A 104,612-nucleotide genomic window follows, 5' to 3' on the forward strand; every position below is an offset into this window, starting at 1 on the left:
ACAAGCAAGACAGACCAACTTTGGTTCATGTGATGGGGAAACATCTGTTGTGTTGAGCTTTTGGAGGAGGGATGCTGGGAGCTGTCTACTCTGTTTTTACCTCCCAACTTACCTTCTTGAGTATCAAAACATTTGAGAGGACAACAATCCTATTTAGGGAATATCGGGCCAATTTAGGGAATAGTGCTTGGTAATAGGCTTGCTAGGCTGGGCCAAATTGCTGATGGAAAACATTGCCTGGGGATTTGACTTCTGCATGGGCATTGGATTTTGTGCTGTACTTTCTGTAGGAGGGTGTAAGCAAGCACAGCAGAAAAGGGGTGCTTAGTATTTTTCCGGGGCCTGACCCAACACTTTTGGAACCTTAAAAAGTAGGGAATGGAAAAGAAGAATCTGTGGCTTAGGCATGGCTCTTTAGCACATCTTCTACCAAAGTCAATGCTTGTATACTTCCAGTCTATCAACCTGGGCCATGATGTCTAAACTATCTGACCAGGATCGATCAGGTGCAGTCCCCAGCAGACATGAATCATGCAGGACTGGAATGAGAAAGGGGAGCAATGGAAATGAGAGGCTGATTTTCAAGAAGCATTCAGGCATCATCAATGTGATTTGCACTTCAAGAATCCCCTAGCTATGTTTGAAAAATCTCCCCTTAAACTCTCTTGGGCAAATAACAGTCAGGTTGTCAGGGTGCCTATATTCAGCAACACCTGTTTTTGTTAGAAAAACTGAAGTAACTCATGTGTATTGCATGTTTGCAGCAAGTGCTGCAATCCAAGCCAAAGCATGTTTTTTATGTGCAGACCACAGACTTCTCCAGAAAATAAGGTTTACAGAATACACAGAGAAAACAAGTACAGTACTGTTTAAAAAAAAAAAAAAAAGATTTTTTTTTTTTTGTGGAGGGGAGGTTACTGGCAAGAAATTGCCAGCCCATCCAAATCTAGAATATTCACAGAAAGGTTTGTTTCAAAAGGCTCAGCTTGCTGCTGAACAGCGTGGAAGGATTTTAGGTTTGAAAGCTTCAGTCAGGATGTACTGGGGTTTAGTTTGGGGTTTCCCTCCTGTACACACTTCAAACGTCTTCTGGTGATTTCTCCAAACAACTGTTATCAGGATAAAGGGCAAACAAATTAATAACCCAGCCACAGCTCTATCAGACTGAGCCAAATAAGAACATCCTCAGATTTCAGTGATTCCTTTCTGCAGGTGACTTTGGGTGCTTTAAAATAAAATACTTTAGGTATATTAGATGTATTCGGTTTACACTGGAATATTCCTAGTCTTTCAAGATGTTTGTTTTCCTAGATGTGCAACCCCAAACATGAAGTAACCAGTCACCTGTGACTCTGAAACATTATCATGTAAGCCTTTCTGTGATAATGCTAGGTTATAAGCAAGAAAGGTGTCCACAAAAATGTTGTAATTAGTTAGTAATACAGCTATTAAGAACTTGGTGGCCATTTTAATCTCTTTAGCTGATCAGAGGAGACGTGCAACACGTTCCTAAAGTAAGAAATGGAAGGTGGAGGCAGTTGGTCATGCAAGTGAATTCACAGCTAGGGTGGAGAGAGGTAGCATGAAGTGTACTTTGGGGGTGAATGGAAGCGTGAGGGCTCTGCCCTATGTGCCTGTGTGGATGCCTCGCCTTCCATGTGTCTACAGGTCCCAGAGGTACGTCTGTGCTGAACCCAGAGACCGGGCTTGTGAGCTGAAGGTGCAGCGTGGGCCCCCACAGCCCTCTGCCTCTTGGTGACACAGGCACCCATGTGGGTGCTGTATGACACTGCCCTGCAGTGTGCAAGTGGTAAGTGTGCTTGAGCCTTCAGAGATACGGGTTGTGGAGGTTTTGTAGCCTCTTTGTCTGGTCTCAAGATCTCTGGCAGTGAGCAAAATTAAAAGTAAGGGATCCGTGTCTGCAAAACTCTTGCAACCTTGTTATATTGTCTGCGGCATTGACTCCAGCAGCAGGTTTAGTGCTGAGGCAGAAGTGGGGGGACATGAAGGTGAGGGTCAAGCACTTTGGCTCTCAGTTATAGAGCAATACATCTTAACTCTGTGATTTTCCCCCTTTGCATATCTAAATGAAGATTGTTCCCTTGTGAGGACTATTCTTGTGTTATACAGAAAGTGGAAATTAGAGGGTATGAAGGTTACTGGCCGTATTAAAGCTGTGTTCTTACAGTATGATTTCTCTATTGATAATGAAATGCAGCCAGTCTGGAATCTGACATATGCATGAGTTAAAGTGCAGAGCAATGCCCTTGCCCATCTCATCTGCCGTCTTACTGAGAGCAAAAGCCAGAGCTGGTTTCACTCCTTAAGGAGCAGAGAGCCTAATGGCTTTACTTCATAACATTAGACTGCAGAATGCTAAGGACATTAATCTTAAGTTCAATAATTAACTACAAACCAAGACCTTGAATTAACAAAGCTCTACTGGGCTCTTATTAATAAAGGGCGCAGATTAATAGTAGAAAGTATTAGCAATGGGGAGTTGGCACAGCTTTCATTTTTTGTAGTCTCAACTGTAGAATTATCAGGAGCAATTAACTATTCAGGCTATTGAAAGCTGTGAAATTAACTACATCATTTCCAGAAATAGTTCAGTAGCTCCAGGCAACCCCAAAGATTTTTGCTTTTTCAGTCTACCAATTATCTCAGTGAGTGTATCTTTTTGGATATTAGTAGATTCATATTTGCACACTCCCCAGTAAGGAATGTAAGCTTGAAGACTATAGAGACTAATGGCATGTGAACGTAAGTGGGTACACAAAGACCTTGAAAAACCTGTGTATAAAGCAGGTTGGCATTAGAACCTTGTATGACTCAGAATACTGGAGGCAAAACCCCCCTGGGTACCCTGAGAAGCCCCCTAGTCCATGGCCAGAGGTAATAAGTAGAGGTTTATCATAGAGCAGAGCAGCATAACTAGAGCCCAAATTCCCCGTGATCCAAGCTGTTGATGAAGGCTTAGTCATTCTTCTCTGGCTGGACAACACATCCATTTCTAACAAGTGCCAAGCACCGCTAGTGCTCAGTAATGCTCAGCAGATACAGACCGATTCCAAGCAGGCACTTATTTAGCAGTTTGTTCTCATTTTTAAGCAGGGATTAAACAACAACACCACCACCACTACAAGAACACACAACGTATTTCATTTAATAAAAAGACAGTAATGAAAATAGAAGCCCCAAACAAAACAACAGTAAGTTTTCTCTAGTGTGTGTCTCACTGAGACAGCAAATTTGTGAGCCAAAACTTCAGGGCATTGAAATTACCATCCTCCTTCTGCAGCTACCAGGGTTTGGGGAACATCAGGAGCTCTCAAGATCTGGCCTGTTCTTAGGAAGCCTGCATGGCCCCTCTGCACCTTGTAGGTCACAGAGGAGCAGAGAGAAAGGAAGATTTTCCCCAGAACAGTGCAGACAACACAAATCGATTTTGCAACTACAATAAATGTCTCGTCTCGCCTACTCCCTTCCTTTTACTCCTGTGTTCATTTTAAGTGTCACTTGCTAGCAAGGCATCTTTGAAAGTACAAGCAACTTTTCCGAGTTCCCTTTTGCATTTTCACACAACACTAAAACTACTACAGAGAATAAAGTGGGACAGAAAAGAACGATTACTCCAAGGCTGTTCGTTTAAACTGCTCTGTGCTGACAAGTGCAGAAAGGTTTCTCTCTGAACACAGGCACTGCTGGGTGTGTTATGTCTAGGTGACCTTTAAATTAAAAATAGCATTGAAGAAATGCAAACAAAGCATTAAAGTATCAATTCTGTTCCTGGCTTGCATTTTCTCCAGGGAGGATCTGAGGGAGAGGAAAGAGAGGGGTGTCTCTTCTTCCAGTGGCGGGCGGTGTTTTTTGTTCTCATGCTGAAGTGCAAGGTAGGATGTCAGGGTCTCAGCTGTGAGAGTGCATAGGAAGAGAACAGAATAAAGCATAGTTACCTTTCAGAGCAGGCAGGGGTGTTGGGACTAGGCACTAGAGCAGCTGTTTCAGACCATGAGCTTGCTGGTGATTTATCTAGGAACATCTCCGCCCAGGTAGTGGGATTTATGCAGGAAAGGTTTGTTGTCTTACGGCTGGAGTCAGGATATTGCCTTTTTAGCAACAGGCGTGCCAAACGCACTTTCTTCTCTGCTCTTGAATTCACATGGTTTGCTGGCAGGGGTAGCTCTTACTCCAGGTCTTGAGATGGCAACTGACTGACCCAACAGCCCCAGTGCTGATGCCCTTCCTTCGCAGGCAGCAGGAGAAGGGGCAAGGAGACTTCTCTGCGTGTGCTTCACCGCCTGGATGGAGGCAGCGTGCGGCAGGCAGTCCCCTCCCTCAGCAGCGGCAGGCAGAGCAGAGAGGATCGGGAGAGCTCCGGCGCTGCTGCATCTCGGCAGCGAGGAGGGAAGGGAGGGAGGCTGCGAGCTGAAAGTTTGTGCAAGGTTCTCCTTAACCCTTTCGTGCTTGCAAGTGGTAACCAAGGCTGAGCTGCCTGCTGATTGCGGAGTAAGACCTGAGCCAGGAGGAAAGGGTATCGGTTTCTCTCTCTCTGATTTTCTGGAAGTCGCAGAGGTTTTTGTTTTGTGCCTCTCGGAAAGGGTTAGCTGGGGAGGGTTCCCAGCTGGACTCCTGTCTGGTACCATGGACAGGTTGCTTCTTACCTGAACCCTCAGGATAGTCCCCAAGCATGGCTCTTTGGCATTGGTGCCTTTGGTGTATTTGTGCCCTTGTGTTTAGTGTCTGGGGAGGGCTCTGCAGCTGGTTTAGCTGCAGAGTTGCAGTTGCAGTTTCAAACTCCCCTGAGGACTCTATGAGTAAACATAACCCCCGCTTTGCTGTGTTGTGGATAAAAATGGTTTTCTGCAACTTATGAATGCATGAAGCACAATCTACCTTCAAGTTAGGTAGTGTGGCCAGCAGGGCTAGGGAAGTGATCGTCCCCCTGTACTCGGCTCTGGTGAGGCTGCACCTCGAGTACTGTGTTCAGTTTTGGGCCCCTCGCTACAAGAAGGACATGGAGGTGCTTGAGCGAGTCCAGAGAAGGGCAATGAAGCTGGTGAGGGGCCTGGAGAACAAGTCCTACGAGGAGCGGCTGAGGGAGCTGGGCTTGTTCAGCCTGGAGAAGAGGAGGCTCAGGGGCGACCTTATCGCTCTTTATAGGTACCTCAAGGGAGGCTGTAGCGAGGTGGGGGTTGGCCTGTTCTCCCACGTGCCTGGTGACAGGACGAGGGGGAATGGGCTTAAGTTGAGCCAGGGGAGTTTTAGGTTAGATGTTAGGAAGAACTTCTTCACTGAAAGGGTTGTGAGGCATTGGAACAGGCTGCCCAGGGAAGTGGTGGAGTCACCATCCCTGGAAGTCTTCAAAAGACGTTTAGATGTAGAGCTTAGGGAAATGGTTTAGTGGGGACTGTTAGTGTTAGGTCAGAGGTTGGACTCGATGATCTTGAGGTCTCTTCCAACCTAGAAGTTCTGTGATTCTGTGAAGGCCCCATAGAAATGAGGCAGGAGCAGCCGCGGTTGGTGTGAGAACCCAAACTGTCCCGATCCTTCGCATTACCAAACCCTTTGGCCTGCATTTCTTAGCCCCCTGCACAAGGAAGGATGTTTTCTGTTTCTGTCCCAGTTCCCACACAAATTAATCTCTATCAATGAAAATTATAATTTGTTGTGTGTACATTCCAGGAGGGTGCCAAGGGAACAAGGTTTCCTTTGCTTTGTATGCTTTTTGCGTGGTGGCTCAGTGCGCGGGGCACAGATGTCCCTTTGGGTTGCGTTGCAGCAGGCTGCTGGGTTTTGCCAGCTGGAGGTGAGCAGCAGGCAGGCAGGGTGGCCACGGTTTGCAGCTGCAAAGCACCGAGCTGCCTGCAGCTGCAGCCAGCCGGGTTTCACGCAGCCTGAGCAGCCACGCTCCGTGTCCCTTGTGCCCCAGCAGCTGGGGTGGCTGGAGGCACTCACAGGGTGAACCTGACCCACGGGCCCGTGCTGGTTTGTGGCCAGTGCCTGGAGGTTGTTTTTCCCAGCGTGTGCTTGGGGCACTGGCAGCAAGGTTCCCTTCTGGTAAACGGGTCCCACATGGCTTTGGGAAAGGGAATTTCATTCTCTCAGAATAGCTCTCCTGCTCTGCTTCCCCATGACCACACTGAGGAAGGGGGTCAAAGGGTAATGAAACACAGAGCTGCTCAACTCTTTCATCCTCCTGGGATGGAGGGGTGTCTTATAAACCCATCTTTCCATGGCCTTCAGTCTCTGGAGCTCACAAGCACAGTATATTATTGCAGCGTTGCACTATTTAGCTAAATAACAGATAGTCTCTATACAAACCCTGATTCCTCCACACTTTGGCACCGGGTGGAACCTTCTGAAAACCAGGACTTTATACAGCAGCTTTGCTGATTTATTTCACAATTCCTTTGTTGTAATATCACGTGCATTGCCCTATATTGCAGCCTGTGTCACGAATCCCTGATAGGTACGTAGGAATGAAAATACAGTGATAAATCAGAAGGAATACTGGGTGCATTTTTCCCTGGAATCTGTGCAATTACTCCTTTACAAACAAACTACCTGACAGCACCTCCAAACCCTGGGCACGTGTCCTTTTATTTCAGAAGAAATAAGTGAGGGCTCTATTTAACCAGGAATTATGTTGCTGGATGATTTATGAGACCCAGAAGAGGCAGGCATGTGTTGAAATCCTGCAACCCAGCTTTCTATACAATGCTAATGAGCAGTCCTGAAATGAAAGCCTCTCTCTCCCTGTCCATGCAACACAGCTTCTCCGCTCAGCTCTTTTTCCCTTTGTTGATTTTGCAGTAAATTATCTCTCTCTTTTGTGGGACCAAGCTGCTGTTTGCTGGATGGGCACTCTTAGATTTCTTGTTTCCTTTGTAGCAGGGTATAATAAAGACAGATGAATTTTAGATAATGCCACAATTTATACCAGCTGAAGCTGATGAATGCTTGAGTGACTGATTGCTGAATTCCTGAATTGTTGAGAAGCGTGTAAGGCTTTCTCCCTATGTAAATTTTGGGCCAGTCAATGACAAATTTGTGTGACATAAATGAAGGTGTACAAATTGCCTTGGAAATACCCAGAGATATGAACCCAGTGAACATAATTTTTCAAGCAGTCGTTAAGAATTGGGGGCTGAAGAGTAGAGAGCTCATTAGGCTCCTTCCTTTGAATTATTTGACCTGTGCACCAAGCTTTGCATCTGCTCATTTTACACATCTTTCTCATAATAGTCCCACAGCAATCCTCGAGTGAAATTTGGTTTTAACAAGGAGCAAGTAAGATATCGGAATGATTGTTAGTGGCTATAATCTGTATGTTTCTTTAGGGATTCTTCTGTTATCCAAATTCATGAATCCTGTGAACAAACTAAAGTATACTTTGGGTCTTTAAACATTTATTTCAGTGCAGCTGCAGTGAATGGAGAGAGCTGGGCTTTCCTCTCCCCCACGTTGCTTTTGCAGCAGACACATCCCAGAGTGGTTTATTCAAGTCCTCAGCTGCAAAGATCTTCCATCATTTGTGTCTGTTTGTGTGGGGGAGGGCCAGGGCCAAGCACAGGGCTCTTTTGCTGATGAAAATCATGTTTATTGAACCCTAGAAAGAGCCATGATTTGGTAGGTGCCCGTGCACACGTCAAAGATGACAGAGAAAACAGAAACTGTGTCTGAGTTTGTAGTATTAGGGGCAGAAAGTGTGTTAAATTAGAGCAGACTGAGCTCAGAGCTGAGTCCGAAATACATTGTGTGATTGGACACGCTTTCCACCTCTTGTATAGAGGTCACAGTTAATACCAGCTCACCGGTTACCTATTTATTAGCATCCTTGCCTTTTCTCCTGTTAAAACAACTTCTCTCCTCTGCCCACATGATTAATCCCTGCCTGGAGGCGAGTTTGGCTGACAGAGCTGTTGTGCTGGCCCGAGGCAGCTTGGCTTGCCAGGACTTTCATTAGCTTCAAGGGGAAGTTTGGGGAAGTTCACCCATTTCACCCTGTGGAGGACTGCTAGAAACCTGTACCAGGTGGCTTAGCAATCAACTCAGCACCGTGAGCTTCTAGCAGCATTCAGTACATTTGGCAGTAATACTCGTACTTAGCACTTCTGTATTTTCAAGACACTTCCCAGTTAGTCAGTCTCTTGGTGAGGTGCAGTCAGACGGCACTGAAGAGGACTGCCAAGCATCCCATTTTCCAGCAGCTTTTTCTGCAGTGCAGCTACTCACAGGATAGATACCTCCTAGAACAGGTGCCCAGGCCCTCTCCAACCTCAGAAGCCACAAAGTCCAATTCCCCAGGTGCCCAGCTGCTATTAGACCTTCCACGTGGAAAAAGACCTGTTCTTTACCCTTCCTGCCTTCCTCATCCCCTGCCCCAGCCATCCAGAGGTGCTAGGAGGAGGCCCCTTGCTGCCATGAGGAGAGCGAGGTAACTGGAACTGCCTGTGGTGGTTGCTTAGGGAGTTGTTCCTCCAAAGACTGGGACGGTTCCTGGTTTGCAGCTAGACCCGTACAAATGCTAGAAACAAGAGGGTAGAAAATACTTACCCTCTTGGAGGAGATACTGAAACAAGCGACTGCACTTGGTGCTGTTTGTCTTGGCGGAGTGGAATCTGCTGTTTTTGTTTGAATGTGTTTTGTTTTTAGAGCCACAGCAGACAATCTATACCACAAACAGGCATGTGGAAAACATTAAAAAAAAATAATAATGTCATGTTTCAGTAGCTTTTAGAACTGCAGTCTAGTGCATGTTTGGACTTATAGATATTTATTGCTCATTCAGATTTGCATGAAATAGGTCTAGCTGCCATTGGCTTTACAGGAGAATATCTATAGTCCATTGGATGGAAACCAGCAAAGGAAGTTTTCTGGACCTTGTTTCTTGCTTAGGCCGCTAAGGGTCCCAAGCAAATACACTGACTTGTCTCTGCATCATTTCTATTTCAGCAGAAGGGAGAATTGTTACTACCACTCCCCCACAACCAATCTGTCAATACAAAGTGCTACGCAAATGCACACGGTCACGAGCCCACTGCTTGAGCAGGGCTGGCTGCCTTTCCCCCTCTGCATTCCCACGCAATCTTGTTTTGTCCAGTGCAGTGTGCCTCAAAATGCTTCTGTGTTTGGACTGAAAGAGTTGTGTTGTTTTGAAAGGCTTTGGGCTATTTTTGACAATTTGGCTTTGTTTTGAACTTCAAAATTTCTGCAATGCTTTCATTTATTTATAAAAACTCATTCTCCCACAGATAACTGAAGAAATTCAGCCTGGTCTGAAGTTCCTGCTAATTTTTAGGAACACTTCTGATTTGCCTTACTGTTGTCAGTGAACAGCTACATTGGCCTGCAGAGAATTCTGTCTGAAGCAGTCCTAAGCTTTATTTTCATGAGTGAGCTCGTGAAGAAGGTCGTTGCAGATCCCCCAAATGGTTAAACACCACTCACAGAAGAGACTTGCAGTGCTCTAGTTAAGTTGCTGAGATCTAGCTCAGGTAGGGCCAGATGGCAGAGCGGGGGCTCACGTAGAGACCCCTGGCAGGGAGGTTTATCTAAAAAGCAGCTTCCACCTGGATCCAGGCTTAAAGTACAATGCAGCGACCCTCCACCAAGGTCCCCCACACATCCTTGTGGACCCTGACAAAAATCAGTTGAGCACTGAGTTAGGGCTAGAACTTAAAACAGAGCCTGCTCTCCAGCCCATGGTCTAGAATATTATGATTATTTTCTTGTAAGTAGGACAGCTCTTGCAGCAATGCCTATTTTTAGGGAGTTCAGCACAATTCCAAGACCCAGGAGCTTCAGGTAAGTCTGGAGAAGCTTTCAGATGTGCTGATCATCAGTTTTTGGCTGGCCAGTTGCTAAGAGACAACCTGAGAGGTGCTCACATGGCTGTGAGCCACTCCGTTTTAGTCGCTTAAAGCAGACACTTGTTTTAGCACTAAGAATCAAACTTGTCTTACAGCCCATCTGCACTGCTTACCGGATGATTTTAGCACGATTGATGACAATGCATAGTAATTGCTAATAACTGGGCCTTATTTTATTGACAAGATAACAAGGAGACTAAGTTGTTTCTCTGCGTGATGGACAAATAACGCATGTGGACAGTTCAGCTTTTGCTGAGAACAGAATTTTGGTCTTTCCTGCATAGCACGGCTGTTTCCTCAGGGGAGATTCAGCATGGACCTCAGCATCAAAACCAACAGCTGAACTGTGTGCATGCATGAAATGTGCACATTTTGTGCTTTGGTGCTCTGCCTGGTTCTCCTGAAACTCGGGATATTCTTGATGGAGCCTGAAAATCTACTTGTTCATTTTTTATTCCCACATTTCTTCACAGTCTGGCTCCATGCTCTGGCTGTGGACAACTTAGCACTGCCTTCAGTGCCACTTAACAAGGGTCTACAGGCAAGTGGGTGAGTCACTTACAAGGTACTGGACGTGCTGTCGCCACAAAGCCCATCTGAGCCCACCCAGAGCTGGGCCTCTCTGTGCAGAGAACCCTTTGACTCCTGTGGGCCTCACAAAGATTTCTGCCTGCAGGAATAGCTTGCAGCATTGAGGCTTAGATGTGATTCCATGAAAGGTGCTTCACAGCACAGATGATACTGAGGAGAGTCTTAGACACAGTCACACATGTTAAAGCATGTGCCTTTCCTCCTGTTACGGCTCAAGATACCCCCTGAACTTGCCAGGCAGCACCGTGATTACGAAGCTGATCAGTAAGAAGCTTTTTCTTCAGGGCTCATCCTGAGCAGAACTTTCCTAAAGCTGGAGGTCGTTGTTATGCAGGGTGGTATTTTGGTCTGGGCCCAGAGCTAGCACTCAGGTATTCACTAACTCACTCTTGGCAGGGGCCCATGAGGCATTACTTTCATAATCTTTAAAGCATGAACAGATACTACCTGAATTCCAACCAAGTCCTCCCAGGCAGACCGTAAAGCTGAATGTACAGGGGTAGAGTATTGGGAATGCTAGCTGCAAAACAGTTAAACCCTTCCCTGAAGTCTCGGATGTCACATTATTTGCATGATTCACAGTTAACAGATGGGCTTATGCCTATATTCAGGGGGACCATTCTTCAATTGCAATCATTAAATAATAATTATGACAGTTTATACTGAAAGGAAAACAATTTTGTGATGACCCCATTACATCATTTTTTATTTCTTTGGTTTGTTTGTTTTAGTTCCAGTCTTAAAGAAGAAAATCCCTTTTCTCAGTTCTCATTTGCAAAATATGCAGCTAAGAGGACTTTGCCCACCCACACACTTCAGCATTTCAGATATCAGTATTTCCATCCAGGGCTGGATGAACTCTTTCTAAACCTGTCTGGAGGAAACATGGTTGAAATCTTTGCAGCAAGAGAGTGAAAAACAGTAGTAGATGCAAACACTGCCATCTCTGCTCTGCCACCATTTTTCACTGCAGTTTTGAATAAACTGTTCAAATAATCTGTTCTATGCAGGAAAGCACAGCAAAGAAATCCTCACCCACTGCCAAGAGTTAGCAGAGTTACCAAGCTAAAAAATTCTTCAAATGATAAAAAAAAGTCCTTGCTGCATAGCATTGGATTAAAGGGCATTGGAGTAAATCTTCCAGGAGTTCAGATTATCTCACATACATCTGCTTCAGAGCTTCTGACACCTTCATCTGGAGACACGCAATCTGGCCTTGCTCAAGCACGGGACTTGATGAACTGGACCATGGGTCTGAAAAAGTGTGTGGTATCTGTGCTGCTCCTCCCCGTTGTCTCTGCCTGTGGCTACCCCTACAACACAGGAAAATTCAGCTTACAATAAGATGTTCCTGACAGCCTCTGTGTGCTGAGGATTCTGCTGCAGAGGGATATGATGTGTATCCTGGGGCAAATTTCAACATCGCAAATCAGTCTGGGAATAAGGCCTCAATTACATGCAGATTTAGCTGCAGGTGGGCATGGGAGCCCCTTGGTGCTTATCGTGGAAAACAGTCAAGGTCATCAGAGTGGGAGCTTTACTCCTTTACTGTATTGTACTCCTTTGCTTCATAAAACAGCCATTCAGGTATTTATTTTTAATCCACTTCCCAGGAGTGACCCATCCCAATAGCAGCATCCCTTCTCTGGCCTCAAGTCCCTAAGTCGTGCTCCTGCCTCTGCCTCAAAGCACCTGTACCCTAACATCTGCTGCTTATGGCCAAAGAGCCTCAGAGCTCTGTGCTGGGGCATAGGCCCCATGCATTGCTCTGCCCCTGTGCAACCATATCCCAATTTATGCTACGACACTGACGGAGCAGGGAAAGAGTTATGGCACAAACAATTTTGAAATCTGTGATTCGTTGGATGAAAAGACAATACACTATTGTTTGCCAGCTTAGGTACAACAGTAAGAACCTAACATCACCAGTGATTTCTGCTTAGAGGTGGATCTCGAGCCCTAGTTCCAAAGTTAAATCTCTCAGAGTACCGAAGAGGAGCAGAGAAGGCAGCATGAAGCCAAACGAAGAACAACCGCAGAGTGTGACTGTGTTTGTTCTCACTGTTTCACTGGAGGCCTCTTCATACGACAGCTTTTAGCATGTACTCCTTTCCAACAACACTGGAGACAGGATGTCAGCTGAGACAGACTCAGTCTGAGCTGTGACGGCTGTTGCTGTGTATTAATGGTACAGCCAGGGGTGTTTCCATTTAATGCCTGTCTGATAGCAGTCACAAGTTCCCTCTTCCCCAGCCTCTGGGTCAGTAACAGAACAAGCTCACCGGCCAGTTCCACTTAATTACTGTTCGTTTTTGGTGAAACAAAGAATAAATGTTGCTGTGTGACCGTGTGCTTAACTAATCTGCCTGATTATTAATAGCCAGCTTTGGTTCCCCTCCCAGCCTGGGTGCCACAAAATACATTTCCCTACTGTCTCCAGGATCAAGCTGTCTGGGAAGCCACTGTTCTGTGAGGAGACTGGACAAAGACCTTTTTGAACTTCCTTCCATTTTAACAGAAGACTGATCTCCCTCTTTATTTTTAGCATGTTATCAACAAAAGTTGCTTTATTGCTTCGCTGTTCATAGATGAGGACATAGTTCTGATACAGACAAACAGCTCTACCCAGAAAAATTCCCCACATTGTTCTCCCACATGGCACACATGAAGTGCACTGCTTGGTTGTCTGGTTCTTCTCATCGCAAGCCTCTCATGCCCACCACTCCACACAACCTCTCAGTTCCTGCTGAAAGCAGGAGGTGTTATCCATGCCCCAAATCCACATTCCCAGCCTCTCCCAGCCTCTTAAAACCCAGGCTTCTGTAGTGCCCAGGCATCAGCTCCAAACGCTGGCCATTTGCAGATCTTGTACTGCACTCAGGTGATGCTCTTGAAGAGGCTTCTTGTCCTGGGCAGCTGTAGGAAACCTCCTTGCTGGGCATCAGTGGCCAAAGAAGATGTGCATTGCACAGGGGAGAAGACTGAAAAGAGAGACCTTCTGGATGCCATGCTACTGCTGAAAATGAGCCTTTTCTCTGGCAGGTCCCTCTTATTATTTCAATAGCTATTCCATGTATTTACTTTAAAGGACTTGAAAATTCATACATCCATTCTCCATACATCTGCATGACTCCCACTGGAGACACAAAAGCATTAAACCCTTCCCCTGACAACAGCTGTAGGAAATATTGTGTCAATGCTTCATTTCTACTTCTTGAAGAGAGAGCCTTTTGCTGCTTTACCTGCTAATGCCAACAGAATCCCTGTATCCACTTCCTAGGATTTGAGGCTTGTGCAATAGAAGGCACACTATCTGCTTCTCCATACAATTTATCATTAATATTTCTTCCTGCTTCAACTCTTCTAATGACAAGTTCAAAACAATTAAGGAAAAGAGTAAATGTAGGAATAATTCAACAAGCTGCTGGTCCCAGGCTGTAACAGGAGCATGTACAGTGGGTGTGATGTGCTGGGACTCTAGCAGGGGTCACTCCTGCTAAGATTGTCCTGGGAATAAATGTGTGCACTTAAATGAAATTACAGTGTAAGAGATTAGACCTCTGAGGTCCACTGCTTTAAAATGAGGAAATCTCAACTTCCATGATCTTGGAGCAGCCCCAAAATCAACAGCTATAAGATTTTTTTACGCCACTCTGTAGACATCTCTTTATGTGGACCCCACCAGACTGCAGTGAGTGCTCTGCCTCGCCTAGGGCAAATGACTGAGTTAATCAGCTGGATAACTGAAGAGGTCATTCAAGTATCAGTCAGATTCAAAGCCTCTGTATTGATGACCAAAGCTTGTGATAGCAATGCTTTGCTGGGCTGCACCGTGGTCACTCCTTGGCAGAGCCTCGGTTTCCTCAGCTGGGCACTTTTCCACCATCTCTGTGCTCGGTTCCCAGAACTGGACTTCTTGAAGGAGCTGTTTGTGAATGTGATGCTGCTGACTTCATCCCTCGCACTGCAGCTAGCTCCCGGCCTGCACACTGAGAGTGCAGTCCTGAGCACCAAAGGGAACTTTGCTGCACTTTAACATCACCACCAGGGGCTGGAGCTAAGCTTTGTGCATCCCCTGCACAGCTAGGCTGACGTTAGCACAGGGACTGGTTCTTTGACCATTAGCCCAGCCACCAATGCTTGATGCACTCCCGGTTCCATGACTGCCAAAGCTGAGTTGCAGAGTTCTGGACGCTAGCAGACAGCTTGCAGCACCCAAAGGCGCTGTGTCCTGGGGGTTGCGTTACCCTGCCAAACATCATCAGGTGGCAGACCTGCAGGAATTCACCGTATCAGTGTTGGATGTTAGCACTGCCAAAGCACTGAGCCTGCAGCCAGGTGTGGGCTGGTGTAGCCCACTGACAAGTTCTGGTCGCTCCGCACGGAGCAGAGTTTGGCCTGTTAGCCATGGCTTACAGGCTTTGTAGCTTACAATATAGCAGCTCGTGCTTGTGACGCTGGAGAAGCCTCGTTCAAAACCTGCTGGCAGTCAAGATAAATGCTTTTACAAGGACGGAAGGGAGCTGGTCTACAATTTGGTCAGTTCCTCAAGTCTGAACTACCCCTTCTTACTTTAGCACCATTTGTGTCTGCAGTCCGCAGCCCCCACTCCTGCCCCGCTTAGATTTCTTTCTTTTTCCTTATATCACCGTACAGAAAGCTGTGCATTGTCCATCCTTCTTCTTTCCAAGCCATCATTCCCCACCCCCAGCCCACCTCAGGCTCACACAAAGTTCACGGGAGCAGAGCCAATTCACCGCAATGTTCATATTTCAGCGAGTGGGTCATATTGGACAGCACTGCAGTGGAAATGCAGCAGTGGGCAGCTGTTTCCCATTTATTCACATGTAACCTTCACAGCACTGTCAGCAGAATATTAAACAAGGTTTTAGCATCTGCTTTTTTGGTTGGTTGGGTATCAGCCAACTGCTCCTGAATTCCAAGATTGACTAAGTGTCTGCATATCTCATTAGCAGGGTTAGCAAATGTTTATCACTCAGTGCCACAGCAAAACCTCAGCCACCCTTAGCTCCTCTGCAGAACATTATTGTTGGTCGCAAGTATCTGATTCTTGTGGCTTCTCTTACCAAGGCCCAGCATGAGCTCTCCTCTGTTTCCTAGGGACTGTAGGAAAGCTCCAGGCCATACCAGACTGAAAAGAAATGGCCACTCTTACCAAAATGAATGTACCTTTTCTTGGTCAAAAAAAACAACCAACCAACCAAACAAGAAGCTTTAGCCTGCCCCTCAGCTGTTTTAAACCACAGTACAGAATTAACTGGGGACAGTGCAGAAAATTACTGTCTGATTCACTCTTGCTGGCCCCAAATGACATCCAGGAATTCACATCTCTGTTCCAGGTATAACCCCAAGGACATTCTGGAAAGTCACCATCTGTGGTGGTGGGCTGCAGCTCCTTCAAGCTTCCTTGCACCGGTCAATTCACACCCAGCTTTCTCGCCCACTGTATGTTCAGGTAAGCAGTGGATATTCCAAGCATTCAACTGTCAGTAAGGAAAAGCAGGTGGAAAAAAACATGCCAGAAGGGACAGATGCAATCCTACAAGTCCCCTAATTAGATTTACACCTTTTCTCTGCATCTGGTTGTGTGTCTGCCCAGCAGTGAGTTGGGTGAACATATTCCCATCTTTCGTTACTGCTCTTTGTCACAGAAAAGCAGAGTCTCAGACCTAATTGTAAGGTCTGCAAGTGAATTACTCCTTTCAAAGGAAACCTGTGTTAATAAAACTTGGCACATCTGGCTCTACATTCACACATTCCAGTATGCAGCAGTCAGGACTGCCACTTTTGGAGACGCATCCTATTTTTTCTGGTAGTGGGACACTGAGGTCTTTCTCAACTCTACTGACATCTAATGATTCTCTTTGTTGCCCTGCTTGTTACCGTCAGGGCACATCGGATTCACTGCCATCTGAGGTAAGACTTGTTTTGTGCGTCTGACAAGAAATGTTGAAGTGTCTGAGGCACTTCGGATAATTCATCTGAGAAAGAGGGTGAGCTCCTTGCACAGGGAACATGCTAACCTGTCTGAAAGAACTACAAAGAAGCAACTGAAGAGAGAGTGTACAATGAACAGAAAAATTCCAGTGCCATTCATTCAAGCAGCAACAGCAGCATTTCACTTACCCCAGCCTGATCTTTCTCAGGTTTCCATGCACTGAAATACCTCCCAACATTCCTAATGACTTGAGCACCATATTTAGTTTCTCATGTTGAAGCTTCTTTGCCCCCTGCTGCAATCTTCAACTCACTGGGGTAAAATGGGGATAAACTGGGGTTATATTTAAGTGGTACATCAATTATTGCTAACTTAAAGCTAATGATGGGCGAGGTGGTTTGCCTTGTTTGAAAGGTACGTGAATCTGAACTGAGCTGGGTTCCTGATTAGGATTTGGATACCAGGCCTGGAGCTGGTGCCATGAGCAAGTAAGAGCAATGGTAACAAGCTCAGACAGTAAGCACTGAAGGTGCCTGGGAACTGTAACCATGTATTACTAGGTTTCTATGCAGCATATCAAATGCAACACTGAAAAGCTCTGGTTATGGGTGAGATAATGTGACTGTCCCAAAAAACACTGTAGATGTGGTCAGTGCATACCAAAGGGCTGACTGATAATTCATGATCCATTTCCCTTCAATGTCAGGAAGGAGGCTGGGATGTGGATGTAATATCCTAAGAGAATAGATAATGTTGGGTTGCCCGTTATTTCCATCTCTTTTCTACTAAGCATTGCTTTTTTTCTCTTTTTCTATTTTTTTTTTCTTCTTTTTCCAGAAATCCATGCCATACTGCCAATTTTCATGCAGCTATGCTTAAAAGTCTTGAATGTATTTTTTTGATCCCAGTGTTTTTGGATTCTGTATTGCTAATAGGCTGGTGCAGACCAGCTTGTCTACAGTAGTCTTCTGTGCTCTCCATCTTCCCGTGATGCTTTAAACTGGAAGTTTGGACACCTTCTAGGTAATCCTACAAATGTCCACTAATAACATAACACTTCTTCCTAGAAATGATTCCTACTGGATGGTATGTTGAAGATCAGGCCTGGTTTCGGTTACAGCTCTGAGCTTTGTCCTAGATTTCTCTCGGTGCCTCAGTTCACCACTTAAACTGGCTTAATTCTGTGCTCTCCCATCTTTCTATCTGATGTGCTTTTAAAACACATGATGGTGGCTGACTGTCTTTCTTCCGGTGACAAAAATGGCCTTCCGTGCTCTGTTGTCTCTTGAATACTTTGATTTACACATTGATTTCTACGTGGCTATAGATATGTCACATTAAGCAGAAGCTGGCGCTTGGCAACACAAATGATCGCAACACATCACCTCCCCTTAATGACCTTGGCCAGACATCCACAGGTAAGGGGTGTAACTGCCAAACTGACATTTCCCTCAGGAAATGCTCTGTCCCTCCTCTGGTTCCCCCCTCCCCTTCATTTGGAAAATCTTTGATAATTAAATCACTGCAAAGGCAAGTGATCTGTTGTTATAATTCATTCGATAATTCCGCCTAAGCCCCAGGTTTCTCTTTGCACAAATGAAATTTGCTCTGTTCACAAAAGATTGACTCCCAAGCTACCTGCTTACTCACACAACCCCTTTCTTAATTAGATGGCTGAAACTAGCAAAGCATGGCCTTCTTCCCAGCATAGATGACCTTAGGGAAACAAAAAGGCTTTTCATTAAAGAGGTCCTGGAGACTCTGCCATAAAGAAGAGAGATATATTCATTTCTGGAAGAATATACAAAGATACAATTGCTGTTTGGTCACTTACTGTAGGCAGCATCTCCTGTTCTCAGGCAGCAGAGAGAGATGACGGGTTCAGCTGTTACACTGGGGACCCCTTATTCTGGCTTCTTACATTTTATTTTATTTTTTTCCCATTACTCAGCTATGTTTCTCTTTACTTTAGTAGGTTTTGCTTGAAAGAACTGGATAAAGTTTTAATAAGTTTTGTCTTGGACATGAAGAACAGCAAGACTTGGTCTGGAAAGCACAACCTTTTTCCCCTGTAGCTGAAAGAGTTGCTCTGTAAGTGCCAGCAGACACTTTTTGCACTGCACAGTCCAACTACTCCAATGTGATGCAGCACCTGCAGGCAAGTTGCCACTTGAAAAAAGAACCATGGCCATGATGATTTCTGTTGTTGATGTCTTCAGATTAAGCTTGGATATTTTTCCATTAGAAATCATAGTGGTGCACTGGCTGTTAGCTCCACACCCGTACTGAAATGTTACACTAAGGATCCAGCTAAGGACTTGAGGATCTAACCATTCTTTTTGGCTTTCATAAACTACCAGTCTATTTGAAGATAAATTCCACATAACCAGGGTATCAGGTCTGTGATACCAAAGGACCGTACCTGGACTGAAGCAGGCTTTGAATTGCCTGGTGGGGAAGCAGTGTAGCTCCAAACCACCCTCAAGCACTGCAGCAGCGCCTGGTGCTCAGCCATGCCATGGAAGTTGTGCCAGCTGGAGAACTGAAAGCAGGAGCAGAAGAAGAAAAGAAAGAAGAAGAGAAAAGCTGCCATACCCTTTGTTTACTGCAACAGACGTTTCTTTACCAGCCCTCATGCCATGGGGACAACTAGAAAAATTTCTGCTGAATTGCCCCTGTGGCCTGTAAAATGGACTATAGCAACTTTCTGAAGATTTCACTTCTGCATCTGTAAGGGCTAGAGATCAAACTTCTGCATTTAGTTAACACTCCCTGCAAACCAGCTTGTTCTGAGTCACCCATTGCCTCTGAACTCAAAGCACATTTGGATTCCTAATAGAAACAGCTGTGAGTTTTCACTGGAAATTTCCCTTTGCTGTATCCAGAAGGTTTCCCATTTCTTAGACGACATGATGGGGATTCCTTAGCAAGCTGTTTGAATGCCAGGGCTCTTTTTTCCTTGCTACCCATCTCTTGCTCAGGACAGTTGTTGAGGTACAGAGGGTAGAACCACATTCCATTTCCATTTATGTGTGAAATCCCTGCAGCGATAAAAGGTTGGTTCAGCTCTCACCAAGTACAGTATCTGGCTGATGTTTAAACTCACAGCAATAACAATTTCATTACCTTTGAGATTTCTGTCACTGAAAAAGAATGGATTGATATGCTAGAAGCCAAAAATATCACCCACATCTTCACTGCATATCCCATCACATTCTTTTATTTGGTGTCAATACTCATTTGCAAACAGCAGTAAGCATCAATAGGCAGTAATAAACTGGAATATCCAGTGACAACCACTTTGTATAGTAGATGCTAGCTGGAAGTTTTGAAATAACATCTCGGATTCATTGTTTCTGGATCCTGTCAAGTATTCCAGGGCTCCGAAACATTTCAGAGGTTGTTTAGACAATAAATACTACAAAAGAAGTATTTATAGATTTATAATTGAGTAGAAGGACCCCCAAACCTTTACAGCATGGAGCAACCACTAACCATCTGGAGCTGGCAAACATCCCAGGGGTAGGTTAGTGCCCAAGTGTTACTGCTGAGGTTTTACAGCAGCTTCAGAAAGCATCTGTCTTGCAGTGTCTGAGGGACACAGAACTGGATGAACCCTGACCTGACCTAGCTTTCTAGTTTGTGGCCAACCAAATCAGTTTTATCTGCTGGCCTCCTGATTGTCTGGTGATACAACTTTTCCTCCCTAGAATCAGCCCAAGCTAGCACATTTTCATTTTGGGGAAAAGGGCAAAAGTTTTTGTCATGTTTCATCTAAAAGACAGCTTGCCTCTTCCTTACAGAGAAAGCTTTGTTCTCATCTGCTTCCAGAGAAAGCATCCCAGCCCTGCAGCACAGCAATATTGCATTAGCGTTCTGCAGGCATGACTCTCACATGCAGTTTCATAAACAGTAATTTTCTTTAGGGAGCCTGAGGGAAAGAGGAGGGAAAAATAGGGGAGAATAGTGGAAAGACACTCACTAGACAACTTGACTTTTCAGGAAGATAGAGCCATAGGCTGATTTATATCCTTTTGCCAAGGGAACACAAACGTGGTTGTCTTGACTTCTATATTTATTAGACTTGAACTGCCATTCCTTGCAGCACAAAGAACTCAGATTTTAAGAGCCCATAATAGCAGGAAAGTAAACCAGCATTCTTGTGTAGCAAGCTGTTGTAAAATTTAAACAATATTCAAGTATTGCAATTTATCCACTATAGCCTGATACCAGTAAACAGCAGGGAAATCAGCCCGCCCAATTTCCTTTCAGTACTCTGAGCAGCTCCACCTGGCCTCTGCTCTGAACCAATCCTTGCCAGCAAGCCTCTGTTTAGAAGGTATGTAAACTTTTACCAGGGGCTGTTATTTGGTGTGTTCTGTAGGTGACTTTTTCCTCTGTTAGAGCCACCAAAAATTGGGAGTCACTAAAAATTAGGACTTTAGAGCATGTTTCTGTATAAGATAAATAGCATTGTTTTAGCTTATGTTGCTGGAAAAAGCTTGCGTGTTGTCAGATTGTCAGACAGTGGCTGTTCTTGTGCTGGTGAGCTAGTTAGTCACAATACGGAGTTTTAATCTGAAAACAAATTTTGGGCTGTGAAAAAGACGTAGCTTCACCTGTGTGCTTTTCATACTGCAGCATCAGAATATCAAGTAAGGAAAATTTCTGTGATGATGTGAGCCACTTGGGCTAAAGGCAACACGCAGAGCGTTCAGGAGGGCTGTACACCAAATATTAGACTCTGGGCTCTATCAGTGGGAGAAACCAAGTCTGCATGCGAATATGGCAGAAAATCATGCTGTGATAGCCCTGCTGTGCTTCTGGTGCTTGGGTCAGGGCATTTACAGTGTTCTGGAGTTTCCCAACTCAGTATGGGGGGGTGTGAATATTTTCCTGAATGGTTCTTTAGCTTCTATACTTTTTTTTTTTTTTTTTAATTTTTTCCCAATCCTCCTCTCTGGTAAGGTCACCTCTTTATTTATCTTATGCTAGCAACCAGACTGGTAATCAGCTTGTTTCCAACATCTGCTCCTCTTAGGCATCGCTTACAGCTTCTTTAAGAGTACTTCTCTCTTCCTTATTTTTTCTTATATGTCCTTTCCCTTGCTCTCCCTTCAGTCTCTCCTGTGCTTGTGCTCATTGCTCTAACTCACCCCTGCTCTCCACCTCTTCCAAAGCATCACAGCTCTGCTGGCAGTGGGCCAGCTAGCACTCCAGATGGCTGGCACTTGCTGCTTCTGCCACAGGCTGGGGTAACGAGCTAGCTATTTCAGTAACAAATCCAATGCGATTTGCTTCAGGGAATAGCTATACCAGAATGAGTTATTGCCTGCTTCATTTCTGAAGGATGTGTTTTCTGCTAGCAAAGACCTCTTTCATTAAGGTTCCTCTGAATCTACTCCAGAACTCCCTGGCTGAGGTGTGGAGCAGCTCAGTTTCTCATGAAGGTATAGTAGCACCTCTCCTCCACTCTGGGACTGCTCACCCTTAGCGTCATACCACCCCATGGCTTTTTTTTTTTTTCCAGCTGGCATGTAGAACAGAAAGGAATCAAAAGCTCTTTTGCCAGCCTGTGCCGTGATGCAGCCTATTCCGACTTGTGAATTCGTGCAGTATGCTAGGTTTCAGTGCTCTAGAGATCTTTTATGTTCTTAGAACCCGGGCATTAGGTCTCGTATATGACTGACTCTCCTCGCGGATCCCATTCTGTAGCTTCTGAACATTTTGCAAACAGCAGAGACTTTGCAGTAGTTGAGCCAAAATTTTACCTTGAAACCAGTTCTGATCCCTGGGAAAGTGAGTGGCAGCGTGTGGAATGGGCAGTGCATAGTGATGGGGCTGTGTATGGTGGGGAAAAGGCGTGTCTATAACATCGTGCCTCTTCTTGGGTGTCTGTACTCTGATGGGCTCTAGATGAACTGGAGAGGAGAGTTTTGGTGGGGAGCAGCAAAGCTTAAACTGATGGTCAATTGCTTTCTAACAAATGCAGTCTGGTTTAGAGCTATCTACCTCCTTTTGGGGCAAAGGTGTACAAATGTAGTTACTAAACATGAGTGTGAGAAGCAAAGGAGAGGCTCTGAAACAGTTTCTCTGTGAGGGATGAGAGAGGCCATGAAGAAACATAAGGAAAAAGCTGGGAGCTGCCTGCTCTGCTGGGAACAGTAACTTGAAGTTGGTATGGAAAGCCCAGGAGATGAAGACTGTACTTGCAGCAGCTGCTTGAGACATCATGTGTGCTTGTCCTGGGGCCTGCCAAGTAACTTATCACTCTAGCACAAACACAAATATACCGCCTTCCACAGCACAGCTAGTGAGTTATCATCCATCCCTGTCACAGCGTGGGCTCGCTCCTCTCTTAGAGACCCACATGACCCAACACAACCCCCTGCTCTGTAACAAATCGAATGTGCACAATGACACATCCACAGCCCACTAAATCCTGCGGTGGATTAGGAATGTATTTATAGAAGCCAAAATGAATATTAACAAGCTGTCCTCTGAAATCTAATTGTGTCTCCTAAAATTGCTAGGTTTTTGGCCAACATAAATTAACATAAAACCACTGCTAACATCTCCCCTGGATGAGGGGGTGGAAAGCAGCCCTCCAACACAGTGACTCCAGATCCTAATTAAAAGCAGTAGTTCAATGAATGGGACCTCCTGTCTCCTCCCCTACTAATTAGCAGGATGTTGCTGTAATCTCCTCCCTTGCTAGACAGCTTACTCATCTCCCCCTTAATGACTCCAAAATGGTTGCTTTTTCAGTAGTACTTCCCTGCTGAGTTCTGCTTGGGAGTTACCATTCTATATGGGAAAAAATCATGTTTTTCAGTACTTCAAACCTTCTCCAAACCAAAATAAAAACCTCAAGTTCCTGAAGCACTGTCAGGGTTTAATTGCTGGGAAGACTGATCAGTTTTTGCAGTTGCAGATCTAAACTCTCCCTTTGTCAATGCAAAAGCACAGGCTCTACAAAAAGCTGGGCTCCCGTATGAGGGGAGAAACATTCTGCATGTGCTCTGTTTGTGGGGGCCAGGCTGGCAAGGCGTAGCCGGCAGGCAGCATCTTTCTCCTGGCTCTCAGCATACAGCTCAGCTGCAGCCAGCTACATGGATGCAGAGCGGGTTGTGGCTTGTCTGAATTCGTGTGCTGGCTCTGGTCCTGGAGGTTCTGATGTACACCTGGACACCCTGGTCCTGTGTCTATGGGCTGGAATAAAGCATTGCTCCTACTAAAGAAGCTTTCATTTTAGCTTTGCAAGGACCATCAGACCCATTGACCCCTAGCCTTTAAATGTCTAGGAAGAATGCGAACACTTAAAGCGCTTTTCAAAATGTTTTCTGCACATAAACCCTAAAACACCTCATGTCATGAATTGCTGGAGGTAAGGAAATGTCTGAACAGTAATTTACAGCGTAAAGTAGAGGTTCTCCTAGAGCTGGATAAAAGGAAACCTCGGGCATGGGGATATGTAGAAAATGGTCTGTATGTGGCTGTATAATCTGCCTGAAATGCCAGTGGGTGTCAATTTGAACGTGCACTTCAGAAGGTGCTGCTCAAAGGAAACTGCTCTTCTGCAAGGGTTTGGGGAGTAAAAAGGGAGACTGACACTGAGCCACGCCAAGCAGCAGCCACCTCAGGGTGAGGGAAGGAATTAGACTATCAGAGTGGGTTGTTAGTAATACTGAAGAGTGGCTGAAGTAGAGTCCAAACCAGCTGGATATCCTCCAGAGCCTCTGATCTCCTCCCAGGATTCAATTGCAGTGACAAAACTGCTCAGGTCCTCTCTCTGCCTTGCCAAGGCAGGAAGGCAGCTGCCCTGGGCTGCCCTCGCTGCTGGCCTGCAGGGCTCCAGCAGGCACGGCAAAGCTCTGAGTGGGTTGCCATCTGCTGGCTCTGCCTCTCACTGCTCCCTACCAGGGGGAGCAAAGAGAAGGGCATCTGCAAAGGGGGTGTGGGGCAAGCAAGCCTGAACTGGAACTGCCTGAGAACTTATTTTCTCCAAGTGTGAGCCCCTCAACCAATTGCCTGCTGGTTTAGCAGGCCTTACACTAAGGAGAAGAAAGCCTTGCTGGCCTGTTGGGAGCCTGTTCCTAGGATCTGTTCTGATTTGAAATGATTTCTTACCATCACCACCCAACAGGCCACGTGAAACAGAACAATAATTTAGCTTCTGCAAAGCCTTCATTTTGTCTGACACGAATCAAATAAGTCCCATCACAATTAATGTTTTAATGTAATACTAAGCTAGAACCCTGCCTCTGGAGCTTGTTTCCTCATAGAATAGCTCAAAGCATAAACTGGTACAGTTTGAGCAAGGGGCATTCTGATTTTGAAGATCCTATAACGGGGGAAAAATAGTTCCTTTTCCAGTTTAGGCATAAATCACTTAATCCTGCTGTGCAAACTGGAAAAGGTGTGTGTAAATCTGGCTGTATCACTGCCAAGAAGCAGCGGCCTGGGCCTGACTAAGCACTGAGGATGATTTGAGAACTCAAACTCCCAGGCCCAGGTGGGCTTCCTGAGGCTGAGTTTGCTGTTGATGTTGTCAGGTTATTGCAAATGTATAGTCTGTGCTGAAACTTGGACGAAGAATAGCCAGCCTATAGGAATTGGATTGCTGGGAGGAAGTCAAAACAAGTCTATCAGATTAGTTCCCTGAATTAAATCATTGTAGTTAAGTACTAAGAGTGTTGTTCAGGTTTTCCTGAATTTCTGGTCACAGGTGATCACTTCTAGCAGGAAGTAACGTGGTGCTGTACAGACACTGCATGTTATGATGATGAATGCTCATCATATGGCCATCAGTTCTGTATCTGGGTAAGGAACAGCCCTCTGTGGGTGCTACCGCTCACTGAGCTGAGGGGAAGTGACCGTATTGTAGAGCTTGCAGTGTCCTTGCATAATTCCAAGGCAGAGAGCCAAGATCTTTCCTGTTCTAGCATCTTGCTTCTCTGCAAAGCAGGTAGGAGGGTGTGAAATGCAAAGTGTGTAAGGAGAGGTCATTCATTTCTTTTTGGCCACAGCAATTCATCTAAACAGGCATGCCTGCAAGTCCCTCCCGGCATTTCATGGCCCACAGCTACTGCACTGCTGCTGGAGCATGGTGCCTGCTTATCAGCACCCATGTCCTTCCCTTCCCTTCCCTTCTAGGGACCAAACAGCACGTTTGGGAGCAGCAGTCACTCCTAACCGATTAAGGCTTGAGCAGGGATCACTTTTTTTCACTCCTGATGCTCAGTATTGCCACAGGGTGGCATCATTGTTGTCTTACAGACACCTATGGCCTAAAGAAGTGGCCCAAAGCAAGAACGGTTTGCAGTGAGGTCCTGATGATGACTGCTGCCAGCAGATGAGCTCTCATGGGTCTCCGCAGGTCTCTGCTGCTTTGCAGGGCACAGTGGAGGCACCTTTTGTGCACTGAACTTCTGCAGTCACTCTCATCTGTGGCGCACAAATATTTCCTGCCACATCTGCCAACCTCCCGGGGAGCCAAAGTGCACTGGTGCTACTGGCACTGTGAGAGTGATGTGTGTGTGATGTGGGTAATCTCTGTTGTGATTAGCACTGCCCATGGTAAAAGCAGACCTCTCGCAAGGTTCCTCTTTCACACCTGTATGGAAGAAGCAAGGAAGGAGGCCTAAAATGGCTATCTCAAAGTGGAGTGTGGGAAGTACGTAAAGTAGAGAATAAGAAATTTTCTCTAGCGTGACCAGCCCAGAGGTGAGTGGGTTTGTATAGGCTTAAAAGTAAGGCAAGCCCTACTTTAATGACTGGCTGTCAGGGTTATGTCTGCAAGAAGTCGCCCACAACCTAGAGATTTGGGCCAGTGGCATGTAATAACTTTATCTTAAATTGGAGGGGGAGTTCATAATGAACAGAACATGTGTAATCTGAAGATGAAATGCCAGCAGAATCAACAGTGGAGTTTCTGGTGTCAGCTTCAGGAGAACTTCTGCCTGATGCCATCTCTCACTTGTCAGCACAACTCAGGCATGCATGCAGGGAGCAGATGAGCTGCTGAAGTTCAGATCAGAGTTTCAATGCTTTTAAGTGCAGCTATTTGGAAGGTGGTGTCTTAAAGTGTTTCCGTACCTTAACCTTTGTTTCAGAGATAAAACCTACGTGTAGCTCTTAGTCGGTTCTCAGGAGGTATCTAAAATCACTGGATAGCTGCTAGAGGCAGGACTTTGCCTATCACATTTTTCTGAAACCTGCTTCCTTCATGTGCTTAGAGTACTCAAGGATGCCTTGTACCACAAACAGACAGGGAGCTGCTGGCTCCTGCATGCAATGCCCAGCTTTCCAAAGCCTTGTAGTAATTTAGGAGATCTGGTTCAGTTTAGCATGGTGTCTGCAGAGTTGGATCTGGTTGTTGGAGAAAGGTGACTGAAGATGTCAGCTACAGTGTATTTTTTCAACTATAGTGTATTTTTTTCGTTCTGGCTGACTGTAATGAGTCTGTGTCCTCCTAGAGTGAGGGACTACATCTATGCAAACAAGAATGTGCTCATTGGTATTTTAACAACAATCTTTTTGTGCTTGTGTATTCTAATTTGTATGGGGTTTTGAGCAGATAACATCTCAGATTAAAATAAATTTGTTCATTTCTGTATCTATCTTTAAATTTCAGTGTAGAATCAAAGTAATGATTATCAGTTTCTTAGATAAATGCGTGCCTGAAGAACAATAGCAAAATAGCTAAGCTGTATATGCAGCCATAAAAAAATCATTTGCTACTGTTCTCTGTGATTTTTTTTTTAGGATAAAACAGGTTGGAACCATCCCCTGGAAGCAATAAGACACCAGCACAAAAGCACTTTCCCACTCTGCTCTCTTCATTCTTGGAGAGTGTAAAAACCTTTGAGCTGCCTCTATCTCAGCTGTTACACTGGTAGAGGTGAGCAAGCTGAATGACAATTATTTCTACTATGTAGCTGACAGCTCAGCACCTCTGCACAGCAGCTGAGTTCAGCCAGAATCTGCACTCTAAATACTGATTGCTCATCTGCCAGCAGACAGGTTTCCTCAGAGCCTTTTACCTTCCCTGGGAGTTTGTCTCCCATGTGCTGCTGCTGGAGGTCAGGTGTATTGGCACAAACATGGGCTGAAGGTGAGCCCTCTGCTAGGAAGGGCTGTGTGCTCCAAAGACAGTGTGGGCATCAACTGAGAGTACTTACGGGCGATGTGTTGGGGTACACAGACGTGAGAAATGCTTAGGACTATGGAAAAGGAGGATCTGTACAGGATGGGGACTTCTTCACACACTGGGATGAGTTGTGATTCAAAACCAAGAGCATTGAGCTTGCCTTCCTACTCCTCTTGTAAACTTTGTAAAGTCTGCCAATCATACAGGATGATCACGATTTTCTTGCAACTCCAAAGTTCAAAATGAGCCTCAGAGGCTGAGAACTCCAGGTTGGTGTAATTTGCCCTCTTATTACTTATAGTCTCTGTCCTGTGCTGTGCTGAATATCCTCTCATATCATCCAGGAGTCCAAAAGTTCCTAATGTCTATTGAGGCCACAGAAGGCATTTTTCATCTGTTTAAAATTTTAGTCTTGTAGGTCAATTATCAAGAAACTTCTAGTCTTGGTCATGAGTCTCCTGTTATGATGCAGCCCGTGGACAACCTCTGTGAAAGGAGACATCTGGATTTCTTGTGGTTCCATTTGTCTTGACCTTAGCTAGAACTTGCAAGCCATATATCATACTTAGTTTGGTCAGCAAAAACGTACTGTCAACCTCTGGGAGGCTCTGCATGTCCCCCAGGGTAGAGGCCATGCACGTGGCAGATGTTTCCATGGCTTTCTGCAAGCTTTGCAAATTGCTGTTAAGGAAAACCAGTGCCACTGCATTGCCACCAACACTCGGCTTGTGGAACCCCCTGGATGTGGCAAGATTTGTGTGGGATAACACGGGGTGTTGTGTGTAATGTGTTGCATTTTCTGCTATCAGGAAATTTGTTTTCTGCTGCAGAAAAAAACATTGATTTAGGTGGTTTGCTTGTAATAGGGAGGGGATGAGCCAGATGAAACCCAGTGCAAAAGGTTTTCTTTGGATGACGGTCATGTGTTTTAGTGCTTTTTTCATATCTGGATGTGTAGGGAATGTCTTCAGTGAGTCATTGAATTACTCATTATGAGCTGCATTGTTTCCAGATCCTTACGAAGGGTTTATTAGCCCAGGGAATGGCCTTTGCACTTGCAGCATGCTTCCTGTTGATCCCACAGCGTATGCATGGCCCGTTTCTCCCAAATTTCAGCAGAAGTTTATCTGAAGCCAAAGTAATCTGCTGAAGTTGAGGGGGGTTTGCCAAGGGTACAGGGCTGCAGCATGGAAACTCAGCGCAGCTGGTGGGATCTGGAGGCTGGCTCCGGAGCAGTGACAAGTCCCATCCGAGGGGCGCTGGTGCTGGGAGGTGCAGGTGAGGAGCCCCACACGGTCAGGCTGCTGGAGGTGGCCGGAGAGCTCAGCCAAACAGTTGGAAGCTTCAGCTCGCACCCTCGCCTCCTTCCCCAGGCAGAAAGCTTTGTCCCTGCTGCTCCCTGGGATTTTTAAAGGTTCAGGCCATCTGTGACTTGAGTCTGAACCGTCTCTGCAGAGGTTACAAGGCTCGGAGTGGTGAAGCCATGCTGCGGAAGTATTCCTCCACCCTTCTCTCCCCAGCAGCAAGCTGACTTTGGCTCACTAGCATTGGTATTTAAAAGACTTTCAGATGTGTGTGGTCCCTGTAAAAATAAATCTCCAAAGGAAACAAATGTTATGTGGTGAAAGTCTGCCAAGTCCCCCTTGCTTATTAGCTCACAGTATCATGTAGGAGGGACTTAACTCTATAGGTTAGTACAGGATAGCTCCTCAACGAACTGTCAGCTCCTCTGAAAATTCAGGCTTAAAGCCTGTTGCTCTATAGGGTCGAGAGTGAGCCACTGACCTTACAGGCCTTAGTCTTTGACTGCTCTGAGACATTTAGCAGAGCCCTGAAATGGTCACGTGTGATTTCAGGGGGCTCTGGCATATAAGATCTCATCAAACAAGGCTTTGAAAGGAGTGATCAAGGATGACATTTTGAAAGCAGTCCAAAGGCACAGAGGTTAAAATAAGAAAAGTAATTAAACATGTGCATCTAAATAGACTGACTGGAGTACGATGATCCAAGACTTCCTTCAAAAGCAATGATTGTTTGATTTAATTTTTTCCAGAATTCTCATCTGTGGTGCAGCCAGACTTCAGCTGCTTATCACCCAAACTTACGTCCTGATGGGTGAAACGTGCTGTGCAACAGGGGGGTGGTGTTGACATAGAAAGCACTTAAGACTGACTTGTGATGATAGAAACTGGATTTTCTGCTTATATGTAGAGAAGTTAGCAGAGAAATAGTCACAAAATCCCTTTTACCTGCAGTCTGCTCCTCTCCAAAGTACCGCAGTTGCCCGGCAATGTCAACAAACATGTCTTCTTCCAGATTTAGTTACACAGGCAGAAGTTTAAATGTTAGCTTCCTGGAGGAAAGATGATTCACCTGATTTAAAGCAGATATTTTAATCTGAAAAGCTAAATTTATCTTTTCCTTTTATCTAGATGAAGTTATTGATGGGAAGATACTTTCCAATTCTCAGTATCTCATGCTGCCTAATATGGTTCAGATTAGTGTCTCAGAGGATACTCTTTTCTGAAGTAAGTTTTGACCAGCATTAACTCCTTGGGGGTCTCTGAAGAATCTCATCTGCCTGACCAATAAAACCAGTCAGAGTAGGCCCTTATACTCACCAAGAAAGGGTTATTTCTACACCATGTTGTGTAGCCCAGGAGCAAATGCCAGGTTTCTTGCCAGAGTAGTTCTGCTTAAATCTGAATGCTTTTAAACACAAGTGCCCACGCTCCACGAAGCTTCTGGCAGTGTCCTAAGCAAGCATGTCCATATACACACACTTCATCTTCTTACCAGTGGGCATGGGCTCAGATGTGGAAAGAAGTCAAAAGCCACCTGTTAGTGCTGTTTGAGACCACGTGCTGTCCTCGGCATGCCCCAAACAAGTCAAACTTGGGAGAAAAGTTGTACAATTCCACTGACTTCATGAATTTTTGTCATCCTGCCATGTTGCCTCTGACTAGTATCCAGATGCCTCATCCTGATCCCAAAGTTTGCCTCTTCTGTGTCAAAGTTATGTGCACCACTGAAGACTAAGTTTGTTTTTCTCCGTTCTTGCTCTTACTGCACTCAGCACATGCATAATAATTTGTACCTTTGCATTTAAAAAATATGAATACATGTATGGTTACAACAGTACTATAGGGAAGAATTGATAATCCTGGACAGATTAAGCACATGGTGATGCATGTCCAGATATTTTCTAATTTGGGAATGGGAAGGAGAATCCTTGAACTCTTGCATCTGCATGTAGAGACCTACTGACGTGCCCTGGGAAGCACAGGTCCTGCTCTCTCCTGTGGTCCCCTCAAGTGCGAATTGCTGAGGAAGGAGAACAGATCTGTGGCTTCCTCGTTAGTGATCCCACCAAGCACAAAGGGCAGCAGCTGACAGCTTTTGCAGAGGGTGCAGGGAACCTTATATGAATAAAAGGATGGTTTCAGGGAGTAAGGAAACTTTACAAATGTCATGTGTGAAAGTTGCTGGGGAAACAAAGAGGAGTTTTTAGTGGATTTGTCAGCATTCCTGGACTGTCATATACAGGGCAGACAAAGCTGGAATAAATACTAAATTTTTCTGTATAAATGAGTAATGCGCCAGAATGACAAAATCTGATGTTTTCACTCAAAACAGACACAGCATTGTTAGGAAAGATTTCCTTCTACAGATGGGTAGACCCTCCCATTTCCAAGGCTTATTCTTTTCTAACATAAAGAGGGGACCGGCACTAACAGGGTCAGGAGTGGGGCTCGCAGTGTTGCTCTTCCCCTGGCAGAATGGAAATCTTTGTCCAGAAAGCAGGTGAAAGATTTTGCTGTCTCAGGGAAGGAGCCTCTTGCGATTTTGCGACAGCTGAATCCTTCTGCAGTGGAATCCAAACTTCTCTTCGTTTGGGATTTGAGCCAGGTTGAATCCGTTGGGTTAAGCTTGTGGTTATTGACTCCATCCCCAACCCCTTGGGTACTTGAATGAATTCAGAGCTCTGGCTTTGGCTTATGTCCAAAGTTAACGGAGAAAAACTATTCAGGGCCACTGCATGCAGAACCACCAAGTGAATTGTCCCTTCCTCCTTGCCAGTGTAAACCATGAAAGCTGTGTAAAACCCATACAGCAGCAAGACTGGGCCCAGTGCCACTGGTCAACTGTTTTCTTAGTTGCTTTCCTAACACACTGGAGTCCTGTGCCAGCATCGTAACGCATCGTAGGCTTGTAGCCATGACCTCCCTGTACTGGTAATCCTATAAAATTGGTGCATCAGTCTAATTAAGCTCTTTTTTCAGTGGGGCCAGATGCTTTCTTGGTGAAGCTGGAGCTAATAATTTATTTCCCTTCAGAACACAAGCTCCAAATTTGCCCCCTTAAACTCTTTGTTTACCTGGCTATTAACATATCCAGAGCTGGAAAGAACACACCCGTTTTTGTTTTTCCCCCTCAGATACAGAGAAGACCACAAGCAGCTGAATGATGAGAGAGTAAAACCCACCGAGGCAAAGTTAGCATGAAGGGATCGAACAAGGCACTAGGACCTAGGAGGCGTCTCATCCACCCTGGCAGGAATTTCTTGCTTGGAGCTCAGACAACAAAGGCAGAGTGAGCCTGGTTTTCTTTCTCTCAGCATCTCCACCCTGTGCGCTGAAAACCGGTGAGTAGAGCTCTTTCGAGTGACTTGCATGCCGAAAAGTAACAGATGTCAGATGGAAGGAGGAATCTTTCTCTTAGTATCTTGCAGCATCTGCAGAGCATTTTTAAAACAAAACCCCTGCATCCTCTGATTCATTCCCAAAGTTGCTTGGATGTTTCATTGTTCAGCACATGACACAAGCCTGAATCTCCCCCAGCTAGCATCGTGGGGAAAACGTTCCGAATTTGGGGTTTCTGTATGGATTGCTTGCATTGTCATCTGCTTTACCGCGGGCTGGGGACAATGATTTTTTACATACAGGTCACGGTGACATTGTAAAATGCAGGCAAGCAGCTCAGTTCTGGCAAATGTGAGGGGCGGGGAAGAGATAGCAACAGCTTTTCCTACATTTATACCTGGCTGCCGAGTGCGGGCTGTGAATGCAATTTCTGCCCCGTGTTAACATGCAAGCGACATACATGAGTTGCATGTTCCTGGCTGTGCCGAGGGAGTGGAAATCTTTCTGTTGCAGGGCTGGGGGATTCCTCCTCCTTTTGTGCTGGGGTTTGGTGCGGGAGGAAGGTTGTTCTTGGGCATAAACTAAGGGCTATGCGGAAATTCCTGATTAGTGGCTGTCAGCTCAAGTCCCCGCTTTTCTCTGCTCTTCCCCTGCGCTAGGAGCCCCCTGCGCTCAGAACAATGAAAGGTGAGCTGGCAGGGGCGGCGTGTCCCTTGGGCAGGGGCACTTCCAGCAATTAAATCACTTACGGCTGGAAGGGGGTTGGAAATAGCCCCTTTATTTTCTCCTCCTCATTAAACGGGAGCAGAAATGCAATTCAGAAGCGGCTCAGGCTGCTGAAAAGGGCTCATAGAAGCCTCGTTTCAATGACAGATTTTTTTCTTTCCAGTCATTTCTTCTTAGAGATGTAGGCTGGTCCTGGGAATTGATTGATGGGCTAGGAGGGGGCTGCGGATAGGGGGAAGGGTGGGCTGGATCTCATTGCTAACCCTTATTGAACAGGCTGTCACAAAGAAACTGCTTATTCCCCTGTGACCATTCTTTCATAAATGCCAGTTTATTCTAATGTTAAATATTCAGATGCTCTGGTTCCTTCCGTGATTCGACAGATTGAAGGGCTGACTCACTGGGATCTCCTTGTTTTCTGTTGCCAAAGGAAACCTCACAGGGCTCAGAGGTTTAATTCATTGCCAACTGGTGTTTGGATGAGTTTTTTGGGGCCAAGCTGCAACTGTCATGTGTCCCTTTTGGCCCTGAGTCCCCTTTTACTGCACTTTGAAAACTCCCAGGTGCAGGAGCAGACTGCTCTCTAGAAATGTGTTCCCTGCCCCCAGTAGTTGGATCCCTTTCAAAAGGCGAGGACCACTCCTACCCTCAGCCCCCAGAATCGATACAAATCTGGGTCAGGGGAGGGGACGCTTCCCAAATACATCTGTCCTGCTCCAGGCACAGCGCTTGCATTAGTGTCATTTTTCTCTGGCTCGTGGCTCTGCTTGGCTCTAACCTGTCCCCTTCACACTCCTTCTCTCCCCATCTTCCCGCTCAGCCTCAGATCTTTAGGGTTCACCAAACTATGGAACTTGATTTTGGACACTTTGACGAAAGAGACAAGGCGTCCAGAAACATGCGAGGCTCACGGATGAATGGGTTGCCCAGCCCCACTCACAGCGCTCACTGTAGCTTCTACAGAACCAGGACCTTACAGGCGCTGAGCAACGAGAAGAAAGCCAAGAAGGTGCGTTTCTATCGCAACGGGGACCGCTACTTCAAGGGGATTGTATACGCCGTGTCCTCCGACCGCTTCCGAAGTTTTGATGCTCTCCTGGCTGACCTGACCCGCTCCCTGTCCGACAACATCAACCTGCCCCAGGGAGTCCGCTACATTTACACCATCGATGGGGCGCGGAAGATCGGGAGCATGGATGAGCTGGAGGAAGGTAATTAGCATCGCCGCCTGGTGCAGTGAGGAGGCGGGGTGAGGAGGGGGCTGCACCACTCGGTCTGCTGCGAAGGTCACGTTTCCCAGGGGCTCGGGGATGCTTCTGCCCCTCTGGGCTGAACCTGCCCAAGCTCCTTTTACCCCTGGAGAGGTGGCAGCCCCCGGGGAGCACCCGGCACGCTGGCTCTGGTGCAGATGTGGAGCTGGAGGGGTGTGTCTGCCTCTTGGCGAGACGTGGCGGTATCCAGTGCTCAGGGGGCTGTCTGAGGGTGTCCCTGTGTCTGTCCAGGCTGCTGGGGGGGGGTCCCACTGGGGTGGGTAGGTGTGAATGGAGAAAGGGGAGGTCCTGGGGGTGTCACGCAGCGTGTGTGTAACGCTGGGTGGGCTCGTGCAGTGTGTGTGATGGGGGTGGCAGGGATTTATGCAGTCAAGGGGTGCAGCGGGTGGTTTGCGCACAAGGTGGGGGGGGGACGGACGTGGGCTGGGCTGTGCAGGGGTGTTGGGAGTGGAGTCGGGTGGTGGGGTTCCTGCAGGGTGCCCGTGGTGGGGGCGTGGAAGGGGTGTGCGAGCGGTTCACGCCGCATTTGGGAGCGTGGAGGGGTGTGTCGGGCGCTCGCGCAGTGCGTTGGGGTTAATGAACAAAGCGCGCGCACGGGGAGGGATTTTAGGGGGTGGCACTCGGCAAAATTTGGGGATTTATAGATTTGTGTGGAAGAATGTGCAAGGATGGTTAACTGCAGAGGAGGCGCAGGGATTCCTTGGGGGGGGTCATGCTCGGGGTGCGCCGCAGTGGCCGTGTGTGAAGGGGAGAGAGCCGGGGGCTCCCGCGTGGGGCTGTGCACGGGGGGAGGTCGGGTGGGGGGGTGTAGGCGGGGGGATCTGGGGAGTGCTCCTGCAGGGGCTGCTGTGGGGTGGGCTGCTGTGGTAGGTTTGTGGGGAAGTGTGGAAAGGCATCTAATGGTGGAAGGTGTGAGCGTGCGGGGGATGCTCGGGGCAGGTTTGAGTGTTCCCTGCTTCTAGAGGGGCTGGCAGTGTTGCCTGTTCCTCTGGGCATCGCTTAGGCTGTGGGATGAAGGATGAGCCAAAAATCCGTCCTGTCTGGGATGGGTTTGCTCCCACGGAGCTCAGTGCCAGCTGTGCCCGTGTGTGGGGAGCTCCCTCTGCAGCGGGTGGGTGCTGCCAGGAGGATGCCCAGGATGAAATTGCTGCGTGGCCGTGCCCTGCCGGCGGCACAGCCTGAGCGGGGTGCATGGAGGACACCCACAGCGACTGCTTTTCTCTGCCTGGAACGGTTCAAATACTCCATCCTTTGTCTGGATGTACCCTGTTGCAAGACAAGAGGTGCCTTTCCCTGTTCTGTTTCCTCCCAAGCAGATCACCGGCTGATTCGGCTATCTCAGAAAAAGCACAGGGCTTTTGCTGTCAGTAAGACAATGGCTGTGAGCCTGTGTGAGCCACCGAGCTGCAGGGGCAGCCTCACAGCGAGTCATTGTGCGACCTTGAGTTGAGCCTCTTTCCCTAGCAGTCTCTATCTGCAAGTGGGATACTCGTTTCCCTAAGATACTTGGTGGGGAAAAGCACACCATGGAGTGATACCGGTCTGCATAGAAGATTTTTACTGGGAACAAGTTGGTGCCTTTCAGAGAGATGACGCAGTCCTAGTGGAGTTATTCTCAGCTGAGTTACCATACAGCTGTCAAACGGAGGAGTGGCCTCCCTTAATTCTAGAGATTCTGCTCTTTGTTTCTGTGCTCTCTGTAATATGGCTACAGCCTTTCTCTAACGACAGCTCTCAGTCCTGCTTGTCCTAGCTTTTGTGTATGTCTTCAGGAGTAACTCTATAGGGGAAAATGCAGTTCTCTTACACTCTTCCTGCTTTTTGTCAGAAGTTAACAGGCCTTTCATTATTATGCCTGGTTTTCACTTTTTTTCTTTCTGCAGATAAGTACTTAATTCCTGAAATAAATAAATAAATACATAAATAAATAAATTTCCTGGTTGGGGTACAGGCAGGATGTGCTGACATCTGGGTTCTGGCTTTGTTCTGCCAAAACAGTAGCTGGAAGCAGCACTGAAGACGTGTCACTGCAACCAGGATGGGATTGTGTTGCGGTATCCCCAGCAGAGCGTCAGCAAGGAACATACAATGAGCAGCATGAAAACAAAAGGATCCAGTGTCTCAAAATGCAACGGCAGACCTGTATGCTGTTACTGACTGTTTAATGATAACATTTCCGTCCTGCTGGAATGCCCCATGTGTCTATTGTAGAAAAGCAATCTTGAAGAGACGTTGCTTTTGATTATTAATACTGTGGTTGCAGCCAGCCTTGTGGTGAGCTATGCTGTTAGCTTGGGTGTTCACATAGCTGCGTGCTAGGTGCACATGGGAACAGAACTTCAGAGCATTTACACTGCAAGCACAGGGTGGGTACTAACAGTACGTTTCCCATATAAATTAGCTTTCTGGTTGGGGACTGAGAGCGTCTAAAGCAGTTTAAGTTGTTGTAATGTGACTACTCTTGTAATTTCCTATGAACAAGTAGAACCTAGGAAAAAAGTCATGAAAGAGGGGTTAATCTCCGTTTGATCTGCACTCGCTGGTAAATGACTGATATTCTTTCACATCACACTTCGTACTTGATTACTTCAGCATGATTAAAAATGTTTGTTTGGTGTAGCCTGAGTGCACTTCTTTCTGTAGGGCAGAGGGGTGATGTTGCATAGTGTCAGTAACCTTGAGGCAGCATCTATTTCAGGTGAGTGAAAACACTCGGTGTGCTGCTAATTAAATGGTCCTTGGAAGTAACCCTTCTGGTCTCCAGAGCCAGGCTTTGTAGGCTTTCCTCACCTGGCCTTAGGGGCCTTTCTCCTGAAGTTCTGGATAAATGTTTTGCTTCCTAATCCGTCCGAAATGGAACGAGTGAAGTCTCTTCTGTTCTTCTGATCACATCTCTCCTGCCCATCAGTTGGGATGTGCCTCCTGCTCCTTTCCAGTACTGACCCCTAAAGCCTTTCACATTTTGGAGGCCCACCAGGACTCTGCCAACTACGGAGTGCTTTCTGCTGCCTGCTGAGCTCTCACCTGTCACTGCTGCTTGTTCCATGCTGCCTCCTGTGCCAGAGTTGTCTATGTCCATGTCTCGCAGTGACCTTCTCTCAAAATCCACCATTGTTTTTTCTCTCCCTTTCACTTATAATGGCAGCCCCCCATCACTGCAGTCATTACCTTAATCTTGACCCCCCAGTTTTCGTCATCAGTTTTAACGTATCTGTAAGTAGTGCCCAAGTACGTGCTGCCAGTTTCCAGGACTGCATTCCTCCTTAATCTACATGTTGCTTTAATGCAATACAGCATCCTCTTACTTCCCTCTTACAGCTGATCCTGACTTGTCGGTCAGTTGCTGACAGCACCCTCTCCTTGCATGCTCTCTTTGCTAAGTCAGGAGTGAGTGCTGGGCCCAAGTGCTGCTGTCTAGCATGGTCGTTCTGGTCAATGAGTGAATCTTGGAAAAGAGCACCAGGTGAACTTCATATTATAAGGGGTTCTAGTGACTGAGGCTTTAGGAAAAACATGAAGTTGCCTTTATAGATTACTGCTGAGCCACCATTGTAACAGTTAATTCTGCACCTGGCGCTGTGAGAACTTGAATAGAAAAGATGCTAAAAAGGAAAGCAGCCACCTTTTCCAGCCTTGTTCACATTGATATTAGGGCAGCTTACATTGTCACTCAAGTTTCTACGAAAATCCTCGTGCCTTCGACAGGGTGACTTGTTCCTTGGTTCATTTTGAGCACCCACGTGCTTATAGACCCATTGCAATGAGATGGCAAATCCTCCCTGCCTCAGCTCCAGCTGCTCTTTTTCTTTGAAAGGAGGGCTGGGTAAAGGAGGACACAGATGCTACACAGTGACTTCAGCAGCAAGATGTCTTCAGAAACTCCATGCTTGGCCATGTGTTCCGAACTCGGGTTACAACTTCTTGTCTCTGTTGTCCCACAGATGGTCTCTCTATGGGATGAAAGATTATTTTTAGCCCACTCCATAATTCTGCTGCTTTCTCATGTGGCCCCACTAGCTTTTCCTTGACATAACGCAAAGGACAGTGAGCTGTGACTCGAGACAAAGCCCAAGCCCAGGGCAGACACTTTGCTGTTGAAGGCAGCACAGCCCTGAGTTAACTTCACCCCTGGTGGAGGCCGTGATACGTCAGTGAAGCGGGGAACTGATGCTTCCCCCAGAAGCTGGATTCCCCACCTTGCCCAGGTTAGATCTTTATCATTGCTTAGAGGCACTGACCAAACCGGGCAGCCTACTGTGCAAGGCACCATACAAATGTGTATGAAGAGAGCTTCCAGCCCAGGGAAGTTACAGTCTGAACATGTCAAGGTGGAAGAAGTTGTTATCACTGCTGAGGAACTGAGATGCAGAAGGGCAGCCTGACTTGTTTGTCCCAGTTCTGTAAGATGGAAGTCAGAGCTCTGAGCTTTCTTGTTCAAGTGCTTTCATTTGTTTCCTGAGTCTTTCAGGGTCTGGTGAGAGGTCTGGAGGTACTTGCATAGTTCAGATATTCTATTAAAAGTGGACTTTGGACCTATTTCCAGAGGGTGATTTCATGTGAAGAAAAGGTCCTTTGCTGCATGTGAGCAGGGTCAGAAATAAGTGTGAAGTACGCATTTACTGAATCCAAATATCATGTAGGCATGGTGAGTAAAGGCAAAAATGCAGACTGTAGATGAAAATTAATACTTGAGAGACAGCAAGCAGTTGAAGCTGTAGAGATTTTCCCATCTGAGCTCCTGGTGTGCCCAGGCCATTAGGCAGGGCAGAGCCCCCCTTGCGTTGTGGTTGGAGTGCCCATAGAGTGGATTCATGCCCTTGTCCTGTGCTGGGCTGCTCTAGTCTGAAATGAGTTTTTGCCTCAGTTTAAACGTTACAAAAAGCTGAATGGATTTTTTGTTTTGCTCAGTAGGGTTTAATTGCAAACGTTCTTGGGTTGTGTGAGATATTCCAGGAAGTGTTTCCAAGCTTTTGTATCCTGTCGTGCCCTGGGGAGTCTTTTCCAAAATCTTCTCCAGGAGCGTTTAAAGTAATCACAGGAGAGGCTCCACCCTGGAGCTGTACAGAGCCTGGTGTGCGCTGGGAGTGCGGGGTTTGTAGGAAGCATGATGAAGTCCCCACCCAATGTATGTGTGCTGCAGTTTGCGTGGAAAGCTGAAGCTCGTGTAATCCAATATTGAAGCCTTGGTAACTTGTGGGATTGTTTTCTATGGCTGTTTTCCTAAGAGCTTGGCTAATTACATCCCATATAACAAAACACCTTCTTGTGGTTCTATTTCCTTGCTCATCCTGGCCACCACGCCAGAACTGGTATGGTCCCTGCAGGTATTCTGGCACGACAAATTCTTTATGGGCATCACATGGCTGTGACGGCAATTTGGTAATCACACATTTCTTTATTTCTATTTTTTTCAAGAGAACAAGAGGAGCTTCTCTCATGGGAAAGCTCCCCATGGAACAGCCAGGGGGGAAGGAAGCTCTTCCACGGTTCATTTTGCTATGGTGGAGAAGGTCTTGAAGCAGAGGAAGATCATTTGTAATGCATAAAGTAGCAAGAAGTTCATGCATTTGATTTTAAAGGCCTGCTTTAACACAATATATAGTGAACTCTGCAAGGCATGCAGTCCATTAAATTCCTACTGGAGTAATGGTAAATCCCACAAAACACGAAAGCTGGGCACAGTAGCAAAGCCTCAACTTTGAGACAGTCGAGCTAACGACCAGAATAATTGACTGCAGCCCACAGAGACAATTTTTGGAATACCTGTTAGCAGTAACACTTTCAAAATGGCCTCAGTCCAGCTTTTCCATTTTTTCTCCAGTACTGCACGTAGTTCACTACACTTGAAAACTTGCTGGTGCATGCAAAACTTGCTGGTGCATGCTGAGAGAGGATAACTTTTTTGAAAGCGCAGCCTGTCGTATTTAGTATTGTCAAAAAGAGCTGCTGTAAGAGGGTTGAAGGCTTAGCACTCATCTTGAGCTTAGAGTCTCGCTAAGAAACCTTCTCTAAGGCAAACCTTATCTTTGCTGAGATCATCCCTTCTGTAGGAGCTGAATAATCGCCTTGTGCTTCTATCAAATTGGCAGCACAGTACCGGGTAACGCACTTGGAGCCAGAACAGTTGTGTGATACGAGCCATGGCTTCACATGGCAAATGTGCTGCTGATGACCTAAGGGCAAAGCTCCGCTTGCAGTCCCTCTATTGCTTAGGGCAGGACAGAAGGCACAAATAAATGCCTTGGCTGCTTTGGTGGCACAACACAGAGACACCTCCGGAGCACGCTGCCGGGATGCCAAGTGCACGTCGTCCTGCAGGGCTTTGGCTTCGCGATGCAGAAAGGGCATCTTGCACTGACCCAGCACTGCATGAGAAAGCTGCTGTCCTTCTCACCACTGGTGTCACGCCTGCAGTGCAGTATTCAGCAGCAGTTTGGGTGTTGTCAGGGATGCTCCTAGCTTTTACTGAAGCCTCCTAACTCTCATGCAAGGATCTCTTTGGGGCTGCTGCTCAGGGCTCTGTTGGAAGCAGTGACATGGCCGTTCATCATACCTCCTCAGGGCTTCTGGCTGTGCTTCTGCACGTGCACACAGCTGCTTGCTGTCTAACGACGTGCTCCTGAAAATATTTGTGCACAGATTTTTATATTCAGGGCTGGCAAGCAATGTACTTCTTGGAGCCGTTTCTTTTGCTCTTGTGTGGATCTCATATCTGCTTCTTCCCCTTCCTTTGTTACGCTGTGCACTTCTACAGCCATGCTGTGCTGATCAGGTACATTTCTGATGGAGCTGTACACCTTCAGTTCTCACCATAGGCTTAGTACAGATGGATGTAGCAAAGAAAATGCTCCTCTCTGATCGAAATATCCTCCATGAGATGTCTCTCCTTAGAGATCCTCTGGGCACAACACGTGTTCAAAGCTGGAAAGTTCTTGTGACTTCAGACCATTTTTCTTGGTCCTGCTACTACCTTCTGGTAAAATTTGTGTGAAGCTCAGCTGTAGGAAGTAAAATAGCAAATGTTCCAGGCTGGCAATTGGTAAAAGAGATACGTCTTACTGAGGAACTTCAGTTATGTGGTTATTATTTGAGAGCCATAAACTGGATTTGGAAAGACATAAATTGTTATCTTTAAATGAAATTAACACTTCAGGTTACATCTGTAGGTCAGGGGAAGAAGGAAATGCCTCTTCCCTGGAGCTATCCTGCTCTAACTGGAAATGATGCTGAGAAGAGCTGCTATGCTGAAGGGCAGAGCCATGTCACTCCAAGCAAATTTTGGGCCAGTTTTAGAATTCAGTAAAATATCCACTAGGGGTTGGTTACATGAAACAAAGTGAAAAAGCTGATTAGATTTTCCACTTGTGACTGTGATGTAATCTCGAAGTGTGTATACAGTGACCTAATACTGCATTTGTGGAAACAAAGCCTAGCAGAGGAGTATTGCCTTATGCCATTACTGCCTTCAGCGTATGCTGTTCTAAATACACTGGACAGCTAGCTCTACTAAACAGACCAATAATCTCTTTTGCTTAATATAAAATATGGAACTTTATTAATAGAAAATATACTGTAAGACCTCATGGTTTGATAGGACACAGCACAAATACATACATTTTTCATTGTTGCATCCCAAAGTATTATGTAAACAGCTTGTAGTCAAGCCTGGCAGCCCTTCAGCAGCAGGTATTGCTACTTCTACTTTTCAGGTAGGGAAGCAGAGGCACAGGTCAGGAGCTTCCACAGGGACGCCTAGGGCAGAGGTAAGAGTAGTACTCAAGTCACTTATTCCTAGTATTGCATTTAAACACAGGAATCCCTTTTCTCAGAGCATCATGTTACTGTTCCATGGAGCGTGCTTCCAAAAGTGCCTCTGCCTGGGAGTTATTGGCTCAGGGAGGCTCAGGTTCTTGGAGTTAATTCCCCAATTTGACCATCCCAAACTCTGCTGTGCTTCATGCTTGGTTATGAAACTTGAGAGAAGCACAGGCACCCTCCACACCAGATGTCGCTTGGCTGAAGCAGGTAGATAAACCACAGCTTATCACTTATTAATGAGAAAGATTCATCGAATTGAATGCTTTTGAAAAACAATCTATTTCCAGTGGGAATTCCTTACAGTGTATGGAACACTTTGGGGTATCTGTGCTTCTATTGCATCCAATTTGAGCAATGTGAGACACTAAGGAGCTTCAGCTATGGGAACTTCATAGTCTGAGTTTTTTTTTTTTTTTCTGACAGCATGCATGCCCCAAATATAGATTGGTATTCTTTGGTCAGGCCACCAGAGCCTCCTGATGGGGTTACGTTAGTGTGGGGTACATGAGCTGAAAAAATGCCCAACTAGTAGCGTTCATCATGAAGCCTGGCAGCTTCCTGCATTCTGTATTTCTGTTCTTCCTTCAAAAGGGAAAACAATACCTCCTTCTTGGTGATAGATGATCTCGGTCACTACACGGCTGCTGGTGGTGTAATCACTCACCACTCACCACTTTCTGGCAAACAGGATACGAAATCAGGGAAAAACAAACAAACAAACAAACAAACAAACAAAGAAGAACTAACAACCATTCTGCATTGTTTCCATGGCTGCTAGTGACATCAAACAGCGCAGTAGGAAGGACATAAGTACTATGTATCCCTTTGTTTTAAGCCTATTAAAAGGCTTCTATGGCATTATATCTGTTAGTTGTCTTCCCATGTAGTCTTTGAACGGATCGTAGGAGTATGTCCATCAAAAATGCGATTTAGTCAGCTGGAGAATAACTACATGAACACTGTGTACCAGGTATGCGTTACATGCCTGGACCATAACTTCTTCATGGAAATTGGTGGGCTCTTTGGAAATCCATATTTATACCCCAGCTGATTAGACATCAGATCCTGTCCTATAAGATCCCCTGGTAGAAGGCAAGGTTCAGGTGCTGGGCAGACTTTTCAAAGTTATTCAGGCCACAGAGTTTGCAGTAGGTAACCGATAAGGAAATGCAGCTAGTCTGCATTTGAAGAAGGATTTTTTTCTTATTCAAAATAGTTAAATCTATATTTTGATTTAAAAGCTATCACATTGTTTAAAGAACTTCATTCTGTAAGATCAATCCAATAAAGCACCAAAAGAAACTCCCTAAGACCCTACAGGTACCCATGTTATGCCTTCAGTTCCTATTAAAATTTTATCTAATGGTGACACAAAGGACAAAAGCTTCTTCCTCTAGCAATGACTGCTGTTTTTATTTTTTTATTTTTTTTTAGTGCATTCTCAAATGCTCAGCAGCCTGAGTCATTTCAGACTAGACAGCTACATTCCCTTAGGGAGACTGTTTTTACAGTCTCATTCTAGTAATAAGTCCTCTAGGATCCATCAGATTTGCAGGCCCCAAAGAAGATCCTACAAATCCTTCTTTAAGGTGATCATAAAACCTTAGGTAGATAGGATCCTATAAATTACAGACAAAGCTTGAAACTAATTTTGGATGGGAGATATCTATATATATGTATATATATATATAGTGAATTACTAATAAGACTGTGCAACATTTAACCCTTCTCTACTATGTCTAATTTTGGATTGAGTGTATTTTTGGTTGGTACCAGCCATTTTAAAGCAAGCAGTGGTATTTGGTGTAGTATTCTATCTCAGCTGCCAGTAGGTCTGACTTCTAATAGACCACTGACATTACAGCGAAGCATATTTGCTCTGCCTGCTAGCTTTATCAAAGCTGCTTTTGGTAGAGATTACTCAGTACTGGATTTTCATCATTCTTCAGCCTTGACAAAAGAGGTACCTTGTGGACGGATGTTGATACCCTCTTAGTAAGGGGTGACAGACTGTAGTCGTAGCTAGGTCTGTAAAGATGGAGAGGGAGCTGGCAGATTTACAAAATAATTTAGGTGATTAAATGAATTAGGTGGTTAGGAGCTTTTAGACAGCTTAGTTGCATCTTCAGGTACCTAATATCTTTACGATTCTCAATCTTGTTTAACCCCTGGTTCATGTGACTGAGTGATGGTGTGTATTTGCTGATGCAAGTTGTGTGACTTGCTTACTTTCAGGAAATGCTAGATTATATTTCAAATAAGCATATACATTATAAAATTGACTTTTAATAACAAGCTGACATGGAAGTTCTAATGAAAACAATGAGTAATGTTTTGCATAGTTAATGGGAGAAAGATGTGTAGTTTCTGTTTCTCGGGAGTCTAATGGAAAGAACTGTGTGTTTATTTCTTTCAAAAGGTGAAAGTTATGTCTGCTCATCTGACAACTTCTTCAAGAAGGTGGAATACACCAAGAATGTCAATCCGAACTGGTCTGTCAACGTGAAGACGTCTGCCAACCAGAAAGCACCTCAGTCTCTGGCCAGCAGCAACAGCGCCCAGGCGAAGGAGAACAAAGATTTTGTGCGGCCCAAGCTGGTAACCATCATCCGTAGCGGGGTGAAGCCCCGGAAAGCAGTCCGTGTGCTCTTGAACAAGAAGACTGCCCATTCGTTTGAGCAAGTTCTCACTGATATCACTGAAGCTATCAAGCTGGAGACAGGAGTGGTCAAAAAGCTGTATACTCTGGACGGGAAACAGGTAGGAGATTTTACAGATGTTGCCTTTTATTTTCCTCTTATCTTGACACTTTGCTGACTAAGAGCAATTTTTGAAGCCTAAAATTAACCTGAGATGATCACTGCCATCTGTTCTCTTAAAATTCAGACTTCCCATGCCAGTGGTTAAGTTGCTAAATTTTCACTGATATTAATATCAAGTAAAGAATGCAGCCAACCGTCTGAGTGAAACAGATGCTTCGTCCTGCACGCCAGTGTGCAGTGCGTGTCTTCCGGACTAGCTAAATAAATAACATGGGGAGTTCGGCTCGCAGCCACCAGTTGATTTAGCTCTGAAGTAATTGCAGGAGCTCTCAAGCTCTGGATTCACTAAGTGAATGTGTTGTTTGACTTGCTTTGGCCTTGCTAAGATAAAGCAGTTGATACACACATTCTCTTTTGGCTAGCTCAGTAATTAGCAGGAAAAATATGGAACTATGTTGCATTTTCTTGACTAAATGCATAAAGAGATAACATGCAGAAAGGGATTTGGGTCAAAAGTATTTAGTGGGTTGTCATAATGTGCTTCATGTCTACATTTTCCTGGAACTGAATGACACATCTGTCTCCTATTAGCAGCTATACAGCAATAAGACATTTCATATTACTGCATCTATGAAAACACTTAAAGGAATGTGGAGGATAACTCAGAGGACTGGGAAGAGCTAGGTTCTTCTTCAAGGAAAATTCTGAGCTTAATTTAATAGTTCTGTGTCTTCTGGAACTGAGGGATAATCTTATTTTTGCATCTGTTTTTCCTGCTCCACCTCTTGTGCTGGGGTAGGACACTGGCCATTCTAAGGTTTACTACTATTGCTTTAAATTAACTCTCGCTCCTATCTTTGGAGAAAATTATTCAAATACCTTGCCAACACTAGGCAGTGTGTGCAAACAACATGTAGCATTTACAAATGAAAATGTTCGTCCTTCCAGCACCAAACGTTTGTTCATGAGGTGTTCCAGTCCAGGTGCAGTATTTGGGAGCTTGAATGGAGCATGTCACTCTAGCCTGTTGGATATTCAGCACTTTTTCTTCATAAGTTGCATAGCTTATACAGGGGTGGGTGACTTCCCAGCTAAGCTGACTAGAAGTATGGCAGTGTGTTGTAAGTAAGCAGGGACACAGGGAGCGATGTACTGGGAACCCTGAAAGTGGCTGGGGGAAGAGGGAGGGGCGGGACAAGTGATCCTTCCTCTTTGAGGAAAATGGTATGTGGGCACAAGACCATGCATCTTGAATCACGGCAGCTTTAAAAAGTGCTTGATGGATGGATCTGACCTGAAAGCAGTTGCCTCCTCCTGCTGACAGAGTGCTGTTGCACTGACAGTTGTGGATCAAGATCTTAATCTGAAGCACTAAATGGTTTCAGTTGTTTGAAATAGCCAACATGTTGGAGGTGAGGTGCTGCTTTGGACAGAGCATGGAAATAAGAATGCTTCGTGAATTTGTCAGACCATTCTGTTCTCCTTCTCTAAGCTATTTGCAGGAGTAAGAATAGTTTTCCTCTCCAGCTCCGTGAGCAAGACTGAATCAGATGATAAGTTGGACTGTACTTATGGCCTGTTGGCTGGACCAGCCTGTGACATTGTGCTAATTCCTAAACAGAAATTTGGGAAATGCTGCTTGCTCTTCAGTTACAGATTGCCTAGAGAAATGCTGCTGCAGGGCAGAAAGTGATCCAGTGCTCGAGTCGCTGCCTTGCATGGGGACATGGCTGAGCATGGGGCTCAAAGATCTAGGGAATTTAGCAATTCCTACTGCAGACTGTTGTCCATAGCAGCCACAGACATATGATTCTCCTTGAATCCCAAAATAGAAGGCAACCTTGCTTTCCTCATAGCGAGCTCTGATACCCATATGGGGACTCGTGCCTTGGTACTTTGTTCACTGGGGTGGTGTGAGAACTTCACAATTGCTTCTTGTTGCAGGAATCTGATTTCAGTGAGTGAAGACACCCCATTCAGCTTGTTTTACTGGCTTTAAAATTCACCATTTTATGACGTGATATTTCATTGTGTTAGAGAGCTACCACCAGCAGTTTCACTGCATGCAAATGTGCGTTTAGTATTGTGGTTAATGAGAGGAATGAGATTTTGTGATTTGACAGCAATGGAATGTTTGATATTTGTGGCATCAATTATTGTTGCAGATCCCTGAGGATCAAATCTATTTACCAGTGCTTTGTTCTTATTGGAAGGTTTCCTTCAATGTTTGTATTTTAATCTAAGTTCATTTGAAATCTCCCCCCCATGTGTATTCTCAGGGTTGCAAGCTAAAGCCAGAAGCTTCTGCTGTGAGCGCAGTGTTTGCTGTTAAGGTTTCCATGACATACTGCTCCATAAAGTCTGACCTTCTGATGTGATACTAAAGGTTTTTGCATGTCTGAATCTGACATTAGAAAAACAGTCTTGAATGCCTAATTCTGACAAACGGTACTTTATTTTCAGGAGAAAATATTCATACAGAAGTGCAAGCCGCTCGCAGCTGAAATGCTGACAAGAATCCTGACAGTCTGTCTCTTTGAGTGTCATCAGAGGCATGTTACTCCCTCTGTTGTGAAACGATAAAATTTACGAAAGGAACATACAAAGGAAAATCATCCTTCCCCACTCCATGAACTGTAACTTAATGAGGGGAGATGATTATTTATAGGCATTTCCATGGTGCTCATCAGTAGAGTAATCAAGATGCTTTAGAAGTACAGACAGTAGTGGCAATGATGGAGTGGTGTGTAAATAATTACACTTCTCTGCACTGCAGACCTGCATTTGGAAATGAGAAAGCAGTTAATTGAGAGCCGGATGGGGTACATTTGAATAAATATAGCACTCAAAACAGCAGTGGGATGAGGTCATTTTAGGAAGTTGTGCTTCTTGTATCTTGGATTGTTGCCTTTTTGAGTACTGTTGTCCTTTTGAAATTGCTAAATTCGCATCTTGTGTTTAAGTAGCTTATTTCACTTGGTCTCGTGTGTATCTCTAATGCCTTGTGCCCAGTCTTGTCTGTACTCAAGCTCCTTCTCTTCTCGGAATATATTACCAGCTCTTGACAAAAGCCCCAGAACTCAAAAGGGGCTTCAAACTGTTGGCCAAAGAAGAGTCATGACAGAATCACAATAGACACTCAGCTTTTGAACTATTTTTATATGGCTGTATAGGATATGGTGTATGGCAAAGAATTTGATGCTTTAAACAAAAACTTATACAGGGGATCACATTCAGTGTTTCATTTTATGTCTACAGGTTCTGTTGTGCTGAGATATGTATAATATAATTTCTGTGTGTATTCAGGATTGAATTTGGTCTGATCTGTGGGCCATGTTGGAAAACAGTTGTATTGGCAGATTCCCTTTTTTAAACTGTTAGTTATATCAGTGTCCCAAATAAGTCTGGATTCTTGGGAGCACCGGCTATTTTGTAAACACATGATGGCAGTTTCTTCCTCTTGTAGCTGAACTGAATTAGAAAACAGAATTTGAGTTTGTGGATGAAGTTGTATTCAAATATTTTGAATACAGTAGTCTCAACTAGAACTTGCAAATGCTGTATAGATTTACTGTCCCGTTTGTGCTTGAGCTTCTCACTGTGGTGTACAATAAATAGGTGTTTGTAAGGAAGAGAGGAGGCTATTTCATGACTGACAGCCCATCTTCTTTCTGCGTCTTGCTTTGCAGGTGGTGTTTGTCAGCACTCATTCCTGCTTTAAGAAATGAACTGTGAAAGTTAATGTCTTCTGTACATACTGAACTTCTCTTCTCCTGCCCAGTCTTGCATTCCAAAGTCTGAGACATTCAGCAAGTATACAAAGAGATGTAGCAACAAAAATTAATGTCCTACCTTACATTAAGATACTTTCAGTGGTATGGAAGTCCTTCTAGTTTTAACTCTAGCTGATATATTGCCATGTCTTAATTAACTAAATACTCCTTTCCATCAATTACCATCACCAAATAAGCAGAATAAGGTGCTGCTCAGGTGGTTTGAGCTTGCAGGCTCTAGTTCCCTATAGTTACAGAGATTCTGGTTAACAAGCAGGGCAACTGAATGTCTTCTTAGTCATAACAACATATGATGACCTCTTCTGGACTTCAAAATCTTCATGCACAGGGAGGAGTTAGACATGTGCTATTTATTGGTTTTTATCTAACCCAGACAAAGTGCTTCTGTTCCATCCGAGTGTTAGCTGTCTCGCTAGATGAAGTTATATACATTTTTATATGTCAGGGCACTTGTGACTGTGCTCCCGAAAGAATTTCTAGTCTTAATGAAATGCTCCCCTCTAGCAATCTTTGCTTTGATAAGGATTCCATGTGGCAGGTGATGAGTGGAGTTCATCTTTCTGTTTGCAAAGCAGATGCAAATGCATAGGAGGCCAGCCCACCTCTCCTGTCCAGAGGAGAAGTTGCCATTTCAGTTTAGATGACTTGCATTGCAGGAAGGACAGCAGCAGCAAAGAGGGAGAAGCAGGATTACCAAGCTCACAGTAAGTTAAAGGTTGATACTTCCAGGTAACAGCTAACGAAGTAGTTGGTAAAGCAGCTTCTGGTGCTGCACTACTTGTAAAAAGCTACTCTGGATGTATCTATGCAAGTTGCACTTGAGAAACTAGATAAACTTTGGAGTTGCTGCATTGATTTTAAGCTGGTATTTGGAAAAAAATCAGTAAAATTTTCCCTGCTCAAGTGTCAGTGCTGGCAATGGACTCTGTTGCCAGGTTAGTGTAGCTCTATTGATTATATTAACTTTTGTTAATGTGACGCAGGATGAGATTTGTACCAAAAATACAAATGTTTCCAACTGCTGTGACTTGTAGTTGATGCTCAGGAAGGTGAATAACTCCTAGTAACATCTGCATTGCTGAAGGATCAGGTTAAAAAAAAAAACACACAACAACCAACCTTCCCTCTAGAGAGAGCCCTGCAGATAGTTAACTTACGCCCTGAGGCATGAGGTTCAGGGCTTTAAAGCAAACAAATGGGTTTGCTTTGTTTGACACATCCTGCGGTAGGATGGGGAACTCCTCATCCATCTGAGACTTCACAACTGCCCATGTGGATACTGAAAAACTGCATTGAAGCAACCCCAGAACAGTTTCATGCACTGCTGCAAAGCTGGGGAAGATTTAGCCCCAAAACAAATGGGAGGGAAGAATAGGAGATGGGAGCGCATGTATTTTGTATTCTGCCTCCTGCAAAAGGCTCTACAACAGCTGGTGCTAATGGGGAGAGGTGAGTCCTGTCTTCCTTCCCTGCTGCATAAAGCCGTAACAATGAAACTGTATCTGCTTTGCATTGTTCTCTTAGTCCTTTGTAAGTGCTTCTTGTTAACTGCTGAGATTTGGCAGGCCTTTCATAGGCCTCCCATCCTGATATCAGGACAGGTCTGGCTCAGCACTAGCAGAGGAATAGCCCAGGCGGATTTGCCCATAGCCACCTCCCCCGCCAGAGCATTTCAAATGAAGATTAAGTCCCTGCTTCATTCCTCCTCGTTGCATTTGCAGACTGCCCTGACTCAGGCTGTTTGTGTGAGATGATTCCTCACTAGCAACTGTCATGGCAAGAAGGGTAAGTAATAATGCATGGGCTGAAGAACTTCTGAACCCAAACCACTTACACGGCCAGACAAGGCAGCCTGGTTCTCTATCTTTAGGGAGCTCTTAGTCTAAGCTCGAAATTCAGCATTGCCTGATACATGCAATGACTAGACACTAACACAGACAAAACCAATTAGTCCTCAGGTATCCCTCCAGGATTTGATTATACACTACAGTGAATAAGCCAGGCTTCCATGAACGTGTATCTAAGTACTTAAGATAAAATATTCAGAAGATTTTCTGAGATATTATTCAGAAACCTTATGCTTCTTAATTTTTGTTTATATAGGTCTGTAGGCCACAGAATCTGGGCTAAAAGGGCCTGGCTGGGACGCTGATGTCTGTCCCAGAGTGGCCCCATCAGGCACTATTGCTGAAACCTTGCTAGCCAAACTACCTAGCTGGTGCCTTCAGTACGGTGCCAACTACAGACAGGTGGCAAATGCCCTAACCCTGTCACACTGATGCCGTGGTAACTGCTGCCAACGAGAGAACAGTGCCCTCCACCTCTAGTCAATCTGAAGAGTTACTGCTTTAAACAGGTTTATTAAATAGCTACAACTAAATAGCTGGTCAATTGGTTTGCATTGTAGTCTGTTTAAAAACAAGTCAACAAAGAGTGTCCTGCTTCAGGGATTTAGCAGATCACAATGTTATAAGCATTTTGTCCAATTCCTGCTCGTGTATATGGCTTTGGATCAATCCTTGCCAGAGGTGGCTCTGGGAGTAAATAATGCTTTGCCTCAGACCTGCTGCCCATGGCTGGAGCTGTTCCTGGAGCAGACAGATAAATTAGTAAATCAAGTCTTTCATTCTTATTCCCCACTGAGGACGGGCTGTTTGAAGTGTTGGGGTCTATGGACAGACTTCAGTCAGTTTTCCTGCCCTACTTTTTTTTTTTTTTTTTTTTTTTTTTTACCTGGCTCTGTTGTGTGCAGTTTGAAGGTGACACTCTCAGAAAAGGTGACACTTATTTTTTTGAGAGGCTGCCTTGTGTGCAGCCTCTGTGTGCTAATTCCCATATTTATTAAAGCAGAAGCAGTCTGATCTCAGCAGCTCAAGTCTTGATCATGTCTCCTCTCATGTGGGCATTGGGGCTGATGTGATTGCCGTTGGTGTCGTCTCCAAAAAAAATCTCCCCAAGCCATGTGCAGAAAACAGGGAGACAGCGAAGGAGCTCATCATCTTTAAACCTTTGGCAGATATTTTTCCATTGCTTTCCCTCAGCCTCCTGTTTTGGAAGAAGGTGTCGTGCTCCTGCTTGCCATCCAGCAGGCCTCTGGCACTATTTGTTGGTGTTTTTTTGTTCTGTAAACACTGGCAAAAGCTGTGATGACTCTATCGTCCACTTAAGGCAGTGAGAATCCAAGTCCAGAAGCAGGCTTCAGTGCTGCTTGCTAAAAATTGTGGGTTTTCTAAAAATGCAAGCCTTGCTAGTAGACATGTATTGACCGAGATACACATGAACACCTGCTACTTACATCACAGATGGCAGGCTGTCAAAATTATTGGAGGATGCAGTCAGATCTGACCTGGTGACCTAGAAGTACATGGCCCCTATTACTGAATCCTGGTGCTATTCACACCCCGAAAGAGATGTACGTTAAAAATTCAGTCCTCACCAGCATCTTTATTTTGGCAGTTCTTTCTGTCATAGAGTGACATGTTCCCTTTTCACTCTGAATCCCAGGAGAGAAGAGGATTATTCACTGTAGTGCCAGAGGGTTTATCTAGGAATAAATGGGCTGAAAATGAGCAAGGGAAAATTAGGTTGAATATCAGGAGCTGAGACAGGCCAAGAAAGACTTCTATTTATTTATTTTTTTTCATTGGTAATTTGTATCATTACGTGAAGCAGAAGATTCTGGTTGCTTTGTGGTCCTCAGGTAGAAATCCCATCAGTGTGAATAGGATACCTCTGAGAGGCAGCAGGTATGCTGAACGTATTCTGAGCAAACATCTACCTCAATGCTTGGAATCCAGTAGACGTCTCATTTTGATCACAAGGTAGAAACAAATGCACGTAGTCTTTCCCCTGTGTACTGGGGAAATGCCCTGTTCATTCTGATGGGGCTGAGTCCTTAGTTCTTATGCTCTGAGTGGCATCGTGTACGGTACGTTTGCTCATGTCTCCCAACCTGCTCTAGTGCCCCAAAACAACAAACACTCCCCTGACCCTACCCAGCACGAGAGACCTCAAGAATATGATTGCGATTGGTGCTGCATTCCACACCTCGTGGCAAGTTTCACCTCTTCATGTCCGTCTGAATCCATTTGTTCCCTTCCCAGCTCTTCTTGGCCTTTGATCAAAAGCCTGTTTTCACTCTATAGTGGGTAAGCTATGACAGCTCATCTTCTTTTCGGAAGAGCTTGCACTAGCTCTGGGTAAGGCATGCAGCCAAACTGCAGGGGCTGGCAAGAAATAGCGTGATAGTGCTATCAGCCAGCACAACAGTAGTTCCTTCCTTGTCTCTGAAACTACACGCAAAACCAAACTAGTGATTTTTACTGTGTATGTAGTATGTGTGTCTTGATGGAGCCTAGGTGTTAGGAAATGAATCCATGGTACAAGGGGCACAGATTGAGCAGGAGAGCTTGTCCAGAGCCTCATGTGTTTGTACATACTGCAAGCATCGTTCAAAGGTCTCTGTTTGGGGCAAGTGATAGCGTTGCTCGTGTGCAGAGGATAACAGCTTCCAGCCACCCTTGTGTCTGCCAGGGGTGACGAAAGATATTGGCACAGAAATGTAATAAAAGCATGTCTAAAGGAGTTTAGGAGGAAAAAAGTTGGATCCAGTCCATCCAGATTTTCAGAATTGGCTAAGGTAGGCCTGCATATGTGGAGAAGTGCAAAGACAAGCCATGAAAGCTAAGGGCTATTCCAGCTTGTGTTCAGGGCTTCTCAAGCTGCATCGAATTGATTAGCATACAGAGCTGGAATTGCAGGCCTGCTCCTGGAAATTTGCTTAGCTCTGAATTCAGACTGAATAGGGAAAAATGAGCAAGGCTAATAACCAGAGCATTCAGCACTGCAAGCCAGGAGACACACCCTCTCCCCTGTGAACACAGCCTTTTCTGAATCAATAGACGTACTTCTCATTTTCTGGTTAACAGCAAACAGGGTGTGTAAGAGTGTATGGACGTGTATCTATCCCTGTAAATAAATTTTAGTGTTACAGGACACAACTCTGCAGCTCAGCTTGCTGTCCAAGTGATCAAAGTTCTCTTCTTAAAGAAACCCAGGGATTGTTGTACTCTGAAGGTGAGAACCTTGAGTCATGTTAGTTATTGTTTCTTCTTCTCTTACTCGAATAAACAAAAGGCATTTTAACAGAGTTTTTAACTGCACTTTGAAAGCATATTTCATTACTTGTACATTATGCTTTGAGATAAATGCAAATCTTTGTAATTAACAGCTTTACATTTATCCAGCTATCCTAAAATAAATAGGAAACATGTATGTGTTGGTTCATGATGCTTTTCTATCTCTTTCTATCTTGAAAAATGCCACACACATATTTTCAGTACATTTTTCAACTAGTGAGTGTAAGATGTAACCTGTTTTTCAGTCATTTTTCTCTTCTTCCCCCAGTGGAGGACCTAGTTATGAACAAAAACTAGATGTGGGGAGGATGAGATAATGTGCACCATTCATTAGAAGGATTTTTTTTTTTTTCAGGGCATTTTGCTTCAGTCAGAATTGGTGTGAGGGGTCAATCCTTCCCGTCCCCAGGTCTGGGCTGTTATCTGAAGGACAATGAACACAGCGAGCTTTAGTGGCTCCGCAGGAATAATTATGCAGCCAGTGAGCCTGCAGGGCAGCAGGGAGAGCAGGACTCCGAGCTCCCTCCCTGTGCTCCCCTGGCCTCGCCATCTGCTTTGTGCTGCCTGTCTGGGGCTCTGTCCCCTGCGGCTGCCAGGGTCCCCAGCGCTGGTGCTGCTGCTGCCTCGCTGCGGACACTGCTCCCTGGTCGGGAGGGATCAGTCCGAGCCACCACGTGAAACACCCAGCCAGGCTAACTGATACTGGGAGAGCAGCTGTCTTTTACTTGGGTTCTCTGAACAGGAAAGAGTAATTGGCTTAGGAAAGCATCTTGTGGCATGTGCGTGTTGCTGTGAAAGAAGCATTGCTTCGAGCTATCGCTACCCTCGTGCTCCAAACGTAACCTCTCGGGCCCTTCCCCAGGCCCTCATGCTCATGGTGTTGCTGAAGGGTGACTGATGGGTGTACCCGTTCTCCTCTGTAGGGCTGGTGCTGAAAGTTCCCTAGGAAACACACCTGATATACTAGATAAATCAACTGGAATGAAAGTTAAAATGAATCATGAAATACGCAGCATAATGCAGTACGAATAAATGGAAATTTGCAAGAAAAGCTTTCACTTTGTTAATCTATTAACACAGAGGAATGGAACAGTGGCATGGGGAGGGGGAGAGAGCCAGTGGATATCTGGACTTAAACTCATGAGGAAAAGCTGTGTTGAGAACTTATTAAGGAATATAAAGTAGTGAAGTGAAGGGAAAATACTATCACAGATTGGAGACATGTTTAGAAGAAACTAGGGCAAAAATACAACTTTTTTTTTTCTGTCGGTAAAATTAAGTATCAAGATATCAGTGTTTTTTGTCTTGAGTGATCTGGATATGGATGTTCTTGGTGAAGAAGATGAAAGAATTATTGCAATAAAGCAAATTTGGAGACAAGTGGGAGACTTACCAAGGTGAACAGGCAGTGTAATGGAAGATCGTTAAGTGCAAAATAATGCACAGTTCTAGTAATTACTCTTATACTTGGCTTTTAAATTAAATATAATTATTCAGAAGAGAGGATTGGCATTGATGAAACAGGCTAGTACCATTATCTTAGCAGAGATTCAGAACAAAATAACATGCTAGAACACACAGCATGCATTCCAAATTTAGAAAGGAACATTCTTTTAAATGCCCTTCCACTTTACTTCTCCATGTTTGCAAGAGACCCTCAGAAGACGGAAGCAAATAAATTCTGCCTTGCAGCTCTCCAATCTTCACTAGGAGGTGTAGGATAGCATAGGAAGGTGTATGGAAGCTCCTTTGTGAATGCATTATGCTAGGAGTGGGATATGGGTGAAACATGAAGTAAGTTGAAGTGGTCAGTGTGTACCATGGAGTGCTCAGTGCTAAATCACCTGGGCTTACGTGGCTCTTCATGACTTCTGAGTTGTGGTATATGCCAATGAATATGAAACTGGGAGTCTGCCTGCGCCTGGGGTATCAGAATGACATGGCACCCAGTAAGGTAGCTTCCTTTGGGGGTCCAGGGTGTCTAGTTATGTAAAGAGGTTGAGAGAAGCTGTAGCTACACTGATGGCGAGTACCATCTATACTATAATACTATAGACAGGTGACTTCACCCCACTGCGTGATGAAACATTTGAAATGGTTTTATCAGAACTGTGTCGTCCTGTTCTTTACATTTGGGGCACAGAAACTGAGTGCTTGTTAAAATCTTGCTCTTAATGAGTGCTTGTCCATTCTTCAGTCAAGTGTGTCATATAGACATTATCTCAGGATTTGTAGCATCTGTCAACCACTCCTTTGATATGCCTAATTTTCACACTTTGTCTTTATGTCTCCAAAATAGTATCATCGGAGTGGAGAGGAATTATGCCCTTCATCCTGCTTTCCATTCTGCCTGGTATTTACAGGAGTCTGTGAAGTATTTTAATAATGGAAGCAGAACCAAAAAATGCAGTGCAGCTATTTCAACATTTCAATAATTTTAAAGCTATTTGGGGACGTATGTATCAGGCTAAGAAGCAAAAATCTGTTTGAAAACTTAAACCTGAGTATCCTTCCATCATGGAGCTCAGCTGCCTAGAAAGGCAGTAAGAAGACTGAACTTCTCTTCCTCAAAAGTGCACGTATCAGGAACCTTATCAACTGCTGGCAGACTGCAGGATTACATGTAAATTAAGTGTATCAAAGAGTTGAGCTAGATAGCCAACGTTAGGAGCTATGAATGTTATTCCTGCCTACTTGAAAGCCCTTCATTATGGATTAGAAACAAGAACTTACATCTCTTAATACCGTCTAAAAATTGAGGCATATTTTTGCTTCCAGTGAATTTTAATATCTGAGAGAAAATGGGATGGGGGATTTTCCTTCACTTTAGACAACCCTAGTGAGAGGGTTGCAAAACGCTTGTGTGTCACACTCCAAATGAAAGCCATAAGGCTGCCTGAATTTTGTGTAAGAGTCTGTGTGTAAGATAGAGGCTGTTGGCGAGTGTTATTTTTAGTTCTCTAAAGCAACAGAGATATTTGCACCCTTGGCATTTCTTGCAGGTTTAAAGTGGATCATTTTCTGAAATATCCGCTTTTCCTTGAATTTTTGTCCACCTCGTGAGATTCTTCATAAAGTTTTTGCACTGCTGTTGGCAGCAGGTAGCGATTTAGTGCCAAACAGTGCAGCATTGCTCCATTTTACAGTGTTTCTTCAAAATGCTTTCTCTTCCAGAAAGCAGATGCTGGAAACAATCCCATCTGATCCTGATACTCATTGTTTGGGTTGTTTCCAGCTGCATGTGTGAAGTGTTCAGCTTAGTGTAAAATAGGCAGTAAACAAGGAAAAATAAAGTTAAGCCCAAAAGTGGATAAAAAAAACCAAACTGCGCTCTAACGTACAGATCTCTTAATATTTAATATGGGTGAAAACCAACCTGTGTGGTTTTTTTTTAAGCATAACTCACCAAAGACTTACTTTCAAAAGCAGGAGGTAGACGATGCTACAGGATATATTTTATATGATGGAAGAGAGGCAGTGTGCTTCAGATACTCAAGCAGCAGAAGTGGGTCTCAGGGCTCCTGGCATCGCTCCCACATTGCTCCCATTTCAGCTGCAGTGTGTGACCCAGGTTTAGGCAATTAATGTGCCATTTTCAGGTAGGTGTGATTTGCCTCATTTAAACTCATGTGGAGACTGAAATGAGGTTGTTAATTTGTGTTTAATGTTCAAATTCAAAAAATTTTTCATGTCCTAGCTGTTTTTTTTGGTTAAAAAAAAAAAAAAAAAAGACTCAGCTGTAAGACTTAAATGATACTACAGATTGCTTGGGGGATGATATAGGCCAGGTATCTCAACCTCCTTTTTTTTCTTTTTTAATCAAGGACTGCCCAGATTCTGTAAGAAGAATAGCCACTACCTACTTCTAGCAGTTTTCTAAGAGCTAACATGGCTACAGCAATCAGTAAAGCATTGTCGACAGTTTGAAAGTTCATTTATCAACCCATTTTTTCTCCCATTTTATTGATTCCCTGCTGGCGTGCATGGGGATTTGCCTGTCTGCTTTGCTTTCTTTGCCATATTGTTCCAATTATCAGATGATCTTCTTTCACTTCCACTTGCCTTATATGTAGGTTTGACTTACAACTGGGACAATAGAGCCGTCTTGGCAGAGGTACTGTGGACCACCTTGTGCTGGTTTTTGGACCACCAGCTAAGGCTGATGAAGAATACTAAGTCTCAATAGCATCATAACAGACTTGATCTCTCATCTTTTCATTGTGTCCTGATATCGTGTATGGGATACCTGAGTTCAGTACTCCAAGGGTCTGGCTTCTAACACAAAACAAGCGTCCGGGTTCTGCCCCCTCAGCGGGTGAGTCCCATTGACGGTGATCTCCTTTTTTTATCTGGTGCTGTATTTAGACCAGGAGACAAAGCAGAGATTGATTCAGTCCCAACCTTTATCCCCTTCACATGTGCTTCCTTTCCATAAGTCATGCTCTCACTTCTTTTTTGTCGTCTGGCAGCTGCAAGGGCTGGTTGCTTGGTGACGCTCTCAGCAGCACAAAGAGCTCTCAGCTGGGAGGCCAGGTCTGCTGCCCACAAACAGCTGGGATAATTTTATTTGTCTTTCTCTTGTTCCTGTTAATCGCAGGGAGCTGAATCAAAGTCAACTTGTAATAGAAATGGGAGCACCATCAAATGCTATTTATGGCTTCTTTAACATCCACCTTTTCTGCCTGAGTCAGAGAAGTGGCAGTGTGTGCCAGAAATGGGCTGGTATTGCACAAATGGAGGAGGAAAACTGAAAGGCATGATTTCCAGTTCTGCTTCAAATGGGATTTTACCAGACCCCATGCAAAAGCAAGATGTCAGACTGTGTTTTGGATTTATGAATCGTTGTTCCTTAATTTGATGTGTGCCTGGTCGCTCGTTCTTTATAATAATCGTAAGCTGTGTGGGTCACATCTATGAAATAGCTGCTAATGACTTTCTTCTACCTCAGAAGGATACACCACTCAGACTTCATGCAAGAGAAAAACAATGAATAACTTCCAGAGCTGAGAGTGTTGTGATTTAATGATCTAGGCAAAGGCCTTGGTTTTATGAACTCTGGTTTCTTATTACTGCTCCTATGTAGGCTTATGGCATCCCAAGTTAATAAGAACAATTATTGTCTCTAAAGAGATTTTGAGGGGGTTGATTTCCACTTAGGCCCAGACTTGGTGTACCTGGCTGCACGAAGGTACAGAGGGAGAGGTGACAGGGGACGAGTGCTGCTCGGCTTGCACTTTGCTGCACTTCTGAAGCCAGTGCCAGCATCAGGCATGCGCGTTGGGTCTCGGCCGAGCATGCCAACTTAGAGGCATCAAAGCTCTTAAGCACATGAAGAGCTTCCTGCAGGCTGGCTTGTGCAGAGGTGCTCACGGGGTTTGAGAAGCTGTGTTCATCACTTCAAGAGGAAAGGCAAGAAAACTGCCAAGGCCGAAGCTGGTCTCTCCTTACTTCTACTGTTACGGTTAAAAATGGCCACTGAACGTATTCCTAAATTACTGAGTCTATAAACTCTGCTTCTGCAGGACTTTTTTCTTATTTCAGGTATAAATCATAATAAGATGATTCCCATCAGGTGTTAATTTTATGCTTTGGGGTAATTTAATTATGCAAGTTGCTATACAATGCTAAATGGGTAAACACTAACACTGAATATTTATGTTTGGCTGATGAAGCATACTGAAGTGGATAAACAAGAATATAATATATTACATACGCTAAAGGATCCGCTATTAAACTCACAAGAGCAGAAAGCACTATAGGTTCATGGTTTTTCTTCCTTGATGAAAAGCCCTGAGGTTCAAAGAAATAAAAGTATCTTTGGAGAGTTTGGGCTGCTCTGTTCCTAGGGCTAAGTGAAGGAAGATTGAGGAATGGGAACCGAAGCGGAAATGTACCTGCTTACCACTGCTAAATGTAGCATGCAGAATTGTCGAGGGAAAAGACTAAGTTTGTGGAGCAGTCTTCTGATCCGATCATGAAAAGGAGGGCTCTGAATTTCAGTTCTTCATCTTCATGAGTTGTAATAATAGGTGTTACAGCAGGCACTTTGGGTTGCTTTGGTCCGTTTTTTTTTTCTTATGTCCACATGCCTGCACAGCTTTACCTTTCATGGCCTTACTACATAAACCATTCAGTGAAGAGCAACTCAGACAGTATTTTTTTTTTGTTAAAAAATGTGTTTGAGCTATAGTCTCTCTCTCTTTTTTCTTTTTTTTTTCTTTTTTTTTTTTTCCTTCCCATTTGAAATGACCTCATCACTCTAATCTATGTACTTGTGCCATAGTTTTCATCCCTGAGCTACTGCTTCACAGACTTTTTTTTTAATGTGTAGTAATTCCTTGCCTTTCATCAATTCCAAATCTAACAGTTTTTCTTGTCTCCTACCTTCTCATTTCCTTCTACAGATGTAAGTGTATGGAGACAATAATCAGGACAATCCTGTAGCTCATTCTTTAGTGTTTAGAGTGATCACTGGAGGGATCAGGGACTTTGCCGCCCCACGCAGCACCATGCAAAAAGACAGAAGTGTATTATTTGTGAAGGAGCAGCTTTCCCCCTCCTCTGAAACATCAGCTATTAGCCCCCGCAGAGGCTGTGCACCAGCCTGTGTACACCAATGAACTGATCCTCTGTGTCAAATCCTTATGTAAATGCAGCAGCCTAATCCTCTTGCCCTAATAGGAATTTCACACCTTAATCCTCACTATGAACAGGGGCAAAGGCATTCCTACTAGGCAGTTCGATGCATCCTATTTTGAGAAAAATCACTGTATGTGGGCTTGTGGAAATAGGGGAACTGTAGTCCCCTGTTTGTGTGGAAGACTGAAGCATGTCATTCTAATAGAAGCGAGGGGATTATGTTCCTAAATTGTCAGTGGATTTCAGGGGATTTGCTACACCAAATGACACCATTAGCCTCCCAAGTCCTTCATTTTGCCCCTGGCCCTGACTGGCTCTTCTTGCTTTAGCTGGAAACGCTCCCTGGGTGATAGAGTTGACTCTACAGGAGGGGGAGGAAAATAATTCTCTCCTGACCCCTGCAGCCATCCAGGTTATGCCTCGCAGCTCGGCACTGCTCCTTGTGTGCTGGGCTTGCACTGCTCGAGTTGAAGGAAGTGTCAGTCAGTGCGTGCGGTGTCATTCTGCATAACCCCCTGCTTTATGTTGTTACGTAACCTCAGAGAAGGCTGAGAAGGCTGAATTGTAGCAGTAGCACACAGGGAGCCTAGACAGTGCCCTGAACTCAGCTTTGTCTAGCTACATGTGATTTAATCTCTCAGGTATGGATACTTATTTCTTAACCAGCTGCAGGGCCTCATCCAAAGCGCACTGAAGTTTCCAGAAGACTTTCACAGGCCCTGAAGACCACTTCAGCGTGACGGTCCGATGTACTCAGGGCATTCTGTGACAGATGGGGTGACCAGCCTTGTTCCTGAATTGCCACCTTGGAAAAGAAAGGTGCAACAGCATTCTTCATGCCACAGCCAAGAATTAATTGCTTTACACAGAGAGCATCAGACTCAGACCACGGTTGTACCTCTTCTGCTCCTGGTTTCAAAGATGATGATGGGTGCAGATCAGGCAGCTGGATGTGCTGTTATTCGGCATTGTTCCCCCAGCCTGTTTGCGAGATGCCTCTGCTGCACGCACAGACAGGGTGGGTCTTAATCAGCTGCGGATCAACCACTAACACGGAGCACAATGTGTGCACAGCTTTACAAGCAACTGGGGTTTGCTGGCCATTTGGAAGAAATGTGTGCACATGCGTCCTGTTATTTCCACTGCCAAAGTTTTTCCAAACCAGCCTTTTGTTTTAGTTTATTTCTCACTGCAGAAGCTTTTCATTCCTTGTCCCGTTCTCTTTTTGCAGTTCCAGTCTCTCTTGGCTGCTCTTTGTTTGCCCTGCTGTTACTAGACGCTGCAGTTTGGATTTGCCTCTCACTGGTGCACGAACGAAGCTCCTCAACAGTCAGGCCTTTATATCTATTCTTTGCAGAGTTCATTCTACTAGTGCCACCCTTTGAGCATTTGTATCCAAAATGCCAGTGCACTGTGTCAAATCTACCACTGCACAAGAGAGCCTGACTGAACTAAGCTTTGATTTTTCCCAGGCCAGCTGGCTGTGGAAAGTTTTGTTCTTTGCAACTCTAAAAACTTGTGTTGTTTTAAATCAAATTTGACTGTAGCTCACATAAACATTTGTGGCTTTTCCTTTGAAATGATATCACTGTCCCAGCTCGATCCTGTGGAGTAAGGACTGGAAAATCCACTTTATGGCAAACTATAATTTAAGAGTCAGCAATGTCTCATATAGCAAGAAATGCAGTTTTGGAGGTAACTGTTACCCAGTTATTTAAATGCTTCTGTCATTTAGAATAAACCCATCTGTAACAACATAGTAACCCCAAGAGCTATATTTTTTTCTCTCTCGTGCCTGTATATAGCTGAAGTGACCCGTGTACATTCAGCCCCATGGAAGGGCCATTCCCTCACGCAGGTGTCCCTGTCCTGGCTGGGTTCACTCTGTGACACTGAGGAACCCCTGAGAAACCTAGAGGAAGCCGTGACAGTTATCAAGTCTCTGTGTGGATCTCCTGCAAATGCAGACTTTTCTGGGCTTTTCTGATGTTTTTGATAATTGCATGTCATTTTTGCTGCCTGACTAAAGAAACGTTGATATTTCCTGTTTTGATGCCCTGCACTAGCATTTTTTTGTACTAAAGAGTACCAAAGGTGCCTAAACTGATTGTGTTTGTCTTTACCACATACCTCAGCCAAAGATCTTAAAAGAATTTATTATGAAAATTATAAGGAAGAACAAAGTATTTCATTGCAAGTCAAGCCAGAAATGACAAAATCCAGAAATTTCTTCCAGCCTCACTGAATCATATCTTGAACGGAGCTCCAGTACCTATGTCCAACCTGCATCTTAAGCCAGTACAAGGAAGAATTGAAAAGGGAGGAGAAATGTTCACTCTCTCCAGGCCTTCCCAGTTCTGATTCCTCACAGAGCACTTCACTGATACTGTCCTGTGTTGCTTTGTGCTATCTATCTCAGCTCTTTCTACTTGTTCTCACATAAAAATAGTATCTCTTGTTGATTGCAAAAAAGTATATGACTATAGTGCCTTCCCAACATTGTACCAGATTTAAAATGGTAGCTGTAAGATAGAAACCATCCTAGAGAGCCTGTAAGCTTAGGGAGAAGAGACCCTGTGAAGACTGGGAGCATCCCTGTGGCTCCAGGTGTGACAGCCACGCTGTTCACAAGCGCAGTGTTTAAACTCAGCCACAGGCCAGGCTTTTTTAACTCACTTAACTAGTTTGTACAGCCGGGCTAAGGCTTCCTACCTTGCCTGTAAAATGAGGAGTTACACCAGCTGCCAGTACAAGGGGCTGGTGAGCCAGGTCCCCAGCATGTGCCCATGAACCTTGCTCAACACAAGGCACTCCCAGGCACCATCCTAATGGGGGGTCAGCAGCAGCGTGTGCACCGCCAGCAGCTCCCGAGGGCATCACGCCTGAGGCAGGTGCCATGCTGCTGGGATCCCAGGGGCAGCAGAGATTCAAATAGCCACTGCCACACCATTTTGTAGGGCCTGGAGTGCATCTCTTCTCGTGCCTGCCAGATGGTGCAGAGGGATCTTTGCCTTCCCCTCTGTGCTCTGTCTCATCTGCTCCAGCTGCTAACTGCAGATCTGGGAGGGGGCTCGATTTCCCTGCTCCTTGCACATCAGTGAAGTTGATGGCAGGTCACACTGGGCTCTGACTGGCGTCCTTTGGGCATCTTGCCTCAATATTTGAACACCTCCCTGACACGGTTAGCTATTTGTGTGCTGCTCTTGGGTCTGGTCTCAATGGGAGACACAGGGGGCTGTATCCTCAGCTACCTTTATTTGCAAAGGTAAGGTGGGATACTCTAGGTTTTTATCCCTTTAGCTGGATATTTGGGAGGAAGATGCTGAATTCTCAGTGGAGAGCTGTAAAAGAATTACTTGTGGCTGGCACCCGTGTAATTCTCCCTGAGCTGGCACAGTGGTAGAGATGCTATTTCTGACACCACTTGAAACAAACATATTCCCAAAGCACAATGTGTGTGGGTCTTGAACTTGCAGAAATCCATTAATGGGGCTGGCATGGGAGTTGCCTGGCTGTCACATGCTGGGTTGTGTTTGCAAGAATCCTGTTGGAAAAATAGATCCTTCTTGACAATAGAGCATCCTCAAAGCACCATTTTAAGATGCTGTAAATGGGAAGGTCTGAGGTGCTATTTGCAGAGCAAGAAAGCCTGGAAAGCTCTATTAAAAGCAGCGCAGATTTATTGATTTATACTAGCTGATAATCTGTTCCTAAAGCTGCTTTTTAAGCCAAGTAATGTATTTATTATTGCTTCTCCTCATCCTTCCTCACACTGTTGTTTCTGTCACTTGCTTAAGTGCTGACAATTTAAAAAAGCATTAGGAAGGGGAGTGTTTGGTGGATTTAGAACATGATACCATTAAAAGGAGCATTGTTCTACCAGTCTCAGCAATTACCCCGTTTCCTCTTCAGGGCAAATCTGTCATTTTATCCACACAGGCACGAGATTACCACCTTGTGAAACGGTATGACAATTTTCTCCCAGACCAATTACAGCCAGCATCCGAGGCTGCTCCGGGCAGCAGGCTAGGTGTTTGTCTACCTCATTTCTGCAGTGGAAAAATAAATATGCAGAGGGAAAATCTTTCCTGACTATTCTGACCTGAAGAGGTCGGAACAGTTTTTAAGTAACTGCATCCTTGTAGCACACTTTTCCCAGCAGAATGCAGCTCAGTGCAGCCAGCCTGCCAGCGCTGACCATTCAGCATCTCTGCTGACACGCTAATCACACCCTCCTCAGCAGCCTGCCCGAAGCAGCAGCAATGATGTAACCGAGCTCCCAGCAAATCCTTTGTTTAAGCAGTTGCTTCTGCTCAGTGGAAAAGCTGAGCCGCTTGGGCTGTGGCAAACGAGCTGTGTTTAACAGGAAAGAAAGGGCCTCCAAGAAATGACTTATCCTGATTGCTGTAGAAGAAAAATTTTCCTCAGAGGTGCTTTCCTAATTCTATTGCTTTTGTTCTGTTTGCACGGCTGGGATGGACTGTGAGCCATCCACGATCCTGCTGTTGAAGGCTTTCCTTAGCTCAGGATACAGCCCCTTTTCCTCTGCTCCATCAGCAGGGGGGTAAGGGAATTAGCTTTAGATTTGATTTTGGCTCAGTAATTCACAGGGCATTTACAGAGATACAGCACGCAGAGCAGAGCAGGGAGGCAGTGCTGAGGTGTCCCTGCCTCATCAGGGGATCTGGTATGCAGAACTGGACTTTATCAGTCCAACCAGCTCTCTGTTTACATGGCAGGAAATAGATTTCTGAAGAAATTCCAGATTTCCTCTATTCCTATGGAGGAAATTATGAATCTTTACTTACTTAGGAGACATCTGCTCCATGCTGTTCTCCACTTGTGTGCTGGGCAGAGGCCGTTAACAAGCACGTACCTCTAACGCAGTAACAGGCGGTAAGGGCACTGAACCTGCTCAGAGGGGGATGAGGTAGGAATCTGATTCATGTGCTGAACGGAAAATGTTTGGTGAGAAGAGGAGAGAAGAAGAAATGGTTGAGAAGCAGAGTGTCATGTCTTGAACTTCCAAATGTGAGTATGGTTGTACCAGAAAGCTTGATGTGCTCACCTCAGAGTATCAGCTGCTACAAACCGGGGGCTTGGCCCCAGCTGGATAATTTGTAAACACAACACACCTCTGATTTAGCAGAAAGACTTTTATTTTCTACCTTCCTTTGTGGTTTGCACTTGCCCTGTATTGGTGTAAGTCTCTGAATGAAGCTTGTGGCTAGTGTGATCTAAGGAGAGGTCTGGTGTGGGTTCGTTCTCCAGAGCTACAGAATCAGCAGTGAAAACGGGGCTCTTCTGCTATGGTGGCATCTCTCAGGAGGCAGCCTTGGTTCACACAGGCTCTTGTCAAGGTGCTTCACCAGCTTGTGTTCGTACAGCTGCCGGGGAGGTGGTGAACAGCAGCTTCCACGTGCAGCTGTGGAAGCTGGAAAGGAAGGACATGTGTCTGCACACCCCAATGGGCAGAGAAGTCAGTCTCAAGAAATAAAACACGCATCAATCGGGTGAGCAAAGGGGGGCCCAAGAGGCATGGTGCTTCTTTCTTGCAAATGTAAATGCTTATGAGGCTTCTTGTACAATAGGTAGCTGTGCACAAAAACACAGCTGCTGTGGGTAAAGGGGTTTTACACAGCTACCACTAAAGGCCAGATCCCCTGCGGGCAGTACAAGTGTCCTAACCTGAGAAGTTTATCTTATTCTCTTGCACAGGTGTATCAGCAAGGTTCAAAAGTTTTAACTGTTTAGTTATAAGAGAGATCCAATCCTATTGTTATTTCAGCCTTACTGAATAGGTCACCGGCATTTGCTCGCTAGAGTTTGGTGTGAAGGGACTTAGAGTGCCCTGCCCTTGCTCTGCTGGGGTTTTGCTCATGAGGAGCAAGGAAAGTAAGCAGTACCTTTTTCTTGGCACCTGTATCTGTGCTACTCCAAGACTTATCACAGGGGGAATCATAAAGTATACTGGATCTTGAAAGCTCAAACAATAATATTACTAGGAGGTAAATGTCTGATGCCATATTTACCTAGTTCAGTGCATTCGGCCAGTTTTTCCTCCCTTTTTCTCCAGCTTTTATATAAATTGGTAGGAGTAAGCTCAAACAGGATTTAGCCCCTGAACATCAGTAATCAAATTTAGCATTGTAAGACAAGCAGTATTTGCTTTGTGGGATGTTGCTATAATGACTCCTCTTGTTTTCTATCCATCTTTTTTTTTTTTTATTTTTTTTCCACCTGGAATATGAAAGCATATGGCTATTGAAGTATGCAAGTTACCATGAGAATTGGGCTTTTTTTGGTATTTGCACAGAGGAAAGAAAAGGTGTGTAGGGGGGTTGTAAGTGATATGCTGACTTAATGCAAATTAGTCTCGTTTATTTGCCTGAAGTAATGGAATAAAAGGAAAGCAGGGGAAGAGGAGCCAAGTCATTTTCTTGTAGACTGCAGGAGGGAAGTTCAGTGCATCTGGAAGGCAGCAGTGAAGAGGGAGAGCCTTTGTAATCAAACTGGCGTATGGCAAAAGAAGTACTGTGGCAAATTTGCGTCAAAATAAGGGTGCTTTCAAATTGAGCTCAAATTCAGTAATCACAGGTGCCAAGTGGATGAATTTAAGTTAAAAGTTAAGAATTGTTGTGATTACTGTGGTTACTCTGTATCTCTTGCTCAGATTGTCCCAGCAGGCGGCATGAAAGATTAAAAATTTTAATGCAAGGATGGTGACAGAGACTCTGTCTGACAGAGAGACTCCTGGTGACAGGAATCTGGAGTGGAAAGTTCACAAAATGTTGATGAAATGGAAAAGCACTTGCAGATCAGTTCAATATAGAACACCCACGTTCTGCAGTCCTCAAGAAATGGATGATAATTCGCATCAATGGATTTATGCCTCAACAAAATAGGATTACTTTGGACAAACATACCTTTTGATTTGGGGGAAAAACAAGAGTACCTGCCAGAACAAGTAATTAGTCCAGCATAACAGTATTTTAGGCACCTCATGGTTGGTTAGGTTATTCAAGGGAGAGCAAATTAAAAATCCAGGAAAAGCAAGTACATTTGGAGAACAGCATCAGATACTGGTGTTGGATATGGCAGAGAAAGCTGCATCCTCAGGAAGGACATGATCGGTGCAGCTCAGGTACATCACAAAATAAGGCTGTGTTGTTGTCCTCATTGTGCAGATAGAAAATGCTCAGGCAGATCCTCAGGCTGGCCAGGTGCCCTTCCCTCCCTCATCTCTCCTTGCCTCATGCCCTCAGCCTGGCTTGCCGAGGTCACGCAGCAGGTATGACAGAAAGGAGGTGACTTCAGCATCCTCCCCTCTCCACATCGCTGATTCTTTCCCTCGCCTTTCTCTCTTCCTCTGCTAACGTAATGCTTTTCCCTACAGCGCATGGAAGGCTTATTTCTATTTTTCCTTGCCAATTAAACTAAACTCCCAGCTGCATTGTGCACAGCTCTTACAGTATGTGCACTCCCTGCCTTTTCAAAATTGCCATTCCCGGACAAAGCATCCAGGCAAACTTCATTATCATGTGAGGACTTTGGGGAGAGGTCAATTAATCCTGATTCATCCCCGGAGAGCTGCGAGGTGGAAGCCTGTCTGAAGGTGTGAATAGCTGAAATAACTTGATTTTTTCACAGCCATGAAATGCACAAAGAATTCCTTGTGGGAAAGAGGCATGTGTGGAAAATAATACAAGATGAAAGAAGAGGAGAGCTAATGCACTGGTGACCTGAGGCTGGGGTTACTACTTGCCCAAGTGTGGTGTGGCGGGAGAGCATTTTTTCTACATCATCCGTCTGTCACAGGGAACATAACGACTTGAAAGACCAGGAGAAAGAGAATGAGATGGCTGAAATGGAGTCAGCAATACTTTTTCAGCACCCTTTGCAAATATCACAGCTTACTATTTATTCTATTTATTATACAAGAATAGTGGAAGATGTTTTTCAAGCTTTTTATTTATTTATTTATTTATTTATTTGGTGATACGATTAATGGCCTTGCCTGATAGTGGGGGTATTTGGAGGCAGGGAATACCCTGGCCTTCTGGCAGTAGGAGCAGTTGGATGTCTGCACTCCACCTGCCCCAGCTGGTGCTCTGAGGCACTGTGTGTTCACCCGTAAGGGGTGGGGACAGGGTATCTGCTCAGGGTTTTTATCCTTGCATTTTCACGATAGATCTCTGGAACATCATTTGTGTCTGTCTTCTTTAGTGGTGTGTGGATAAGGATGTGCAGTGGATGGTGGGGAGCAAGCTGCATTGCTTTGCCTTCAGTGAGATACCGAAATGCCTAATTTTAGTGAAATTCAGTCAGTTTAGGATCAGTGCTCTGCCAGCCAAAGAGCAAACTAGCTGGAGCCCATCCAGACACGATGCTGGTCAGCAGCAGGATTGTGGAAGGGGTCTGGAGCCTGCTCTCAGTGCACACTTATCACCGCGGGATGGGCTTTGTGCCTTGCTTTGCCCAAGTGGTTGAGTGTCTGTGATACACAGCCCCAGGAGGCTCCTGTGGCCATCTGCTTCTGGAGAACTGGGTCTCAATACACTAATCCATCCTTCTGTAACCTGTGAATTTGGGCTTTGTTGTCTTGTGTTCTTCTTCGGGAACATCAGGAGTTTAAAAAACAAAAATAAAAAAGAAGAAAGTGCAAGGCTGTTGCTTGCTCCTGTGAGCAGCAGCATCATTGCACATGTTTTTTCCTTCCGCCCTCTCACCTTTGGAGTGCAAATTCAAGGTACTGGCTTGGATTTGCAAAACTGCAGATAATTCCTAATAAATCTCCTTTTACCTTGGGTGCTGGGGCACCAGGGAGGATCAACCAGGTGCCCTGAACGCTTCTTGGATCTAATACCGCAGTGATAACCTTACACCGAGGGCCCTGCCATTTAGAAGCTGCCTTGTCCAGTGGCCCAGGAATGCCTGAATAACTTGATGTTGAAGAGATGTCAATATTCAGTAAATGAATATTCATAAATGTCATTTATTCTCTCTCCTGTGTATCCCTGGGCAGGGCTGGGTGACTGCAAAGATGGTAGCTCTTCCCCTTGGGTGGAAGCAGAGAACAGTGTGCGTTACTTGTGGTTTTGAATTAGTTTGTATACCTCTAGTATACTGTTTTTAGTTATTTTGATAATTACATGGAGCTTTTTTTCCCCTCAAATGTTTTAAATCTTAACATGAGTCCTTAAAACCACTGGTGATTTTTCTACGCAGTGAAGAACTTCCTGACGGGAACCATTTGAGAGCACAGTAAATTTCCCAGCTGCTTTCACCTCTGGTCCTTGCAGATCTGATGGTGAAACTACCTTGTAGACAGGTTCTCTGTAATATTTTAAAATATTACATTTTCTTTCCAGATGTGAAATGATCTTTGTGCACATAAATATGTGTACAAACACATACACATATACAGCCTTGCAGATATGCACTTGTGTGGACTTTCAGAGAGCCCTTTGTAGTGTTAGCTTGGACTGTGGAACCAGACAGCTGAAACATCTGACTCCTCTATATATTTTTCCTGCAACTCTTGAAATTTAGGAGACTTCTTGGTTGTGTTAAATAATGTCTTGAAAATAATGTACTTCAAGGTTCACAGTTTTCTTTGCCTGGTGTCACTGTGTGGTTCATTGCTGGCGATGCCACAGCCTGTCCCATTTCAGAAGTAGCAGCTCAGAAAAAGGATGATGGCAAGCTTTGGTTTATCTTGTATACATTTTTCCCTACTATTTTACTGCATAATAATCTATATTTCTATGAATAAAACTTCCTGCAACCAGGAGGACTGTGGCTGCAAGCAGAAGTCGCACGGCCTGGCTTACATGGGTAGAGTGCAGGGCTTGGCCCTAGACGTTGCCTTTAAGAAAGCTAAATGAGGTAAGGCTGTAGGAATGGCTGGAGTGAAGTTGGGCAGACATGAGATGGAGTTACTCATGTTACGTGTAGAATATGTGAGCTGAGAAACCCCTGAAGAGATCTGTTCAGCTCACTGCAAGCAGTACACAGACAAAGTGGGAGTGTGGAAGGATCAGTCCTCCTAGGGACGGGAGGAAATCGCACAAGTCACAAACATGCACACATGCAATCATGGGCTATTAGGCACCATTGCAAAAGCAAAATGTTGGAGGAATTGGTACAAAAAGTGCAATAAAATATGTATTAACACAATGAAATATGTATTGGAACGAATGCTAAGTGGGATAAGCGTGGCTCTCGGCTGAAACAAATCTGGCAGGCTCTAACTGTGGCTGATGGAGAAACCCCATTGCATGTGAGCCCGGTGCAGATGTTGGAGAGCTTCCACACTGTCTCACTGCACAAAGCACTCCTTCTATATGTTGAGGCCATGCTTCAAAGGGGAATTTAGCACCCTTTGATTTCCCCTTCAAAAGGCGGTGAGCTGTTGTGGCCTCCTGGAGAAGGACAAACTGCTACACAGGCTTTAAGCCATAAGGGAGGCCAGCCTGGAAAGGAAGTGTTTTGGATGTGTGCACACTGCGATGGTCTTTTCCATGGCAGCTTTTTCAGAAGGTAGGAGGGATGAAATGTTTTGTGTCACTCAATCCCATTCCCACACGTTGAGAGAAGGCTGGGAAGACCACAGCATGCCCCAGAAGGAGTTGTTCTGCTGTTAAAAGCCCTGGGCCCAGTTCTACCCTGACTTACATCATCTTCAGTTTCACCAAAGGCATTGAAGTTGTACAGGGCATAACTGAGGTGATAGTTTTGGATCCTGCAGGACGCTGTGTGATTCTGGAAGTGCAATGAAACTCCAGTGCTAAGGCTCCTTATCACCAGCTCTTCAACTTGGTATGTTAGCATTTTCAAAGGTCTCTGGCACAAAGGGCCGTAGGCTCTGAATACATCCCTGCCAAACAGGATCCCTGTGGGAGTGAAGCTCCAGGGCTTCTGTGGTCACGTTTCTCAGGAGCTGTTTACAGTTCAGGCCATAATCCTATTGTAACTATTACTATTCAGTCATATTCCTGCAAAGCATCAGGGAAGGTTTTCCAGACAGATTAATCGCTAATGAATTTGTAATCTGGCTTTGATCACTCATTCCTTTTGAATGCTGGTAGGTGGAGTTTACATGCCAAGATTTTCTGAATAATGAAGATGCTGCCTCTTAGGATTCTTTGGAATTAATGTTTCAAATTTGGATCTAATACGTATGCTGGGCTCCTAGAGCTGTTCTTCTCTTAACTTACAGTTGAGAAGACACTTTGGCAAACTGTACAGATCTGCAGGCTTCCACATGCACCTAGTGATATAAAAAGCAAGATTCCCTCTGCTTTTGGGGAAAATTGAAGCAAATAGGCAGAAGTACTTGCAAGGCAGACAGGCTGTTATCTGAGGAGTTTGAGCAAATGGCTCTTGAAAGTGACTGACAGAGGTTCAGTCTCTAATCCTTCTCCATGTAGGTTTACAGCACTGAAACCTTTTGCAATGACAGCAGCATCTGACATTGAATACCCAGCAAATAATTACGGTCACCTTTGACACAGCAAAGTATAAATCTCATTTCTGTTGAGGCATAAACACCAGAATACTGTCTGTACTATAGCTAAAGGCTGTGTAAATTGTAATTAAAAGCATTTCAGATAAATTAATCTTCATTAGGAATATAATTATGTCCACACACAAATTGCTTCAGTGTAATTGTCACAGTTGTAAATAACTAGTTGTATTAACCAGCTTTTCTTCAGGGATAAACTAGGTTTATAAACTGTTTTAGAACCAAATATCCTTGTCTCCACATGCTGTAGAGAGGCGCCAGCTTACACATTCCCCATGGCTCCAAGTGAGTCCTCATGAAGAGGTGAAGGGATATTGTGCTGGCAGTTCAGTAAGTCATGACAATTTGGTTGTAGAGAGCCATTCTCAGAGGTTCTCCACACAAAATGGATCAGACCTGAATTTCCAAGGGACAGAAGTGTTTTAATCTGGACTGGCACCTGTTTCAGCTTTGTCCCTGTTTTATAGCATGAGAACTTATGGGAAAAGTCTACGTCTTATACAGATGTCACTTTCTAATCAGGGTACCAATGAGATTTGTGCATGGACTTTGCTGTGCTGATGCCCACAGGGAAAGTGCCCGTTGCAGAAGCCTGGAGCTGTGTCCTGTCATCAGCAATTCTCTGGTGGAGACGGGCTGATGTCTTCCACTGGTCAGGTGGCATCAACCAATAAATTACTGTAATTTTTTCCTTCAGATCTCTTGATTGCTCTGGGGGGTTAGGGTCTGATCCAATGCATGTTGAAGTCAGTGGGGAATTTTCCCACTGACCTCTGTGTGATCAGAATCATACCTCATGTAGAGGAGTGAAGAATGTGATGCACGTTGGATTCTGCTGAGAGCAATCTGACCTGAATCTAAAGAGACCGAGAGTAGCTGCTGCAAGACTGAGCTTAGGAAAGGAATGATTTAGTCTTCTTCACTGCCTTGGGAAGCAATGCCATGAATGAAAATGAAATATCAAATGAAATGTATGAAAAAAAAGTATAAAATGAAATAGCGCTTGGGAGATGTGTAAAAAATAGTCTTAAGTGGACACAAATGCTTGAAATGGGTGTCCTAACAACATAGTTTAAAAGTAGAAGCTTCTAATTGTTGTGAATGATCTTCCCAAATAATCTATGCTATTACTGCTAATTGGCATAAATCTTACTCATAATACCCGTAGCAGAGATTTGCACTGAATCCATTGCTAATCCTGTAAATTTAGGAGTTTGATAAAGTTTGTTGCTCGGGGCATTGCTAATTTTATTGTCATGCTTCCATTTGCTATCATTCATTAACCCTCAAATGGCGAGTTGGTCTGCATACACAAATGAGAAACCAGTAGTCATCTTCTTAGCAGCTATAACCTTGAGCAGAAAATGACAATAAAATGAATACCTATACAGTCTAAATAGAATGCCTCCTCATGTGTGTCGGTATGCTACCTGCTGAAAAAAGGGCCAGGTCCTCATCAGCATGTGCAAAATTAAGTCCGGTACAAGGAAATTCTATATTGGATGACATTATTTTTCATATGGCTTACTACTATAGCCCAGGCACCACGATATGTAATACTACTGCTTCTGGCATCTCGTTGTCTTACTCATTTAAAAGTGTATATGTCATATTGTTTAAACTGTGCACAGTTATTAGTGCAGCTACCAAACACTGCCAGCATGATGTCTGGGACTCAGACCTGACCATCTGACTCACTGGGTAAGTTCTAAGACCAAGTTCTGGCACTACAGTGGATGAGACATCCATCAGCAGTATTACAGGAGATGCAAAAGACAGAGTAAGCACCACTCGGGTCTCTTCACATGTGTCTAAGGCAGAATCAGTGTATCATTGGGGCAAGGAGTAAAGGCTTGCAATATTGATGCCTTATTTTTTATTCGATATATGTAAGGAAGGCACCTTAAAGAGGTTTAAAGAGATGATGATTTGGTCCGTGTTTTCCATTTGCATCCCGAAGAGAAGAAAAAAAAAACAACCAACTGTTCAGGGAAAGATTGGAATCTTGATCTGCCAACCATTGGCCTAAACTTTACACCTAAGTGCCACGATAACACTGAAATCCACCTTTTCATATGAGTCAACGTCATTCTGTGATACAGCACTTACACAATCACTTGTTAATCTTTAAATAATTGCATACTGATACAGTCTGGGTCTGCTTCCAAAAGAGAAGTTTGGATGCAAAATAGCTTCTCCCTAAACTGATGGGAACTGGAAGAGTTGAGCATGCACAGTGCTACCAGGAAGCTCTGCGCTAGGGAGCTGCCCGCTGCTCTTCCAGGGCCCTGCGGCTCCCGAGCAGCGTGGTCCTACACCCGGCAGGGCCTCCATGCAGAACAGGTCGCGTGTGCCAGAAGGTGATTTCCACGGCCAAATCAAATAAAAACGTGACTGAATGCCACGTGTGAGAGGGACAGCAGTTACAGAACCACATCAGGTTACTAGGGAAAATGATTGAGTAGAATTTCTTTCATACAGGTCAGCTTGAATAAGAAAATTTAATACTTCCCTAGTTATTGCAAAAAAGTGCAAATTAGTAGCAGAGAAGAATATACTGTTTGTTATTTGAGGCCAATCTTCAAAGCTTTTATTTATTTATTTATTTATTTATTTATTTCCTCCAAGAAAGCTCCTCGGAACAAACAAAAACCATACAATGGTGTGCGTTATGTATTCTCTCGAGTAAAGAAACAAAATATTTAGACTGGACTACAAACAGAAAACCATTTTTTAAAATTACTTCAGCATGTTTGAGTTCAAGACAGCAGAGCGAAAGAAAAATGCTTGTTAAATCACTCCAGTGTGCACATATCATGGTAGATTTGATGTTCCAAGAATTGACTGCACCAGCATGTTAATTGTCAGGATACGATAGATTTTTTTAAAGGATATTCTGGTGTTGCCTTATTTGGTCACAGATGCTTTACTGCTTCTCGGTACAGAGGGAGAAGTAGGGAAAGAAAAAGGGCAGTTGGATTAGCACAGTGACATCTTGGTGAACTAGCACCACGTTCCCTACGGAAATCTATCTTCTGGGCTGAAAAGTATTACTTCAGAGACAGAAAAATTGCCAACATATTGTAGGAGGGCTCAAAGAGCTGGTCTTGTTACAATTACCTCTCTGCTTATTCCTGCTCTCACATGCTTCAGAGATGCTGTGTATCTGTAGTTCATTTTAAAACCAACTGGAATCACAGACGTTCAGTATTTCTTAAAAATGCCCAGCCTGTGCTGTCTGGACTGGGTGTTTATTAGAGTGCTGGAGCAAATTGAAAGCACACTGCTCTGGGTATAGGGATCTCCTCAGGAGAGGCTGATGTTGCCGGATTACCTGTCAAAAACGATCAGAGATGAAAGGGGAAGGGAGCAAAGGGAAGCTATAAAGCATTTGAGGGGGAAAAAAAAGAAAAAAAAGTAAAAAAAAAAAAAGTTCTAGAAGTGCTATCAGTATATTTAATCAGGGAATAAAGTCAGAGTGATGCTTTGTATAATTCTCCTGACTTCAGTAGATTTGTACCAAGAGGCTTGCATAGCAGTACGGGTTTGTCCCTTTTGTTTACGTTTTGTTCACATTTCTTTTCATAACTGTATTTTCAGTCTTTTTGCAGTATCTACATCTGAGTTTACATGTGAGCAGCATATCCACCAGGAACAGACAGGAAGCCTTGCTTCTTCCTTGGCATCCATAAGAAAATTACAATCAAAATAAAACAAAAAAATTACACATTAGAACTGATATTAAGCTATCCCCAACCCTACCAAAAGATTATTTATTGTCTCTTGGTTTTAAGCGTCGTTGCAAAGTTACTAATCCCCACAGTCACAATGAGGATTCAGAATTGGTGCTTCGACCCAGAGTTGTTGGGTCCATAAATGATCAGCAGCTGCCTCGACGCCTGTAAGGAACAAGAATTTCTTTCTTTTTTGGGGAGGTGAGGCTCAGCACACCAGGTCTGAGCAGGGGGAAATATCTGCAGTGCCTGGCCCTGGGAGGACAAGGGCTGCTGCAGCACGTGCTCTGTGCTTGTGACTCTCACAGCAGCACCATGGTGCTGTTGAGGATGAACAGCCCCGTACAGTCCTTGGTAGTGGCAGTGGCAGCCGGGAAAAGCCCTGCATGGGCAGCTGCTGGGCTCATGTTCTTCACACCAGCGGAAAGGATCCGTTTGTCATGGAAATGACATAGTCAGTCTGGAGGGTTGAAGGATGAGGAAGAGATGGAGGGTGAATGATGTGTGGAGAGCTGATGAGCTCATGCAGCAAAGGAGAAGAGAGAGGAAAAAGTCCAGATGTGTTCTTTCTGTGGTTCAAATAAGAGAAGCAGTACCCAATTATCCCAGACAGCGCACAAAGGGAATGTAAATGCGTATAACCATCTGCAGCTGATGTGTGAGCTCGTGGAGTCACCCTGGCACCTGTAGAAGTGGAACTTGCTATTTCTGACAGATTGGGGAGGAAACAGATAGAGTTCTGCTTCCAAGTCTCTGGCTGTCTCCTGTTTCTTTTATCTTGCATCTCTTGGGGGGATCTTCCAGCAATTAGTTTCTAATTGCTTCAGCAGCTTACAACTCATTTTATGAGAAATACCAAGCAAATGTAATGGCTCTTGCATATTTCACAGAAGCAGAAATTAATTGCATCATAAGTTTTAAAATTCCTTCCTGCTCCCCCTTCCTCCATCACATAATACTTCACATTTTGAAAAGAAAGGTAATATATATATATATATAAGGTGTTTTGTCATCTACTGTTTTGTCACTGCTGAATGACAAAGATTCAGCCTGATGTGCAATACCTTCATTAAAATGATATAATTTGAACAATACTGCCAAAATTAGCGTGGATCCATTGATACCTCTCCCAGGTGCTGTTAAGTTGGGGCAAGAAGGCTTTAACCTTCAGCCTTTAGGAATCCCCTTGGTAAATCAATGGCATCCTGGGATCCTCTCCAAATGAAATTTGCCTGCTACACAGCAGCAAGGAGACGTGAGAGGATTATAAAACAGGACTATTTTTCACTGCAGAAATGCTTGAACTCACTCCAGACAATTATGCAGCCTGCCATTTTACACATCATCTATTTCAGTATTCCTGCATCAATTATTCCATTAACATTACTGCATACTAGGCTAGAACTTGTCATTGGTCTGTGGAAATGGAAGGGACGGGACATATTTCAAATTAAAAGTAAAATAAAGAAAGCATTTTCATCTGAGAAGCTTTGAGACTTTCATTTCAGCAGCATTGCTATATGTTCTCTACAAAGTATTTTTATCTCACAGCCTGCTTAACATTGTTAATTTCTACCCTAATTTGGTTTAGTTCAGAACATAACGCTGAATTTTCCATTACTCTCTTAGCTGTCAGCTGAATTGAAAAGACCTGGTTAATTAGAAAAAAATAATAGCTTTATCCAAAGATTAACAGAAATTAAGGTGAAAACAAAATTATGCCGATAGGGAGGACATATGCATTTGCTGTGATTTCAGGAAATCTCCCAAAACACAAAGAACATGTTCAGAATTATAATTAAGGAAGTTATTTTATCTCCCTGAAAGAACAGCTTGGTGGCAATTGTTACTTTCCTTTAGATTTAATGTAGCATCTGTTACAATTTAATTTTTAAAGGACACCATTTTTAATTCCCATTAATCTCCAAAATTAAGAGTGCAATAAAGATCCTTGCAAACATTGAAGTTTGACTAGTCAAAATGCCTTTTAGAGTCTTTTCAGAATATTTTAGCTATTGAGCAAAAGCTTCGATGCTTATGAGTGGGGTGAAATCCAAAGGCAGTGCTAATTAGATACAGAACCAGTTGCATCTTCTGGTCTTCAGAAATTAGGTTGAGTTGGATCCATAGGCTGCAAATAAAGTTACAGCTGGAGGACAGGGCAATTTGGTCATTGTCAGGTTTGGAGATGTGTATTAGGAAGAATGACTTGAAGGTCCAATACTTCGTATTTGTGTCTTGTTTTCATTAATGGTGTCTGCAGTGAAAATGTTTTCCTTTTGGCATCTCTTTTGGTGAGAAAGTATTTTGGATTTTGTGGAAGTTGAACAAAATGGAGGGGATCCTGTACAAAATATGAGCTCAGTGCCACAGCTAAGAATTAATTAACAGAAAAGGATTTTTTTCAGATATGATGAAAATAGCAGATGTGTTTTGAAAGCCTGTGTAGTTGGAGACCCCAAATAGCAGAAGTTGCAAGCAACCCAGTGCAGGCTGAGATACAGGTACATGGTGAGTTGAGTTGGCAGAGGAGTCTTGTCTGGTCAGAAAAGATTGTTAATTGCAACTAAGTTAAAACACATCTTCTTCAGGAAAAAATGTGCTAATTTGTTGCCATAATCCTAATAAACTTTTCACCACAAATGCCAGGGAAGACGAGGTTATCTGTAGTGAATTGTGCTAGCGTGCTGCTGCTGCTGTGCTAGGGAAGGCACAGACAGTTCAAAACCTGCTGCCTTCAGTGTCAGTGCTGATGCCTGACTTGAACTGAAGTGTCCTCCAGCTCTCCTGATGCGTTAATAATAATGGCAAGTCTGACACTGACTTTTCCCTAGTGCTTATTTTGGAAAGAAGTTACTGAAGTCAGCAGGGCACACGGCGATGTCGAATAGTTGCAGTTCTCACGGAGAGGCTTCCTCAGTTGGTAAAACACATCCACTTGTTGCATGGAAACCAGATCTGTTCATATTAAATATGATTTCCTTTGTCACTCAGAGTGATTATCAAAGACAGAAATTCCTCTCTTATGTCATCTTACACCACATCACAGAGAGGCTGTTGGAACAAATCCTGCTATTTTGGACACCTGTGTAATCCTCTTCATTTTGCCATAACTTAATTCTGCCTGAAGGCACCGTGCAGGGCTGCTGTCCTCTGCTTCCATGGCTACACTCTAGGCGATAGTTAGGGAGAATGGGGTTGCAAGAGCAAGGGATGTATCCCCAGAAAAGGGAAAGACATAAATGAATCCGTTCTGTACCCCTGTGAAAGTTCATCTATAGCCACTATCGCTGCAGTGCTGGGCTGCAGTCCAGACCTGTACCCAGGTGGGTGAAAGCCCACAAAGAAATCTCTCTTGTAGCTGGCCAGTGTACCATACTTTGAAACATTTGGGCTGATAGTTAAGTTCTTGATGCATCTAACCATGGCATAATTAACTGGCAGAGGTATTTTTACATAGTGCTGGCTGGTAAGGGAAAGGAGACGGAGCAAGGAACATTTATATGACAATGAGGGATGGAAAAGACTCTTCTAGGGCACCCTTCAAGCGGGTAAGGAAAGCAGAGATGTCATAGTCTTTTAAGCAGGGTACACACACTGAGTGTGGGGATGGGAGCAGCTCTCTCAGAAAAAATAGTTTTACTCCCTCCTTCCCCAGCATCTTCCACACCTGAAAGTCAGCAGGCAGAGGGGTGGCTGTGAGGACGCTGCTGCTCACCTCCTCATACACCGGGTAGGTGCTGCAGTCTGGTGTATGGAAATACAGCTTCCTGGGGACACAGGGATCAGTTGTGAGAGTAAGGAAGTAAGGCTTAGCTCTTGGTCTCCTCCAGCCCCTCAGAGCCTGCCTGCAAGTGGTAAATGCTTGGCGTAGCTTTTCATTCCTCTGGGCCTGCTGGTTGGCTAATGGTAATGTTATTTCTGTGCTCTCTGAAGATGGCGGGGTTGCTTGTGGGCATGCATCCAGCATATTCAATTCTGGTACATGGGTTTTTTGTTGTTGGGGTTTGCATTTTATTTATTTATTTAGCCAGGGTGAGGATCTGTTTACCAGCTCCTCTCCATCACAATCGGTGCCATTGTGACAGTTAAAGAAAAACTTGCACAAAGCTGAACAGCCGCCTTTCTCTTTTATGAAGATATGCACAATAGGATCAGTAACAGCTATTGGTTTTTAAGAGCTTGTTTCTGGCAATCCCATTAACTGGAAATTTCAGCCCATTGGTTTTTCAGCCTGACCCTGAGCAGGTTGACAGACTCTCTGTGCCCCTTCTTCAAGGCTGCCATTTCGAGCAGTGTTGCTTGACTTTGGCCATATAGTCATGCTGCTTCCAAAGTCCCTGATCCTTTATGTTTTTCTGACTGGAAGAAGGGTAATTTTTTAATATATTGTTGATTGCCGTGCTGCTCATGCCCCCGAACTGCACAGCATATTTGTCCTCAGTGTTAATACCCTCTTGAATGCAAGAACAAGCCTTTCTCCTAGGCAAAAAGAGCCAACAGCCTGAATACATGTATCTGTTTCATAGTCACCTCCATGTGTATGGGGAAAGGCGATAACAAACTAACCTTTCTTCCAGGGACTAATTGGATTTCACATGGTTTGGAAGCACCACTAATTCACCAGATATATTAAATTCAGCTTTAACATTCCTACTGGGTAGCTTGGCTACTTTCCTTCCCCCCCACCCCCCCCCCCCCATCCTATCCTATCCTATCCTATCCTATCCTATCCTATCCTATCCTATCCTATCCTATCCTATCCTATCCTATCCTATCCTATCCTATCCTATCCTATCCTATCCTATCCTACTATTCCATCTCCAGTACTTAAACAAATAGGCACCTTGTGCTGCAGCCCTTTTGAGAGCAACATTTCTTCTTGCATCAAGTCTTACAAGCTGCCATGTATGTACATGCATGAATATTTCTTCTTCCACTTGAATAAGTAGCACAAAATCAGTCCAAAAAATGCATGTTGGTTGGAAGCTGGTTTAGGTGCAATATAGCAAAATACTCCATGTGGACATAAAGCACTCATAATCAACTTAGTCCACTATGCAGCCTAATTAAGGGCATCTGCATTTTTCATCAATAAAAAGATGTTAAGTTGGAGAAATGAAGGAAAGGGGTGTAAAAATTCCCTCATGCATCAAAGAAAACATTTGATCATGCTGATTTGCCCAGAATTTTCTCTCCTGAAGGTGAAAAAGGAGGGGAAAAAAAAAATCTATACAGAAGAGTTCATAGTTTGATTGAAACAAATGCAGGTTTAAATGTGAGCCCTGGGTCTCTGTGAATACAAAAGAAAGCTGAGGTCTCTGAGCAATGTTTAAAAAATGGAAATCTCACTGCAGCCTTTTATAGAGCAGACAAATTATGCATGCTGAAACCTAGATGATAGAGGTGATGTTTCCTTCCCCTCGTGATATGCACTACATCGTGAAGGGCCAGCATGACCTTGCTCTCGACAGCTTTCCACATGGATGTTTGGCACAGCAGGGATGGAAGAGCAGATGACAAAGACCCCTTGCCTTGCTGCTGGGCAGCTCAGAGAGGGTCCCCAGAGACTGTGTAATATTGCACACGCATCCTTGGCATTGACTTGGGTATGCTGGCATGCTCTCGATCCATTTGTGGATGCCAACATCCATGCTTTTTTTGCATCTTTAAGCATCTTTCTATTGCTTATCCATTTTAAGCAGTATTTTTTTCCTAAAAGCAGATAAGTAATTTTCTTTCTGTGAATGCAAATGTGGAATCTATTGAGTGGGTGTGTGCATACTTTAAAGAAGTAATTGAATCCAAACATCCCTTCTTTTTAAATGCAGGAAACCAGAATCTAATAAAATGTAAATCAATTTGGTGTCTGCTTTGGGCTTTCAGTCTTCAGACTGTTACCAAAAAAACTGTATTAAGTGCTGTGCATTCCAATATTAACATCTTTCTTTTCCATTATATCTGCTCAACCCCTTAAGTCATCAGAAATCTTATTCTTTCTGGCCGTGTGGTGAAGAGGTTGTCGGAGAAAAGAAAGCAGTTCATTTAAAGTCTACTCAGTGTGTCCATTAGTTCCTGATATTCACTCTGAAACATGACCTTGCTGAGCCTTCTTGTGGACAAGTCTGGATGTGTTCGGTTTCTGCATCACGCTTTGTTGATTGCAAGCACACCACTGATTAATTGTAAAGCATGGCAGCCTTTGTGACTTAGGACTTTGTTTTTTTGGACCTGAAATAAACATACCACTGCCAATTTGACTTGTAGTACAGGTCTTGGAGTATAAATAAGTCCATCAGATCTCCAGTTTGGGTTAAAAGAGAGTTCAAACAGAATTTAGATATGTTCTCAGCTCAGTTAACTCTTAGTGCCTGTTTAGCTGCTGGTCCAACATCCTCAGCTCCATCTGGCACTTGAGTGTTGAAAGAGAAAGGCCATTAGCAAGCATCTAAAATACATTGCCTTCAGCTGACAGGTGGTCAGGTGTGTTCAATCTTATAGCATTTACCATAGCACCTCAGAAAAGAAAAGTATGTCTTCTCTCCGTTCTGCTTTTGATAGACTTTGAGTGCATGGCACGCAGATTGTCTTCTGTGGTCTTTCTGGTATTAAAGGGAACTCTTTCTGAAGGCAATTTTTACCCTGTTCTGAACTCTGGAGGCTTCTAAGCTGAAGTATCATGGTGATCCAAAGAAAGCAAATAGACATCTCTGCTCTTTGAGCATAACTATTAGGGAACAGTTTCAGCTTGCCTATGTACGTTCTGTTTTGCTATCTAAATCCTTAAACAGGAGGGTTATTACAGAGAGAAGAGTTAACCGAGTTTTTATGACCAAGGGAGAGGGTCAGAGCTAGAAGTCTTGCCCTGGCCCTCACTTACCCTAAGACTTATGCAGAATCAAGTAGTTAAAGATAAAAATCCTTGAGACAGAAGACGTTCAGCCCACGCGTCAGACCTGTGGTGATTATTCCAAATCTCCTTTCCAGATCTCTGCTGGCCATTTAAGCAGAGGTCTTTGCTCATTCTGCGATGTAAGGAAGAGATGGAAAATCTGGGAGCAGGATTATGGACATAAATCACTGCTGTGAATAATCACTGGCTACAGTGTCTGACCATTTATCATGCAGCCTCACCTGGCTCTGTCGGCTAAAAATAGAAACCTCTGATAATATGAAGACATTTCTCAGAAAGGTGAAAAAGACAGTGAAGTTAACCCTCCTGGTGATGTCCTCCTCTTCAGACACATGCCCTGTGTTATTCTTGGCAAATGCCGGTGGCCAATCCAGGCTACCAGAAGCCTCCTACTAAAGAGCCAGCCACAGAAGCTGCAAAGCTTGATCCAGCAGTGAAAGCAACCAAAATGTGGTTGGAGCCTGCTACTGCTGTGACAATCTTCATACTGGTGGTAGGAGTGGCAGTGTGGGCAACCCATTAGCCATGCAGACACAGCAAACTCGGTCATTCTGCAGATTAAGAATGGGAAGAAAAGGTCCTCATAACACCCTTATAAAGCACAGGAGTTTTTGCACTGGTAGGTGACTCAGACTAAGGTTTTAAGCCTTCAGATCATTGTTTCCTAATTGTTTTTAGCTATTTCATTCGTTTCTGAATGATAATTTTGAAATACTTCTGCTGCCTCCTGGAGGATGGTAGAAATAGCTGGTTATTCTCAGCTGTGCACACATACCCTGCATATTTACTGCTCCTTTTCCAGGTGAACTCCGAATACCTACAGCATCAAAGACATAAAAGCAAACCATGAGCTCACATCCAGGGAGATGTTTGAGGCAAGCTCCATTTTTCAAAATCCTGATAAATAGTTCTACAGCTACTGTGGTAAAAGGAATTAGAAGGCTCAGCATCCCTCAGAAGGCCATACCTTTTCTTTCTGCAATTAAAATTGCTGCAGCAGACAGTAATGGAGTGTCACTGCAGAAATTCCCTCCTGGAAATCCTAGCTACATTGTCTGCTCAGGGAAGGTTTCTCTAATATAAGCAGAGGATTTCATTTAACGAGGAAAGAAACTATACTTGGTGAAAACGCAAGGAATTACAAGTAGTCTTGTGTTCCCTTAAATCTATTAATCTCTGCCAACTTCTATTTCTTCCCTTATATATACTATAAAATCTAAAAAAAAATCAAAACTTGACACAAAGAAAAAATTTACCATCAAATGTATTAGAAATAATTACTTTCTAAGAAATAAATTTGTGCCTCATCTACTGGAGTGTGAAGATTTAGCTTTCTTTATTGGCATTGCTTAAGCTGCAGGAAATGGAGAGAAAACATTTAATGCAATATGATCCGTTTTATGTCAATATTATCTTTTTAATCCTGAATTGCAAATTAAAATTCCTCCTTTAAACAAAGGCATGGACATTCAGCTTGGAAACCAATGCCTTCTATCTACTGTAACTATACAGACAAGTTTAATTCTCCATTGTAAATAATAATAATAAAGTGCATAGATTTTTTTAAAAATGTAAAACCAAAACCAAAATCTTAGTAATTTCATGGTTTCCAATGTCATTGCTAATTGTGCAAGGTAACAGTCACCAACAAAATCCTCATTTCCAGGTAGCAGCACAGGTCTTTGTACTAGCAGGCTGCTACCATTTTTCTGTCCTGTTTTAATGAATTCGTAGCTAAGAGCAAGATGCAGCATATAAAAACAATGATTTTTAGCTTGTCCACTGGGATAAATTTTTCCAGGGTTTTCATGGTGTTCCAGGCTAATTATTGGATATAATTGGAACAGTTGACTAGGGTAAACTAAAGCAGAAAATGTACTTGTAAAATGGTCCTGACAGCCTGGGGAGAGACTTGTAGTATTCATTTTTATACTTTTTTTTTTTTTTTCCCTGAAAAAATACTTCTGAAGAATAGAGATCAGATGATTTTTAGGGTTATTCTGGAGTCACTAAAAATCCCTGAGCCAGGTAATGCAAGGCAGAAGTTCAGGACAAGAAGTGGTCCATGCTGGCTAATGAAGTTTCCAATGGGTTGTCCCAGCAGAGCAGCTCGCAGTCCCTTTTCCCAGCTTACTGTCCCTCAGGGATATGTATCTAGGGCTTTCTCCAAATGCTTTTTCTTTTTCTATGCACACTGAGGCAAGCTGGTTCTGCTGCAGTAAGATCCAGCACTTCGGTTGCATATTTTCATGAACAAATTTTGTTCCAGCAGCTTTGTGTAGACAGTGATGTGTATGGAGCATGCTGCAGGGGCATACAGTATTGGTCAGGGATTTAAGTTTGCTAATCAAAAGGTAAATGGGAAATACCACACACGGTGAACAGAAGCAATGTGGCTATCTTAGAACTGCATGAAGGGAAGTTATTTTCTGAATTTTGCAATGTTTCCATTGTTTGATGAGAATAGGGTTAGTTTGTGGCTGTCTTTTCCACCATATTATGGTGAGTTCTTAATAGTGAAAATTATGTCAGAAAATGAAAGGGAAATGAAATGAAATGTGAAGCAAATACAGAAGTTATTGTTTCCTGAATATTAGGAGCACAACAAATAAGTTATCTAGTTTATTTACTAGCCTGAAAGGACAAGAATGAAACAAAGTGAAGTCTGCTTGACACATAATCAGGTCTCTGTCCTTGTGCATGCTGGTAGCTTTCCATCGCATTTGGACCCTTGATCTGAAGGTTTCCTTGGTTGCCTGGATTTCCTTTGTGCTTGTGGTGATCATGGGGAGCTCAAGGACAAAATACATACTTTGGCTTGTGACCTGCAGATGGTGAAAGCGCCGCTGGATTCTTTCTGATTTTGTCTAAAAGGCTGTGAACTTGCTGAACCTTTCTGCTGTGATCCAGCTTTGCATGAAGTTTAAGTGTACAGCAGTTTTCCATACTGAAGGGTGAGCCAAGCAACCCACGAGTCTTTTCCATGGCATAGGTATAGCACTTAGCAGGCAGATGGGAACTCGTGTATTGAGCCAAACCCACTTATTTGCAAATGAATCAGTGCCATACACCCTTGGGGAGGACTGTAATAACAAATGCTGGTTTGAAATGTCATCTTTTCTGTGGGAAAATTCTCAATAGGTAATGTGTTAACTATTTTCAGCCTAATTTTAAGCAAACAGAAATTGGTATTCACTGAAGTCTGTAAAGAATATTCTATCTTTAACCAATGCCACAGCAGATTTCATCTTGCTCCATTCTGAAAGTCACACTGATGAGAAAAGGAGGTTTTTTCCCTCATGTTTGGCATTGTAAACAGAGCCTGCACTCTTAGGCAGTGCTTTAATTATACATTATATTAACCAGTGTGAAATACTGAGATTTTTAGGATAGCCAAAAACCTTCTTTATATTTTATTTTTTAGAGCTTGAAATTAACTTTTCACAGTCCGGCACAAACTGATCAGTAGATACGAAAATTCGCCCTGTCTGCATTAAGTTTCTCCAGTGCTCACTCCAGTCCCTTGCAAAGCATCCTCTGTAAAGACCCCAGTGGGCAGACATGGGCAGACATCCCAAAGCACTGGGCTTCAGCTGTCAGGCTGATATCTCCGTTATAAATGTTGGTGCCAATCTTGCAGGCACTTGGAATGGCCTTGTGAAAAAGCTGAACTCTTTGTTTTTAAACTTCACCCCTTGGCAGTAGGTCTGTGCCCACGCTGTTGGGCTCACCAAGGTGTGCAGATGTGCTGCTGGTGGGCTGCACCTGGCTGGCCGATGCTGGAGATGCCCCAGGTTGGTGTGCTGCTAGATGAGCATTTTTTCTACCTCCTGCCACAGTGCTTAATCAGGATCTCAGGCTGAAGCTCTGGCCTGTCAGCTGGGTAGAGGTACTTATGTGTCTCTCCAGCCTGCGGAGGCAGTTTCAGGGCTGAACACACTTGCCTCTTGAACATTAAGGTTTTGTGGTTGGACTTTCCAACATTGTCTCAGTAGTGTTTTTCCCCCTCTTGAAAATAAGCGTTACTTTGCACTTTATGAGTTTTCAAAGCAGTCTGTGAAGATGGAAGAGCACCTGTCAGCTTGCCAGGAGCCTGATCCGATTTCTGCAAGATGCCAATGACAAGTCTGGCTGTTAAAGGGTCTCTGCAAAGAGCAGTGTCTTTGCACTAGTCCTTGCATGGAGATGACTTGAATTAACTTTCAGTACTGGAGATTACACAATATCATTAACATGAGTTAATGTGTCATAACCACTGGCTCCAGTGGCATTACCATTAGCATAGTTATCTTGCTGCTGTTGTGTAATTGCATCCATTATTTCACTGGCAATTGTGCGAATTACCATGACTGTAACTGTGTAAATATCTGAATTGCTCATTCACAGAGCAGCACCTAGAAAAATGGATGTTGAACAGCCACCAGCAGTACTGTCCTGGCTGATTCAAACAGGGCACAGCTGTGCTCCCAGCTTTTCAGGCCAACCAGCACACAAGTGGTAGAGGGATGTGGGAGAGGAGGGGAAGACAGGTGTTATTAAGGTCTCCTGACCAGCTCCATAACTATCTGCAGGTTTAAACTACCTGCTTGAAGCGCTAATGGTGTTGAAGTGGAGACATCTTCTGTAGTGTGCCCAACCACTCTTTCTCTTCTTGGCAGACCTTGAGTTTTTGGCTGTGTTGGTATTAAGAGACTCATCAGCATAGGCAGTGGTGTCACAGCCCTGCCTACCAACCCTGTGAGGGGTCACCCCTGCTTCTTATTGTAGAAGTAGCTCAGGAATGCCTGGACCATTCATTAGGATGATTAACGTAGCCTGTCAGCTCCCGAAAGGATTGGAAATGCCATACTTCATTGGATTTTGCAGGGTATTTGGGATCCTTTTCCTTCTTCTTCTACCTTTTTTTTTTTAATTACACTGTTCTGCTTGACTTGCCCAGAGAAGCTGTGCTGTGCACCAAGGAGCGCATTAGCATGGGGAAACAGCGGAAAGGCAGCGCCCTCCTGTTTAAATTAAAGCTGAGCCACATCAGAATGTTGCCAATTAAAAATAAAATGAATGACTTTGCTCTCTCTGTAGGTGACCTGTCTCCACGATTTCTTTGGGGATGATGATGTGTTTATCGCCTGTGGTCCAGAAAAATTCCGCTATGCACAGGATGACTTTTCTCTGGATGAAAGCGGTAACATTAAACACACACTACTCTCCAGTCTGTTTTCATTTGATTACAATTTATTTGATTACCATTCGGTTGCTTGTAACAGATAATAATGCTGCATGCTTTTGTTCTGTTCTTTAAGGCCAAGTACATGGTATTCAACATCCTTTCGTGATACTAATACAGTCAGTGGATATTTTAATTAGGCAAACATTGACTGAGATACTCCATGTCAAAGTAGGTGGACTGCTGCACTGTACCATTACTTTGATATTTATTGCAAAGTCTGGTCTTGTATATCCTTTAAACTTTATCCAGTTGCAATCAGATGAAAATATTTTTCTTGAGACCTAAACAGTAGAAGAATAGTCTCTACTTTTCTATTTGAAACACATACCCACTGTTTGTCGATCTTGTCCTTAGGTGTGCTTGTGAATATTAAAAATGAGAACAAGCACAGTTAAAAAGAAAAATCACTCCCTCTACTTCTTTCTTCTGCTGATTCAAAAAGCAGAGCAGTAATTCCCTTGTTAGATGGGACCGGGACGGCACCGTTATTTGTCCCTGTTATGATTGTAACCACAAATCTGTAATAATGTGAGACTCTGTGATGAATTAAACCATTAAATTTTTGATTTCACAGAATATACAGAGCTTGCTTGTAGGAGTTACCACCTACCCTACCTGGCAACTGTATATACCAACAGCACAGGGTGTCAGCTGGTGCCAGTGAGTGCAGCAAGTCAACAAATGCAGCTTTGACTATTTAAACTAGAAGAAAATGTGGTCTCCAAACATTCAGACTTATTTCTGAAAGCTTGTAGGTATCCTGTGTAGGGAGCAGGACCTACATGCTATCTTGTATGCTACAAACTGGCTCAGCACCGAAGACCAAAGAGAACTCTTGCTGTATACCAGGAGGTAAAGCAGCTTCTAATGTTCAAACACCACATTTTTATGACTTCTTAGCAAGACCGATTTTATTTGACACTGGTACTTCTCACCTGTGTAGTCCAGATGAACCCATTTGGTGGTCTTGGGTATTTCAGTGCTTCCAAGCTTCAACTGAAACTTTGCAGACAGAGAGCTGTGTCAGGCTGGAGGAGTGATCTGTAATGTGAGCTTCATATTTTATTTTAACGCTCTGCATTTGAGTCAGCTCCATGGGGAGTCCCGCACTGTAAAACAGATTGCATGCAGTCCTAGCAGAACAACTTGATGGAAAGCCCAGCTCTCTGCCTACACTCCTGGTTTCTGCTAATTTTTCCAGCTTGGATTTCTCTAATAAAAATAAGCCAAGTTTGCTGTTGGGCTGGCACTGAGCAACTGCAGCTCTCCGTTTTATTTTCAGGGGGGTGGGGGTGCCCTGCACCTCTCAAGAAACAGATGAGGAGCCATTAGCCAGCAGCATTTTCCCATTATCCGCTCATCATCCTTCCTTGTTATGAGTCAGATGCTGCAAGGAGAAGCTGAGGTCTTAGAGATGAATGTCACTTATTACAATTTCCTCTGTCACGGGTACTTTTTCTTGCCTGTTTGGATGACAAGCACTTGGATTGCTGGCTTTTATGTTCACTCTGGCAGCACATCAGGAAACAAAACGAGAAATACCATAACAGCAGATTATGTCATCTTTTTCCTCCTGACTGGCCACCACAGCTTCTGCCCTATAATCCCTTTTGCTGAGCACCTTCCAGATGTTGTTGCTCTGTTTCATTCATACCCGCTGGTTTCAGTATCAGCACACTGAAATCTCACCCCCATGATGTTAAGAGGCCTGTTTATACTGATGTCAGCACAATCAGATCCCCACATTTACTACCTTGTTTCAAGATGTACAAATGCCCGGTAATTGCCTTTGGTGTACTGGCACTTGCCAATGGCTGAGCTGGAGAAATCCCTCCGTCAGCTTTTCTGTGCTGGAAAATGCAAAGCTGAGTTTCTTTGAATTACTCCTTTGGGGAGAAAATAAATCTGGATTCTCTCTTGGAAGGAGGCAACATAAAGTATTTTCCCTTTTTAGCTTTATATTTACGGAGTAATTCAGGTGACTAAAAACTGATGTTTCACACCCTTTTAAACTCCCTTGGTTTCTGAGAACCTGTACCTGACTTACAGATACCACACAGGGGCACCTGGAGACTCACTCTACCCCTGTGAGGCACCTCACATAGCATTTGCTGCCTTGGTCTGGGCAAAAGAATTGCTCTCTGAGATCCAAACGTTGCATTGTTTTTGTTACACAGCTATGTGTAAGAGCCATAAAAAATATTACTTCTCGAGTGCCCGAAGATGATTTTTTCCCATGTTTTGGTCTGGCTGATTAATACCAGGAACAGTAATTTGCACACTCTCCTGAGTGGCTATCTCACAGTGCCTCATCAGACATGATTATTTAGTACCAAGGAGAAATAGTCAACTTCTCCCACCATCATTTCTCCTATACATGTTTAAAAAATTGTGATATATCTGTCTGAAGCCCTAGAAGCCTTTCTGTAGCATCATCTTTAAGAAGTCGGGTACTTCAGGGGAGAAAACAAAAACAAAACAAAACACACCTATTTTTAACCTGACTAACAGTTTACAAATTCTGTTTAGTAGGAGAGAGAATAAACTTATTGTAGATTTAATTATCACCATGCAATATCTCTGGAGCACAAGGAATCATCTCCTCACATTCTTGTACTGCATGACCCAACAGCAAACTCTCCCACAAACCGTCTGGAAGAAAAAGAGACTGGCTTTTGACTGTCTGAAAATGAGGAAGGCCTGGAGAAAAATTTAGGGCAATTACATGTTCATAGATATTCTGATATATAAGTAAATAGCACATACATTTAGGTCAGACAACTTGTTTTTGGTTGACCAATTACTGATCCGCCTTGTACTGCGTTTGTTCATTCCCATCAGGGAATGCAGTCCGGGGAATTCTCAGTCCAGCCCATGCATGCTGAGCTGAACTTCCCAATGAAAACCTGCGTGTATGTGGAACATCTAATTCACCTGTAAAAAAAAAACAACACTCTTTTTCACAGCCTGGTGAGGACAATCTGTTGTAGGAGGTTAGGTGAGACCAGTTAGCGTTTGATAAAAAAGGGAATTCCCTTTTTACTGCCACCATCCTAACTGAGTAAAGTTAGCTTCAAGGATGGCAACGTTCTTTTTCTATGAACTCTCTATGTAAATAAATCTTGGTTTTGAAGATCTGACATGACTGAATTCCTGGGACACATGTGAGTTTGTCAGCATTTAGTTTAGAAAACACAGTCTCATCTGCTCTTATCTTTAAGCACATAAATCTACTAGATTTCTTTATGTAAACCTTTCAGAAAGGGATGACTGGCCAGGACAGAGGACATGTTCTTTAGAACCAGTTTGTCATCTTTGCTTTCTGCATCTGTAAAGTTGCAGCTTGTTGAAACACAGAAAGAGGTTGGTTCAGGCTGAGTGAATGCCTCTTGGGGCAGGTGTCCCAGGCACAACTTGGAGGTATTTAAGTCATGCCACGAGCTATTTGCTGGCTTCCTACACCTGCGTAAATGGCACTCATCATTACTACCACTAGGTCTTCACGGGATATATGCTTCCCTTATACGTGCTGACTGTTTTCACTGTGCTTACTAATTGGTGGGCTCCAAGGCAAGGGGAAGGGCAGAAAAACCTTGATAGAACCCAGGTAGAACGATGGGCCCTGCCAGGGAGAACAGCCTGACCTAGATGTACAGTCTCAGCAACTCCTCTAGAGGAGCAAAGCTGTTCCCTTAGCTCTCCCCCTAAAATGTCACCTTTCTGCCCTGAAGAAAATGTGGAAATGCCAGTTTTTCCCTTGGTGTTGAGGTTTTTACAGGTCTTTGGAGACAAAAGTCCCTAAGGCACCCATGGGTGTTTCACGCCTAGTGTCCATAGACAGTGAGATTAGGTAGGGACATGACCACGGTTGCTGTTTGTTTCCTCAGAGTGCCGGGTGATGAAAGGGAGCCCGGCGACTGCCACGGGCAGTAAGTCATCTCCCACCCCTCAGAAGAGCTCAGCAAAGAGTCCAGCTCCTATGCGCCGCAGCAAGTCTCCAGCTGATTCAGGTAACCATCAAGATGGTGAGTGATTGTTTTCTGGTGTCTGAATATTAAATCTGCTCAAGAGGAAAACATGCAGTGTGTGTCTTTGGATATGCTGACCATTGGTGTTTGCATTTGAGATTTTGGCACAAGAAGCTGGTGCTAGCTTACAGGGTCACTAAATAAATACTGGAGAGGAATTCCCTGTCAGATAAGTGTAATCATGGCTTTGGGATGGCACCAGCCACAGTCTCACAGCCTCTTGCTCTAAAAAATCTTTAAAAACAAGTGTTTCCTATTTGCAGGCAGGAAATCAAGGCCCACAATATTCCTGTATGTTTGCTTTAGGTACAGACTGAGTTGGAATAACCTCTTGTGCAATGCAAATGGTAATTATTGTACAAGTCAGAAGTGTCCCCTTTTAATCACTATTTAAAGAAGACCAGTGACCTATCAGCTAGAGAACTGGTGGTGGGCTTATTGCTGTGATAGAGACATTCATTCAGTAGAACAGAGAAGCAAAATGACAATCCTGATTTGCTGCAGCCGCATTCACCATTTGAAATGCCTCCCTCCCTCTTCAGTAGCAACTGGATTGGCAGTGTAGCACACATGGAGAGCTGCAGAGGCTATAAATTAAAGGCCTGGCTGAATATCACACCTCTTGTAATTGGTGGTTTTTACAGTCATACAATGGAGAGATTGGGTCTCTAGGTTTATCATCTGTCCTGCTACTTTTTCCAAAAGAGAGGCTGACATGGCCTTTCATTAAAATGGCCAAATCACCAATTAAGCATTTCAGCATTCCAGGAAAGCTTCATAGATTGAATTCAAGTGACCCACAGTATTAACACAGGAGATATAAAGCAGAAACTGCTTTTCACCTTCATAGTGTCACATTGTATTTTCTATGTGAACACCACTCAACAATTGACCATCAGTAGATATTGGATTACTAGATTTAAAATTCTCCTAATGGTATTCAGAAGACTTTTCGCCATGAAGCAGTTAATTTGTTTAGGGTCTCTGGATGTTCTTCAGCTACTTAAAAAGACAATGTGAAATTGGTTGGCACATGCCAAGACTTTGGTTTAAATAATTACTTCTTTATAAGGTGATTCTGCATTCAGAGTTTTCCTTCAACTTTCCAGTACGCACTGTTCTTAAACTCGGGCTTGCTTAATCTAAAAAGCTTTTACAATACCAAATGCATGTTGGAGTTGCGTAGGTGTATTGAAAATGGGATTGAAAATCTGCTGTTGATTAAAAACAAAACCAAACAATCTCCTATTCAGTGATCTAGGAGTCAGGCTATGCATGAGTTCTGAGACATCATTTAAACTCCATAAGTATCAGGTGCTAATTGCCACCAGAACTAGACTTTGTTGCATGAGCATGCAGTCTAATGTGAAATGGCAACTATTGTGTTCTTGATTTTAACTGATTGAATGACTCATGAGAACAAAACAGTGAGTCATCTGATGAAGTCTGATGAACACAGTTGAGCCTTTCAGAGGGAGATTAAAATGTCAAACAATAGCCAGCTCCTGGAGTTAAGGCTTGTAATGAAGGACAAATCAAGTTTCTTAAATCCATGTAGACAAAGGTCTTTCGTACTTTCCTCGATGTCCATACAGGAGAAGTAGCAGCCTGTCTTGTTTAATGAGAATAGAAAATGACCAAACTCTTAGCCCTGGAAAGTTAATCAAAGACGGTTGTTTTCTCAGGACAGAGAGAAAAAAGAATATCACCATCTTGTCTTCTTGTCCCTTGAATTTCTAATAAAGAAAGTGTGTCTACACATCACTTGAGAGTCAATATTTACATAAACAATCAACAGGCTTGTCTGGATTTTGAAGTTATCACCTTGAGAAAGGCAGGGAATGCTGAATGAAGCCTGATTAATAAAAGATGATCTGACCCAATTTTTTTTCAGAATTCTCACCTATTTCTTCTGTGAAAATAGTTTTGTTTTAAAAGCCGTTTTGTTTCAAGTACATTAAGTATTTTTCCAGCATGCTTGATCTCCTACCTAGTTGTACCTTTTGTCTTTGCTGCCTTTCACTCTGTTGTGGTTGTCATTTCAGATCTTGGAGTTTCTTTGATTCTATGTTATTAGATTTTATTCTTTTCAGTTCTTTTCCATGTAGTATTTTTGATCCTTTTTTCCACCTTTGAGAAATCTCTTGATTTTAATTCAGGTTCTGAGGTGAGTCTCCTAACCGCTTGTGTGAAAGAATTCTGAACCTTTCTTATTACGAACACGCTACACTTACAGGATGTTACTTTCTTTCATTTCTTACTCCATTTTCCCATGAAAACAGCTGGGAAAATGGTGCATAATTTATCAGCAGCAAAAAAGAGAATGCAGTGAATTTACATCTGGACAGTGGTCAGTAGCATTTGCCAGTGCACGTGTGGTGCTCACACAGGCAGCTAAGGCTTAGGGCAGATTGTGCATGCACAGCTGTGCCTCACTCCTTGGCAACAGCTCTGATGCCAGTAGATAGCAGACAAAAGTACTACATCGCTGTTACAGCACAGGGGGAACAGAAAAAGCCTGCTTCAGCACAGCCTGGTAGTGTTGCTAATTCTGGGGATGTAACATTGACAGCATGACAACATTCCATATATTTCCCCCACCACTCACTGTTTCTCACTCCACTTTGTGTGTTAACATCAATAAAACACCTCTCCTTTAAAGCTGTGGAAATGCTTTGTGCCCAAATAGCAGCAGCTATCCTCCACACAGGCTGGGGTATTTGGGGACTTGTGTTTTATTCCAGTCTCCTCCACTGACTCTCTCTCATTTGAGCTGATCAAGCCTTCTTTACCAATGCATTCTCCAAGAGAGTTTATACCAATGTGTATACAAAGCACATGGAATCATTTAAAAAAAAAAAAAAAAAAAGCTTTCACACTAATTATTTGGGGTTATTTCTGAAAACAAGAGTGTATTCTGAAAACATCTGTAAAATAATATTGCTAAAACAAAAGCTACCAGCTCTCAGATTTCCAGTGACAAGAGACATCTCCATCAGCAGAGTGATGTCAGTATATACTCCAGACTTCCACCAGAAGCAAGGCACACAGCACAGAGCAGCCTGGACACTGTCAACCCTCCAGCTGATCAAGACTGCTTCACTGACCTGCACACTAACATGTTCATCTCAGTCGTTCAATCATGCTGCAGGATTATGCAGGTGAATTAATACAACTGTGTGGCCTTACGCTGTGAAAGCCATCATCATAGACTCTGTAGATTCCCAGGTAAGCTGATTTGTCAGCCTGGAAGTGTAGGGATCTGCCTTCTGTGCCAGATGATCTACATTCATTGCTAGCCTTTGCTCCTTTTGGTTTTGGCTACGGGTTTAGTGATCTACGTCTCAATGAGAAACATAGGACCTGGTGTAACCAGCTTTCTGTGAGAAACACAGAGAGTACTGCTGGCTGGAGTTCACTTTCTCCTGATGGCACCGAAAACGTTGTTCCTGACAGTGGTCTCTGGAGCCACCTGAGTCAGAATAATAGAAGAATACAGAAGGAAATATATGTAAAAGTTTGGAAATCCAGCATTGAAAAGAAAGAAGTTTCTAAGCCATTTAATTGGTCTTATCACCAGCCAGATATCAACTGTAATGTTTTCTTTCGTTGTCTTGTTACAGCCATCCTGGTAATGAGCCAGCCAAGTATGTAAGTGGTCAGATCCCATTCTAAGATAACAAAGATTAACATGGAGCAACAGAAGACACAAACAAAACATTTTATTAAAAAACAAAACAAAACATCAGGACAAAAGCCTATGCGCAGAATTACAGCTGCATGGAGAATACGAGCTCCAGCTGCAGTGATTCGACTTCACCAGTCAAGTTGCTACCTTCTGCCGGAGGCAATTTGCCTCCTGCCTAGACATGTCATGGCCTTGATGTGAAAAGCTCAATTCCCCCTAGGCAGCCAGAGCCCTTCAGCTCCAACCATATTCAAAAAATGAAGTAGCTAATCCACAGAAACATGTTAAACACTTTTCTTGGCATGGAACTTTTATCTCTTCATTTACCATGCAGTCATTGAAATGAATGAACGAAGGTGGGATGAATGAATGAAAAATGAAGAAGTGTCTTGCTATAACCAGATGGTAACAGACCACAATCCTTTTCTTCCCAAGGGGAATCCTTTCTTCCTTATCTCGTTAACCCCCCAACCCATATATGCACCTTCTTAGCAACGCCAGTGTATTTCTGTTTTGATTCAGCTTCTTCAGGCACCACAATGATCGCTCCATTATGGTACGGACAGAACATGCTAAGAAACGTCTAGGCAAACTAGAGAAAATCCAGAAGAAAATCCCTTAGGTTCAAAAACGACTCTTGGAAGAAAAGTTGAGGGAAATGGACTGATTCAGGTCAGAAAAAAAGGACGATCGGGTAGGCACTATTTAATACTCTCCAAGCGCATTTGAAGTATTAAAAAGCGGATAAGGATCAATTTTCTTGTGTGCTCATCAGGGACAGGACAGGACATTGGTTTAATTTTTAATAAGGGGCATATAGATTATGCATTAGAATACTTTCCCATCATATGGATCTTATTCACTGGAACAGGTCTCCTAGGGAGTTTGTGAGTCCCTGTCAGACTTGGTGCTTTTACAAAATAATTTAGACAGATCTCTATTGAGGGTGACCCAAATACACCTGCTTGCAATTTAGTGCACAGAATTAGAATTACAAAGCTTTTGTGGTCCTTTCCAGCCTCTATGTTTCTTTCCATGAAGTCAGCTTTGCTAAATGACATAGCATAGGGAATTAAAAAAAATCAGACTAAGCTATACCTGCAGAAAACCATCCAGTTCCTACTCCTGGCATGACAGAAAAAGACTGGTCATGAGGAGACTGGTCTGTGTTCCTGCTTCTGTGTCCTGCCACAGCAACTCACAGATGGGTTTATGTGCTGGCGTAATTGAGAAAACCCAATGGTAATTCCAAGATATGGTGGATATGAGGCAGCCATCTGGTATTGTCTAGGAGGATGGACTAAGGTGTCATACAGGTTCCATGAAATTCAAATGGGTAAGGTCAGCATGAAGTTTGGGAGAATTAGGACTAAGGATTTCTTTACCAGACTGCTCCAACAAGAAGTCAAATCAAATGAAAGACGGAGCTAAATCTCAGGTGAGGAACATGGAGTGAAAATAATGATGTCTTTTCCCCTTACTTCTTTGTTATAAAAATCTGAATGTATCTTAGAGTAGCTCACATAATAAACAAGAGTTTAATTGTGCGTACATGTGCTGTGGTAGGAAAGTTTTAAATCCAGCATGATCTTAGTCCCTCAGTCCAGAGCCACGGGTACCTGAGATGAAATTTGAAGATGTCTTTTCCCCAGTTTTGCCTTGATTTGGTTTAGGGACCCTATGAGCAGGGCTCTGAGGCACTGCTACAAGACTTTAATTTCTTACTCCTCTAATGGGAGGGTTTGGATAGAGGGACAAAAGCATATTCACAGAGCAGCAGCAATTAGCAAAACAGATACAGAATGTCAGTCTGTCGTGACAGCAGATCTAGCTCCCTGGGGTCATTATCTATGAATGTGTTAAAAAGGCAGCAGATGTATTTTGGATTGCACAGAGGATAGAGCAGCTTGTTATAGCACTTACACTTACTTATGTTCTGCTGGCTGACAATCCGCAGTACACATCCAGTGGGCAGATCACTCTCACAAAATGCAGTGAGAAAGGGGTACCAACAGTGCAGAGCTGAGTGCTTGGAAGTTGGGAGGTGCCTGAGTGAAGGATGCCTGTGCAATCTGAATTCTTACATTCCTGAATAAATGCTACAGTGGAGTCAATATGTTTTCTGCAGGCTCTTCTGACTTGGAGGGCAGGATGGCTTGTGCTTGGTAAATGAGCTGCTATTTCCATGTTTGTTCTATGCTCTCCTTGTTCTGGCTGTTACCTCTCTTATTTTCTTGGTGTCTCTTCAAACCCTGACCTGGACTATCCACATATTTCACGCATTTTTTTTCCCCCTCTCCTGTGGTGTAGGAGCATGTCCTCCCCACACTAGGAAGTCATCCACAAAACTGTGGAAACCCCGATGGAGCAAGCAGTGTTAGCTTTATTTTCCTAAATGCAAGAGTTATAGGTATCTCCACAGATTTTAAGCACTTACTATAATCTTTTGGCCCTGCTTTTTCCTGTTCTGTTCATCGATAGAAATTTGAACTCTAAAGATGGATCTCACTAACCTCATTTAGAGGTCTTAGTGCTATATCATTGCTGGAAATCCAGACCTAGAGACTGAGTCAGCCAAGCAAACCTGAGCAGCACTCAAGGAATGATTGTATATGAGAAGTTTGGGGAGAGGCAGGCAGAGAATTCAGTTTACCTGGATCTCTCATAGCCACCTCAAACATGACATGATGCTATATTCTCCATAATCCCTCTCATTTGCTGGACAAACCTTATTTATCTCCCAAGTACAAATTGTCTTGTGCACTGAAGGAGGAACAGATCCTTTGAAAAAAGGTAACACGTGTTCATGCAATTAAAGGATGTGTTGTATGCACAGAGGAGCTTTAAAGCAAATTGAGATTGCAAAGCAAATACAATGACATAAGTAACATTCAATATGCAAACAATAAACTGACAGAAAAAAAAAAAGAAAGAAAGAAAGAAAAAGAATTCTAATGAAAGATGGTTATAAAGAGTGGTTTCCAACAGCCAAGCTTATGTGGGACCCTCAGCTACCGTAAGTCATCAGCAGATTTCAGTGGAGCAACAGCGTTATACACCACCTGGGATCTGCCCTTTGCCTCTTGTTATTTCCTTGCATTTGAGTTCCAAAGAAGTGTATGCAAGTTTGATTATGAACACTATTCTTCATTAGCAGACAGAGAAAATTAAACTGGGCTTCTTAATTGTTGCTCCTGCTGCAAAACTCTATGTGAGCGTCTGTAATGATACACATCCGTCTTGTTGGATTTCTGATTTGGATGTCACATCTGCTTTTCATTGGTGCACATAAAATATTAATATCCCTACTGCAGCACTTAAAAGTCTTGCTGTATTAGGGAATTTCTGTCCTTCCCTGCAGCAATTACATCCTTTCGCTGCGTACTGTTTGCCGTTATCTTGGTATTTCTGTTTGTGGAAGGAAAATTTGGGTTCTTTGTACAGTTAGGTGGCTTTCTTCATCTTAGGAAGGATTATTTCCTGCCTCGGGATCAGTGATAACTGGAAATAAAGGAAGAGGTGTTTTAGAAAACAGAGATGGATTCCAGCTAATAAAGATTGTATTAGTACTTTTTTTTTAAATAAAAAACCTAAGGTCACTTGTTTTTTTTTTCCTGAATTGCCTTCATTACATGGCACATAGTGAACTCTACGTTTTTCCCCAGCAATCTCAAGGGCAGCTCACTCTGTAGAACTGCCGCAAAGTGAAAAGTGGCCTGTCGCAGAGCAGGGAGCAGTGCGTAACAGTTGCTGGATTTCCCTAACTAGTTTTTCTTACAATCAATAAAGAATGGCCTGAGTTGGAACAGGGAGGTAAGGAGGCACTTTATGCCCCAATTATCTACAAATCATTACTTTTACCATCTTTTAGGAAATATCTGTTTTCTTGTTAAGGTGCATTTATAATGGGGAAAAAAAAAAAAAAAAGCTTTCTGCAATGAATAGCCTCTTTGCAATAGTGCCTTCTACATCAAAGGTACCTCGCTAAGAATTGGTTAAATCTGAGCTGCTCTAACAAGCCAAATTATAGATTTAGTCTCTCATGAATATTTTTGCAACTAGAAAAACTTGAATGAAGCCAAAAGTTATAGCTGGAAGTCCATGGATGTAGTGGAAAAAAAAAAAAAAAAAGTCTTAGTTCCAATATGGAATTGCTCATCAGTAGATAACACAGAAGGAATGTAACTGCTCACATGACATGTAAGAAATATCTGTTTGGTCCTGGCTCCAGTGATTTATTTTTATTTAAATACTGAATGGTTTGTACAAGGTGGAGCCCTTCTTAGGAAGGGCTGAGCAGGCTGCGCCCCTTCAGCCAGGCCTGAAGCCTGGGGCTGAGCTCTGGAGTGGGGCATCCTGCAGCCCTGAGGCCAAGCCAGGCTCTGCCATTGAGCGTTAGAGGTGTTTAATTGAGCTTATGCTTAACTGTGCCCATGCAGCAGTCCCCCAAAGTAATGCACTCGAGATTAATCATATACCTGCACGGCTGGGACCAGACTCTGCAACTGATGTAAAGGCCGGACACATTTTAGCCCCACTGGCTGCAGTGTGTGCGTAGACCTGAGGAAGGGAATGTGTTCACGTGTTCACATGAGAATTAAATTCAGCTTGGCCCAGCACCACCAGGGGCAGGACTGCAGCACTGCGAGGCAGCTCCCTGCTCTCCCAGCCCGGGGAAGGCGTCCCCAGCCTAGCACAGCTGCAGAGCACAGAGATTCCAAATCCTCACATCCTCTTTCCATAGCAGTGGAGATGAAAAGAAGCTGCAAGGTGGGTTCAGGTACATATCTTGCTGCTCTGCTTTTGATAGTTATACCTTTGTCAGTTACACCTGATTTTGCTCTTAAAAATACAGTTGCATACACTGTTGTTACTTATGCATTTTTTAGGTCTCCTCCAGACACTCAAATACTTGCTTAATTGCAAGTATCTAATTTGCATATTCAGCTATTACAATTGAAAGTGTAAGTGCCATACACTGAAGTCCTCATTTTCCTGTTCATGTGCCTTTGTAGCTAGAGTAATGATGCACAGAGGTAGCAGGCACTTAGAGAGCAGGACAGCAATCCTGGGTCATGATAAGCTTGTCTTTCATTGTGAAACATCAACACAAGTAAAAATACTTTCTTTAAGGGGGTAGGAACGTGTATAGTTAGCTGAGGGAAGGCAACATTACTGCCATTTAAGGAAATGACAATCAAAATATTTGGGGTTTAGTTTTGTGGCTTGTGCTGAATATGTTAACATCTGGAGTAGGTTTTGGAAATGTCACTTTCTGTACATTTGACTGGGATGTTGTAGTTTAATGCTGATAAGGCCTCCAGCTTGCTGCTGATTGGATTGCAAAACGAAGAGACCGGGGAAGGTAATATAGTTTGACATAGACAGCATGAGTTGGAATTTCCTTCCCGCAAGAAATGCTGCTTGTGCTGATGGAGCTGTGTGTTTATAACCCCTGGTGGCAGGAGCAGGGTGAGGCTCTGTGTCCCTAGAGTTGGTACACAGCACATGAATGACCAAGTTCGCTCGGAGTAACTATGTCTGTATGAAATATATAGTGTGACACTTGGAAATTATCAAATACATTAGCTTTCTTCAAAGGACATCAGTGGCAGGAAGAAAACAATTTATCCCGATTCCATTTTGTTTGCCTTCACTTTTCTGCACAGTATGCTATTTCCTCAGGTTCCTTTTTAATCCAATAAATACATAATGACTCTGACAGAGGCCTGGACTCCTTCATTTCGACTACAAGCTGGGTCTGTGAAGGCCTCACAGAAGCACCCTTCCTAAAGCTCTTTAGTTTAAATGGACATGGTTTTTAATGACGAGAAACACAGAGAGTAACTATGTTTTCTTCAAAACAAAGTGAATAAACAGAGCAACCAGAAAGGCCAGATTCTGATCTCTGAGAGGGCAAGAGGGACATACCACCCTGTGCTTGTCCCAGGGCTTTGGAAGGTCTCTTTTGGTCATTTAGGCCCAGCCACAGCTAACGACATCCAGGGCATTCCAGGCAGCTGTTTATCTAATTTGCAATATGTTTATTTGACTCTAACGTTTCTTCTGTTGGATCCAGGATTTCTGCAGCCTCTGGTCTCCACTCATGCCTTAAGTACCATGTGGTTTCAATTGTGTTAAACTGTCGGAGAGCACAGAAATTGTCTTTCTGATTTTCTGTTGATGTATGTCTTGAATCAATTTGGTGAATATTTGTATTGTAAAATATTGCTCCTTTGTATTTCACTGTCATTTACAGCTGAGTATCCTGAATAGTTGAAAGCCTTAGGTCAGGTGAATACCCATGCTGTTCATGTATATATATATATATTTTTTTCTCCTGACTAACACAAATAAACAATAGCATTTCTGTATTGACTGTTTGGATATCTTCCAGCTCCCCAAAGGACAGAAATGATCTTTCTTTTGCTTGTGTAATTACTAGCTTCTGTCTTATTTTCTGACAGCAAATGGGACCTCAAGCAGTCAGTTGTCTACACCCAAATCCAAGCAGTCCCCGATCTCCACACCTACCAGCCCAGGGAGTCTCCGTAAGCACAAGGTATTACGTTTCTTATACCTTACTGAATCAGTTTCTTCCTTGGTCTACTCAGATGTGTAATGCATTTAAGTATAGTCCATATTCTCTTGAAGCACAACTCCTAAAGTTGAAATAGTGGAGAATTTGGCCCATTACCTAAAAGGATTGTTACTTTGGTCTATAGCAAGAAGATGAGTCCAGTCTGAATATTTACATGGGCTTTCTCATTTCTGTAGTAGCCACAGTGTTGCTTTTCTCCTCTTTGAACAGTCTTTGCTTGATATAAAAATTGGAATTTGGATGTAAACTTAAGTACAATGAAGGTCAGTGGGATTTCTGCTTTAGTAATCAGAATGTACCTCAGCCTGAGCATGATTTTAAAAGCATTGCCTTGAAATTCTGGAAGAGTAATTAAAAAATTCTGGTGGTGGTGAGGTTTTGCAGTCAGCTAGCCACATGCCATCCCCTGTGAGCTAGATTGCACAAGCTGAGCTGATTTTGTTTGAGGATTATGGTTTACCTCAAAGCAAGGAGTGGTAGCAGAAGCTGAACTGCAGTTGTTACGATGGTGGCACAAAGCACAGAGAAGTCAATGTGAAGAATCCCCAGAAGTCCAGTGGGCTTTGGACTACATCTCTAGCATGAGGACTTTGGACATAGGACTGAATGGCATTGGGAGAGCCTGGGGTGGACTTTTGGCTTCTCGAAAATCAGATCCTTAAAATATTCCCAACATATGGAGAGGCTGTAGTCACTCACCCTTCCTTTAACAAAGGCATAGCTTAATCCAGATGAAATCAGGTGTTTTTTTTTTTTCTTTTTTTTTTTTTTCCCCCTAGGATTTCACACTGGTCTCAGCTGCTTAGCTTGAAGTCTAAGGACATGCACCAAGTTTAACACAGTGCTTTCAAATTTATTATTAATTTATAATCAAGAACAGAATCAAGCCCATGGTCTGCACTCAGCAATTGCTTGTGTGTATTTCAATGAAAGTAGTGCTGCAAACTGCATCCCTTGCTTCAGCAACCAAGGACCTAAAATACTTTCTCAACACTGTCTCATTCAGGGCTTTGGAGATTAGGATTGGCTTTCTAGTAAAGATGAGTAAAGCTCACCTATAACATTTTATGTATGTTTTCAGCTGGCTGACTTAGGATCTTTCCAGTGAAGGCCGTAGAACATTTATAATAGATGGTGACTGCTGAGGGCAAAGCCAATCCATCTATGAGCTAAATTAAGCCAATCAGAAAACATGAATGTAGCATTTTAGGTTCCCAGAATATTCATGCATCATTGTTTTCCTCCCAGGAGCAATTTTCCACTTATGATGAAATCACTTTTCTCTTTTTCCCCTAAAGCTCAAATGGTAAATGCTTAGAATGAGTTCACCACGAAGTCATATTTTACCTTGTCTTATATCAAGATGGCTGTGAATTCCCTTTCTGTGTATTTGTGCTTTGCTTCATTTTGCTCAGTTATTGCAGGGGGAGGGGATGTGTGTGTGTGGGGGGGTGATGTCAAGGTTCAAAAAAGTCCAAAGAGAGCTTTAGTCTTTAGGATGGTAGTATACCTAGTTCCATGCAAAACTTCAAAGAAGTGGAATAAGATGGTTACCCAGAAAGAGACCTTGAAAAAGGTTTATATTCAGTGTTTGATCCAATGAATATACTTGGGATTATGTTCTTAACCCTTCTGAACAATCAGAAATGGTGTAAAATAAAGAATAAATCACAAAAGGTGATATTCCTAGAGATTTGTCCTAAGGGTAGCTGTCAAATAAAGGTAAGACTTGTTATTGTGGACTTAAGTTCAGTGAGACCTGTTTAAGGAAAGATTCTGTTCTTTCATGCATGTACTGCAATGGACACATTGATCCAGAAGCGATAAAAAAAATTCTTCTCAAACTTTTCATGAAACAGTCATCTTTCTTTTGGTACCAAGGTGCACCTGCTCCACTGTGCAAGTAACCTGCCTTGATTTTTGCCTTGATCTAACTGGATAACTATCCAGTAACCAATGCATGAGAATTCCACACTGTCCCCTCAGCTGCGTAGAGCTGGACCGCTTGACTGTCTCCTTGTGCATGACCAGAAGTGGAAAACGATTGTGTGAGTTAACATTTTTTTCTTTCTTCCCACAGGACTTGTATCTGCCTCTGTCTTTGGATGACTCTGATTCCCTTGGAGATTCCATGTAAAGCGACATGAAGATAATTGTCCATATTGCGAGCTATGTTTAAGATACAGTAGAGTACTTCTGCCAAAATAAGCAGATAGGTGACTGGTGCTTTCAAATCAGACAAAGGACACACAGTTATATGTCATTTTTTTTCTGTGATTTATCCTCTGTGCCACAAACCAACACTTGCCAGTCTATAGAGATAGAGGGATACCATTCTTCTAATAGGGATGCAAAATGGATATTGCCAGCAATTTTGGGCCAGTATGCCAACGATCCTATGTATTTCCCATTTTATTCTATTATTTCTTCTGCTGCTGCAAATATGTAATTTTCCTAATGATAGTAAAGTAGCTCCTCCTGGTATGGGGCAAATCAATTTTTTGCTGACCAATTTGAAAGCTCAAG

The 104,612-nt window shown here is 43.8% G+C and overlaps 1 protein-coding gene across 2 annotated transcripts; it reads left to right on the forward strand.

Annotated features, from left to right (window-relative positions):
- The first annotated feature begins 33,778 nt into the window (after positions 1-33,778).
- On the forward strand, positions 33,779-104,236 carry DCX (doublecortin). Of its 2 annotated transcripts, none has more exons than XM_082771150.1 (6): positions 33,779-34,157; positions 44,455-44,795; positions 87,622-87,724; positions 91,657-91,794; positions 101,953-102,047; positions 104,167-104,236. In XM_082771150.1, the coding sequence occupies exons 1-6, from the start codon at positions 33,794-33,796 to the stop codon at positions 104,221-104,223; spliced, it is 1,098 nt and encodes a 365-aa protein (XP_082627276.1). In that variant the 5' UTR covers positions 33,779-33,793; the 3' UTR covers positions 104,224-104,236. The 2 variants fall into 2 exon arrangements, with proteins under 2 accessions (XP_082627276.1, XP_082627277.1); XM_082771151.1 differs by having other exon boundaries at positions 33,791-34,157; positions 91,657-91,779.
- The last annotated feature ends 376 nt before the right edge of the window (positions 104,237-104,612 follow it).

The sequence above is a fragment of the Aythya marila genome (assembly GCF_965140915.1).
Source record: "Aythya marila genome assembly, chromosome: 13".
Classification (NCBI taxonomy): domain Eukaryota; kingdom Metazoa; phylum Chordata; class Aves; order Anseriformes; family Anatidae; genus Aythya; species Aythya marila.

Coding starts and splice junctions, on each gene's coding strand:
- DCX (XM_082771150.1), top strand. CDS start 33,794: ATGGAACTTGATTTTGGACACTTTGACGAAAGAGACAAGGCGTCCAGA. Junction 44,796..87,621: donor ATACTCTGGACGGGAAACAG/GTAGGAGATTTT, acceptor CTCTCTCTGTAG/GTGACCTGTCTCCACGATTT. Junction 87,725..91,656: donor CTTTTCTCTGGATGAAAGCG/GTAACATTAAAC, acceptor TTGTTTCCTCAG/AGTGCCGGGTGATGAAAGGG.